Source organism: Lupinus angustifolius, chromosome LG13, assembly GCF_001865875.1.
Source record: "Lupinus angustifolius cultivar Tanjil chromosome LG13, LupAngTanjil_v1.0, whole genome shotgun sequence".
In the NCBI taxonomy this organism is placed as follows: Eukaryota; Viridiplantae; Streptophyta; class Magnoliopsida; order Fabales; family Fabaceae; genus Lupinus; species Lupinus angustifolius.
The window spans coordinates 14,075,971-14,220,149 of record NC_032021.1 but is presented as its reverse complement, the minus strand read 5'-3'; the positions used below and the strand labels follow the sequence as shown (position 1 = coordinate 14,220,149).

General features: G+C 31.9%; 7 protein-coding genes across 11 annotated transcripts; 4 read left to right on the top strand and 3 right to left on the bottom strand.

Moving 5' to 3' along the window:
* On the top strand, window positions 8,621-15,681 carry LOC109325702 (F-box protein At4g00755-like). Its single transcript, XM_019558220.1, has 6 exons — window positions 8,621-8,762; window positions 9,080-9,263; window positions 9,639-10,058; window positions 10,141-10,280; window positions 13,715-13,833; window positions 15,121-15,681. The coding sequence occupies exons 2-6, from the start codon at window positions 9,128-9,130 to the stop codon at window positions 15,404-15,406; spliced, it is 1,101 nt and encodes a 366-aa protein (XP_019413765.1). The 5' UTR covers window positions 8,621-8,762; window positions 9,080-9,127; the 3' UTR covers window positions 15,407-15,681.
* On the top strand, window positions 53,870-56,386 carry LOC109363375 (putative RING-H2 finger protein ATL62). The gene is made up of 3 exons (XM_019609623.1): window positions 53,870-54,549; window positions 55,262-55,365; window positions 55,628-56,386. The coding sequence occupies exons 1-3, from the start codon at window positions 54,388-54,390 to the stop codon at window positions 55,941-55,943; spliced, it is 582 nt and encodes a 193-aa protein (XP_019465168.1). The 5' UTR covers window positions 53,870-54,387; the 3' UTR covers window positions 55,944-56,386.
* Window positions 87,740-88,679, top strand: LOC109363239. Its single transcript, XM_019609425.1, has one exon. It carries the CDS (start codon window positions 87,878-87,880, stop codon window positions 88,403-88,405), a length of 528 nt encoding a protein of 175 aa, XP_019464970.1. The 5' UTR covers window positions 87,740-87,877; the 3' UTR covers window positions 88,406-88,679.
* On the bottom strand, window positions 88,924-97,428 carry LOC109363238 (ribosomal RNA small subunit methyltransferase, chloroplastic). The gene is made up of 10 exons (XM_019609424.1): window positions 97,168-97,428; window positions 96,427-96,576; window positions 96,054-96,110; window positions 95,016-95,114; window positions 92,452-92,547; window positions 91,677-91,761; window positions 91,232-91,284; window positions 89,642-89,725; window positions 89,323-89,433; window positions 88,924-89,234 (listed from the first exon to the last, which is right to left on the bottom strand). Exons 1-10 carry the CDS (start codon window positions 97,399-97,401, stop codon window positions 89,172-89,174), a joined length of 1,032 nt encoding a protein of 343 aa, XP_019464969.1. The 5' UTR covers window positions 97,402-97,428; the 3' UTR covers window positions 88,924-89,171.
* On the bottom strand, window positions 101,135-105,931 carry LOC109325984 (flap endonuclease GEN-like 1). The gene is made up of 8 exons (XM_019558634.1): window positions 105,613-105,931; window positions 104,888-105,064; window positions 104,486-104,656; window positions 103,959-104,140; window positions 103,282-103,522; window positions 102,804-102,939; window positions 102,201-102,664; window positions 101,135-101,536 (listed from the first exon to the last, which is right to left on the bottom strand). The coding sequence occupies exons 1-8, from the start codon at window positions 105,805-105,807 to the stop codon at window positions 101,273-101,275; spliced, it is 1,830 nt and encodes a 609-aa protein (XP_019414179.1). The 5' UTR covers window positions 105,808-105,931; the 3' UTR covers window positions 101,135-101,272.
* LOC109325467 (UDP-galactose/UDP-glucose transporter 2-like) lies at window positions 109,841-115,851 on the top strand. Of its 2 annotated transcripts, none has more exons than XM_019557864.1 (7): window positions 109,841-110,244; window positions 110,778-110,806; window positions 110,900-111,101; window positions 111,381-111,623; window positions 112,069-112,170; window positions 114,732-114,839; window positions 115,513-115,851. In XM_019557864.1, the coding sequence occupies exons 1-7, from the start codon at window positions 110,113-110,115 to the stop codon at window positions 115,753-115,755; spliced, it is 1,059 nt and encodes a 352-aa protein (XP_019413409.1). In that variant the 5' UTR covers window positions 109,841-110,112; the 3' UTR covers window positions 115,756-115,851. The 2 variants fall into 2 exon arrangements, with proteins under 2 accessions (XP_019413409.1, XP_019413408.1); XM_019557863.1 differs by lacking the exons at window positions 109,841-110,244; window positions 110,778-110,806; window positions 110,900-111,101; window positions 111,381-111,623; window positions 112,069-112,170 and adding exons at window positions 112,317-112,719; window positions 113,253-113,281; window positions 113,375-113,576; window positions 113,856-114,098; window positions 114,544-114,645.
* On the bottom strand, window positions 127,638-137,680 carry LOC109325464. 4 transcript variants are annotated; one of them, XM_019557859.1, is made up of 16 exons: window positions 137,564-137,680; window positions 137,357-137,450; window positions 135,988-136,159; window positions 135,790-135,895; window positions 134,386-134,468; window positions 133,547-133,573; window positions 133,294-133,439; window positions 133,039-133,152; window positions 132,325-132,405; window positions 132,138-132,202; window positions 131,434-131,490; window positions 130,943-131,014; window positions 130,545-130,793; window positions 129,677-129,792; window positions 129,022-129,135; window positions 127,638-127,951 (listed from the first exon to the last, which is right to left on the bottom strand). In XM_019557859.1, the coding sequence occupies exons 1-16, from the start codon at window positions 137,612-137,614 to the stop codon at window positions 127,786-127,788; spliced, it is 1,713 nt and encodes a 570-aa protein (XP_019413404.1). In that variant the 5' UTR covers window positions 137,615-137,680; the 3' UTR covers window positions 127,638-127,785. The 4 variants fall into 4 exon arrangements, with proteins under 4 accessions (XP_019413404.1, XP_019413403.1, XP_019413406.1 ...); XM_019557858.1 differs by having other exon boundaries at window positions 135,988-136,162; window positions 137,360-137,450; XM_019557861.1 differs by lacking the exons at window positions 137,357-137,450; window positions 137,564-137,680 and having other exon boundaries at window positions 136,010-136,117.

Here is a 144,179-nt window from a genome sequence, read left to right as displayed (position 1 = left end):
ACAAGTCAGCTAAATGCCAGGTCTTCTTAGACTCTAGAGAATCTATTTCATCATTTATGGCCTCTTGCCACAAATCAACATCCAAAGAAGTCAAAGCTTCTTGAAGAGTTGATGAATCATCTTCCAATGTATAAACCATATAATCAGGTCCATAGTCTCTAGCAGTCTTTGTTTTCTTACTACTTCTAAGTTCTATTTCTAACTTATCGCTATTATCATTATTGCTAATCACATGTATGTTACTAGTTGTTGTACTACCACTCTTCCTTAATTTAAAAGGGAATTTCATTTCATTGAAGTTTGCATCGTTAGACTAAATGATCACATTTGTGTTAAGGTCATAAAACTTGTACGCCTTGTTGTTTACAACATACCCAATGAATACACATTCATAGGCTCTACTTACGAGTTTAACTCTTTTGGGGTCTGGTATCCGAGCATAGGCCAGACAACCCCAAGTTCTCAAATATGACAAATTTGGTTGTCTATTCTTAATAATTTCATATTGGGAAATTTTGTTTTTAGCCTTGGGGACTCTATTTAGCACATAACATACAGTTAATAAAATTTCACTCCACCAAGAGGGTGCTACATCAAAACTTAACATAATAGCTACAACTAATTTAGTTAAAGTTCTATTCTTTCTTTCAGCTTTATCATTCATTTCAGGTGAATATGGTGTAGTTGTTTCATGAATAATGTCATTTAATTTATAAAAATAATTAAACATGTTAGAACCATACTTAGTGCCTCTGTCGCTTCTGAGTTTCTTTATTTTCTTGTTGAGTTGATTTTCAATTTCAGTTACATATAACTTAAACATGTCAAGTGCTTCACTTTTATTTTTCATAACATATACATAAGTAAAATCAGAACAGTCATCAATAAAAGTGATAAAATAATGTTTACCATTTGTAGTTAACGTTCCATCTAATTCACATATATCTGAGTTTATTAAATCTAGAGGCTCAGATTCCCGCATTAATGATTTATGAGGTTTTTTTGAAATTTTCGTTTGACTGCATGATTTACAAATTTCAAAATCATTTTTAGATACTTTGGAATTAAACCTCTAAGCTACTCAAATTTGAAAAACTACACGTTTATTAATATGACAAAGTGTAGAATGCCAAATATTAAAATCACACCACATGTAAACAGAATCTGAAATTTTATTAATAGAAACATCAACATTTAATTTAAATATGTCATCAATGGCATACCCTTTCCCAACAAATACCACATTCCTACTAAAAGTATACAAGTCTGCTCCTATAGTCTGGGTAAAACCAGACTTATTAAGAAGAAAACCAGAAAATAGATTCTTCCTCATCTTTGGAGTGTGCATTACATCTTCAAGAATCAGAGTCTTCCCATGTGTAAACTTCAGCTCCACATCACCAGTTCTAGCAACAACAGTGGTGTGAGAGTCACCCACCAACACCTTCTTGTCATCAACATCCGTGTATGTTTTGAATATAGCGCAGCCATAGAAGACATGGCGGGATGCGCTAGTATCTACCCACCACCCATAAGTTCCTCCAACCATAGTGACCTCAGATAATACAGCCACAAATGGCTCATCAACCATGTAGGCCTATGGAGGACAATCTATTAGTTTATTTATGCACTTGAGTGCCATATGCCCTGGTTTCCCACACTTGCAGTAGGTGAATAGGTTTCCAGAGTCATTCTTAGTAGGTGGCTTAACATATTGAACCTTTTGAGGGTTGCAATTCTTGTTGCGATTGATGTTCTTAGCTTTATTCCCATTGTGATTCTGATTTTTGAAATCAGTGCTAGAAGGCTTCAGAACTGCACTTGAGAATTTTTTCTTAGTGCTATTGTTGGAGACAATGAACACATATTTTCTCTAATCTTACTTACGAGCCCTCTTCTTCAACACAAAGATGAATGATAACAGATTCCAAAGAGATTTCTTTGGTCTTATGTATCAGAAGGTTTTTGAAGTCATTCCAGGTAGGAAGTAGTTTGTCAATTATGATAGCCATTTGAAATTGCTCATCTAGGGACATACCCTCAAAATGATCTCATGAGCAATTTTCTGTATCTCGTAGGACTAAGACTCTACTGATTTATCATTAGTCATCTAATACTTGAGGTAGCGACTAACAACATACTTTTTAGTGTCAGCTTCCTCGGTATCATATTTCTTTTCAAGTACATTCAAAATTAATTTGGTAGACTTGTATGAACTGTAGTAATCATAGAGATCATCAGACAACCCATTCAGAATGAAGTTCTTACATAAGTAATCACTTTCATTCCAGAGAGCTATTTCAATATTCAGTTTATCCCTTTCCTCTTTTCAGCCTCATTGACACCATTGGGATTCAGTTTTCAGAACGTGGGCAACCTTTCTCATAGTGAGGAAAAAATCAATCTTATGTTGCCAACGTTTGAAATTTGTCCCGTCAAACCGAAATGGCTTGTTCAGGTCATAGATGTTCAATATAGTAATACTATCTACGAACATCATTGCAGTAGAAACATCTTAAAATTGTTGTTACCGTAGCTCGGAACAATTCTGAATGGCACGAAATAATCGTTACTAGTTGAGTTACGATCAGGTCGCTCTCTTTAAGACGTTTTGTAGTACTGCTAAAATTGTGCAAGCAGACTATCAACCACACCTTCCCAGGATAAAATAGTTCAGTTCTCTATTATACTATTTCTCACTACACTGTAAGAATCACTCTCGAATACACCGACAATATGGCTACCAGTGTCAATTCTTGAATTCGCACAGTATGGCTACCCGTGCCAATTCTTTTTCCACAAAACTGACAACCAGTGTGAGTTCTCAAAACTCTCATTTTGGCTACCTCTGCCAATTCTCAAGTGCCATGGAAAGAAAGAGGGAGAAGGTTGCCAGAAATGCATCGGCGGAATATACGGGGGGAGAAAAAGAAGTTGAAAGGTAAACGCCTTCAACTTGGTGCAAATTATAATGAGGGAATGAGACCTCTATTTATAGTCTGAGGTCTCCAACGGCTCTCTAATGACTCTTTCATCAATAACTCTATTACCAATGACTCTATCATAATGGTCGAGATCTCCTCTAACGACTCTCTAATGCTATATCCTTGTTACATGTGTGTGTTGACCAAGTCAACACACAGTCCAAGCCCAAAAGACCCCAAAAAATTAAATAAATTAATAAATAAGTAAATAATTATTTTATTAAAAAGAATGTTGGGCCGCAACTTAAGGCTTATAATTATAAAGACTTTAAACTTCCTTCCTCCAATCTAAGTGAGACTAGTGAGTTTTTTCATTTCACTTCAAAACATCATTCTTTCACTAAATTCCAACAATAACAAATAATGGCAGAAATAAGAACACGCAAGAGACTTTTAACGTGGAAAACCTTTCCGATGTGAGAAGTAAAAACCACGGGTACAAGCTAGTCAATCAAGCTCCACTATGATCAAAATAAGAATACAAGAGTGTCTCCAAAATACAACACAAAATATGCTCATTAATATGGCATACAACATAACAACAAGCTTGAAAATGAGAACAAAAGAGTTGGAGAAAAAATAGCTACTGTAACAACTCGTTTTCGACCACCTCGGATGATGTTTCACTGATCCAACTATTTAGAAGAAAGTACTAGAGGCTATGAACCTACTGTCCAAATTTCAGCCGAATCTAACGGTGAACGAAGTCGCAGTTGTGTATTCCCACGACTACTATGAGTTCCTATGGGTTGAGTTCTCTTATCTTCTCTCTCACTTTTCTATTGCCTCCTTTTGCCTAAACTGATTACACACCCTTACCACATCTTACCCTTATCCATTAGATTAAGTTGGACAAGTGGGCTTTGCTCAATTGAGTCTTTCTCCACATAGGAAGCGAGCCCAAAACAAACATCTAGTTGGGTCTAGGTAGTGCATTACCCGGACTCGCCCCATTGCTTCATTTTTAGACTCAGACCCGCCCCAGACCCACACTGATACCCGCTGGATCTACTTCCCACGAGTCCTTGGGTACCCAGTAGATCTATAGGTACCCACAAAATTTAAAACATTAAAAATAATTGCGAGTAATTTATGTAATTGTGTGTTTGTTTACTACAATCTCATGTTATTTAGGTAATCAACAAGAGAAAAAAATTATAAAACATAATTTGAGGTTTTAAACACATTTTAAATTGATTATTTCAATATTAAGATGTAAAATTGATTTAATAAGAATTGTTCAATTAAGATACGAACATAATATTAGATTACATGTATCAATTAATAACATCACATCAGTACTTAACAATGTAACATCATTGTTTAACAATATATCAATCAAATTTATGATTAAAAATATAACACAATGGATTAACAATATATATAGGAAGGAATAGCGAGTCGAGTATCATCAGCCTGGGTACCTCATTGCCCGGATCCAGACTCATCCAACAACGGATCTTGAAATCTCGGGTCTCAATTATCAACAGCTCCAAAAACACAGACTCAAACCCGACCCATTGCAAGTATTTTTTACAGGTACTCACTGATCCGGATACCCATTGCCTTCTCTATGTGTTACTCATGTATTTAATTGTTCAAACGCATAAGAAAAATAAATGACAAAATCGAATTTTAATTTGTTTTGAAATTATTAAGAAATTCAATAATATATTTAATATTATTATAATAAAATGAAATATATAATGTAGTTATCATACATAAAGATTCAATGTAATTTTTTTGTTTTGAAATTATTAAAAAATGCAATAGTGAATTTAATATTATAATAAGGAAATGAAATATATAGTGTGAGAATTACACATAAAGGATGTGGACGTATTTTGAATTTAAAAAAAAAAGGAATAAGAAAGTAACATATGATGATAGATTATGTGGGATAATTTTTTTATTATATATTTAATAGTGAATATAATTCTCATTCAGTTTGAGTTTCTGTTTCTTTTCACTCTAAAGTTTAAAACACCGTGGTGGCCAACCCCATTGCCATGGCAGAGTAACCCTTGCACTTTTCTCTCTTCCTGAATTTGGTTAAAATCTTTGTGCTCAGTTTTGGGTTAGGATTTTGGCTCTTTTGCATTGTATTGTTTAGGTATGAATAATTTGATTCTGGCTAGAAACACAGTTTTAATTTAAATTCATGAATATCAATGGATGAATGAATTTTATTTAGTAACATGGAGTTTGAAACATGGTACCTGTCAGTGAGAGCATACAAAAATGAAGGTTGAGAAGGAGATGAGTCTAAGATATTTGGATTGAGTGTGAAAAAGAAAAGGAGAAATGGTGCAAATTGGAAGAGAAACAGAAAAAGAAGAGCACAAATAGAACCAAGAAGGTAGTTTATGAAATGAAATGAGTAAGAGAAAAAAGTGATGGAACCATGTGGAAAACTTGTACTCATATGTTACATAGCTATGAAGCACAGATACTGATACGTGTATCGGGTACGATATGTATCCGATACGTCGACACGTATTCTTTCCAAAATACAGGATACGATACGTTCAAGGATACGCGTATAAAATAATAAAAACACATAAAATATGGTAAAATTATAAGTGTAAATCAAAATATCCAAAGTAAAAAATATGGAAATTTAAAATCACTGCCTCCATAACAAATCTATCTTGTTCTATTTTAATGAAAACGAATCTATCCTAAAATCATTGCCCTCCATAACAAATATATTTTATCCTATTTTAATGAAAACGAATCTATGTTATCATGTTTTATTGGAAACGAATCTATCTTATCCTGTTTTATTGGAAATGAATATATCTTATCTTGTTTTATTAGAAACGAATCTATATATCCTATACTTTACTGAAAACGAATCCATATATCCTACATTATATTGAAAATGAATCGAATACGTGTCTTAATATTTATTTATTTTATTTTATTTTTTTAATTTTTGGATACTCTATGGATACGTATTTTTCGCAAATCCGAGCGTATCCGTGTCGGATACGTGTCGGACACCGACACGTGAGGGTGTTTGACGAATCCGTGCTTCATAGTTACATAGCATTAATTCTTACATAGTTTTTTTGTTATAGTAATTAGAATTAGTTTTACTTTAAATGGTGGCTTGAGTTTCAAGTAAATATCAATTTTCCATTATATAAATTCTATATATTTTGCCTTTGTGTAGAGTTAATTCCAATCACGAAAGTTCAATATATTTTTTTCTCTTTTTGCTCATTCAATTCCCTTCTTTTCTTTCTTGTTAAATTGCCAGGAAATTAAGATCATCTTCTCCAATAATGAAGAGAGGAATACTTTTTACACTTAATTTAAGAATAAAATATTATTACAAGTACAAATATAAGATTATAACTATCATTTCATTTTACATTTTGCTTTGTTTTTATACGAATGAAGATTCTCTCTCTCAAGATAAATATGTCTTTATGTTCCTAATCAATCATCTTATTACAACCCTTTTGAACCTGGCTAGTCGTGGAGTGTTGGGGGAGCATGCCCCTATAAGGTGTATCTTTTGCAGTTTGGAGGACGAATCTGTTGATCACTTGTTTTTCTCTTGCACTTGGTCTTATGGAGTTTGGCAAAAAGTATATGAGTGGTTTGGTATTTGTTATGTGCTCCCGATTGGTGTGAAGTGTCACTTCAGTTCTCATTGGAATCTCATGCGGATGGACAAAAGGCATCATCATCTTTGGATGTCTATCTGGTTTGTTTATATTTGGTGCATTTGGGTAGCTAGAAACAAAATTATATTTGAGAAGTCTTCTTTGAATTTGGAGGAGGCAATGTTTTCTATTCATCTTCAGTCATAGATCTTGATATCGGCTAGATTCCCTTCATTTTCTTTACCTTTCTTGGTTTGGGTTTTTAACCCATTGAGCTATTTTTCTTGTTCTTTTTCTGTTAGTGGATAAGAGTACTACTTATTCTCTTAATACTTTTATTTTAGTTATAAATTGTTATTGCTGATAAAAAAATATCTTATTACATATAATATAAAAATATTATTTTTGTTTCTTAATTTTTTTTTAATTCAGTATCATATTTTTATTAAACCGAGACAAGAAAATAGAAGAGAAATGGGTTAGATGATTTATATAGCACTTCTTAGGTCTTAATGGACCACTACACTTACCAAAAAGACTTCATACATAAAGAATGTCAACTTTTTAGAGGATATACTTTTGTTATTTTATCTGCCCATATAATTTATATAGACGATATATTACCAATTTAAGAATCATATAAGTAATCAATGTCAAATTTTTAGAGTGTTTGTTTTTATTATTTCATCAATTCAAACTGTTTGTTTATAGATAATAGATTCTTTTCAGCTATATGTAACACATAATATTTTTCAATAAAAATCAGGTAGATTATTTTTTTTCATATAAGCTCCCAACATGGAGCTGTAGAGTATCTTTTTCTAATATCATTTTTCACTTTCAATTTTCTTGCCATTTTATCTTCAGAAATTAATTATCAAACAAATATCATTAACTTCTTCAAATAGCTTTTATACTTTAAAGGACATGTATCTTTCACCAATTAAAAAGTAATTCTACTTTAGTAGAGTAGAATCACTATAAACTACTGCAAATATCTCTATCAAATAAAACTACATACCTAACTTGATAATTTCCACAAATAGCTTTACACTCATTCTTATAACTTACTATGTAAAAATGATTGTTGACGTACAACCTAAGCAAAAAACCATATCCAAAATATAACTAAATCAACTTATAATTATAATAATTACATGTTATTATAATTACACTATTTCCCCAACTATATCTATATTTATATATATTTATATATTATATAAATATATAAATATATAAATATTATATAAAGACAAAACATCTATATTTCTATACTTCTATACTATCACCATGAAGTAATTTCTAATTTTCTATTTTGCCATTCATTTTTTTACTTCTACAAAAAACATATCCTAGTTAATTATTTTGACACATTAACCATATATCTCACCTTAAATTGAATATTATAATAAATATAAAAAATATAACATAAAATTCACCCACAATAAAATATTATAATTCTCTAAAATAAAATATCATTAAGTAAGAATGCAGATCAATGGATACAAAACTTCTATCAAAATATAGTCAAGTATGTTAGTGAAAACTAGTACATACCCATTTTGATTCTTGAAAACCAATAAATAATCATTTTGGTCATTGACAATATACTTATTCGGTCACCTTAACTTCTAATGTTTTTTAATATATCATCAATCAATAATTTAATGAAATAGAACCAAGTTGATCACCAAATACACTTTAAAAATTAAGATTATAAATTTAAATATCTATACATTATCCATATAAATATTTATACACAATTATTATATTATTCACCATCTATATAAATTATTTTTATAAAAATTAATAATAATTAAATATAAATAATAAATAATATAATAATAATAATAATATATAAGACGTATGATTTAGCTGAGTGGGTCCACAAAACTCATACTTCTCCTCTTCACGGCATCAATGCATCGTCATAATCATTAGTTTACTATTACCAATTATTTAGAGTGATAGGGGCAAATTGGTAATAACGCATATAAACGTGTAACCATGAAATTGTCCTGTATTTGATGAACATGCACCATTCTTCTTTCTCCCTTATCATTCTTCTATTCTATCTTCTACTTATTCCCCTTTTCAATTTTAGGGTTTCGCTTCTTCCTCGCCCAAATCCTCTTCCTCTTCTTCTTCGTCTCAATTAAAAGTGAAATTCTCAATCTTTCTTTCATTTTTAATATTCCCACTTACTATCTCTCCTCGATTTTCTTCAAAATTTTCCACTCTCAATTTTTATCTTTCTATCTTATTTTTGCTTAAATTTCCTAAATTTCAACCGTTTACTTTTTTTACATGTGTTGATTGCGTTCGATGTTGCCCCCAAAATGCCTGAATTTTCAATTTCTGTGTATATAAGATCAAAATGTATTTTTTATTATTTTTAAATATTTGGATCTTATATGCTTTAATTTCAATATAAGAATGCTAATTGTTTCAATTGTTCTTATGTGTTTTTTTTTTCAGGTTGGAAATTGAAAAATCAGTGTTGGTTGGTTATAAACTAGAATTGTCATGTCTTCTATGGAATATTGTATAGATTTCCTGAGTTGTCTTGATGCTGATACATGTATCAAGATCCTCAAGTCTCTGGATGATCCTGCTGATCTCGTTCGTCTCAGTTGTGTCTCGCAGTCTTCGAGGCATTATGGTGAGAGTTATACTGGTTCAAATTTTGTGTTTAATTTTCAGATGATGGCTCGATTTTATTACAAGTTTGATTTTAGTTCCCTAGAGTAATACTCATCATGCCTTCACAATTTTGAGCTTTTATTGTGATGATATAATTATGTTTGAGATTTCTTTCTTTACCATTTCGTGTGGTTCATTTGCATATTCCCTTGAAATAGTTTTTGCTTATATTGTGCTGAATAGTTATTCTGAGATTTAGATGCCAATTTCTTTCTGTATCACTCAAACTAGGCCTTGTGTGTGGTTCTCAACTGAAACATTTGTAATTCTCAACCGAAACATTTTTCAATTAGAATTATTAATTACAATGGTTAACTAGTGTTTTGGTTTGCAGTGATTTCAAATGGTCTTTGTAAGCAGCTTTGCTTGAGAATGTTTCCTCAATTATCCAGAGTTTCCCATGTTGTTGAACTGAATGAACATGAAGCAAAGGAACAAACAGAGGTTGGATCTAGCTATTCTATGGAATGGCTAGGTCTAGTTAGAGAACATAGAATCTATTCTTATTTAGCTAGAGCTTCCACATCTTCTGTTGATATGAATTGCATTGCTAAGACACTTGGTGCTTCTAGCACTGATAATTTTCCTCAGGAGAGCATTGATAATACTCTAGAGCCTAGAGACACCATTGCTGGGAGATTTTTCTACTGGTCAAGTAGTGGACAAAGTAATCCCAATGTGCCTGAAACACTAACATATGAGTTGATCTCTCAAATTTGTGTGATTTCAGAAATCAATATCCAGCCTTTCCAAGGTGATGTATGAAGTCTTCTCAAATTATGCGCTTGGCCCATTTATTTTACTTTTCTACTAACAATACTGTGTTAACTGTCCAGCCGACTTTCAGCTGGGATCACCTATATATTCAGCCAAGTCTGTTCGGTTCAAAATGGGTCACCCTATAACCTCTTTAGATCCTTCGGCTGATGAGAAGTTTGTGTGGACCTACACTTCACCGGAGTTTCCAATGGCTCAGGTGTGCAACTTCCCTTCTTTATATCTTAGCTAGTCTTCAGTTGAATATTTTTTGTTTCAGTGATTTGTGGATGTTTGACTTGAAAGACTAGATACACTTTTCTGTTAAAGGGTGCCTGTATCTCCTTTACAACTGCATGATGAAGGTTGTCCTAAAGTGTAATAATTGTCTTCTATAACTACTGAATTACCAGTTTTCAACTCCTTTTTCATCATTATATGATGGTTTTGATTGACGAGAATATTAACTGAAGTCTTCAATGCAACTTAATCTGCATTTGTTGCATCATAGAATAAAAGCCTAGTTTTATGCAGATAATATCTCATAAATAATATTGGCTTTTAACAGGTGTGTAGTGCACCCATATTTATGTAGTCAAATATGGTCAGTTCCCCCTCATTACAACTGTATAGCTCTATCCTCTCCCCGCCACATCATATGACAGAAAACAGTCATATGGGTCAAATATGTCACAGTCCCCCAATTTCTTTTCCCCTGCTAAAAGTACTGAATCTTCCTAGATCCAGTATCTACTGTTGCCGGAGACCATTATCTTTTTTATCAGTTGGAGGTTGGACCAATCCTTCTGGCAGATCTGCTTTTAATTCAAATCTCATTAATCATTACACTTTACAGCAGTTCTGTTAAAGAAAAGAATATAATTCATGTGTTAAAAGTTTCAAATTGTATAATCAGTGGAAAGGCTCAATATCCAGATAATAACTAGAGGGCTCTGAATTATCATCCACAAATTGGCAAAAAATGTTTGTGAATAAATCATCTAAGGTTACAAAATTCATTTTTAATTAAGGAAATTTACGCAAATAGCTATTTGAACTATATTGTAATTTGGCTTGAAATATCGTATTCGTTTGCGAAGCATGCATGTACCCTCTCTAGACTCCACTAGGAGGGTGCCTCGTGCATTAAGTTGCCTAACTATATTGTAATTTGGATATATGCGTACAATTGTTTGGATTAAAAAGAATGCACTTGTAAGGAGAAAATGGAAGCAACATTATTGTGTCGTAATGCGCGTCTCTTGTCTCAACCTTTGTTCAATTATGCTCTCCTATAGCTTCATAGTATGGCTCATGACCTTAACCCCCTATAGTTCGCACAATTTTGTATATCTTCCTTGTTCATATAAATAGGGATTAAAGTGCTTCTCATCTACTCTCTGACATCTTCTTAGACTTCATAATCTCATTAAATAACTTTGAGAGCCAACTAATGCCCGCTCTCCTATAAGTCTATAACCTTCCAGGCCTCAATAGGTATTTATCCGGTCCAACAACTTTGTCATTATCCATTCTTTTCAAAGTTTTCTTCACCTTAAATTCTTGTGTTCTACGATAAAAGGAGAATGGCAATCATCTATGACTCAATAGGTACATTATTCGATCCAACCACTTTGTCTTGTCCACCATTTTCAAATCTTCTTTCATTTTCAATTCTCAAATTCTACGAGAAAAGGAGAATGACAAAGTGGTTGGATCGGATAATATATTCGGGATGGTCGACTATGGAGGCTATATATTTGCTACGGTGATTAATAGAGTGATATCGAAGGGACCAAAGTTTGTTACAAATAGTTTTCATGAATTTAGAGATGAGATTGGAGAACATACCATACCACAAGTTATTAGATTTAAGTATTTTGGGTCAATCATACAACACAATGGGAAAATTACGGAAGATGTAAACCATAGGATTTAAGCAAATAGATGAAATGGCAGAGTGCATCAGTATCATATGTAATAGAAAAGGACTACATGTTGGGCGATAAAATGTTAGCAAGAGAATAAACTCATCATAGCAGAGATGATAATGTTGCGTTGGATGAATGTACACATAAGACAATATGAGATTAAGAATCGCGCCTTGGGGTGGTTTGGGCATATGTTGAGGAGAGGAGACTGTTAGAAGCCCCAATAAGGAGAGTAGATAAAATGGAGGTTAGACCAATTTCTAGATGCAAAGGGAGAACAATAAAAAACATAGGCGACACAATTAGGAATGATTTAGATATCAATAGACATGATTTATGATAAAACATTATGGTGTCATTCAATCTGTATAGTCTCCCCCACCTAGTGGAGCTAAGGCTTGGTCATTATTGTATATGTTCCATGAGAATATGTTAACAAGTGAAACCTGACTGGGGCTTTGTGCTAATGGTAAGTGCTCATGTAGCAGGTGTCTGCAAGGCTCAGTTTTTGAATGTCGACAGAACCTGCTATGTGATTTTACCTACCTCATGAAGAGACCCCTGTCTTGCTATCCCACTCCCTAGGTTTTAAACCTATTATTATTATTATTTGTATAAAAGAAAAAGTGTTTACTTTAGAGGTTTTTAGTTTAGACCTTTAACATCTTTCTCTTGTTAAGCTGTGTCAGGGGCTCAATTTGTGATGGGATTTAAGCATTTTCTCTGACAATTAAAAAAATGGGATTTTTTTTATAGGCATATGTTCCGCTCCCTCCCGTTTTAGTGGAAGGCAAGAAAGCACACTCCCAGTGTTTGAACCTGGGCGCACTCACACTTCATGTCCTACTGCTCTGCCAATTGTGTTTGTAGGGCACATGATAGCTTTGACTTGTAGTTAGTCCTAGACTGAACAGAAAAGGAATTAAACTAAGGTCAGAGATCCCATGTTGTTGGATTTTTAAACTGCCTACAAAATACTATTAAATGTGCCTATTTCTGCCCAGTTTTTCCCATTTCTTAAACTCAAGAAGGTTATTAGGAACTATGCTGACATGAAGGACCTTCCTAAAGAAATGGAAAAGGAGTTCACTAATGAAATTGTTCCTGTGCAAATGTTGCTACTAGAACTGTTACACAACAGGGAAAAAACATGCCTCAAATGGTTGATTCAGAGGAAGGGTCATCCAGGGGGAGAGGCTACATTGGATGATGCAATGGTAATTAGCAGTCAACTTTAGAATTCCCAAATACCAGCCTTTAGGACAAGGTTGTTGCTCAAGAGGGCGACATTGGTAGGAACTGAGCCCAAATGGAATATAAGTGGGTCAGAGGTCCTTAAAGAAAAATACATCTGTGAAGGGTATTTTAAAAGAGGAAAAGTGTGCTCGCAAGTTGATTAGCGAGTTAGAAGGAGAACACTAGCTTGTAGAGGGTATTATGATGGAAGAAGAGTAGGAAATCAATTTTTGAATTATGTTATTGTCTTTTATGGTAATCTGGGCAGGGGTGCTTGCACTCGATGAAGGACGGGAGGCCTATCACTGCTTTATCCCCTAATATGTGTGATGTGCTGTTCTAGTTCTGAAAACTGAGTAGTCTCTTGAGTTAGGAAAGAATATTAGCTCCAGTATATTTATAAATTTATGATAGCTCTCTACATTCTTGTTTTTAAGAGAGAACTTCATTACATGTTTAATTTTTTAAAACAATTTCTCATGAACAGGAAAACCGGTTACAGAAGTTCAAGCTTCCAGAACCTGTACTTTGTATTGGTGGTATCTTGCAGATTGAGCTTTTAGGAAGGGTACAAAGACAAGAAATGGATGACTTATTTTATATTTGGTATGCTCCTTCTCTCCTTTGTCTTTTAGTTGACAAGTTTATGTATTGCTAATGATTTACTTAACTTAGTGGCAGTAGCATTTGATATTCTAAACAAAATCCTAATAAGCCTTTTCAGTGTGAAGCTTTAATTCTCCTATCTTCTGTATCACAAATAATGTGGCACAGCGTAACATCTTCAGTATTGGCCAAAAGCTTATGTGATTGTATTGTTTGATGAATTTGTGCATATTTTCATCTGTCCCCTTTTATGTCTAGTCTGTTTTGCAAGTTTAAAATGATCATAAACTTCTAGACCCCTTGGACTTTTATGTGTAGTTGTGTATTAGCTTTGAGCTTGTTATGAAGTTGGGTTTAGGACAGGATGACAAAAGGTATCTTTTTCTTAATCACTTGGAGTTGGACTTTACCATCTATCAAATGCTGCAAAATGTAGACCCGCTTAAACAAAATGCTGAAGCCAATCTGTCACCTGGATGCTAACTGAACCTGAATGATGCAAACAGAGCAGGAAACCATGAAGCTGGCACTGGGATCCATTTGCATCCATATTTATCATCCCTCTTCTCCCCATAGACGTGTGCACAAGGACTTTTTGTAGGTTGAAATATGCAGTGTAAATTTTTTCTAGTCATGACCAAAGTTCAGTTGTTCTTAGGTAGTGTTTGGTTTGTGGAATATTTTTACATTCCTGAGCATCCATTTGGGAACATGTCTTGCTTATTTTTGGTATAAGATTAGAAAGGAAAAAAAAGCCCAGGAAAATGAGAATGTGAAAACATTCCTGGGCATCACATTTCTAAGAATTTGCTCAAAAATCATGCTGGCAACCAAACACCACCATGTATGCACTCTGATTTCATCCAAAGATCCTAGTACCAACATCACCTACATTCCTCTTTCTGACTTCTTTTTTGTTCTGTTTTATCTTCTTCCAGATTATTGCCTTTCATATGTGATATGACATGCATTCTAGGAAATAAAAAATATAGATCAAGTTTTCTCATCCTATTTTTGTTAGAGTAGTTGCATGAGCTTTTGCTAAAACTGTTCGAAACTCTAATACCACAAACCAGGAAAATTAACTGGGTATGACATTGAGTTCATGCATATTAGGGACATGGTTCTTGCACTACTAGTTTCTTCTGAAGGAGAGAGAACACACTTTCGGAAGTTTGAACCCGAACACTCACACTTCTTGCCCCCTTATTATTACTTATAGAATTATAGATCATATTACAGATAGTTATGTAAAGTTCTTAACTTGGGAAAAATATGTGATTGCAGTATTTCCTATGTTCAAATTGTTGGCTGCTCATTGTCACCTGCATATAGTGTCGAAATTCTTGAGCCTTCTGGAAGGTTTGTGTTGAAGAGTGACCAGCTGGCTAGATGTCAACCCCTACTGCCCTCTGAAGAAGAGTCTGGAGCAATTTCTACTGATCATATGCCGGTGGGACTGAGAGATTTCCCACATATTGTGAATATATTGCAGGAACATGTTATAGGAGTTGTAGAACATGATTGGGATGAATATGAAGTTGATGATTTTGAAGAAGAATATGCAGTGTGATATTTTCTGCCTTGAAGTGCTTTCATAATCTCCTCTCAAAAACAGTAATTGTTTTAAAATAATGTAAGTCTCTCCAGGTCAGGAATGGTTTCATTGAAATCCTTTTTTTTGGTGGTTTTCCCTTTCTGTAATGCTTGTAAGATATATACCCTTGAATTTAGAAGTTAAGGTTTTTCTGTAGTTTAACTACTGATTTAATTCCAAGTATTTACTTTTCCAGTGATGGTCTTGGGAGTAGGACAAGGTTTAACATCATGTGAATGTTGTACCAAACATCTGATTAAGTCCAACATGAAATTTCTTTCTCCTGACCTTTGTACCATTGACCTGCATGGTGAGTTTGGTACAACGGTAAGGTTGTTACCTATTGATCATGAGGTTATTAGTTCAAATCCTAGAAACAGCCTTTTCGTTTGTGAGAGTAAGGTTGTTTACATCTACCTTAATCAGACCTTATTAAGTGAGAGTCTTGTGCATTGGCTGGTCTTTCTAAACACACCATTGAAACTTGAGTAAGAGTAAAATAATTTGTAATTTTTCCATAAACTATAATTGTTAAGTTAATAAAAAGGAATGGTGAAAGATCTTTTGCATTGTTAATCAATATACATGTAGTAGTGTAATGCTTTAGGTTGAGAGTATTTTTTAACCGGTGTGGCACATGTATAGATACAATTTGTGGGATAGAAGATGTGCTCCCTTCAAAAAGTTTGTTACCTTTTACATTATGTCTTTACTCTTATTCTTTGCTTAGGCTATTGCAAACAATTTATATTGTAAACAACTTATTACAATGACTTAGGTCCTTTTTTTTTAGCATCAATATCTTTTCAAGTAACTTTATCAACAGACGAGATACTCATCTTTGGATATATTTTACCAGTACACATTTTCACTCTAAAAGTGTGGTCTAAAAAAGAAAGGATAAGATGATAACAATTCATCATATTTTTAAAAATAATTGTTTCCATGGCTCAATTTTCTTGTTGAACAATTCCAACACTTAAATGTATTAGGCTTGCTTAATTATAGGCAATTCACTTGCTAGTTTAAGCAATTTTCTCCAAATCATTCACTTATATTTTTTTCCCTTTTTATGTTTTGGTTATGAACATTCTCACACATTGATTTTAAGTGTAAATGATTTGATTAGGGAGAATAAAACTTCTACTATGTGTATAGCTCACGTCAAATCTACTTTTGAAAAAGTTTCTTGAAGGTGATAATCTAATATTTTTCCTCACATAGTTGAATAATTTTTTATTTCTTGTGATTGACGCGACTTATATATGCAAGATACACAAATTTTAGGATTATCTTAGCTTTTGAGTTCTGAAATTTCCATTTGAAATGAGATAAAAAATTTCCATTTGAAATGAGATAAAACCAAAAAATTGTCACAATGTGAGATATTAGACGTCATCCTTTTAAATTATCCTAAAAGGCTTAACCTTGAAGGTCTTAAAAAAGAATCATCTTAAAAATTGTCCAAGTTTAAGATGTTTCCACTATTCATTTGCTATAATGTTCTTTCTGATTTCCCCAAGACATGTTCTTTATTCACAAAATTTTAAAAATAAAATTAAAAACAATGATTTTGCAAATTTAGAAAAGTGTTTGGACTCTGAGTAATGATGGGACGAATATGATAATGATGAGAGAGAAAGAATTTTAATTTAGTGCATTAAAGATGATATATCTTTATTAAAATTTATGAGATTTAATGGAATCGATATTTCTCTATGATATCGTGTATCTTAGGAAATCAATACTCACAAAGTCTTTTTAAGCTTTGACCATGACCTACCTAATGGTTCCCAAAAAAATGTGACTAAAAATTATTTATTTCATATACCCACCTTTCACATTTTCTCTTTATTCTATTTTCAACAATTTTATGATATTCAACTATTAATAGAATTGTTTTAAGGTTGTAGTGGAACCTTATGATGGAATGGACGAAGGCGTAATCTTCCTATCTAAGACGTGAATGGTTCTCATTATGATCATTTTTAATAGTTTTTTTTGCCTTAAGTTTTGTTTGAGATATTTATTGAAGATTATCATTAAACTTTTCGTTTTTTTTTTGTTTTTCTTTCTTTCGCATTTTGATTGATGAACATGTTTCTATTTGCTTCAATTCTTTGCCATTTTGGTCATATAGGGGAAACAATGTATGAAAGGTGTAAAAGAATGTACTCATTTCTTAATAATTGAATGTTGTTGAAAAACCAACTTCCCCGAATTATTGTAATTTTGCGGGTAATTCAAAATAATCTTCTTTCATAATATCTAGACTCAAATGGAGTTGCTAGAGATATCATCCTCCTTATAATTTTAATTTTTGAATCAAACATTTATATTAATGCATGAATTAATTTTTATTTGGTTTATTTTAGAGTAATGAATCCGATCATAGGATGATTTAATCAACACTACAACATATGGAATGTCATGATGGGTTACATATGTTATATAGTTCATTATAATATAAGGTAAAGATGAGTTATCCATGTTTTTTGTATGATGAAAATTACCCTTAGGTTGGTAAGTCCAACCAAGAGTGTTTTTTCCATGCTAATGTGTAGTATTTTGATATAAGAATATCAAAGAAATTGATATCTCACACCAATGAAGCGGAAATTGATATCTCACACCAATGAAGCATGAATGGTGGTGGATTCACCTTATTTAAGAGAATATAGTCCCAATGAGAAAAAAAATACTAGTGGGAAGGTGTGCTTTTTGTGTCCTATATAGTTACACTACTAGAAGGTTTTTGGGAATGTGTAAAGGTCAATCCTAAAGTAGACTACTACGTTATCTTAATAGTGTGACTATGACAAGGTTCCTAAGCTACATCTCATATAAAAAGGGAAACCAAAATTTTATGGGCTTGAAACGAGAGACCTGCTCAAGCTCCTAATTACTATACCAATAATAATTTGAGTGGTTCACCCTACTAATACTAGACATGACGCAAGGCCATGAATGGTGAGATATGTGTCTCTCATTTCGTAAAGTATCTCTAATACTCGTTTATAGGGCATATGTGTGTAAAACATGTTGTAGTGCTAGGAAGCATACAAACTTGATTTTTTAAAACTGATTGAATATGTATAGTGGAGTCGTCAACTAGGCGAAACGATTTTCAGTTAAACACTAGTTACAGACTTAAGAGGAGAAAATGAGGGAAATTACACATTCTTCTTAATGGTTTGAAGTCGCCACCATGTTTTTACGGTCAAAATGAAGAAAACCATCTTTATACCCAATTTCGGTATGCTTGATATTTAAATTAGAGATCTATATTCACGAAAGGATTATAATAACACCTCATTCACATGTACTAAGACGATACCAACCCTAGATGCATGGGCTTATATTATACCATAAATTTGTTTATTTATTTCTTTAAATTTTTCATTTATTTATAAAAGGCAAATATATATATATTTATTTTTATGTTTAACAAGAGTTTATCTTGCTCATATGTATCCTCATGTGCAATAGGAAATTAAGACTTACGTAATTATAGGTAGAAAATATTTGATTGATTGGAGTTGTTTTATTTTTTTTTACAGAACACAAGCGAGGTATTACGATTTTTCAAAGGATGAGTTGAGGAAAATAATTGAATATTCACGATACTTTTTATATTCTTAATATGATTCTTATTTTTTGTAGTCTTTTATATACTTTAAATTAATTAAAGAATATATCATGTTTATTTAAGTTTGCATTCAATATTTATCATTGAAAGAAATACTTAAGTTTTCATTATTTAAGTTTGCATTTACTTTAATTAATCATTTACTAAAATATTTTATATATTACTTCAACTTTGTTTATAGAGGGATGTGTCATAATCATTCAAAGATAATTTAAGGAAAATTTGAAATCACAACATTCCTTTCATCTTCATTAAAAAATATTTATTTTAAATGATTAGTCATTATGTATGATAAATAATTTATTTTATTATTAGTGACTAAAATATATGTTTTTATGACAAAAAACATAATAATGATATTTTAGACTACCCTTTATTAATTACTCAATGGTTAAATATAAAATATTTGTTTTTTCAACTACAACTATTATTCAAATCATTTTATTATTATTTTACTATTTACATTAATGACATTTTTACTATTAGTTTATATTATTATCATTAAACAAATGAAAATAAAATACATATTAATTTTTTGGTACTACCAAGTGTATCTCCTCACTTTATGGTAAGGAGCTAATCACTTTCGGGGTTCGTAACTGCCTATTTCAACAAGTGTTGCACCAAAAAATCGAACATTTGACATTTTGACCATCCTAGGAATCTAGCAGAACCTTACACCACTAGACCAAAGTGTTGTTAGTAAAAATACATATCAGTTGATGAGTCACACACAAATCTATATGAATAAATAAATAATTAAATGAAGAATGTAACAAAAGTGAAAAGTAATGCTTGTAAGATAAATTAAAAAATGGAAGAAAGTAACTCAAATAAATGAGCGTAGAACAAGGACTGCATCAACACAATCAAAGGTCATGGATTGACACATACCCAAAGACACAAAAAATGATAAAATACAAGATGGACAACGCTGTTAGGTGTCAGTGACAGAATACATTTAGAAGGGGGAGTTGAATAGGTGTCGTGGTTCCCACTTACCGCTATTTGCACCAAAACCCTATTCTGGAAAATCACCCAGTTAATCGATTAAAGCTATGACTTAATCAATTAAGTCGCACAAAATTAACAGTTACTGAATGACTCAATTACACAACCAATTACAGATTATACAGAAATGATATAGCAGATATATTTGAACACAAATGATCTTTATTTGGCAGTAATACTATATTAAAATTTCAACTACAATTGACAATTAAAAGCTACTTAAAACAGTAAAGAGATAAGGTAAAGAAACAGCCCGCAACAAGGTTTTTATACTGGTTCATTTTGCGGTCCACTACAAAACTACATTCAATCCTTCCCTCTGATCTGGGAGATTTTTTCACTGAAATTGAAGCCAATGTATCTTATATACACACTTCCATTTACAAGACCTTGAATGTTACCTTCTTGAATTCCCAGAACCTCTACCTTGATTTGACCTTACCCAATCACCTAGGAAAATCTTTCCTACGATCCAGCCCCAGCCAAGAGTATTACCTTCTTGAGTTCCCAGAACCTCTACCTTGGTTTGACCTTACCCAATCGCCTAGGAAAACCTTTCCTACAATCCAGCCCCAACCAAGAGTATGTTCTAAACTTAAGACCTCCAAGTCTTTGTGAAGACTCTCTCATCTTGTTGGTGGTACGACACTAAGAGACGACTTTCTTTGTTACACAAACAACACAAAAAATAGAGTAATGTGAAGCACAAAATAGCTCAAATATTACAAGAAAGAACAAGCTATAAACCCTATACAAATCTCACAATTACTAAGAATATGTATAAGATCAGAATCATGAAAAACATATAATTTCTACCCTTAAGAAATCTCTAATCAATAATGAAAGAATCATGAAAAAACAAGATAGAATGATGAACACATTTGATAATATGCAATGGATAACATGTTAATCCCTAAGCATAATACTATCTCACTCTAATCTCACATGCAATTCTCGAGTGAAAATCCACAAACCAATGTGAGACTATATATTGATGACTACACAACTCTTATTCTCTCCTGTATGAATTGGTTGCACAACTTTTTAGAGAGAAACTTAGGCCCCCTTTGATGGTTGTGTAGGTAGAAAACTAGAATATTTGGTATATTTTTTTTAAAAAATAAATACTAATATTTTTTTATTCAATTGCATTTTTCTATCTAAAAAATACATGAATAATAATTATTATATGGTACAAAATGTATTATTTAAAAAATATGCCAATAATATATATTATTTAATATGCTTTTAAAAAAGTGAGTTTTTGTAGAACTATTATTTGGTCCTTTTTATTTTGGGAGGAACAAAATAATTTTTTTTGCAAGTGATGTTGTATTTCCCTTATCTACAACACTATAGAACCTAACCATACATTATATTGCATTGACATAAACAATATCTATAGGCGTTGTTGTAGTGTTATTTTAAGCATTGTTGAATAGCAAATTTGGCATAGTAATTAGAAATCTTTTAGGATATATGCTAATCGATAAATCTCTCTATAAAATTACTAAATCAGGTCATCACAAACAAGTATAAGAGTTAACGCATCCACAAGTATAAGAGTGATATTAAGTCATTCAATTAAAAAATGTTATCCTAAGTAGAATTTTTTTGGGTATTTGGTTGATTTGATTTCTAGATAAAGGATTTGAGAATTTATAAGATAAAAGTGTCGGGATTAGACTTACTATTCAACTTTTCATATATAATTAATTCATTAACACATATTCAACACTCTGTGATTCTTTCATTAAAAAATTTAAAACCTCAATATTATTAACCACTAATTCCTTATGTGATTAATAGCCTATGAATAAAGTTATATTCCTAGCAATTATACTCACAAGATGAAGACTTATAATTCTCACACAAAGCTCTATTCCTAATAAACATGCATGTAAAATTGATAATTTGTTTAACACCTCAACGTTACTAACCACTAATTCCTTAGTCCAATTAGTAGCTTATCAATATAGCTTCATCCCTCACAATTGTAAGACTGAGAGGGCAAATAAGAGTGGGGAAGGGGTGAATTAGTTGTCTTAAATCTATGATAGATTTTTCAGCAAATTTCAGCGTTTGTAGCAGCGGAAAAGTTATGCAGAAAAATATCAAGTAATATTAAGGAGATAGGGGATAAGATAGTACTCAGAGAGTTTTATACTGGTTTACCTTCTTGTCCACCGAAAGTTACATGTAGTACTCTTGCTGCACAAGAGATTTCTTCACTAGATATTAAGAGTAGAAATTACAAATTCTCACCCCGAGACTTCCTTGTACCTTACTCACTCTCTAATACCTATGTCACTCTTTGGAATACAAACTTTCCAGGTGACTATATCATCTTTCTTATCAACCCTTGTGATAGAAATTATTTCAACAAATTGAATGAAGAAAACTTTAACAATGGCAAGGATTGCCTTTACAAGATTTGAAAATTATGATCTCTTGTAATCTGGAAACTCTTTATACACTTAGTTATAATGCTCAGAAGGTTTGAAAATATTTGAAACCATACTTAAAGCAACTTCATAAAATTTGATCTGAAAGTTAAGAACAAGTTGCAGAAAGTGCAGAAAAAGTGTTTCAGAAAAATTCATATTGTATGTGAGTTATGTGTTTGAATTATGAGTTTTAATGTCTTTAAATAAGCTTTCCAATCAGACATAACACCTCTATGAAAAGGTAGAAGTTCATTAGAATGAAACCATTATGTTTGGGGTGAAAGCTGTTCAGTTTGAATTTGAAAAATCTAGTGTAATAGCTCTCAGTAATCAATTACAACATCGACGTGATCGATTATACAAACATTTTGTCCAACTGAGTAATCGATTACCACACTGTGTAATCGGTTACTCTCATATATTGTAACCGTGTAATCGGTTACTCAAAGGGAGTAATTGATTACTCTGTTCAGTTTTTGTTGGGTAACTCATTTCTCACTCATGTAATCTATTACTTACTTCTGTTAACCTGTTACTTAGTCACAGTAACCTCGTACTTAGATCCAGTAGCTTGTTGCATAATATTTTGAAAATTGTTTTCATTTATACTTGAAGTTTTCAATTTTCTTTTAACATATTTTTGAGCATTACTATTAATTGTATATTATAGATTATAAGGATAGAAGTATCTATAAACTTACACTCTAAATTCCTTGAAGCTTTATCTTCATTGTCTTCATAAGTATTCTCCTTTTCTTCTTTGTATGATGTTGATGTCTTCATCAAAACCGTGCCAAGGTCAGGAGCAAGATCTTCTTCACAATCTCCCTTTTTTGATGATGACAACTTAATATCTTATTGACAATGTAATTTTCTAAGAGTAACATATTTTGTGATATTTTGACATGACTTGAGTATGCTCCCCCTATTTTGTATGCCCCTCTTGATTTGGACTTATGTGTCCGAAAGAATTTTACACAGAAAATACCCTCTCCCAACTTTTCTCCTCCTTTTGACTTATTCAAAAAGAAGAAAAGCCAAGAGTCTAACACAGGATATGTATATAACAAACAAAAATGTAATCATAGTATAGCATAAAACTAAAAAGATGGTTGTACATTGTTCAAACAACCAGATAACATAAAAACTGTCAACAATCACGCAACATTATAAAGAGAAACCTATACATCAATTATTCTAAGACTCGGGCTCCATACTATCGTCATCAAGATCCATGTTGTTGATCTTATAGGATAGATGTTGAAGTTCAACTTAGACTTGTTGATTCTAAGAATCAATAACATCCATTCGTCCATGATCATCTGATTGGTAGGCATGGCAACAGAGGAAGATGACTCAAAATGAAATTCAGAAGGTTGAGGTTCAGGAGGGTTAACAAAAACATTTGCAGTTGGATCAGTAGGTGCAACCAGTCTATCACTTTGATGCTTATAGATTCTATCAATTTGGTCTCAAAAGAAACCTATTTTGTGGATCATATCCACATCTATCTTACAATCACGTGCGTTGAGTGTGATTTTGGACTCACCAATAGTGGATACACCAAAATGTTCAAGTATGTTGGTGATGATGATTGCATAAGGCAAAGGGCTTTGAGTTTCTCGCACAGACCACATTTGTCTCATTACTGTTAATGCCCAATTGGTTTGAAGGTTATGCTTAAGAGCATACATAAATTGTAGTTCTATGTCATTAATTTGAGAATGATTTGAGAATTTTGGAATTATAACATATCTAAGAAAGTAGTGAAGCAAACGATCTTAGAGATTGAGATTTCCTACAACAAGGATATCTCTACTCTTTACAGGTTCACCTAAAGCATGTTGCTTAGGCATTTCGATCTCCTATTTAGAGAATCTACACATAGAGTAGTAGAACTCTTTTCTATCATAATTATCTCATCTACATGTAAGACCAAAATCTATTATGCTACCTTGAGAGGATATATTACAACATATTGATCTGAAGGTTTTAACGTATAAAACAATTTGTTTTCCTTTCACATAAGATGTTAAACAATTTTTCCTAAAGTTCAAATTGTAGTAAAATACTTTAACAAGTTCAGGATAGTAAGCATTTGTTTTTTCATAGAAATCAAAAAGATCTTGGTGCCTAAGTAGAATAGGGAAATGAAAATATTCAAACTCAAAGTTAGTGATATTACCATATATAGGAGCAAAGATTGAGCGTCCAAGAAAATTCTTCGAGAAGACTTTGCGTTGTTCATCATTGGCGAAAAGTCGTGCCACATCCAGAGGATTAGCCTCAGAAGATGAAGTGTCTTGCTTCTTTTCGGACATACTGGTACATTTCTTCTTAACTTAGCCATGGATTGATGTTTTGAAAAAATTTAGGTTTTGAGTGTTTGAGAGATTTGGAGAATTTTTACTTTGGCCACTAAACACGAAATTGTGGAATAGAAGTGTTTAGAATTGAAAATGTGATATGAAAGACTCAAATCGGATCAAAGATGAAGTTTTTAGAGGCAAAATAGGGTGGACAGAAAAGAGAGGCTTGAGGATGAAGATGAAGTGTCTAAAAAAATGGAGAGAAACACTTAAATACTGGTTTGAGTAATCGGTTACCCAAAGTGAGTAATCGGTTACTCAGCATAAAATCTTCCCTGCATTCAAACAGCAAGCTTAGGTAATCGATTACACAGATGAGTAATCGGTTACTAAAGGTTTCTGCCACATTCAATAATCGGTTACTCTACAGAGTAATTGGTTACTGACCTCAAAATTTTGAATCTTCAGGCATACTGATGTCTGGTAATCGATTATTGACCCTATGTAATCTATTACATACCCCAAAAATTGAAAATTTTAAACATAATTAAGCAAATTTAAGTACAAGTAGGCATAAGATAAACACAATGAAGCAAATATATAATCGTTTATAAGCATTTAAGAGAAGTAAGCTTCATCAAGTATGTCTAATTCTCGTCTAATTTTATAGAAAGGTTCTTTTGGCAAAGGTTTAGTAAATATATCTGCTAGTTGGTCACGAGTATCAACAAATTCTAAAGTTACATATTTCTTTTGGACATGGGTAAAAATGCAGAAAAATATTTTAGCCCAATTACAATAGGCTTTGGATTTTTGATATCCAGGTTCGGGAGTCGGTTATAGGGTAGAGAAGGTATTAGCACCCTACCCGCCTTAGGCGGTATCCCTTATTAAATTATACGACTTTATTATTTTTTAAACTTATTTGGTTAAATAATTAATTATTTGAAAGGAAAATTTGACATAGGAAATCAAGGCTACATAGTTTTTTAGTAGAAAAGGTTTGTTTGTTGAGTATTTTAATTAAGGATAAAAGTGGTGTAGAAAGAAACCCCCAAAAGCGACTCTCCCTCCATCCTTTATGTGGGTTTCCTTTTTATAATTGAAAATATTTATTTTATGTAGTTATGAAAAATGGATCTTAATTTATTAATTTTATTAATTATGAATCCAATTAAAAATGATTTTCTTTTTTATCGATTTTAGGATTTAATCGAGAGAAAAAAAGCGGTGTAGCACGACCTTTCGAAGATGAACTGAGGACAAGAAACATTTCCACAACACTCCTGCATCTTTGATTAACTCCCAAAATTATTTCAATATAAAAAGTATTTTTAATAATATTGTCATGTTTTGTTTTATTAAAAAATGTTAATATTTTTTAAAAATAATTTTAATTATTTACATAAAATAAATGATTAGTTCATTGCTAAAAGGTCATAAAAAATTTGGTTGATTATTATATACATTAAAATGATTTTCTTATTTATTTTTAGTTACTTATTACATAGATTAGTATATTATTAATTGTTTAATGTTAATATTAATTACTGTAGAAAATAATTGATGACATTATTTATTAATTATTTACAAAAAAATATAAATGATTTTTTCATGTATTAAATATTATTGAATTACTAAACTAAATGAAAAAAATAGAATAGAGAAGATTAGTACCTAATTGCACTAGAAAAATGGAATATGCAAAATGTTGGAGGATAATAGAGTGTTGTTGTTTGGGAAAGTCCCAGAACACGTATCAGATACAAATTGGTTGATGCTTGGAAGCTTACTGTGTAGGGGCACATGACAAGAAGTGGTTGGTTGGAGCATAGGGCGCACAAAAACAAGTCATGGACTCGTCCACATTGGATGTAACGCCTAGGCACGAGACTGGATGTGCTAGATCTAACGCCTAGGCACGGGACTCGTCCACATAGGGCGCACAAAAACAAGTCATGGACTCGTCCACATTATTTATTAAGAAACAGCCTGCAACAAGGATTATATATTGGTTCGTTTTGCGGTCCACTGCAAAACTACATCCAGTCCTCCCCTTCCGATCTCGAGAGATTTTCTTCACTAAAACTGAAACAAATGTATATTACATTCACACTTCCAATTACAAGACCTTAGATGTCACCTTCTTGAATTCCTAGAAACCCTACCTTGGTTTGACTACTCTAATCGCCTAGGAAAACCTTTCCTACAATCTACCCCAGCCAAGAGTGTGTTCTAAACTCAAGACCTCTAAATCTTGGTGAAGACTCGCATAATCTCATTGGTGGTAAGACACCAAGAGACGACTTTCCTTATCACAAACACAACACAAAATCAGAGTATTATGAAGCACAATATGACTCAATTATTACAATTAAAGACCAACTATAAACCCTATACAAATCTCACAAATTATCAAGAATATGTATAAGATCAGAATCATGTAGAAACATGTAATTTCTACTCTACGAAATCTCTAAAAGAAATAAAAGAATCATGCAAGAAAAGATACAGTGATGAACACATTTAATCACATGCAATTGGATGACATTTTAATCCCTAAGCATGATACTATCTCTCACTATCTCCCATGCAATTCTCTCTGCCTATATGACATACAATGAGCACGAAAATATGCAATTTAGAAATTCTAAAAAATGAATGAATGAATATATTAAGCATGATGTAAAAACACAGTTTATATAGAAAAGATGTTAGACGCCTAGTTAATCGATTAAGTGCCCTTTTAATCGATTAACGGGCTATTGAGAATAACTGAATTCTGTTTTTCAGTTATCTATTAAAATTGATTAAAACTGATTTCACGTTAATCGATTAATGCCTTGCTTAATCGATTAACGACATATTTTCAGCTCAAAGATTAAATGGTAAACTACCCATATGTTATGCTTATCAACTATACATGTTTTACCATTATGTTATGCCTAAGATGCACAAACAACACGTATGATCAACGCATGAACATATAATAATCTATATGGCATGTCTCATGTAAATGATATGATAGTTTGTAGGACTTGTGAGATTTGCATCTAGGTTTACCTAACCTGGACTCAATAACTGAGACACATATCTAAGACTACTAATGATTACTCTATTTATGACTCTAATCTAGACATGAAGCTCTTGAGTCTTTGACATGTTGATTTGTTGAGTTATCTTTAAGCTTTTACTAAATCCTTGTCTTCATCAAAACATAGGCAAGCCATTAGTGCTATCTTGACACTTTGCACTTTCAATCTCTCTTTTTTTGATGATGACAAACATCACACCAAATTTTGTTTTAATGCATAGCTTGAAGATGGTCATAGAATGCATGGTTGTTGATTTCAAAGTTAAAAGTGCATATCTAGACAATGAAAGCTGAATTTTATTTACAACCTGCACACATCAAACAACAAAGCAACCTTTCTCCCTCTTTTGACATTATCAAAAAGATAAACTAATGAATTTTGGTCAATAGTAAGAAGAGTTATCAAATGAAATCAAACTGTAATTAATCAATTAATATTGGGAATGTAATTAATCAACCAATTGAAGGAAAAATTGAACATGTGCACATGTTGATTAACATTTAATCGATTAAATGAACATGTTAATCGATTAAACTGGCAGAATATAGTAATTGGATATATTTAATGGCATGGAAGGTTATACAAGAACTAATCACGCATGGAATGATCAAGCATATTTATTATAGCATTCAAGCAGAAGGCTCAATTAAACATAAGAGATGCATATAACCAATCATGATCAAGTGCCATTAAACATATATTCATACTATATTTGACATAGCTAAGCATATTATGTACGCAATTTAAAACCAAAGTAGTAATGATTTAAGTTCAAATGGCATGCATATCAAGTCATATTAGTTCAGAAAAAGTAGATAGTTAGAGTTAAAATCCAAAAAGCATAAGAGAAAATATGTCTCAAAATTACAAAGCAGCAAAAATCCTGAAAATTAGTCATATAGAAGAACTAAACCTAAGGCAATCTAGGGTCTAAGGTCTTCTAATCTAGGGATGTGAAGGAAGGTCTCTATCATCAAGAACTGTCAGACTACTATCACCCTAGATGAGGAATCTCAACTTTTCAAATTCTGCACAAAACCTCTTATTTTGTGCCTCAACAATGTTTTGAACAATGCTCCTCATAGCCTGATAGTGGTTATCAATGTAAGAAACCTGACGTTCCTCAAATTGCTCCAAGTCTATATGGGAGGAGTCCTTCAAAGACTGAAAATGTAGATCCATTCTATTATTCAGCCTTTGCTCCATGGCATCCAACTGAGCTAATCCAAATGATGGTTCCTGCAGCGCTTTTCCAGCCGGCTCTCCCTGAGTTCCTACATTAGGATGATATGTTCTAGCCTGATCCTCATCATCAAATAGATCCAAATCCACAGTAGTGTAATCCTCTTGGTATTTCCATGTACTTCCACACTTGTAGATATCCATCTTGTGGATTAGGCTTTCACCAACAAGGTGATCTGTATCAAAAGTCTCTATGATGATAGTGTTAGATACGTCAATATGCAGATAATCAATGATCCTTGAAATTAATATACTATATGGAAGCAACTTGGATTGCAAGGTACATACATTATACATGACCTTCAGGGTCTCCTCAGGCCAATTAATCATAATATTTTGCTTAACAGCATACATGAATTTCAAATCATTCACAATAGGTTGTGCATGATTTGTGTTCATCTGAACTAAAATGTAAGCTGTGAGATAGTGAAGCAATCTATTCTCCATAGATAATGAACCAGATTTTGTTAGTTCTCCTTGGATATACAGATGAGGACCTCTCAAACAAGATTTGTAAACCTCAGCAGCATCGAAATCCTTAAGCCATTAACAATCACCTAGGGTACCACCATTAGTGGATAAGCCACCCACATTCATAAAGATATCACTATCCATCTCAAATAAATTTCCATAAACCATGGACCAATACTTGCCATCCTTATATCGAAAGTTGGTATAAAATTCTCTAATCAAAGCAGGGTACAAATTTTCCTTTAATTCCAGAAACATGACAGCTCCATGAGCTTGCCTACCTTGCGGAAATTCAAAATTTTGTTCCGCCATCCAGGTTAGATCAGCATACCTTATGTAGGTTCGTTTCCTGCCCTGAAACTTTGACAACCGAGTCTCCTGAAGTATGAGAGAGTAGTAGGGACCTCCATGGTCGTGCCTCACACTCGGATTCGAAGATGAAGCAATAGGAGGCCTATGAGTGCGTTGAGTAGTTGTCTTGAACCTCTTCGAACGTCCTCTTTCTATTTTTGAGTGAAAACTGTGAATGTATGAAAGGAAAATAAGTATAAGGGAGGGAATCTAAGCTTTGGGTTTGGAATTGGGAATGGGGTTTCTTTGAAGATTTGAGAGAAAATAGGATAAAATGAGGTGGAATATGGGTATAGGTGAGGGTTTAATTCTTCTTTTAAGCTAAAATTTGAACTTTTGCTGTTCCTTCTGAGATTTAGAGAGAAAAGGGGGAAGAAAGGGTTTGAAAAAATGACAAAAACGCTATTATTTCTAATTTATTTGCCGTCGTTAACCGATTAAGAGCTGTATTTAATTGATTTGTCATAGTTAAAATTCCAGATTTTCAGAGAAATGAGTCCAGGTAATTGATTAAAGTAGGACGTTAATAGATTTAATTTCATGAAAAATAAAATGTTTGCTACTGGAACTTATTTTAATAGATTAAGAATTATTGTTAATCGACTAACTCGCATCACATTTGTAGAAACAAGTGGTTTTTGGGTTTTAAAAGCATGCAAAGATTTCTAACATATGTCAAGCAAATTTTTAATTAAACTCACATACATATAGAATTTATCATGCTAGATCATGAGTTATATTAGGAATATAATGCATTCAACAAATATTCATTTTGAAGCATATAAGATATTTAACATGCGAAGCACATAATAAAGTTTGAGACGATTTTAATCAAGATAATTTTTGTATCAGCCAATTGTATCGTGAGAGGGGCTTGGTGAAAATATCAGTCAATTGCTTAGTAGTTTCAACAAATTCAAGCATGCAATCGCCTTTTTGTACATGGTCACACAAGAAATGATGTCTAATTTCAATATGCTTGGTTCTCGAATGCAAAACGGGATTCTTGGATAGGTTTATGGCACTTGTATTATCACATTTTATAGGGATCTTTTCGAGATTAAGTCCAAAGTCCTTAAGTTGTTGCTTCATCCATATGATTTTAGCGCAACACACACCAGCGGCAATGTATTCCGCTTCGGCGGTGGATAAAGCAACACAGGCTTGCTTTTTACTATGTCATGCAACTAAGAAGCTGCCTAGTAAGTGACAAGTCCTACTAGTGCTCTTCCGATCCAACTTACATCCCGCAAAATCAAAATTGAAATATCCTACCAACGTAAAACTTTATTAGTTAATTCTCCTTTGGTGAAAGATTTATCTAGAGCAACTAAATGGTTTACTATATATGTGAATCGTTTTTGCATGTCGCCAATAGATTCACTCGGAAACATACGAAACAACTTGTACTCATGTGTCATGGCATTCATCCTGGCACGCTTGACTTTGCTAGTGCCTTCATGAGTCACTTGTAAAGTGTCCCATATTTCCTTGGTTGTAGGTATGAGTGATAGAATACACCTAGAAGGGGGGTTGAATAGGTGTCGCGGTTCCCAAGTACCGCTTTTCGCACCAAAGCCCTGTTCTAGAAAACGCCAAGTTAATCGATTAACTCACTGGCTAAATCGATTAAATCGTACAAAACAGACTATTGCTGAATGACTTGATTGCACATCCACTCACTGATATTACAGAAATGATATAGCAGATATATTTGAACAGAATTAATCACTATATGGCAGAATCACAATATTCAAATTATCAGCTAAAATAGGCAATTAAAACCACTTGAAAAGGTAAAGAGATAAGGGTAAGAAACAATATGCAACAAGGATTTTATATTGGTTCGTTTTGCAGTCCACTGCAAAACTACACCCAGTCCTCCCCTTCCGATCTCGGGATATTTTCTTCACTAAAACTGAAACAAATGTATATTACATACACACTTCCAATTACAAGACCTTAGATGCTACCTTCTTGAATTCCTAGAACCCCTACCTTGGTTTGACTACTCTAATCGCCTAGGAAAACCTTTCCTACGATCTAGCCCTAGCCAAGAGTATGTTCTAAACTCAAGACCTCTAAATCTTGGTGAAGACTAACATAATCTCGTTGGTGGTAAGACACCAAGAGACGACTTTCATTATCTCAAATACAACACAAAATCAGAGTATTATGAAGCACAATATGGCTCAATTATAACAATTAAAAACCAACTATAAAACCTATACAAATCTCACAAATTATTAAGAATATGTATAAGATCAAAATCATGCAGAAACATGTAATTTCTATCCTACGAAATCTCTAAAAGAAATGAAAGAATCTTGCAAGAAAAGATAGAATGATGAACACATTTAATCACATACAATTGAATGACATTTTAATCCCTAAGCATGATATTATCTCTCACTATCTCACATGCAATTCTCTCTGCCTATATGACATACAATGAACACAAAATATGCAACTTAGAAATTCTAAGACTACTAATGATTACTCTATTTATGACTCTAGTCTAGACATGAAGCTCTTGAGTCTTTAGCATATTAATTTGTTGAGTCCTTGTCTTCATCAAAACATAGGCAAGCTAATAGTGTTATCTTGACACTTTGCACTTTCACTTGGCACTTTCACATTGTGAAACCCGAAAGAATTCATCATATGACAGGGCTGATGTGATGATGTTTTTAGCATGTAGGTTATATTTAAACTTTTTACGTTCATCATCAGTACATAAACTCTTGGGTTTTTCTTTCGGTTCATCGTCCACTAGATGCATTGGAGCGAAAGGCCCGTTGAATACAGATTCCCAAATATCCGAGTCAATGGCTTCAATGAATATTTTCATCCGGACTTTCCAGTAGGCGTATCCTCCGCCACTGAATACAGGATGGTGGTTAATGGATGCGCCATCGCCGCGAAAGGGGTTTGTGGAACCAATTTTGTTTCCCTTTATGATCACGCGTATGCAGTTGAGCTAGCACGCCGTGCTAGCTCTAATACCACTTGTTAGGTATCAGTGGATAGAACACACCTAGAAGGGGGTTGAATAGGTGTCGCGGTCATCAATTACCATTTTTCACACCAAAGCCCTATTCTTGAAAAATCCCTAGTTAATCGATTAACTCTCTACTTTAATCGATTAACACACAAAAAAGAACAAGTTGCATAATGGCTTCTTGCGCAGCCACTCATCGATGTTCAAGAACAGATAAAACATATATTTCTATACATAAATAAACAAGATACAACAAACTATCAGTATCCAAAATATCAGATAATATCATGCAATAATAACACTTCAAATGTAATGAGATTAGGGATAGAAAAAGCCTGCAACAAGGAATTTTATCCTGGTTCATTTGCGGGTCCACTAGCAAACTACATTCAGACCTACCCTTCTGATCTCGGGAGATTTTCTTCACTAATATTGAACATAATGTATATTTACATGCAAACTTCCAATACAACACTTAGACGCTCCCTTCTTGAATCAAAGCACCCACTTTCTTGGTTTGACTATCCCAATCGCCTAAGAAAACCTTTCTTACGATCTAGCCCCAGCCAAGAACTCATTCTAAACTCAAGACCTCTAAGTCTTGGTGAAGACACACTGAATCTCTTACGTGGTAAGAGACCAAGAGACAAATTCCCTTATTACAAAAAATAGTACAAAAACAGAATTTTATAAAGCACACTTTTGCTCAAAATATTACAATTAAAACTCAACTAAAACCCATATACAAAAATCACAAGATAATATGAATATGTATGAGTTTATGAAAATGTAGAAACATAGAATTTCTATCCTAAAATTCTCTTAAATAAATGCAATAAAACATGCAAGAAAAGATAGGAACGTTTAACATATAAACCACATGCAATATAATGACAATTAAAGCCTAAGCATGGTTCTATCTCTCACTATCTCACAATGCATTTCACTCTGCCTATATGACACAATTAAGCACGAAAAATATACAACTAGCAATTTCTAAATATGAATCATATGATGTATGATACATGACCTGAAAACACAGTTTTTATAGAAAACCTTTATGAGTCCTAGTTAATCGATTAAGTATCCATTTAATCGATTAACAGGTTATTGGGAATAATTGTTTTTAGGTTTTCAGTTATCTGGTTAAACCGTAAACACGTTAATCGATCAAAACATCTTTTAATTGATTAACTGACACATTTTCAGCTAATTGATTAAATGGTAAACAACCTATATGTTATGTTTATCAACTATACATGTTTTACCAATATATTATGCCTAAGATGCACAAGTAACATGTCTGATTGATGTATGAACACATAATGATCTAGATGGAATGTCTCATGTAAATTAAATGATTAATTTTAAGGCTTATGAGAATTGCATCTAGGTTTACCTAACCTAGACTCAATATCTAAGGCACACATCTTAGACTTCTAAAACTAACTCTATTAAAGAACGTAGTCTAGATATGAAAACCTTGAGTCCACAGCATGTTGATTTGTTGAGTCATCTTCAAGCTTTCACTAAGTCCTTGTCTTCAACAAAACATAGGCAATCCAATAGTGCTCTACTTGACAATTTTCACTTTCAAATCCATGTGGAATGATAGATAAAAAGAAAGTGCAATACGACCTTAAATCCAAAACATTTCTTACTTTGACTCTAGGAGAATAAGAATTTTTTAGAGTGTCATGTTGCAAATCGTCAACACAAATTTAGGACACTCTAGAAAGAATGCATGGAAGTAAAGAAGTACAAAGGTCCGCAACAAATAGTGAAACATCAACATCAAACCAAAAATCTACATGCTCTATATGCAGAAAACCGGATAATCTTAAATATGCTTGTCTAACCCTACAGAAGCGTTATACATTCAAAGGAAAGAAGGACAAGAAGCGTAGAAGAACAAATGTCATATTAGAAGATAAAGATGATGGTTCAAATGCAAAACTCAGAATTAAGGAGCAATCACATATTTCCTTGATGGCTTCAAACAATTCAAATACGATTATGAGGTTAGTAACTCTGAACCAAATGATACATTTTCATATAATGAGTTGCATAACGCTTTTCTTGAATTACATGAAGAATTTATTAGACTCTCTAAAGTATGCATTAAACAGAAAAACGTTGTAGAACTTCATGAGAGTCAAAATCAAATTCCACAAAAAGATTTGGATGCCTTAAAATCCAAATCAAATGACATGTGCATTGAATGTCCAAAATGTGACATTCTTGAAACTAAAATTGTTTCATTAAATCAAGAAATGAATATTTTAAAGAAGAGTACTCATAAGTTGGACAATATTTTAATAACTAAAAAACATACCAATGACCAAAGAGGTCTAGGCTACACAAATAGCAGAAAAACTAATGGTATGATAAAGAGTACTTTGTGAAAACTAAGAATGACTACATGCATAATATTTCTAAATAAAATATTGATCAACATTCTTTCTACAAGTCTAAATTCAAGATACATAAGCATCAACCCACATGCTTTTATTTTAAAAATGTCGGTCATACTCCTAATTCATGTCATATTAGAAAAGTTGGTATTCCAACTAGTCAATATGTTTGGGTTGAGAAAGCTGCTAACCCTGTAAGACCTAAACCACATTGGGTACCTAGAAGATCTTTGTAATTTGTTTTGCAGGAGGGCTTGAAAGCCATAAGCATAAATGTATTATCATGATAACGACTGTTCAAAGCATATAGCACGTGGAGATTCAAAATTATCATTTATTCAAGTAATAAAGGCCTTCTCACGAAAGGACAGGTCGACGCTATACTTTTTGTAATGATTTTGGCAAAATGATGTAAGGGGAATTTGAAATGCCCATGATGGGGAAATTAAATTATTTCCTTGGGTTGCAAATCAAACAACTCGAGGATGGTATTTTTGTAAGTCAATCCAAATATTGTAGAGACTTGCTAAAAAGATTTGAAATGGATGGCTGCAAGCCAATAGCCACTCCTATGGGTTCTGGAACATACACTGATACAAATGAAACTGGAAAATGCATTGATATATCAAATTATCGAGTTATGATTGGTTCCCTACTTTATCTAACTACTAGTAGACCTGATATAGTGTTCAGTGTATGTTTGTGTGCATGTTATCAATCAAAACCAAAAGAAACACATTTAGTTACTGTCAAAAGAATCATGAAATATCTAAAAGGAACAACTGATGTTGGATTATGGTACCCAAAAGGAAGTATATGTGATTTGGTAGGATATTCAGGTTCATATTTTTATGGATGCAAAACTGAGAGAAAAAGCACAAGTGATACTTGTCATATATTTGGAAATGCACTAGTCACATGGTCATGCAAGAAACAAGCTTGTGTTGCTCTAAGTACTGATGAGGCATAATACATAGCGGTATGTAGTTGTTATGCCCAAGTGTTGTGACTTAAACAACATTTACGATATTATGGCTTAGACTTAGTATGCATTCCCCTAAAATGTTACAATACTAGTGCTATAAATCTCACAAAGAATCCAATAATGCATTCTAGAGCCAAACACATAGATATAAGATATCACTTCCTTAGGGATCATGTTCAAAAGAAAGATGTGACTGTAGATTTTGTTGATACTCATGACCAACTAGCAGACATATTTACTAAACCTTTTATTCCATAATTTTCGTGTTTAGAGGCCAAAATGAAAAATCCCAAAATCTCTCAAACCTCAAAACCTAATCTTTCAAATCTTCAATATATGGCTTCTTCATCAAGGACTAAGAAGCAACGTACATGTTTGTCTCAAAAGAAACAAGATACTTCATCTTCTGAAGCTAATCCTTTGGATTTAGCACGATTTCTCGCCAATGATGAACAACGCAAAGTCTTCTCGGAGCATTTTATTGGACGCTCAATCTTTGCTCCTAAGTATGGTAATATCAGTAACTTTGAGTTTGAAGATTTCCATTTCCCTAAACTACTTAGGCAATAAGATCTTTTTGATTTCTGTGAAGAAACAAATGCCTACTATCATGAACTTGTTAAATTATTTTACTGCAATTTGAACTTTAGGAAAAATCGTTTAACATCCTCTTTGAAAAGAAAACAAATTGTTTTAGACGTTAAAACCTTTAGTTCAATATGTTGTAATATACCCTCTCAAGGTAGCATAAAAGATTTTGGTCTTGCTTGTGAATGAGATAATTATGATAGAAAAGAGTTCTAGTAATCTATGTGTAGATTCTCTAAACGGGAAATCGAAATGAGTAAGCAACAACCTTTAGGTGAAACTGTAAAGAATAGAGATATCCTTGCTGTAGGAAATCTCAATCTCGAATTTAGTTTGCTTCATACTTTCTAAGCTATGTCATTCATCCAAAATTATAAACTCATTCTCAAATTAATAACATGGAACTACAATTGATGTATGCTCTTAAGCATAACCTTCAAATAAATTGGGCTTTGACAATAATGAGACAAATATGGTATGTGCGAGAAACTCACAGCCACTTGCCTTATGTAATCTTCATAACCAAAATACTTGAGCATTTTGGTGTATCCACTATTGGTGAGTCCAAAATCACACTTGGTGCATGCAATTGTAAGATCGATGTGGATGTGATCCCCAAATGGGTTTCTTTCGAGATCCAATTGATAGAATCTATAAGCATCAAAGTGATAGACACACAGGTTGCACCTGTTGATCCAACTGCCAATGTCTTTGTTAACCCTCATGAACATCAACCTTCTGAGTTTCATGTTGAGTCGTCTTCATCTGCTGCCATGCCTACCAATTAGATGATCATGGACGAATTATTTTTTCTTCGAGGCTACATCTCTAATCGGATGGATGCTTTTGATGCTCAGAAACAACAAGTCCAATTTGAACTTCAAAGTCTTTCATATAAGATCAATAGAATGGACCTTGATGAAGAAAACACTAAGCATGTGTCTTAGAATATTTGTTGTCTAGGATTTCTCTTTGTAATGTTGCTGGATTATTAACAATGTGTTTTTATTGTTTTTCTAGTTAAATTTGAACAATGTATGAACATCTTTTAATTTTCTATTATGCTATGAAGAATTTGTATTTGTTATATACATAACGTATGCTATATATTGTGCTTGAATATTGGCTTTTCTTCTTTTTTATGAAGTCTAAAGGGGGAGAAAAGTTGGGAGAGTGTATTTTATGTTCAAAATTATTTCAGGCACATAAGTCCAAATCAAAGGGGAGTATACAAAATAAGGGGAGCATAGTCAAATCAATGTACAAAATATCACAAAGTATACTACTCTCAAAAAACTATACTGTCAATAAGATCTTGGTTTGTCATCATCAAAATGAGGAGATTATGAAGAAGATCTTGCTCCTGACCTTGGCACGGTTTTGATGAAGACATCAACATCACATAAAGAAGAAAAGGAAGAATACTTATGAAGACAATGAAGATAAAGTTTCAAGGAATTTAGAGTCTAAGTCTATAGATACTTCTATCCTTATACTCTATAATATAATATTAGTAGTAATGGCACAAGAATATTTTAAAAATTAAATTGAAAAATACAAGTATAAACAAAAACAATTTTGAAAATACTATGTAACAAGTTATTGGATCTAAGTAACGGGTTATTGTGACTAAGTAAAAGGTTACCAAAGCTAAGTAACAAGTTACATGAATGAGAAACAAGTTACCCAACAAAAACTGAACAGGGTAATCGACTAATTTCTGTGAGTAACCGATTACAATATTGGACAATGTGTTTGAGTAATCGATTACACTCTTAGAGTAACCGGTTACATAGTGCGAAAATCAATTACTCAGTTGGACAATATATTTGAGTAATCGATTACACGATTTGAGTAATAGATTACACGATTTGAGTAATCGATTACACAGTATAATAATTAATTACTCAATTGGACATAATGTTTGAGTAATCGATTACTCAATATGTGAACACTTGGCCTTGTTGAGCTACCTGCTTGAGCAGCTTGTCCTACTCTGGCCAGATGTTGGTTCTAGATGGGCAGTCCCAAGGTGCACGTTGAGCTGTCTACTTGAGCAGGTTGGCTTGTGTCGGACTTGAGTCTAACCGTGTAAAGCTTGTGCCTGACTGAGCCAAGTTGGTGTCAAGTCAGCTAGGCGATGCTGAGTGTCCACGTCAGGCTGCTTAATGAGCAGCTTCATGTTTTTTATTCATGCTTGTGGCCAAGCACTTAGCTTGCCATGTGTGCATCAAAAGTGGCTTATGTGGATACCTTCTTGCTTGACTATTCTTCTTGATTTTTTTTCTCTCTTTATTTTCCCTAGAAAATTTCACACAAAATTTGGAAAAGAGATGGACAAAATATATAATCAAAGTATGGCAATTTATCTAAAAAGTGTTCAATTAAGTTGGTTTTGCATGATTTGCATAAGATAAGTGCGATGAAAAGTGTATGAAAATTAGGTATTTTTGACACTTATCAAATCTCCCCAACTTAAACTTTGTTTGTCCTCCAAAAAATGGTAAAGCACATCTGAATTGGCTATGGCTAATCTTCAAGATTAGATTAAAGCACATCCAAAGCAAATAGTTTTCAATCAAAAAGTGTTTCTTGCGCACACAAGTTCAAAGATGAAACTTTTTAAGGGATGTAAGTGTTTCACTCAATTTTCAACCATTTGAATGTAGTAATTTGAACTTGATTTTTGTCTTACCTATTCTCTTAAATTGCATTTTCAATCAAGGATCACTAAGGACTTATTTTCGGTTGTAATGAGGCTAGGCTTGAAAAAATCATGGTTTTTCTTGGATAAGAATATTTTATTTCAAAAGAGCAAAAACATTTCAAAAAATTTCTCAATGAAGCACTTCACTTTTGCTTTCTTTTGTAATTTCTTCCCCATCCTTTTAGTTTTTGAACCTTGCCTCTTTTTGAACCTTGCCTCTTTTTGGCCTTCCAACCATTGAGTGTTAGCAACAAACTCCTCATAAGTTCCACCTTGGAAATTTGGATGAGAGCCTCTATACATGCTTGTAATCCCACGAAAGCAACCAATTTGTTGTTGGTTTTGGAAATGTTGTTCTTCAATAATTGCTTCCAAAGTGGTATTACTTGTCCTCCCACGTGGAGGTTGAGAAGAGGAACTCACATCTCCAAACTTCTTTCTCAAGTCGGCCCTAGCTTGGGCCAAGCTTTTTTCCTTGCAATGGGATTGGACATAATAGGTGTTGATCTCGGTTTTGAGTGCCATGATCTCCCCATATGGTTCGGGCACTTCTTCGTACCTACATAAGCCAGTGATAAGTGATGGTAAAATCAAAGAAGTTATACCCCTTATTATGCACTCATTGATGGCATTCAAGATGATGGCCACTATGACAATGGATTCTTCCTCATAGATGGAGTTGATGAGTTTTGCCTTGCCTAGAGGTAGATCTGAGACATGAGAAGTCGACCAAAGGTTGAACAACACAAAGATGGTCCAAAGTTGAGACGCTTGAGTCATACAAAATCAAAAACATCGGGCCAATTTGGTTGACCTCCAATCCTTGCAAACATAAGCTCCTTCTTACTTGAGCATTATAATGTGATTCTCCTTCCTCCGAAGAAGATTCCCTTATTTTGAGTTGAAAGGTGCATAGGTCATGGTCACAATTCAGAATTGGAGACCATGGGTGTCATTGACCTAAGTGTATCTATTAGCTCTTGCCTTCCCCGACATAATTGAGTTGGCATAAAATTGCTTCACAACATCCCAAGAAAATATCTTGTTGGGTGTTGTGAGTTTGTTCCATCCAAATTTGGCCACAATGAACATGAACCCATCAAATTCTTCTTCTTTCAAGTTGAATATATTTTCTAGAACCAATGCACTTTTGAGTTAATCAAATATATGGATTAGAGGTGGACAAAATATATAATCAAAGTATGACATTTTACCTAAAAAGTGTTAAATTAAGTTGGTTTTGCATGATTAGTATAGGATAAGTGTCATGAAAAGAGTATGAAAATTAGGTATTTTTGGCACTTATCAAGTACTGGATGTAACCTTCAGTGGACAAGAAGGTGAATCAGTATAAAAATCTCTGAGTATTCTCTTCTCATTTATCTCCTTAATTTTACTTGATATTTTGCTGCATAACTTTCCGCTGCTACTAACACTGTAAATTGCAGAAAAAATCTATCATAAATCTGTCGGAAACATGTGGCAGGACATGGTTGGTTGGAGCAGAGGGTGCACAAAAAAAGTTGTGGACTCGTCCACACTGGATCCAACGCCTAGGCACGAGACTGGATTAGCTCTGGGCGGACGAAAATTCAACGGGAAGCATATCGCGTTCTGATTGGCTGGTTTATGAGTCAAGGATAGACTTAAAAAGTAATTGGAAGCATCGGTTGTGATTTAATGCCTAGGTGAGAGCACAGGACGGGCAATGGGTCCACTTGTTCAGTGTAATTTCTCTCTCTCACTATTTATCCACTCTAGCACTTTTTCAGGGTAATTTCTCAATGTTTCCATTGTTCACAATGTATTTTCTTATTAATCTCAACACCTCTATTTATAATGAACATTATACCAATCGAATTCAGAAAAAAAATATTTTAAATTTTAATTTTAATTAACCTAATCACTTAGTTTTAGAAATCATAACAAGACTAATTTAATTCTTTATTTTGGCTTTATTATTTATTCTGAAAATCCATAGAAGCTTCCAATGGATAATCTTCTTTTTATTTATTTTTTGTTTGCTTTTGATAATTCCGGAAAATAATATAAATCCAATATAAAAATAGTTTTACTTATTTAATATTTTAATTTCGAAATTTTCAAAATAATTCTTATTACTATATCTTGGCTTTTTTTGCATAGGCTTCTAGATGTCCATTTGAATTTGATTTTTTCTTTTCTTTAGATAAAAAAAGATGTAGGTTTTTTGGAAACTAACTTTTATTTATTTTTGGATAAACTCTTTTTGGAATTCAACTATTTTTATTTAAAGGAGTTTTGGGCTCTTTTCTGTGCCGGACAAAAATGGGTGTTCACAACAGATTAAAGGTTGAGCAAGTTTCATGATGGAACACTGAGGATCCATCTTAGGAGAGATAATGAGATTGTTGAGGAAGATACCTATTTCGGTCAATAATGTGTGGTAATGAACACCAATAGACCTACTGAGTGGACCTAAATATGTGCAAAGTAAATAAAATGAAAGAAACACTAAATTTTAATGTGAAAAACCTTCCAATTCCAAGGGAATAATCATGGGACAATCTTCAAAAAATATTTCATTATAGGTAGGACAATTACAATATCCATTCCACACTCTTCTTACATAAGAGGTACACATATAGTATTTCCTAGTGAGACCAATCCTATTCAAATATTACAAAATATAGTACCAATGAGTAATAGAGATGAAATCCAAAATTAACTCAGTCTATTTTTATACAGTCTACACTGTTTAGGGTTTGCTCACACTTTATATTTTTATTCACTACGAGAAGTTCTCACTTGCAAAGAATTATGTTATAATTTATTTCTTGTTGCTTTTACTCATCTTCATTCAATTGAAGCAAAATGCCTTCATTTATAAGGACTTGTGTAGTGTGAAAACACTACAAAATATTCAAATGTGAGGCCTCCACCGTCCTAAACCTGTTTCTCCTCTCATGAAATAAGTGCCATAAAACATGGCTTTTACTACATCATATGGATGGATCCCACAACTCTCGCACTCCAAACGATGGGGATAATTTGGAACATTCATTTATGACTCATGTCGATGGACTTGGCACAAAGTTGAAGTTCTTCACGTGCTACAACTTTTGCCATCATCTCAGCAATATTTTCACTCTGTAGATATTCTCTAGCTTGAACCGTTGTTCGTCAAGTACATGGCATAGGCAATGATATCTAACATCAATATCCCTTGTACAAGAGTGGTATATCGCATTTTGCTTAAATCCAAAACACTTTAACTATCGCAATGGATCATGGACCTCTCATGTTTCATTCCCAACTATTGAAGAAACCTCTTCAACCAAAACATTTCTTTACACTCTTTAGTCATGGAAATGTATTATATTGAACCTCTCTACAACTCTTTCCATATATCATTTGTGTGACAATCATAACTTCTTAGCCTTCCGATCTCGCAAAATCTACATACCCATAATTTGCTTTGCATAATCTAGATTCTTCATATCACAAGACTGATAACTCTTTCTTCAACTCACCAATCATTTGTGCATCATGTCCTACTATTAGCATATCGTCTACATACAACAAACGGATAATGAATTTGTCTCCTTGAAATGTTTTTAACATATAAAAATGATCTACATTAGTCCTAGTATATCAATGACTCATCATGATTGAGTCCAACTTCTTGTACCATTGCCTATGAGACATTTTAATGCTTGCAAACTCTTCTTCAATCTGCAAATCATGTTCTCCTTCTCAATTTCTTCAAATCCTTCTAGTTGATCCATGTAGGTCTTTTCTTCCAAATCTCCTTGGGGAAATGCAGTCTTCACATATAATTGTTCATGCTTCAGATCCAATCTAGTTGTCAATCCGAGTATAACTCGAATTTAACTCATTTTGACAACAAGAGAAAATTTCTCATCAAAATCTACTACTATTTTTTCCAAAGCCTTTCATGACCAAGCGAACTTTATATTTGACTAGTTGATCACCGTCTTTCTTTAGCTTGAACACCCATTTATTTTTCAAGTCTTTCTTGCCTTTGGGAAGTTCCACAAGCTCACAAGTATCATTCTTCTATAAGGAATCCATCTTTTCTTGCATGACTTTCATCTATTCGAATTTATCCTTATGAGTATGAACTTCATCTAAAGTTTTTGGCTCCCCCTCATTATGAGAAGGATATACTCATAACTATGGTATCTTCTAGATGAAAGACGTTCTCTATCATTTCTCCTGAACTTTGGTGTAGGGGGTCGCTCCCCATGCTCAACACCTTCTTCTTCTCCAACATCATCTGGTTCTGGCTCATCGTCAATCCCATAGTCATTTAACTATCCCCCACTTATGGAATTTTCTCAAGGCCAAGAGGCTAGTGTAAAATCAACATTACCACTAGGTTTCATGGTTATCCCTAGATTCACAGAATCTGATATAGTTTCTTACTCATGGAACACCATATATCTTCTTCTAATGACTCTCTTCTTTTCCGGATCCCATAACCTATAGCCAAATTCCTCATCTCCATAGCCCAAAAAATGCAAGGAATGCCTATATCATCAATGTTTGTTTCTAATCCTTACTTACATGAGAAAAGGCTTTGCATCCAAACATCTTCAAATGAGAGTATTTAATATCATATCCAGACTATACTCTCTCAAGACTGTCAAAGCCTAAAGGAATAGACAGAGATTTATTAATCAGGAAACATGTGGTTTAAACAGCTTTACTCTAGTATGGCTTAGACAGTTTAGCCATTCTCAAATACTCCTTAATTTTTCCCTACTCGTTCTATTGATTCTTTCAGCCAGACCATTACGTTATGGGGTACTATGATCTGCATTCTCATGTATGATTCCCTACTCAAAATAATAATACTTGAATTCATGGGATGTGTACACACCATCATTATCGTTGTGAAGACACTTGAAAGATTTCTCTATTTATCTCTCCACCATTACATGAAACCTTTTGAAGTATTGAAATACACGGTCTTTACTCCTTAGAAATTATGCCTACACTTTCTGTAAAGCATCTTCAATAAATGCCCCAAAATATCTACTATCACTAAGAGTCTCCACCTCAATGGGACCACATACATCAGAGTAATCCATATCCAAAAGATTTTGCTTCAGCTTCAAATTATTGTTGAAAGAAACTCTATGATTTTTCCAAATAAGTAGTGACCACAAGGATTTAACGTTATACCTTTAGCATATGGAATAAGAGATTTCCTTGTCAAAATCTTCAATCTTTTTTCACTCATATGAGCCAGCCTTTTATGCTACAAATTTGGTGAAACATCATCCTCGACAACATTCAACTCATCTTTGATCTGCTTGAGTTTTGTATAAGGTGTTTTACATCATTCCTCGAGCAACAACTGTTGAGCCTTTGGAAAGCTTCCATTTTCCATCACCAATGTTGTTATGGTATCTAACTCGATCTAGATCTTGCACATAAATCAAATTTAGGCATAGATTTGACACAGCGCATATATTTCAATATGAATGTGCAATCGATATTAGTCTGCAAGTACACATCACCCACTCCCACAATGTTTGTATTGTTGCTATTACCCATCCTTACTTTGCCAAAGTCTTCAACTTTGTACATTCTAAAGAGTTCCTTATTAGGAGTGGCATGATACGATGTTGAGTCAATAATCAATTCCTCACATGAATCTACAACATGATATTCTTGTATATTTGATGTATTCATTCGATACTTCTTGTATATGTTCTTCCATTCTTTACAATTCCTTTTGATGTGTCTTCTTCACCATAATGATAATATTTGAACTTTCTTTTAAACTAGAACTTAGGTCTATCTTTAGATTTGTAGGATCGACCTCTACTCTTGCTTCTTCCCCTGTTTTCCATGATAAGGGCTTGGGAGTTGTTTATCCCTAGGTCTTTCCTCCTTTCTTCTTCATTGAAAATGTTATATTTGACTTGTGTTAGTGAAAGTTGTCTATCTGATGTAGATTTTCTTAACGACGCTACCAACTTCTCCCAACTGTCTAGTAAAGAACTCAAAAGTAGTAGTGCTTGTAACTCATCTTCAGTACTACCTTCATGGTAATCAACCGATTTATCATATCGTAAAAGTCACTCAAGTGTTCAGCAACAGATCTTCCCTCTTTACACTTTAGGTTCACGAGCTTCTTAATTGCGAAATCTTTGTTTTGTGCAGTCTTCATCTCATAGATATTATGTACATTCTTCCACAAAGTCTGCGCATTCGTCTCTGTGGCCACATGGTGGAACACACTAATATCCACCCATTATCACATAATTCCAATGGCCTTCTGATGCATATTTTTCAATCTTTCGGTGTCATGTTGGTCGACTTTGCATCTCCATTCTCCACATGATCATATAGGTCATTGCAGAAAAGTATATCCTCCATTTTCGGCTTCCAAATGGAGTAATTAGCGGCTATAATTTGATCATGGTGCATATAGTCTCTTCCATTGAATTTAACAAGACAACCTCATAGCTCAACTTGTAGCTCTAATACTAGTTGTTGGGCTCTAAGATTGATTCACGGTTAAAATTAAATGATATTGTGATGTGGTGATGAGCACTAAAGTAGATATGATGGAAATATACCTATAAACTCAATAGCGCAGCAAAACTAAATGTGTTCAAAGTAAAGAAAAAGAAAGGAACACCAAATTTTAAGTGGAAAGCCCTCAAATGCCAAAGAAAAAACCATGGGAAAATCTTCGTAAAATATTCCATTATATGGAGGATAATTTCAATATATTTCCACACTCTTTTCGCACAAGAGGTATAAATATAGTGTTTCTCAATGACACTCATTCTATTCAAATACTGCTACACATAGTATCAAGGAGTTAGAGAGACAAAACCCAAAATTAACTCAATGCATTTTTTACACACTTTATATTATTTAGGATTACTCACACTCTCAATTTTTACTCCTTAACAAAAGCTCTCACTTATAAAGATTTATGTTATACTTTGCTTTTGTTGTTTCTGCTCTCCTTCATTCAACTCAAGCAAAATATCTCTATTTATAGAGGATTTGTGCATTGTGAAAATACGGAAAATTATTCAAATGTTGTGTCTTTTTCCATTGGCCTATTCATTGAGGCGTGCATGCCCTAAATCTTTTTTTCCTCTCATTAAATAAGTGTCCTAAATCATGGCTTTTATTACATCACATGGCTAGACCCCACAAGTAACTCATATATCAATCAATTAAAAAGTAATATAAATAAAAAAAAACTCTTAAAAATAAGCCATAATACTTTTATATTATTGGGTAAAATTTAATCTAATTGGCTAGAAATAGAATGTTTTTTGGACAGAGCATCTATACTGATTGTTGAGAATGGGTAAATTTTGAATATGCTTTCTAATTATATTAGGTAAAAGAGATGACGATGTGGAAATTAATATCATGTATCAAGCAATGAATGGTCTTAAATATATGAATGTTACACGTGCAACTTTTGAATTTACATATCTATCCTTATGGTGGGGTATAAAATTTAGAAAATGGGACTTATGTTCCTAGCTGGAGTCAACATATTCCTGAACCGTTTTCTGATTCCCATGACTTTAATATAATTTGATCAATCTTTTCTAAATGGATTCCTTCACGTAAATGTGATGTGTTAATATTCCTCATTTGTTTTATATCATTGAAATGTAAGTCACAAATGGACACTCAACTCGAATAAAAATATGGTTTATGTGAGTTATAAAGTGATCAAGTGATTAAAGTGAAAAGTTTAAATAGTGAAATGATAAAGAAGTTGAGGGTTCAAATCTTATTCATTACGAAATACTAACATATTAGCATTTGTTAATAAAAAAATATGGTATATATTTCCAATCGAGTTTGAATGTTATTTAAGGTTTTTCGTGTCTCTTAAATGCATCTACACGTCTTCAAAAATTCGCCTGCTAGTTAATAGAGCGAGGCTTGGTTGGTCGAGCAGATAATTCAAAATCGCATTTTGTAACAAATGATTTTCTTTGTTGACATATTCTCCTAAAGAAATCATTTCTTTTACTTGTATGTCGCTCCATATTTATTGGATATTATTTATAATGAAATAAGGTAATATATTTATTGTGTTAATTAACTTTAAATGTGATAAAGATCAATATGATTAAGACCACGATTTCCTATTGATTGATAAAAGCATCATTAATCAAGTATTATAGTTGATAAAGACAAGTATAATATGCATTCTCATAATCACAACGGAAAACACCCAACACTTTTCAGTGTCCTAACACACTTATCACATAACTATAATAAAATACAAGATCAACCAACATTTATCAAATTTGAAAAAGATTAGTAATCAATGATTTGATACTCTTATTTTGATTTCTAGAATTGAGAGATCCATGAATCAGAATCCTAATACATATAGATACAAATAGTCTAATGGAAACAAGAATTTTGAGAAACATTTGTAACATTTCATTTCTGTTGGGGGTATTTTTTGTATATGGCCTTTTGAGACAGTCAAACATCAAGTTTGATAAGGTGATAATAAAGGTTATACGTAAATATATGATGAGCTATGTATAGAGATATGAGTGACATAGATGATATATCTTTGGACCTCTTGATTGAGTAAGATAGTAAAATACATGGTCATGTTCCAGATGGACATAATATATTGATGTCACTTGTTCATGGATCACAATCTTTTCTAACATATTATAAAATTAGTAATGAGAATAAAGAATATTTTGGTATAAGGTCATATACTAAAATCAAAATATGTGTCATATTTAATTATTTTCTATAAAAATATTTCTAGAATTAAATAAAATAGTATATATGTCATATTTTTATTTACTAAAGAAAATAATTATTGCATTATATGAGTAGACTATAATTTCGAGGTGTTCATTTTTGTTGACTTTGGATGAGTTATGGTGCATTTGAATTAGTTTTGTGATAAAATAATAAAAAGGAAAACCTTAAAGAGACAAAGATTTTTTTTTTGATGAATAAAAAGAGACAGATGACTATGTAATAGTGTGTCATAAATATTTTGACTTTCTTCTCCGTGAAAATTGAGATGTTGGGTGCCCATTCGGTTCACCGATTCCAATATATTTTTGTCATTTATGAAAAAACACACATAGTTAAAAATCAATATTTCACACCATAAATGTCAAAATTTATAAAAATGACAAAATCCAAAGTAGTACTCTCGTGCCAAAACTGGAATATCTCTGTAGTCAAATTTTTTTATGACTCATGTAATACAAAATTGATCTTTCTAATGCTAAAAAGGGTGTTTCAAGACACAACTGCAGAACTGAATGAAGACAATTTGAGAAAACAAATGTAGAAATATTACCTTTTTATATGAAAAAACAAAATATATATTTAAAAAATCATTTTGACACTTTTGAAAATAAAAATCTATTTTCAGGAAATTTCCAAGAGCATTTTGAAATAATATAACAAGAATGATTAGTTCTCACACATTCTACTGATCAAGAATTTTAAAAACTTAGTTCAATTAGTTCTCACACATTCTACTGATTAAGAATGATTTTCTAAATTAAAAGCGTATGTTTGAAATTCCATTTATATAAATTTCAGAGATTTAAAAAAAATGTAAATCATTGAAATACTATTTTAAATGAAAATCTACTCATTTAAATCTAAATTTGTTGAGAGAGTCAATAGAAATCATTAAATTACCATTTTAAAAAATATATTTTTAAAATTATTTTACAACATTTGTAGATATGAACATTTTCACGGCAGATACCAGACCAATTAGAAGACAAAACAATTATAAAAACGTATCGCCTCAAAGAAATTAAAATGGATACCACGTGTTTATATCTTCAAAAAAGCAATAATGTATCATATGATATTAATTTTAATGGTATAATATTCTAAATTAATACATGAGTGTAATGTTTATGTATTAGTAGTATAATTATTTGTATCAACCTATATATTATTTACCATTATTTGTATTACTTGTTTTGAATGGTCAATAATAATAAAATATGTATAATGAATATTATAGTAATAATATATAGTAATAATATATAAAATTCATACACGTGTATTGATAAAAAAATTCCTAATGTAGTTAAGATTTTCTATTTGACTAGACTCATTAAATAATAGTATATAATGATTATATATGGGAAAGTCATTAATCAAAATTTGCTACTGTTACATTTTTTGTGTACAAGGTTTATAGGGATATGTTTTCCCAATTGAAAAGTTTGACCAATAGGAAGTAAATTGCTCCTAATAAGGTGAGTATGGATAGGTTGAAGTAAGTAAGACTTATCATTTATTTGACTTTAAATGTTGATCAAACTATTTTTTGAATTCGAACTAAATCTTAGATTTGTAGTTTGACCTAACCCTAATAAATGTTGATTAGATTAATTTTTGAATTTAAACTTAGTTTTAGACTTAGTTAAATATGACGTGTTATTTTTAACCCCAATGATACTTATCATAATGTATATATAATTTGAAATATAAAATGTTATATACAAATATTTGGTAGATCATATACATATATGTATATATGAGGAAGAGAATCAATAACAAAAAAGTAATATAACATTGTGACAATAAAATTTGCACAAGATTGTCCTACATAACTAGCAAAACAATAGAAAAATATTAGTTAGGTTCTTGCAATTATATATTATCTAATTTAAGCTATAAATAGATATTATTACTATTTACACAATGAAATATAGAAGCACAATTACTATTTACACAATTTAAATTCTGAACTATAATGTAAACCTGAGTATATACTTGTTCAATTATGAACGGAACAAACTAAGTCAACCGGTATGGCATGTTCCTACGCACACTTAATTGTTGTTATTTCATTTACTTGCTCAGAATGTACTTCCAAGTTGAAACTTAATGCACCGAGGAAAACATATATTGTATCTTAAGAACATATCCCGGTTCTGAACAATTGTTACAACTATGATTGTCTATAATCTATGATAATTAGATGTCCAGTTTAAACTAAAAATACATTCAATTGAATATTATTTTTTTCTTTTTAATGTGATTATCTTAATTTTAAAAATCTTATAATGGTTATTCATTGTTTTACTTTAAATTTTGTTTGGTAGATATGATAAGATATAAGGTAGTTAAAAACTTTGGAACATCTCAAATTTTAATTCATAGATAGGCATATTTTTTTAAACATTGATGCTAAAGTTTCTCATCATTATCTTTGTCGCTCATAGTGATCTTATATTACTTTAGTAGGACTGTCTCAGATTAATAGATGTAATAATTTAGCTAAAAGAAGGTCACAATTAAATTTTTTAATAAATTAGGATCCATATTTTGTTTGAACTAGACATTGGATATTCTGGTCGTAGAAAATTAATTTCAAGATTAAATGTTTATCAGAATTAAGTAAGAATACATGGACTTACTTAATCTGGTGACAAACTTACTAGTATTAGAATATGTCTGATGTATATAATATTTATTTAATTAATATTTTTTGAGTCCTATATTTGATCAGTATATATACACTTACTTATTACCTAATTTAGTGGAAAAGTTACTGCAACTAGAATATTCTCAATTAAAATATTAATAAAGATATCAAAATAATCTTGAAAAGAATTTCAATAAAAATAGACAAATTAGGAACTTTGTAATTATCCTAATTGAGCAGCCAAGAGAGAGAGAGAGGCATTGTGAAGGAGATGTGAGATTCTCATACCAAGTCACAAAATGGCTTTGAATGTTATTAATATTAACTAGAGTTACTGTAGGTTATTTTTATTAATTTTGGTACTACTGACACTATCCTTTCACCTTTTTAGATAAAGAACTCATCCATTTTGGCGTGTGTGGATGTCTCTCCCAACAAGTGTTGTTTTTAGAAATTCAAATTATGACATTTTGATCCTAGAGATTTAGTAAAATCTTACATTACTACCAACACGTTATTATGGTATTTTTATTGTTCGGTGATTAAGTACACAATCTTTATATATAACGATGAAAAACTTATGCGTAACATATTGAGAAAACATCATTGTAGCTTAGTATGACATACAAATCAATATTTAAATGCTTGAAAATTGTTTATATCAAAGTCAAATGAGCTTTTATTTTCATCCAACTCCTAATATTGAAATTTTTTCATTCCACATTATGTGATAGCTACCAAATAATAGAACAATCATAGTTATAATTCAGAATTCAATCCAAATGAGTAATCATAAATATTTGTGTTTGTAAGTTGTTACCTTTGGAAGATAAAATCTTCAACAAATTCAATTATAGCATAAATTATTCACTTGTGTTTCTACTCAACTAGGGCGTGTAATGCTAGCAATCAATTATAGCAAAACTGATAGACATAAATTGAGTGGATATTTTGAAAACTTGTGTTACCTGTAAAACTCCTGTAACGTGTTAATAACAAATTTTCCAAATGCCAAAAATTAAATACATTTGATTTCTTTCAAACTTAATATTAATAAGCTATAACTGTGTGCATTTTGTTGTAAAAAGTTGAATACATAGAAGTGCAGATTTGAGATATAAAAATTATACTTGTTAAATTATCCAAATGCCCCTCAATGTTTTGACTTTATATAATAATAAAATATAAAATTTATTATTATCTAATATGTTTATGTAATAATCCAATTAGTCTTCACTAATTAAATTACATATATATTATAATAAATAAATAAAGTTATAAATATAAATATTATTATTTGTAACATAAATTTAATTATAAAAATTGGAGTATGATTGACCACATTTTATATGTAAAATAGTTTTGACTAATATCATATAGTTTGACAAACATATTCTGATTTTGGACTTTTAATTAGTTGTCTAATATAATTGTCATACTGTATTAATATGTGTTCTAATTCACCAATTTTTCGATTAAACTGGTCGGTACGATATCATATTTATAATTATGTTTAAGATACACTCTTGTCAAGAAATTAAAGTAATTAAAACCTTTTCAAACCTCTGAAATTTTGTAATTCATATATTAAAATTTTCCATCCACTTACTCCCTCTAATCTCATTTATAGGTAGAAAATATTGATATTCTTTGTCTTAAATATAAGTAAATTTAACAATATATAGTTATATACAGTTTTAGACATCACTTTCAATTGAAACAATTTTAAATTAATCGTATATAATAATCATAATTATTTTTATATTTTCTATAAATCAAAATAATTAATCTTCTTTTAAGTACTTTCTTTATTACCTGTGAAATTGGATATATTTATTTAGAAAAAAAAGCAAACATTTGTTAATATTTTGAAATTTTGTGAAAATATATGCTGAATAATAACTGTAACGTATAATTATAGACAAACAATGAATGTAATATTTATACATTGTTAAAAATTTATATATATTTAATATATTATCTATCATTTATTTGAATAATTTTTTAAAGAGTCAATAATAAAATATACATAACAGATGAAATAGTGACAATATATATAACTCATATACTTTGATGTCATTGCATATATTTTCTATCAATTGGTATATGTTATTTAGTATGACATGTAATTCATATTTATGAACTAATATTTTGCTTTTGTTTTTCATAAGAAATAATAATATATACAATCATATTGTAAGATTTTTATACTATTAAATTATTATATATTTATGATTATTGACTTTCTTTCTAACATTAGTAATACAAGAATGAATGGAGATTAGGGGAATGTGAGACTATATATAAATCTTAATAGTTACATTGATATGTATTAATAGTATATGTCTTTTTATGTAATATCACTATATCATCTATCATTTATATTAAATTATTATTTCTTTTCAAAAAAAAGTAATTCAAATAAATAATAAATAATATAATAATTATATAATTACATTCATATTTTATATAAAGGAGCCACATTTTTTATTTCAAACTTTATACTCCTTCTTGTACCTTTTATTTCACATTAATTAGAAAAATAAAACTTGAGTTAAATATATATTAATATTATATTTTCTAACTAACAAAAAAGAAAAAATATATAATAATATAAAGTTTAGGATGGAAGATGTGTTTTATTTATAAAAGGATAGAATGATAGAATATATATTTTTGCTACTTTCGACCGTGACATTTATAACATCTGAGTGGGTCCATGTAATGCAGTAGACCCCACAAACACGATTCCAAGGAAGCACTAGATTGAAGGAAAGGTCTTCACTTTTTCTACACATTTCTTCTTCTCTCTCCCCCACCAACCACATTAACCCATTCCTTCATCTTTTACTCACACCAAAACCACTCTGATTCTTTTTCCTCGTACATACATGCTTCATTTTGTTTAAAGCTTCCATTTTTATCATTTTTTCTCAAATGGGTCTCTTTTATTTTGCATGTATCCCTTAACTCTGGGTTATTTCATGGCCTCAAGTTGAATTTATGAACTGGGGTGTTCTTTTTTTGTTGTTGTTTTTTACGATCTTCTAAGGTTTATTGGGGATTAATTTTTCTGAACTATTCTGAAATGGGTCTTCGTTAATCTTATTTCTGGGTTATTTGATGACCTCATGTTGAATTTTTGAAGTGGGGTATTCTTTATTATTATTATTTTTTATTGTTTCTACAATCTTTTGAGGTTTGTTGAGGATTGATTTTTTGTGAAGTGGGGTGGTTAGAGATGTTGGGTCCAGGTACCAATTTGGTGACAACAGTGATTGGATTTGGAATGAGTGCAACTTTCATTGTCTATGTCTGCACTAGAATTATTTGTGCAAGGTTAAGACGTGGTGCTGAATCTCGAATAATATATGAGTTTGAATCAAGGATAGATGTAGAACAGGTAATTTCAGCTATGCCTTTTTGTGAATATGATTTGATTTTGGGTGTTTTGCTTAATTTCTATAAACTTTGTTATATATAGTTCTCCTTATTTTATGTAGTCATGTTTCATAGATTATTGTTTCTGATCCAATAATTTTTGAAATACATGAGCAATGAGGATTGCTGCATTTTTATGATTTTCTTTAATACTGATGCAAATTTGCAAGAAGAAATCTGTCACTTCCTACAACAAAATTTCAATCAGATGTATTAAATTAGCTTGTGGCTGAATAAAGCGCATAAATCTGGATGAAATTCTAATGTAGATTCAACAATTCATCATATTTAATAGTTTAGATCAATGCATTCAGTTTCTAAAGTGCAAATTGCATTTTAGAATAACCACACCCTTAAATATATACATCATGCTTCTTAATTTGATTTGTCTAGTGAAAATTTCTTCCTAGTCAATATTCACATATTTCATGTTATTGAATTTGTGATACCTTTAAAATACAAAAAAAGATTAACTACTAATCTGTGATAACTTTTACTTACCCTTTGGTTTTAAGAGAAATTGTTGAACATAGATGTACAAATTATAGTGCTGTTTCAAATAATGGGTGGCCACAAAAGTGTATAATTTGCCTAACTAGTAATTCTGTTTATGTCATAGTGTATCTCTTCAGGTTTGCCTCTTTAGATTTTAATTTTTCTTTGTTTACCGATAGCCAGAACATCATGTTAATGAATCTGAATCCGAACCTGTTCTACTTGATGCAATCCCCACTTTGAAGTTCAACCAAGAAGCATTCAGTTCCATTGAAAATATACAGTTAAGTTTCCTTCCTAATTTGTTGATCATAGAGAACATGCTCCTCATATTTTCCTCTACAGAATATGTTAACTTTCTGCTGTTGACTGATACAATATTTTCCGAGTGAGATTATGATTTGGTTGTTCCGATATTGTTCTTTGAAATTTTGCAAATAATATTAGAAGTTCATGGTATACACAAAGCAATTCATGGATTGAAAGTAAACATATGCAAAGATGAGTATTTTGAATAGATAAATAACTAAGTTTTCTTCTACCAGGTGTATAATATGTTTAGCAGATTACAAAGAAAGAGAAATATTGCGCATGATGCCCGAATGTGGCCACACTTTTCATCTTTCTTGCATCGATGTATGGCTGAGAAAACAACCTACCTGTCCAGTATGCCGTCTATCATTGAAAAGTTCTTCTGAAACAAAACGTGAAAGAGATGTAACATTGAGCACTAATCAATCTTTTGACGAGTCTCATACACCCGAAGGGAATGAAGATAATGAAGATATCCAGAGTCATGTTGAATCAACTACTAGTAACTCCTTACAAGCAACTTCTGGAGAACCAGAAGCAAGGCAATGATGTAAGAAAGCTATAGGGGCTGGTTCACTTAAAAGAGTAGTGTAAAGTTTCTCCTTCTATTGAGGAATGCTTCTAATTAGATTTGATTCGAATTCTGTCTAACGAGAGGGTGAGCTTGACGCATTTGCTTACGGGTTCAAATCTTGGAAACAACCTCTCCGCTTGTAGGGGTAAGACTGTGTATATCTATCCTCTCTAGACCATACTAAGTGGGAGCCTCGTGCATTGAGCTGCATTTTCTTTTTCTTTCTTTCTTTTAAAGAGGGAAGACCAACAGTGTTTTATATAGCTTTCTTTTACAAGATAGAATTATGTTTTTCCAGTCCCTCAGTCATAGTAACAAAATTGTACTATCTTTGGGACAAATTTTTACCATCTTTATGGAATGGGAGAACCACCAAATTTGAATTAGATAGTGTCATGTATTATTGTATACTAAGAGCATCTATGAGGATTAGTATATGCTAATGTTTTACCTTTTTATTTTTCATATCATAGTCCATTTGCGAGTTGAATTTTAGAATGGAAAGAAAGGAAATACAATGTTTCAGAGCCATAAAATACACTGCGAGATGACTCTGAACTCTTCTATTTTTTCTTCTTTCCCCTCCAAAACTCAAACTCACAAACAAACCCTATAACATAATATTCGAGAAGTTAATATATATTTTTCATGGCTCTGAAATGGAATATTTCGTCATGAAATACACTATGAGATGACTCTGAACCCTTCCATTTTTTCTTTCCCATTAATATTCCAGAAGTAAAGTATATATTTTTCATCAATGAAATTTTATCAAGTTAGAAACATTTTTTTTTTACATCTAAAAAGAACACAAAAGAAAAAAATTTGAATATTAAATCTGTTCTAGGAGTAGTGTCCCAAACTGAGAAGTCCATTTCTGAATGCAAGTTAATCTTTGCCAAGAAGTTTGCCAATATGTTAGTTTCCCTAAAGATGGACCGAATATGAACAAACCAACCTGGTGCAAGCCAAACATGAATATTTTCCAGCACTTGCATAAGTTGAACATTACGAACATGCATTTCTTTTGTAATAATCTTCACAACTTGTAGGTAGTCTGTCTCAAGAATTACGTAATGATAATCCAAGTTCCATGCCAATTACAACCCATGCTCCATTGGGCAACCGGTTCCATAGGTAACCAAGTATCTAGGAATCCAGAGTCCCCCAAAGGAAATACAATGTTTGACTTAGTGAAACATTTCTTTTATAACATGTTTGCTAATATCTTAATGTGAATAGAGAGGACTCATGTTTTTGTTAAAATTGATACTCTAAAAATTTGACATGTGTTACTTATGTAGTTCTTTTGGGAAATTGTATTGCTTCCATCACTTTCTTCTTTTACTCATTTCAGAAATTGTTTCCAATCTCATACCCTTATTGACAATTCATGCTCTCTCCATATCATGGTAATGTTATTATCTCATTCTCACTTTTCCCTTTCAATTGTACATTTTATTGTTTCATTCATTTTTAATTTTGTTGTTTCTGTTAGTGCTCTTTTATCATTTCCACTTTTCCCTTTCAATTATAGTTTCTATTGTTTCATTCATCATATTTTCTAATATTTAAATTTACCCAAATTCTTAAGCTTCCTCTAATGATTATGAGGTGTCTCAACCCTTACACCTCCATCACCACTACCTTTGTTAGATGTTGTTAGACCAAAGCAGAACATAAGGACAACTTCCTCGAACCTCTCCAGTTGTAAAATTTGTTTCTTCAGTTATCATTTCTTAATTTAGTAATGATTAGTTTTTTTCCACTTTTGTGTTCAACGTTTTTCTTTTAACCATCAATTAATTTAGGAATCATAATATTTTATATAGATATACTATTTTTTTCACACAAACATATTAGGGATTAATTAGAGGGAGATGTTAAGTAAATTTAAAATGGATACTCTAAAAATTTGACATGTGTTACTTATGGGGTCCTTTTGGTAAATTGTATTGCTTCCTCCACTTCCTTCTTTCACTCGGTTCATAAATTATTTCCAATCTTATATCCTAATTGATCGTTCCTACTCTGTGCATATCACGATAATGTTCTTCTCTCATTCTCGTGTTTTTCTTTCAATTGTAGATTCTATTGTTTCATTCATTTTTTCTCCTTTTCTAATATTTAGACAAGTTCATATGTCTACATATCACTATAATGTTTTTTTCTCATTCTCACTTTTCCATTGCTTCTATTGTTTCATTCTTTATATTTTTTGCTTTTTCTCCTTTTTGAATTATTAGATTTTCCCAAATTATCTTTCCATTCAACTTCCTCCAATGATTATGAGATATCCCAATCCCTATGACTTCATCACCACTGCGCCTTTGTTAGATGTTGTTAGACAGAAGCACAAATGACAACTTTGTCGAACCTCTTCCGTTGTAAAGTTTGTATCTTTAGTTCCAATTTCTTAATTTAGTGATGGTTAGTTTTTACACTTTTATGTTCAGTGTTTTGTCTAATATTTAGACAATTTCATATTCAACGATAATGTTTTTCTCTCATTCCCATTTTCCTTTCCACTTGCGGTTTCTATTAAATCAATCACTATAATTTTTTTCCTCCTTTTCTAATAATTAGATTTTCTCAAATTCTCTTTCCATTCGGCTTCCTCCAATGATTATGAGGTGTCTCAACTCCTACGTCTCCTTCACCACTATGCCTTTATCAAATGTTGAATCGAAGCACAATAACTTTCTCGAACCTCTTCAGTTGTAAAATTGTTTCTTTAGTTCTCATTTTTTAATTTAGTAATAATTAGTTTTTTTTTTACACTTTTGTGTTCGTTTTTCTCTTAACCAACGATTAATTTATGAATCATTATGTTTTATGCAAACATGTTTTTTCCCACACAAACACAATAGGGATTAATTAGAGGGAGATGTTAAATAAATTTTAAAAATTAAGTATTACAACATCATCATCAAATGCCATGCCCTCTTGAAGAGAGTGGTGGTAGAATTTGGTGCGATCACAACCACTCATTCCATTTGTTTTTGTTTTTGTCTACTCTCTTTCTAATCACATGTAACAAACAATCAACATTTTTTGGGAATCACCTTAACTTTATATATCATTGTTTGTCTTTTAATCATTAATTAATTTAGGTATGTCCTTTAGCAATCATAAATCTATGACAAGAATTGAATCGGAGTAATTGTGTTTCCAATATATTATATATTTAATGCTTGATTATAGATTACACGGTTAAATATCTGTAATTATGAAAATTAAATTTGCGTTGAAGAAATGATACGAATTTATTACCGCCATGAATGCAATTCAAATTTCAAAACGTTGAAATGATTATATTTTGATTTAAAAATCAAAATGAAAATTAGAACTAAAACATAATCATATCTATTTCATAATTACGTAACATGTAAGAGATTCAGTCTTAGAAAAACTACCAAATATTTCATATGTTACACATATTTTTCAAATGTACAAAAACATAGATAAAAGATAAGCGTATAAAAATTAAAAATAATGATATAAAATGCAGATACAAAATGTTAATTTATTCAAACAAAATTTAATTAGAAATAGTTACTAACTAAAAAATAAAAATAAGTGAAATTATAAAATAAATGTAATAAAAAATAAAATACAAATAAAGACTAACTCAAGAGATTACTTCTCTTTTAGGTAATTTAGTTTATGAATTTAATTTTTATGCATTATCAATATAAAGTTTTTCTCTTTAACAAGTAGTTATATGTCACTCTATATATGACTTATATAGTGATTATTAAAAAAATATAGTGATTTATTGATATTATACATTTATTTATATTTTTGGTGGATATTGAATAAATTTAATAATGAGAATAATAAAAAAGGTAACACTAAATCAATTAAAAAAAGATTTAAAAAGACAAAAGAAATAAGATATTATAGAATTGATTGTGAAGCGGAGGAAAATGATAATGTAAGAATTAAGTTTAAGGTTTTAACAGTGGGATAGTAATTTCTGATAAATTCAATTTTAGTAATATAGGATATCATAATCTCTATACATTCGGACAATAAAATTTTAATAAATTCAATTCAGCCTAAATTATGTATAACAAAATAATGTCTATTAAGTCGAATACAAGGGTATATTCCACAAAATGATTATATTTGGATTTATTTTTATGTTATTCAAATTTCAAAATTTTGCAATTATTATATTTTGATTTAAAAATCAAATGACTATTAAAACTGAACAATGATCACATCTATTTCATAATTATGTAAGTTGTATGAGATTTAAATTTAGAAAAATTATCAAATATTTCATGTTTTACACAATTTTTAAATGTAGAAAAAAAATCGGATAAAAAATTAAAAATAATGATCTAAAATTAAGATATAAAGTGATAATTTATTAAAACAAAAATTAATTAAAAAGTTACTAACTAGAAAATAAAAATAAGTAAAATTATACAATAAATATATAATACTAAAAATAAAAACAAAGATTTTAAACCTAATTATCAACTAAAATTTGATTTATCGAGATTCAACATCGACAATGTTATTTATGTCGTTATGATTTATTACTTCAAATTGTTGATTTAAAATTATTTTATGCTTTTGTATTGTAAGCATTTTGACTTACAATGCTATTTTTTTGTTTCAACTCATATAACTTTAATATTTATATTTTATTATTAAATTAATGCATGACTCTTTTAACTAAAAATCCATGCCTTTCATTTAACTATAAATATTAAGTACATTTTTCAGTGCCAACATGAAGTGATCCATCTAAATTGCATGGGTATACCACTAGTTTTTTTTATTTATAAAAAATCATTCTTTTCAATTGGATAATCATGTAATATAAGAAAATCACACTCACTGCAAAGGTTATTCTTTTCTTTCTTCATTTGCATGAGCACGGACTGTAACACCCCGAAAAATATTCTTTATTTATTACGCGGAAAAGTGAGTAAAAATTTTTCTTTTTAATTGGTGACATAAAATTGTTTTCTTTTAAAACATTTCTTTTCCGGGACATCACTTTAAGTAACATAGAACGCGGAAATCAAAACTGGTTACCTTACGGTAACTGAAATGATACAACATTTCCTGAATATACATCTTCATAGATATATATAATGGGTTAAGTCATAGTCAATTCATACGGACTAGGTTAGTAAAGGCGGAAACTACATCGCCACTAACATATACAAAATCCAAAGAAACATAGCCCCCACCAAAAACAAAAAGGGAACATCGACTGGCCCACAAGCTGACTCAAAAGATTCCAGGAATGTTAGACCCCTCACTCGGGTCCTCCTCCTCTTCCGAGTCAGACACGAGGTCGATCACCTCCACCGAGCTCTCTACATTTACGAGCTCAACGACCTTGTCCTCCTCCTCCTCTTCCTCCACTTCATTATGCCATAACCCAGTGGCATCATTCGGAGAGGATGACATTCTCAAATTCGGAGTCTTCTTGCAGCTCATATGTGGGAATTCACTTCCACAATAATAATGTGTGCATGATATGTCATGATTATCCACCTTACACCAATATCCATCCAACATCCTAATCGGAAATAATCGAGAGTACAGGTCCCGTACCAAGCCGCTTTGTACACACCCGAAATAACATATTTTCAAAACTCATTACTATTAAAATACTTAAAACTCTTTCATCCATCCATTTTGAAACTTGTCCAAAGCCATGGTTAAAGGCTTAAACAAGTGAAAATTCATATATTAACACAATGTAATAACTTCTTGAAAACAACTTGTTCATAGTTTCAAAACACATTTTTCATGAGTTCAAGAACACTCATTTTCGGTTTTGCTTCCAAAATGAGTTAGAAAGTGTTTTAGAAAATTTGAACGGTTAAATATGTTCTTGACATACTCATGAACAACATACTTCAACATCATCAACATCCATTGGTTGAATGTGAAGAGATTGAAGATTGAAAGAAGAAGAAAATGAAGAAGAAAAGATGATGAGAGTAACTTACTCTCAAATCTTCAAATTGCCAAGCTTTTTGCAAAGTGTTAATGCATGAAGATACATGGGTATTTATAGAGTTGTGGGGTGGGAGAAATCTGATTTCTAAACCCATTTCCCAAGGCAATCTAGCAAATCCAAGAAGGTGAGTGAATCATGGGTTAAGTGAGTGATTTAGGGGATTTGGTGGTAGTGAAATCTATAAGATTTAGTAGGTAGATTTTGTGAATTGACTCATGCGACGACTTCGGCGAAACGCGCATGATTAAGATTATGCTCGAGTATTGTCGGCCAATATTCGAGTAGCCAAAAATGATCGCCCGATTTTACTTTACGATGGAACTTCGAATTTCGACATTCCGAGTGAAAATATTCTAGAAAATGATTATAGACCAGCTCATGGTCTATCTTGACTCTAAATGTGATTACGAAGCCAATGGCGCAATCGGAATTCGATTCCGAGTTACGGTACTCAAAAACCACTTTTTGAGCCGTACCGGGTGAGATTTGACCCCGACAGTGGTCCGAAACCGACTGTCTCCGAAAATCATGAAAATTTACCACCAAATTGGAAATAGAATTTTAAGACTAAAACTCAACTAGAGTTTCGTCTAATTATTTACCTAAAATTCCCAGAAATTCATTTTCGAAAATATAATTGATAAAAATATTAATAAAATCTTATAATTCAAAATCATAAAATTTGCGGTGTTACACGAACCCAATCTAGTTAGAACTTTCAACATTTGTGTTCTATCTCTAATGTCATTATACACTTGATAATCCAAAATATAGGTGTTGTATGATCATTAACTAAATACATTTATGACATAAATGAATAAACCTTGGGAGTGATATATTGGTATTGTCGAATAAAGGTTTATAGACATTCATATTCATACCTAGTACATTATCCATCCACAATTATGATGATTGAATACATATGTATACATTTTGGGAGCACATCTGGTGTAGCACAAAGTGTGTCACTTCATATGTCACTGTTTGTGATTGGTTGAAAAATTATATTTAAATTAAAATTTTAATAGTTAATTATTTTTCTCACCAATCACAAGCAGTGACACATGGAGTGACACACTGTTTTGGGACAACAGATATCCACCCATACATTTTATAGGTAATGGTGATGGGTGAGAAGAGATGCATACATACACATATGTCTAAAATCACGCAGACATATTATACCTAGTGTTGTGATATCCGGATCGGACGGTTCGACCGGTTTAATCGCTGACTGGACTTAAAAACAGCTCTGGTTTGTAGTTTTATCTAAAAGAAGGTTGTATCGATTTGAACCAGAGAAATTCCGGTATGACCATGTTAAACCCGGTTGAACCAGAATAACTCGGGAAGTGAACCGGACGGTCCACTTAAAATTTAAAATAAAAATAAAACGCTACTCTAATGTTTTGTTTTACTCATGTCCAAAAAAAGATGGAGAAATGTTATTTCAATATAATTACACATAAATATTAATTATATAATTTTTTTATTTATATATAACTATATATTTATTTATAAAAATGATAAATTATATATAAAGTCATTCGGTCAGATCGGATGGTTTAAGTGTTTAAACCAGTTAAACCTAATATGGGACATCTTCGAGTTTGATAGTCGGCTCGGATTTCACAACATTGATTATACTAATGCCACAAACATAACACAAAGCATAATTTGAATATCCAGTCAACTTATACATTTTGAAGCATTCAAAACACAAACCAAGAATTTATTTTAAAATCATCTTACCCATCAATTACCAATTATTAGTGTACTCTCCCTACCTTAAATCCCTAGATAAAGATGAAGCTTGAAGAAACAAGGGCAACAACAACATACTATCAATACCTATTTTTGTTCGGCCAATAAAAAGTTCAAAACTTTTTAACTTCAAGTTAATTTTTCAAAAAGAATAATATTTATTTTCGAAAATATATTAAGAAAAAACAAAAAAGTGATTCTGGAAGCATATCCATTTGATTTTTCAGAAAATATAAAAAAACAAAAAATAGAAAATTATTAGGATCTCAATCCATAAGAATATGCAACAAATTTTTTAAGAGATGAAATTAGTTTACATTATTTTCAAGAGGAAGTTACTTAGACATTTAAATAAATAGGACCCAGGGTCGTTAGAAAAACACACACAAAAATCAGAAAAATACTAGATTTAGAAAAACCAAAAACTAGAGAAATACACTTTAAGTGGCTGACGCAACTTTGCTTTTGACTTGTTGTTCCATAAATGGTCTTGGCGCCGGCTCCGCCTAAGTTTGTAGGCATATTTTACTTCCTTAAAAGTATTTCCTTTATGAACTCAAGTTTAACAGAAACATCGATAACTAATTATGGCAAATACAAGGTAATTTAACCATATGGTGCACCTTGACCGAAAAATTACGGTTTTGGTGCACCATTTAGGAAAATTACAAAACTAGTATAACTTTCTTGGAATCGGCAATGGAAATGTCGATTTCTGTTTTTTTTTTGTCTGACTCCCCCAAAATTGGCAATAGGGAGGAGTTTTATTAAATCGTAATTTTGGGGGGAGTTTTATTAATTGGCAATTGGTAAAAGAATTACAATTTAATAAAACTCCCCCTATTTCCAATTTTGGGGGGAGTCAGACAAAAAAAAAACAGAAATCGACATTTCCATTGCCGATTCCAGGAAAGCTACACTAGTTGTGTAATTTTCCTAAAAGGTGCACCAAAACCGTAATTTTCCGGTCAAGGTGCACCATATGGGTGAATTACCCGCAAATACATTAACAAAAATATCACCATTCATAGTCTAAACACAAATTAAATTATAATATCATCACCACCACATCTACAAAAACCCTAATCCAAATTAAATTTTATCATAAACTCATTGTAACACTGTGAAAATTCGATATATTTTATTAATTATTTATTTTAACAAAAATTAATTTTTAGAAATTAATCGACAATGTTTTAGGCTAAATCGTAGTTGAAAGTTTGTCAAGTTTTGTGAATTCCTATTTTGGACTGCTATCATGCCCAAATTCGTCCGAATTCAGCCCAACAACGTGTTTTTGAGTTTCGTAGCTTGGAGTCAAATTTCGATTGCGCCATTGGCTCCAAAATATTATTTCAAGTCAAGGTAGACATCAAGTTTGTCCAAAACGCATTTCTAAATATTTTTCACTCCGAATTCCATATTCCTAAATTCTAACCGTAATCGGAAGATTTTAATATCCAACCGAGTATTAGCCGATAATACTCGGGCATGATTTAAGCGTGAATGTTTCACCAAAGAAATCACTTCACTTTCACGAGTGAAACTTGTTGCGAAAGCAATAAAAAATACTCATATTTTACACTAAATTCATTAAACCCTTCATTTACCGTTACGTCGTTATTCTTTGAAAACCATTGGTTTGCCTCCTTAAACCTGATTCAATTCTCTCAAAAGGGCCATTTACTCTTGAAACCTTGGCTTGCCCCCCTCTTAATCAGATTTATTCTACTTAAAAAGTCACTCAAGCTAGAGAAACCCTTGGCATCACTTCCTCTTCTTCTTCATTTGGATTTTTTCAAGAACACCAAGGTAAACCTCATACTTGTTCTTCATCTTTTAGAAAATTTAGCCGTTCATTGTATATGATATTTGAGTATGATGTTTATGCGCATGTTACAAACATTTTCAACCGTCAAAATTTTCTAAAAACCTTGTTATCTCTTGTTATACGCAAGAACGCAAAAAATGAGTTTTTGTGAATTTAGAAATCGTTGTTTTGAAACCATGAAATATTGTTGTTCATGAGGCTGTTTTAGTGTTTAAAATATATGCATGTGCCGATTTTGATGAAAAGAGATGATGATGAAATTAAGGATGTTTCATTTGAAATATCGTTTTGAGCATGAGATCAACCCTTGTAAAAAGGTGTTGAAATGATCATGAACCAATAGGAATCGGGAATGACACTTTCGAGGATAAATGATGGTTCGGGAATATAGGTCTTGGACCGGAATGATGAGAGTCTTGAATGCTCTTGAAATAGATTAGAACGGTGTCTTTGTCGTAGAGTTAATAAGTGAACGATTTAACTCGTGAATCACCAATTTGTGTTTTGTGTTTATTTTTGAGGCGTTCGAAGTCAGACAACCGATCCATTCAGGTGACAGAGATCAACCACGCTACAACCTAAGGTGGGGGATAATACATCGTGACATAGTGGTCTCCGAATATGACACTTGGATCTCCGAACTACCTCAAAAGTTGGGAGTTATTTTTGTTTTTGTTAGAACTCGTACTTAACCAAATGATTTCGTGTCTGGATTAAGTATGGATGTTTCCTTAGGCTGTATGCCCCTAGAATAGTATAAAATATCAAGTATTGTGGTTTTTATCCATGAAGGAACACCACTCAAGAAACTAAAACACGTAGGGATCGAAAACAATGGAGATTTCCGATCTGGTACACCCGCTAACACTAGAGCTAGTCACTAGTGGTCATTTCCATTTCTAGTTGCTCTTGAGGCGGGTATCTATGTAGGATATTTTGGGTGTTTTGAATAAACCAGAATATTATATATATTTTCAGTTTGGACCAGGATGTATTCCGCTTTACTTTTGTATAAACGTTTTCAGTTGTTTTCAATAAAGAATTATACCACGATATATTAAGTGGCTTGTAGTTACCATTAGGTAACTATTGTTGTCTATTCCGCATTTTAGATTACTTCACGTGATGTCCCGAAAAGGAGTCAAATGTAAATGAGGACGTTTTACATTACAAAAAAAATTACCCATTTTTGGGCAATATTGTTGGAGTAATTTTCGGGGCGTTACACACATCAATACTCACAACCAAATATAAATTAAACAACACACAAGTCGAAACACAAATTTAATCATATTATCATCACCTTCAACAGTCATAGCTTAAATATTTTCCAAGCTTGCATGATCATTATTTTTAGTATTTCTTTTTAAAGAGTTATGCATGAAATAAGGAATATGAAAGGAAAGAAAAATGAGAGCCTCTCAAACTAGGGAAAATTTTGGGATGATTCATGGTCTAAGGCCTCCCGGTGCAAGCCTACTAGAGCAATTTGAAAAGAAAAGTGACTCACAATTACAAAATATAAATAATGAATGACACACTTGTGCTTGGATCTTACCCTCCATTATCTTGCATTCTAATAAACATCAACTGCATGTTAATTAACATGCATCATCACCTTACCAATCAATGCATAATATTCAAACATTTATCATTATAACCCCAGACATTAACTTGAACTTCATGCATCGCATATTCCCAAAAATCATATCATTACAATTATATTCATAATGAAGCTTTTCGGTTCATGTACCTTGATAAACATTGACAATCAAGCTTTTTTGGTCCTCTACCTCGATGAGCATTCACAATCAAGCTTTTCGGGTGCAATACCTTAATAAGAATATACAATCAAGCTTTTCAGGTCCTATACCTCGATGAGAATTTAGAATCAAGCTTTTTGGGTCTTGTACCTTGATGAACATTTACAATCAAGCTTTTTGGGTCTTGTACCTCAATGAGCATTTACAATGAAAATTTATGGGTCATGTACATCGATGATCATTTATAATTCAAGCTTTCCAGGTTATATACCTCGATGAGCATTTGAAATCTTACCTTCCAGGATCTTGTGCCTCATGTGTTTAAAATCTTACTTTCTAGGACTCGATGTCTGACGTGTTTCAAATGTTACTTTCTAGGACCTCATGCCCGACTTGCATAAAAAACATACTTTCGAGGATCCCATACCTGACGTGTTTCAAAACCTTACCCACCATAATAGAGTCTCAAACTGCTTCATCAGATCTCGATGGTCCATAGCAAAGTCTTGAACAACTTCTCCAAATTGATAGTCCACCATAGTAGAGTCTCAAATTGATTCACCAAATCTCGATTGTCCACCAATAGAGTCTCGATCTGCTTTATCAAATCTCGATGGTTCACCAATAGAGTCTTCAACTACTTCATCAAATCTCGATGATTCACCAGCAAAGTGTTGATCTGCTTCATCAAATCTCGATGGTCCACCAGTAGAGTCTCAAAATTATTCATCAAATAATGATGTTTTACCAGTAGAGTCTCAAACTGCTTCATCGTATCTCGATGGTCCAGCGATACAATTTCAATCTGCTTCATCAAATATCGATTGCATGTAAGCAGAGTCTCTAACTGCATTACCAAATCTTGATGGTCCACTAGTAGAATTTCGAACTACTTAATTAAATATTGATGGTCAACCAATAGAGTATCGAACTGCTTCATCAAATCTCGATGGTCAACAAGTAGAGTCTCGAAATACTTATTCAAATCTCGATCGTCCACCAGCAGAGTCTCAAATTGCTTCACCAATTCTCGATGGTCCACCGACATAGTCACGAACTGCTTCATCAAATCTTGATTGTCCGCTAATAGAGTCTCTAACTACTTTTCTAGGCATTGACAAAATTAGCATCCTATACTATACTAATTACTTACAATGATATATCTCAAACCTCGGTGTGCTTGCTTTCAAGTAAAGAGGTGCAATTGCAAACATTCATTATTGTTCGGCCTACGAAAGCCTAAAAAAAATGTAACATAAAATATTTTTTCAAAATTATATATATGTATATTTATTTAGAAAATAAATTTAAAAAATAAACAAAAAAAAAGTGATTCGAGAAGCATATCCCCTTTGATTTTTCATAAAACATAAAAAAACTAAATTCATAAAATTGTTAAGATCTCAATCCCTAAGAATATGCAATAAATTTTTTAAGAAATGAAATCTGGTTGCACTATTTATAGGAAGAGGTTACCTACCATTTTCCTATAAGTAGGACCCTTGAGGTCATTAGAAAAAATAAACCGAGAAAAATACTAGAAATAGAAAAGTGAAGCACTTAAGTGATTGACACAACTTTGCTTTTTATCAGCTGCTCCATAAATCAATATTATTAATATCATATCGGTTATCAATCAGACGGGGTACTGATATAGTAATATAATTGTTCAATTGGTGGTTCACTGATAGACCGATATTGGTGAAGTTAGATATACATATATTTTATAGTAAAATTAATATTCAAAAATTGATAAAAAAGACAATAACAACTTTTATTTATATGATTTGTTAAAGCAAATAATATATCACTCGATGGTAGACCATGTTTTAGAAGTAAAAAAATATGTTGGTTGTGGTTTGATCCTCATACCAACGTTTTGGTAAAAATAAGTCATTTTCATTTAAAGAAATAATTTTAAATGAAGTTGGCCAGTATGACTGATACGATTTAATTAAAAACATATCAGTATGACTTGTTTTGGCCAGGTTTGGTCGGTTTTTGACCAGTATGATTGCATGATCAATATAATCGTCGTATCGTATCAGTATTGAGACCGATTTACCTGTTGAACCGACTGACACAAAACGTTTTTTATAATACTATCATAAATGGCCTTGCCACTAGCTCCGTCCTTGAAGATTGTAGCTAGAGGTGTCGATACGGGTTACCTCAGATACAATTTATGCATATGAAATTGTAGTCCAAACCTGCCCTAAGCGGGTTACGGGTTGTGGCGGACCGGCCCACATAAACTAAAAAAAATATTTAACTAAATTTTAACATATTTAATCTATTTAAAAAATATATCATTTGATATTAATGTATAATTTTCTTAACATACTTGTTATGATAAATGCTACAAAACTTGTAGATTTAATGCCTTGTGTTTGACATAACCCTTTTATTAAATCTCTTATTTATATTGGATTCTCACTCTCTAACATAATATAATTTGTAACTTCAATTTAATATATACACCTTTGGACACTATCAAAAATATTATATTTTCCATGCTCTTTATCAACACTTTCATTGTGAACTATTATATTAAATTTGGTTGTGCAAAAAGTTCTCTATGGTAAAAAATTATGTTTTCTTTTAGTTTTTTGTAAACATTATTTTCTTTATTATGTTTTTATTGTAGAGATTGAATTTAATTAAATACACAATATAAGAAAGGAAAATTGAAATTTATATGGTTTAATATTTTCTCATTTGATTTTATACAATATTTTGTTACTTAGCTTAAAAAGATATTCCGCAAAATAGAAAAAATAATATAATGCTTATTTTTATAATATTGTACTAATTTATAAATATTTATGTCTAGACATTAGTCTATTTTTTATTTAAAGTTCATAACACAATATTTATTATCTATTTTTATTATAAGTTGTTTTTATAAATTTTCACCTAATGTTTATTCTCAAGTCAAAGGTCCCAAAAAAGATTAAAAAAATAAGGAAAATGGATAGCCCGAGACCGGTTTTGAAATAGCCTAGTCGGGCCAGATTAAAAGCCTGAATTCTATAAAAAGTACCTAATATGATACAGAAGCCTATAAACTATCGGACTTTCGCGTGTTGGGTCGACGGACCCGCCCATTTTGACACCTCTAATTATAAGTATATTTTACTTTCTTAAAATTATTTCCTTTATGAACTCATGCTTAACAAGAAACCTCAATAATTAATTATGGCATATCATTAACATAATATATAACTACACCATAAATTTTGAATACCCCAAACCCACATTAATTCATCTTTTGTCATTTCATTTGATAAATAAACTTAGTTGACTCTGATTGAACAATGAGTTGGTAAATATAATTTATATATGTTTATTAGGAGGAATCACATTAGTTGCATTCAATCTCAACCATTCATTTTCTTAAATCACATGTATATGTATATGTATATGTATATGTATATGTATATGTATATGTATATGTATATGTATATGTATATGTATATGTATATGTATATGTATATGTATATGTGTATATATACATGCACATGCATATGCACATATACATGTATATATATGTATGATTTAAATAGGGATGGCAACAGAGTGAAACAGACGTAGGTAGTGCTGTCCTATATCCATACTCAGACAATTTGCAGGTACCTATACGGATAGCGGATATTTTGCAGGTACCCAACGAGTTTTTACGTTTAAACATATATGTATATTTTTTTAATAATCAATATATATAAAATAATTATTACATGAATAATAAATTTTACGTACATGTTAAATTTACCATTATATTTCAATTAGTGAAGTTCCTTATAAAATAATAATAAATAGATAATATATAATTAAAAAATAATAAAAGTGTAATATATATAAATTATTTAATAAAAAACCTAAATTTATAAACATGCGGATACCCGTGGAGCAGGTAACTTTGATATGTGTTGGTCTAAATTAGAGACTGATATTGTGAATGAATTATGGGTCATAAAGATATTAGCACCTTGACTGCTTGTAGTAAGTCGGATGCATGGACTTATTTTAAACTCCAAACTTATTTGTTTATTTCTTTTAATTATTTATTTACAAAGTCAAAAATACATTTTGTTTTTATGTCTCAATAGTTTATCTTGTTTTTGTATATCTGTATTGCAATAGGAAATCAAAACTTATGTAGTTCTTGATAGAAAATGTGATTGTTTGGGTGTGTCTTAATTGTTTTAAGGAACATAAACAACATATTGTGCTCATTCAAATGATGAGTTAATGAAATGAAGTGATTGCTTATGACTCTTCCCTAATTTGATTATATTTTTTTGTAATTTTTGAATTTAATTAAAAATATATTATGTTTATTTAACTTTGCATTATATGTCATTAAAGAATATATTATAATTATTATTATTATTATTTCAATTAACAATTTATTAAAAATTATTTATTATTTCATTTTTAGTTTGTTGAAATTAAATTTTAATGAAAAACTAAAGTCACATTATTTCCTTCATCTCTATCATGATTTATTTTGAATGATTAACCATCATATGTGATAAATACATTATTTTATTAAAAAATATTATATACAATATTTTAGATTGCCTAGTAATAATGATATAAAATGAAATAAAGAATAAATATTTTATCAACCTAACTACTATTATTAAAACCATTATAATATTATTTGATTAATAAAATAATGTTTTTTATTATTACTATTAAACAAATGAAATGAAATAAAGTAAAATAAATATTAACATATGAATTCTAAGTATTAGATGGCAACTAAGAGGATGGTGAATTAGTTGATGAGAGAAATTGTGGATTTTTCTATTGAGGTATCATAGTCTTTGTGCAGCGGAAAATAGTTGTAGGAATCAACCAATTCAAAACCAAAATGGAAGCACAAGAAAGGGTAGAAGAAGAGTACACATAGATTTTTATATTGGTTCACCTTCTTGTCCACCGAAGGTTGCATCTAGTACTCTTGCCACACAAGAAACTTTTCTACTAGATACTTTGAGTTGCAATTACAATTTCTCTCCCCGAGACCCATGTATTTTACACCCTCACAAATGTCTACCCTTGGAAAAAAAACCTTTTCAAGTTAACTCTTTTCCTCTTCTCACTATATCCTTGTGATGACAAGCATTACAACAAGATGAAGAATGCAATCAGTGGCAGAATTGTATTTACAAGTATTTGACAATTTCTATTACTTGCAATCATTTTTCTCTCAATATACTTAGTAAACAATGCTCTAATACGTTTGAAAACTTTAGAACTTAGCACTTCAAGCAACTTTAGAAAAATCTGAAAGTTTAGAATTACAGTTGCAAGAGAGTGCAGAAAATTGTTTAACTAAGTTGTGAAAATTTCTTTTATCAATTGTTATTTTGAATTGGATGTTTCAATGCCTTTAAAAAGGATTCCAATCAGCCATGATACCCTTCCACGAAGATAGGACACAATTGGAATAAAACTCATTCATTTTGGATGAAAACTGTTCATTCAGATTTGAAAAACTGGTTTCCAACAGCTGTGTAATGGATTACCATGACAGTGTAATCGATTACCAAAAATTGTTGTCCAAAGTGGTAATAGATTAATTCAATTAGTCAATCGGTTACTCTGTGTCATTTATGCTTTGTAACTATTTTTTTAGTCAGGTAACATATTACGTAGTTCTAGTAACCTATTACCAACTGCCATACAGTTCAGATAATGTGTTACCCATGTCTATTAACCTGTTACTCAGGTCAAGTAACTTGTTACTTAGCATTTTGACATTGTTTGAAGACTTATCCAATTCTTTTAAAAATAGTTTTGAATTCTTTGAACATTGCTACTAAATATAAATTGAGCGTAAGGATTGAAGTACCTATTGAAGACTTAATCTGTAATTTCCTTGTTGTTTGAAACTTTTATGTCTTCTTCCTCTTTTTTTTTGTGATATTGGTATCTTCATCAAAATCATGTCAAGGTCAGGAATAGGATCTTCTTCACAATCTTCCCCCTTTTGATGATGGCAAACCAATAACTTTTGAAATTTTGGATTTTGAATTTTTCTGAGATTTAGCATACTTCATATAATATGACTTTTTTTAACTTTGAGTATGCTCCCCCTATCTTGTATGTCTCTCATTTATTTTATTGTATGTGCCTTAAAAATTATGACAGAAAAGTATAACTCCAACTTTTCTCCCCCTTTTGACTTCATAAAAAATAAGAAAATCCAGGTGTCCAGCATAATATATACATATATTCATATAAAAGGATAACAAGATATATGTATGACTTTATTAAAATCCAAGGTTAGAATTTGTTTTGATCATGTATTATAATTGATAATGATATATAAAATGGATGCAACTTTGTAAAGACCATAGAATTTAAAATAATTTAGCAACATCTACATGTTCAAACATCAAAATAAAAATAAAAATAAAAATCACGTTCAGATTAAAATAACCATAAAACAGAATACAAATTCTACAAATTTAAAAATATCAACACATTAACAACAACTGATTCTAGACCACTACTCTGTGAATTTGGATCAGCCTACTTAGCATCCAAGTCCATGTAGTCCAACCAATTTGATAGATGTTGAAGTTCTTCTTGGAATTGATGATTCGCAGTATCAAGAGCATCCATTCTAGTTGTGATGTGGCCTCGAAGCGAAAATAACGCATCCATGATCATTTTATTGGTAGGAGTTGAGTCAGAGGAGGAAGATTTAGCATGAAATGAGGTTTAAGTAGGAGAGTCAGTATAAGGATTTTTTGGGTTAGCAGCTCGTTGATCACTAGGATGCTTATAAATTATGTCGGTGGTATCTCGAAAAAATCTCATCTTGTGGATCACATCCAGAACAAATTTTGTATCCCAAACATCAAGTAGGATCTTAGACTCACTAACAAAGGATACACCAGAACACTCAAGTATAACAGTTATGATTATAGCATAAGGCAAGGGTCCAGAATCACCTCTAAAGGCCCACATTTGTTTCATTACCATTAATACCCAATTAATTGGCACATTATGTTTAGTAGTGTACATCAGTTGTAGTTCCATATCATTAAGGTGTAAATGATTTGAAATTATTGGAACTACGATGTAACTTAGAAAGTAATGAACCAGACAGTTCCCTTTTTGAATATCTACACATAGAGTAGGAGAAATCCATTTTGTTATACCCTTCTAAGTCACATTGAATGCATGATTCTACTATCGTCCCTATGTATGGCATATTACCTTAAATGGAACTTAAAAGTTCTCAAGTCTATGGCAATGTCTTTGCCTTTGAAAAATGAGAAGATTTTATCCTTCTTAAAGGTTTAATTGCAGTAAAATACCCTAAAAAATTTAGGATAATAGGCACAGTGCATTTCATAAAACTCAAAGAGTCTTTGTTGCTTAAATAGAGTAGGGAAAATGAAATCATCATTCTCAAAAGAGCTTAACATACCATACTTAGTTGTAAAAATGGGTCTTTGCAGAAAATGCTCCTTGAAGACTTTGCGTTGTTCCACGCCAAATCCAATATGTTGATCTCATCAGAGGTTGGTTGTCATCCTTGAGTCACATTAGTGCATTGTTTCTTGGTTCTGGAGAACAAAACCATGAAACTGAGTTTTTGAAAATGAAATCCTGGTTTTGGAGTTTTGGTGATTTGGGGATTTTTTATTTAGGCCACTAAACATGAAAAAAATGATTGGAAAGTATTTAGAATTGAAAATATGATATGAATTGACTCAAAAACCACTCAAAACGATTGAGAATGGTGGTATTTCGAAGTTGGGGGGATTACCACGGTTGAGAGAGTGAAATGGAGAAGATGAAGTTTGGAAAAAAAGAGATTTTTCCTTAAATAACACAATGTGTAACGATTACCATGAGAGAGCAATCGATTACTCAAACTCACTGTCCAGACCGATAATTGATTTATTGAAGGTGTAATCGATTGTACTAACTAGTTTTTGAATATTTAGACTATATGATGCCTCGTAATCGATTACCCCATTATATAATGGATTAAACACCCTAAAATAGTAAAAATTAACTTATTGAAAGCATATAAAAGCTCAAGTAGGCACAAGATACATATAATGAAGCACATAAATACAAAAAACTGTAAACATGTTTCGGACAAATATGCTTCATCAAGAATTCCTAATTCTCGTCTAATTTTATAAAAAATGTTCTTTAGCTAAAGGTTTAGTAAATATGTCTCCTAATTGGTTATGTGTATCAACAAATTCAAAAAGTACATATTTCTTTTGAACATGGTCCCTAAGGAAGTAATGCCTTATATCAATATGTTTGGTTCGGAAATGCATAATCGGATTATTTTTTGAGGTTTATAGCACTAGTGTTATCACATCTTATGGGAATGCATCTTAAGTCTAATTCATAATCTCACAATTTTTGCTTGAGCCACAATACTTGGGCACAACAACTTCCTGCTACTATGTATTTTGTCTCAATAGTACTTAGAGCAACACATGCCTGTTTTTTACTAGACCATGAGACTAAAGCATTTCTGAGAATGTGACAATTATCACTTGTACTTTTCCTTCCAGTTATGCATCCAGCAAAATCTGAATCCGAATATCCCACCAAGTCACATAGACTTCCTTTCGAGTACCATAGTCCTGCATCAGGTGTGCCTTTAAGATATTTTAATATCCTTTTAACAGTAGTAAGATATGACTCTTTGGGATTTGATAGATAATGTGCACAAAGACAGACACTAAACATGACATCAGGTCTACTTGTAGTAAGATAAAGAAGGAAACCAATCATACCTCGATACTTAGAGATGTTAGTACATTTTCCGGTCTCATCAACATCAATGTATGTTCTGAAACCCATAGGATTGGTAATAGGTTTGTGGTCATCCATTTCAAAGCGTTTCAGTAGATCCCTACAATATTTAGACTGAAAAACAAAGATGTCGTCCTTGAGTTGTTTGATTTGTAGTCCAAGAATGTAGTTCAACTTTCCCATCATTGATATCTCAAACTCCCCTTGCATCATTTTACCAAACTGACAACACAAAATATCATTAGTAGAACCAGAAATGATATCATAAACATCGATTTGAACAAGTAGAGTATGATGGTCGATTTTTTGTTAATGAACAATGTATTATAGACTATTCCTTTAGTAAAGCCTTTATCAAGTAAGAAGCTTATTAGATGGTTATACCAAGCATGAGGAGCTTACTTTAAGCCATAGAAAACTTTCTTAAGTTTATAGATATGAGAGGGATGTTTGTAGTCTTCAAAACTAGGATGTTTTTCAACATATACTTCTTCTTGAATATAACCATTTAGATATGCACTCGTTACGTTCATTTGATATAACTGAAAATCCAAAGAACATGCATATGCAAGAAATAGCCTAATGGCTTCAAGTCTAGCAACCGGAGCGAATGTTTCATCGAAGTATATACCTTCTTCCTGGTTGTATCCTTGGGCTACTAGTCTTGCTTTATTTCTTACAATAATACCATTTTCATTTGATTTATTTTGAAAGACCCAACGCATTCCTATAATATGTCTATCCTTAAGTCTAGGAACAAGTTCCCAATCTTTGTTTCTCTCAAACTAGTTAAGTTCTTATTGCATAGCAAGAATCCAATGTTCATCCTTGATTGCATCATCAATCTTGGATAGTTCCACTTTAGAAACAAAGACCATGTTTAGACAAGCATCATTCAATTTTAGGCGAGTAGTAACTCCCTTACTTATGTCATCAATGATGTTGTCAATAGGATGATATTGATGGGTTCTCCATTCTTTAGGTAAATCAAAATAAACATGATCTTCTTGTGATGGTAAATCATCATCTATTTTCAAATGTTTTGTATTGACGGTAACATCACTAATGGGGTTTTCCAAGGAGAAACTAAGAAAGTCATCATCATCAACCATGGATTTCTCTTCCATAGTTGGATTACACACATCAAAAGTTACATGAATGGATTCTACCATGGCCATGGATCTCTTATTAAAAATTCTAAAAGCTTGGCTTGTAAGAGAATAGCCAAAGAAAATTCCATCATCAGATTTTGCATGAAACATTACAAATTTTTCCTTACGATTATGTAGCACATAACATTTGCCGTCAAACACATGCAAGTGAATAAATTTTGGTTTTCTACCTTTGAAGAGTTCATAGGGGGTTTTCTTTAGAATCAGTCTTATTAGAACTCGATTGGAAGCATAACATGCTGTACTAACTGCATGAACCCAAAAATATTTTGGGAGATTAGTTTCATTCAACATTGTACTTGTTAGTTCCTCCAAAGACCTATTCTTTCTCTGTACAACACCATTTTGTTGTGGTGTTCTAGGAGCAGAGAAATTGTGAGTGATATCATTATCATCACAAAATTCCTCAAAAGAAGCAATTTGAAATTCTCCCATGTGACCTATTCTTTTTATAGCAGCGATTTTTAAGAATTTTTCATTTTGAACTCACTTAACATATTTTCTAAAGGCATTAAATGCTCATTCTTGTGTACCAAGAATAGAGTTCAAGTGTATCTTGAAAAGTTGTCTATTGTCACAAGAGCATAGTAGTTACACCGAAACTTTTGGTCAGGGATGGGCCAAATAAGTCCATTATAGTAACTGAAATGGTCTATCAGAAGAAACCATATGTTTGGTTTGAAAGAAGTTTTTTATTGTTTACCCTTTTGACAAGCACTACATAGTTTGTCTTTAATAAACTTCATATTGGGCAAACCAACAACTAACTCTTTCTTAATCAGTTTATTCAAATGATCTATATGTATATGAGCAATTCTCCTATGCCATAACTAGCATTAGCAATTTGGGCCGTGCCATGGGGCCGGCCCGCCCGCCCGAATGTTTTAGGCGGGCAAGACATGAAAACTATGTCAATTCGCCCTAAAATGTCTGCCCAACATGCCCTTTTCGCCACGGGCATTTCAAACTTGCGGGTAGGGCGGCTCACGTGCATCAATGAATACTAAAATAATAAATTTGAAGATCAAGTATGGAAAAAGTAATTCATGTTCTCACCACTCGAGTACAATGTAGTAATTTTCCAAAATATAATATCTTACTAATTAATTGTATGTCTAGTTTATGCAAAACAAGGTGTTATGTTTTGTTTTGAATCACACTATCACATTGTGCATCCATGTAATGTCAAGTATGATAACATGAATATTGCAATGTTTCAATAGTGAAATAAAAAATAAAAAACAATATATAATATCTTGCAATGTTCCATATACTACATTATTTTTAGTTTTTTTAATTTTGGGCGGCCCGCAAACCCGCCTTGCCCAATGTTAGGGCGGGCAGAGCATGATATTTCATGCCCTATTTAAAAACGGGCATCCTATGTCCGCCCTAATTTTGATGGGTATTGTGTGATATGGGCAGGGCGGGCAGAGCGGCCCTAATTGCCAATGCTAGCCATAACCATGCATCACGATCATTTATAGCTATACATTTAAAAGGAAGACAAGAATCATTTAAAGCAATATATAGATATTATTTATTCTTTTAGCAATAAGTTTAGAGTTTTTGGATACCTATCAATGATGCACTTGTCAGGATAGAATGCGACATGGAATCCTTTGTCACAAAGCTGACTTATACTGAGTAAGTTGTGCTTGAGTCCGTCAACATATAGAACTCCTTCTATTGTAGTAGAAGGTAGTTTCCTGACTGTACCAACTCCAAGAATTCTTCCTTTATTGTTGTCACCATATGTGACATAGCCTTTGTCCCTTGGAGTAATGACATAGAACTTTCCTTCGTCGCTTGTCATATGTTTTGAGCAGCCGCTATTCAAGTACCATAAATCATTGGCGGCTACCAAATATTATTTCAAAATGGGTCAAGTAATATAAGGTACCCAAATCAGTTTGGGTCCTACAAGATTAGCACCTTTCTCTACCCATTAAAAATGTCCTAGGGGTACACCATATTTTCTAATCATGCAAGTATTATGTGTACGCCCATGATTTTGACAGTAAGTGAAAATGAGTTGATGCTTTTGTATCCTAGTTTTAGATTTAGAAACATGATGAGTAATGGATACTTTGCTTTTGAAAATTTATTTTTATAGACACTTCCCTTTTCTTATATAAAGAAGGTTTGGAAAAACCGAGACCTCTACGGTCGGTGAAGTGTCTTTGCATTTTCAGCATGTTATCCAAGTTTTTATTACTCTTGTTTAAACTATTAAGTTCAAGACTCAAAGTAGAAAATTTATTTTCAAGAGTAATACATTTTGGACAAGAAGAAGACGAAGAAGGTTTATTTCAGAATGCGCCAATCTCAGCCTTTTGTTTAAAACAGATTTTGGTTAGTTTGACATATTCACTATGTAATTCATTGAAAGCATTTTGTAATTCAAAAGATATTGACTTATCTAAAGGTTTAGTTTCACTTACCTCCTCCTCATCATATTAATGAGACGCCATTACAGAGAGATGAGATTGCTCTTCATTTTCTAGTTCTGAAGTGCACAATGTGTCATTATCCTCCCATACAATGTAAACCTGTCTACCAGTCTTCTTTTCAGGTTTTGCCTTGAAAGGAATTTTATTTAGTGTAGGACAGTTCATATTCATGTGACTAGGTTTTCCACATTCAAAACAATTGAAGTTTTGATTTGAAGTGGAAAATTCATTGCTCTTGGTGAATCTTCTTGATTGTCCAACCTTACCAACTTTGTTTCTTTTAGAAACTTGCTAAACTTCTTCACCAACATGCTCATATATTCCATGTCCTCCTTTTATGATTCATCTACCGGAGATTCATACACCTTTGCTTTTGCTTTTGAGAGAAATATTATTTCTCTTCTTCTCTTGTTCTTCATGTTGTTCAAATTGGCTTAGTACCAACTCGTGTTCTTGCAACTTTCCTAAGAGAGCAGCCAAAGACATCTTTGATAGACTTTTCTTTTTTGAGAAGGTTGTCACTTTGGGTTGCCATTGTCTTGTAAGTGATGTTATAACTTTTAAGTCCAAGCCACTATTTGAAAGTACCTTACCAAGTGCACTCAGATGATTTGTGAGGTGAGTAAATCTCTTTTGGAGATCTAGTATTTTCTCTTTAGGCTTCATGTGAAACATTTCATACTCCTGGAAGAGGGTATTAAGTCTAGACCTTTTCACCTCCTCAGTTCCTTCATGACTAGTTTCTAGAGTATCCTACATCTCCTTAGCGGATTTGCAATTTGATACTCTATAAAACTCGTCAATACCTAGGGTTGAAGTGAGAATATTTTTGGTTTTGAGATCATATTGCACTTTCTTTTTATCTTCATCATTCCAAGAGGATTTAGGGTTAACTTCCTTACACTGTTAACAATGGTGAAAGGTTCATAGGGTCCTTCTTGAATCATATTCCATATATTCAGGTCTTGGGACTCTATAAATATTCTCATCCTGATTTTCGATAAATCATAGCATTCTCCAACAAAGTATGGAGGATGATTAATATTGAAACATTCTCCAAAAATAATATGGAGGCCATCTATTAAGTATGATTGGTTTGAGAGTAAAGTACCAAAAATAAGCTTTGGTGCCAATTGTAAGTATAAGATGGTAACTAAGAGGGGGTGAATTAGTTGATGGGAGAAATTGTGGATTTTTCTGTTGGGGTATCATAGTTTTTGTGCAGCGGAAAATAGTTGTAGAAATCAACCAAGTTAAAACCAAAATGAAAGCACAAGAAATGGTAGAAGAAGAGTACACATAGATTTTTATATTGGTTCAGTTTCTTGTCCACTGAAGGTTACATCCAATACTCTTGTCACACAAGAGATTTTTCTACAAGATACTCTCAATTGTAATTACAATTTCTCTCCCTCAGACACATGTACCTTACACCCTCACAAATATCTACCCATGGAAAACAACATTTCCAAGTTAACTCTTTTCCCCTTCTCACCACACCCTTGTGATGACAGTATTACAACAAGATGAAGAATGAAATCCATGACAAGATTGTCTTTACAAGTATTTGACAAATGCTATTACATGCAATCATTTTGCTCTCAATATACTTAGTAAACAATATCTAATATGTTTGAAAAAAATTAGAACTTAGCACTTGAAACAACATTATAAAAATCTGAAAGTTTAAAATCAAAGTTGCAAACAAGTGCAGAAAATTGTTTAACTAAGTTATGAAAATTACGTGTATCAATTGTTATTTTGAATTGGATGTTTCAATGCCTTTAAATAGGCTTCCAATCAGCCATGATACCCTTCCATGAAGATGGGACACGATTGGAATGAAACCATTCATTTTGGACGAAATCTGTTCATCTAGATTTGAAAATCTAGTCTCCATCGTGTATGTGTAATCGATTACCATGACATTATAATCGATTACCAAAACTTGTTATCCAATGTGGTAATCGATTAATTCAATCAATTAATCGATTACTTCAATCAATTAATCGATTACTCAGTGCTAGTTATGATTTGCAACTATTTTCTTAGTCGGGTAACATGTTACGTAGTTCTAGTAACATGTTACCAACTGTCATATAGTTCACGTAACATGTTACATGTTGGACAAGATTGCAACCAAGGATCCTCCAACCATCGAGGAGTTTCATTATTACCAGGGTAAGGGAAGAGTGGAGAGCCACCAATGAGATACCACGTCTTGAACCAAAATCGTAAGGCATTAGTTCCATGGGCCTTTCCTCCTTATAAAGTCTTCCACTCTTCCCCACTGATGAGTGTGAAATTATGCTACATTTGCATTGCATTTAACTTTCATTTTAGGACATAATTTGGATTTTATGATTGTTTTTAGCTTTTATTTGTCTTTGTTCGGGTTGAGCGGATGTTTTTGGCTATGTTATGCAGTTTGAATGGATTGAAGCCAAAGAGAGTAGATATTGGGTAAAAGAAGATGGAATTCAGTGTTGAGACTATACAAACACCAATTGAAGGGCCAAAAGAAGTCGTGAATGTTATATTCTATTCATATTTTTTAGATTTGTTGTTTTGGACTTAGTCCAATATTTTGTAATTAGGATAAATGAGGGTTCTCCCTCTAGGATTTTACACTTTACACTTTATATTACAATTCTGTAATTTAGAATTTGGTATTCACTTCTCCATTATGAGTGAGTAATTCCTTTTGTTTCTAGGATTCGGGTTATGTCATTTTACATTCAATAAACACTTGTTCTTATTTCTATTTCATTGAGTATTGTGATTTGAATAATTAAACTGAGTTTTATTCGTATGAGTTTTCTGGCCAACAAATTACACCTCTTAGATACATTGGGAAAGGACCGATAGGTGAACATAACTATTCGACCATTCAGTTATTCAAACTAGAATATTAATTCACGAGAGTAGTCTTAGGATTATCGAGGGGTTTTGAAATTCACCTTAGGTTGCTACAAAGTGATTGGATAGAAAGATCCAAGTATAGGATTCAATTGATAATCGTACCACGAGAGTAGGTGCGACTTCAATTGAGTACACGTGTCGGAGCTCGAGAGAGGATGACACATATCGATGAGCAATTCACAATCGCAACTTAAAGTTCATGAAAAGGAGCAAAACAAAGATTTACGAGTATAAATGCGGTAACCCTTATCCTCAGAACTCTTCCTAAATTACATTTCAACCCTTTTTAATATTCTCATAATTATTCTCGTGAATTGTTCAATTGTTCTAAATTCAATTTTATTACTTATTTTCTAGTCCTCGTGGGATCGATATTTTATTACTTGACGACATAATCATGCACTTGCAATTTGCCCTATCACCCACATATCCAATGTGGGACTTCACACTTGAATAAATCCAACAATCTCCCCCTCAAGTGTGGGTACCACACATTTTCTAGTCTGCTTCCCCTTAAGTCTACCATGCCCCAGCCGAACCATCGACTCTGATACCACTTGTTGGACCAGACTACAATCGGGGAGCCTCCAATCATTGGGGAGTTCCATTGTTACCTAGGTATGGGAAGAGTGGAGAGCCACAAGTGAGACATCACATCTTAAACCAAAACCTTAAGGCATTAGTTTCATGGGTATTTCCTACTTATAAAGTATTTCACTCCTCCCCGCATATCCAATGTGAGACTTTACACTTGAATAAACACAACATTACCGATATCTAGTAACCTGTTACTCAGGTCAAGTAACTTGTTACTTAGAATTTTAACATTGTTTTAAGACTTATCCAATTCTTTTAAAAATAGTTTTGAAATCTTTGAGGATTGCTACTAAATATAAATTGAGCGTAAGGATAGAAGTACCAATTGAAGACTTAATCTGTAATTTCCTTGAAGCATGAAACTTATATGTCTTCAGAGTCTTCTTCCTTTTTCTTCTTCTTATGATCTTGATGTCTTCATCAAAACCGTACCAATATCAAAAGCAAGATCTTCTTCACATGAATCATATATAGAACTAGAGTATTAAAGTAATAAAAAAATTGAATGAAAAAAGTAAGAAAAATTAAAAGAAATATTACTTGTTAGATAAATTAAAAAAGAATGGATAAAATGATCTCACAAACAAATGAGCATAGGATATGGACTCAATCAACAAAATCGAAAGCTAAGGATTGTCACAGACTTAGAGAAACAACTAGTGGTGGAACATGGCATTGGCAGCACGATCAATAGAGTTAGGACAAAATCTTTGGACCAAGATGATGTTATACATTGACGACTACACAATTCTTATTCTCTCTAGTGTAGATTGGATGTGAAACTTTTTAGAAAGATAATGAGTTTGCATCCATCACTTAGTATGTATAATATGAAGTTCTTTGGTGTTTTTTGATGTGCTTTCAACTATTGGTAACATGTGTATTTATAATTCTAATTGAGGGTTTTTGAAATATGGAATATGTTAGAATAAATATATTCATATGTTTGTTAACCAATGGGCAATGCCATTTTGTCATCTATACCTACCTCCCCACCCCAATCGAGGATCGATTTAAAAAAAATTCCTCATATAAAGAGCTTAGTTTTCCAAGGCAACCCCAACCACTCATCCTATCGGAGTATATCCTCAAGAGCAAGAGGGTTTGAACGTCGTAGTAGAATGAATCAAAGTCATTAATGAAGTAAGATGATATGAGTTCAAGAATGTTAAAGACATGTGCTTAATCCCAGATTTATTATTACCACCAAAGTTTAAGGTGTCTGAATTTGACAAATATCAAGGGAGATCATATCGAAAGACCACTTGACCATGTATGCTACAAGAATAATCACTATATCAAAGATAACAAGTTATTGATCCACTTCTTCTAAGAAAGCCATTAAAGCTTCCACCATATGGTACATGTGTCTTAAACATTTTCATATACAATGTTTCAATGATTTGTGTGATACTTTCATTAAGAAGCGACATGAGCACAATATAGATGTAGCACATAAATAAATGTGGCTCCATAATATGTCCAAAAGAGAGGATTAAATTTTCATACAATATGTTCATAGGTGGAAAGAAGTAGTAGCTTGGGTGAAGCCCAAATTATTAGACGAAAAATGTTATAATGTTTGTTGATACTCTTCAACCAACATTCTATGATCAAGTGAATGGAAGTGTCGCTTTAGGTCTCTTCCAGTTGGTGAGTATAAGAGAAAAATCGAGTGTGGCTTGAGGAATGATAAGAATGTGGAAGAGTAAATTGGGAAAATAAGACAAGAAAAGCATACATTCAAGTAGATGGAAGAAGAGGTAGCATATATTACAACCTTAAACCAATCTCAGAAGCCTTATCCTCCACCAGATCTATGTCCCCAACCTTACTATCCATCTGCTCACAACCAAAGATCCAACATCTAATTATTGGAGAACAAAGCTACCACGTTTTACATATTTTACATATTTTACGTATTTAACACATGTTGAATTGTTTTTCAACATGTTTTATTAGTTTGTTAGCTAGTTAGTTAACTACTTAGTTTACACTATAAATAAGGTTTTTCATGCCTTGATAATTCAATGAGAAAATTTCATAATATTCATTCTACGCTTTCGCATTATTTTCACAATATAGATGTCAAAGAGGATCATTTCTTTCATATGCCCAAACATTTTTTCCCTCAGTCACCTCTTTTATATTTCACCCGAGCAATGATGAGAATTCAACTTATGGAAGGTAATTTCTCCATGTCAAAGTGTAGAAACCTAAAAAAATCCAAAAGAAAACCAAAATAGAAATTTTTGTTAAAAGGGTAAAGCCCAATGATTGAATGATACATTGTGTGACCAAATGCACTATAACAGTGTTAAAAAAATGGAACAATTGCAACCCATCTTAAAAGGGAAAACTCTCATTGAAATTCGATACCAATTTCGGGTCTTATATTCATTGTTATAAGCCACATTATTACCCCAACTTCGTGCTACAACCTCTTTGAAGGTCCTTTTTATTAATTGGATGTTGTGCAAAACTTGTTGAAGAACATGTCATGGAAGGAAATGGTGAAAGTTGGGTATGTTAGGAGTCTCATATTTGATAGGATAGCAAATTTAAGGTGGTACTTAAGCCATTAAGTTCTCTTACCTAATAGACTAGTTTTTTTTGTTGGATTCTCCCCATGTGCTTAAGTCCTAATAATTGGTATCTTTCATTGAGAATTGTGTCACGGAAACGGCTACATATACGTTGGATTAAGGTATATTACCTAATCCTGAAAGGTGAGTGAAGTTGTCACCAAAAGAAAAATGACTATCATCTTGTCAGTGTCGATATAGTGAAAGTCGTTGTAAACGTCGACCCTTAAAGGAATAGTAATATTAGGACTCTCACGTTGGGTAGTCATAAAACTCTAATAGACTAGTTGTTTCGATTAAGTTCTCCTTATATACTTAAGTCTTTATAGAGTATGAGAAACAAAATATTTTTGAAGTCTTATATCATTTTCTTAGAAACATTTATCAAATCATAATATAAGTTTAAAAGACATTTAGATGATTAGTCACATTCTTAATGCATAAGATTAAATTTTATTTTATCTCAACATCATCACATCACTACTAATAATACTTTTTATATCTACATGATAATTGTATTAGTATTTTTTTACCTGGAACTCTTGAATGGAAGACACAAAAGGAGCCATACAACAGTAGTAACCAGTATTGTGAGAATTGGACTGTACTGGACGGTTCGACCGATTTGATCACTGACTAAACTTAAAAAAGGTTATGGTTTACCATCTTAACTGAGTGAAAGTTGGACTGTTTTTAACCTGAGAAATTTTGGTCTGATCGTCTTAAATCTAATATATAATATGTTAGATCGAAATTTCAAAAAGAATACCAAATTCAAAAAATTAATGGGTGGTATATTGCATGTATCTTCTCTCTGCTAAAAATTAATTTTACTATCGTAAGATTTTAGTCATTCAAATAAAAAATAAAGATATAATATTTTTGCATCAATGGTATAAAAATTATTTACATTTTTAGTATATCTTTCATCCATCAAATATTAGTTATCATTGACAAAACAATAATATAAATAGTGCATAATATACTAAATGTATAAAAACTTGGCATCAAACATTTGCTTGATATAAATTATGTTTTTAGTTTTAATTTATAAACTATAAGATTATAAACAATGAAATTATAACCTGTTTATATTATAATTTGTTTATGGTTGAGGTATTTAACTGAAAACTAAGTATAAACTGTTTTTTGCATTTGGATAAAGTAGATATATTATTTATTCATGTTATGATTATTTTGTAGTATTTTTAAAGTATACATTTTTAATATTTATAATTATATATATTTTACTATAAACTTTTTAATTTTTAATGCATCATGACAAAGGTGAAAAATATTGAGATAAATATCAATATCTAAAAATAACATGACACAAATAAATAAAAATAACTAAACATGAATTAGATTATTCACAAAATAAATAGTGCACAAATAAAATAAGTAGTTAGTTGGTCAATGCTACAAAAATTTAAATGTTAAAATGAGAGGTGAATTTGATTGCAAAATTAAGAATCCATAAAAATACCCATACAAGATAGTTCATTTTTACTTATTTTTTTCATAAATAAAAATTGAGCTTATAATTTAGCTTACTTGGCAAAGATAATTGTACTATAACTCTTAGTTTATTTTTTAAAATTAAATAAAAGAAAAAATATGTATATATTAAAATTATAAGAGATTTTTATATTATTATTGTGTCATTCTTCATTTTAAAATAAAGGATGAATGGTACACTAATTATATATAAATGTTTACATCATTAATGAATAAATATTTCCCAAAGTGAAATATGATTGATAACTGCATTTATAGGAAGGGTATAAAAAATAATATATTCTAGGGCCACTCACACTTTCAGAGGCCATAAAAACTGCATTAGAAGCCGAAAATATTCAACACTCCAGACCACTCTGTCAGTAACTCCCAAATAAAACATCCTCAAACTCTGTTTCTCTTTTCCTTTCTCACTCTACCTATTAACAACATCGCCGCACTACTCTCACTTTTCAGTTCCATCAAAAAAACAAAACAAAAATTCAATCTCTTTTTTTCATGGATGGTTCCACGGCGGAGCCACCGTCACCACCACCATCACCACACCTATCAGACCTCATTCTATCTCTAGAACAAGCCACCCTAATGGCAAAACAACTACCATCCACCACCAACCCCACCCATTTAAACCAAATCCACACTTCCCTTCATTATGCTCATCAACATCTCTCTACCTTCCTCTCCACACTCCAATTCCCTTCTCCCCTAATGGCGGCAGAGAATTCCTTATCCTCTGCCAATGGTGCTGCTGCCCCTGATGACGGAGAACCGATGCAGCTTGGTGATGATGATGATGATGGGGTAGAGGAAGAGACATCAAAATGCATAATTGATGAAGTTGAAGAGAAGATGAGGGATTGCTTTATCAAGAATAAGAGGCCGAAACGGCCTTTGTCGCCATCTGCGGCGGCTTTTGTAGAGGAGAAGCGTTTGTCTGATGATGGGTTTGTTGGGAGAGTGAGGAATTATGATCCACATGCAATGAGGATAAGGGCTTTGGACCTTGTGTACCAATTTCATGGCTGAATTGAAGAGAATGGAATATGGGATTGAAAGAAACGGATGCTGTTTCATAAGATGTATGTAATATAGAAGCAGACATTCATCAGGGTATAGTAGTATCATATTGCAACATTGCGGATATCAGATTAATTTGTTCAATTTCTTTTGCTTTAGTTTTGATTCTTCAATTTCTTGCAGAAAATTTACAATATTTTTGGGTGAAAATTTTGGGCACCTCATTTTCTTGGGTGGAGTTGTGTTGCAGTCAATTAAGATTAATTTAGCCCATGTGGTCATATATTGCAGTTGGATCACATTAGAGTTTCTACAATCTGAAACCTTGATTCTGTAGAAGATTTCTGGGATAATTTAGAGTGCCAGTTTGAATTATTCATGAACTTTCCAATTGCAAAAATAGCATTATCTTGTCAATTTGGTTTATACAAATTCCTCCTCTACTGTTTGTCAATAAACTAATTAACCACGCTATCTTGTAATTAATATACAAATTTGTTAGGAGCTTTTCCAATTATGTTTATGTACAAATTCCAAGATGCATGTAATTATGTTGTGGATTCTGGGTAGCTTATTCATGACAATTTCCATCAAGTCAATCTTAATCTGTGCCAAAATTACAATTTTGTGGGATTTAATCTACCTATACTTCCTTTTACAAGATTGTACATTTCATTTGTTGCATGTTGCAGCATGATAGTTGAAGAAGACATAATCCCTAGGGTTTGTATTTGCCAGAGGTTGTTCTTCAAATCCTTAGTAATCTAGATTGTTGCTATTTAACAATTAAGTTATGCAACTTTGTGAAATCATCCATGGTCAATTCTTCAGGCCTTGACTGCACAGGCATAATGTACAAAATCATTGAGCAATAGAAACACAATCAGGTGAGAATAAGTAAAGAAAGTAGCAATATTGATGCTTACTGTAGCTAGAAGACCTATGCTTGTCAAAGCTTCTTCGGTCTCAAGGGATGTGCATATGTGTTGAAGTGACTTACGTAACATCTTACGCTTCTCATTGAACGCAGAATTAACCTTCAAGTATAATGAATTAAAATGTTATTGAAGTGACAAAAATGATGCTTTACAACATTTATAAGAACTGTAGCAGGCAAGAAGAAAATATTTGCACACTCAAATCTCCAATAATTAACTTGCTATGGGACATTTCAATGCAATGAAATTAAAGAAAAATCCCAAGAATTTCAAAGCATGATAGTACACATGTTGGGGGAAAGGCTACCATTGAGAAAAAGCTTTTAGTAGAAGAAACTTTGGGATATTGTGTTGGTGGTTTCAACTTGAATGAGACAACAGCTGCATCTACCTACGCAAAGATAAAATAGATATTGATGATTTATTGTCCTGCCCATAAAATCTTGTTACATAAAATAGATGAAGATAACCATATATCTTATCTATCTCTAATATTTTTCCATGGTAAATCATATTAGATAACCAAATAGAAAAGATGACACAATGTATAACTAACATTGATTGAAGGTGTGATAATGACTAAATTTCCTCAACCAATACCACACCAGTTATATTGACATTTTTCATTTAGTTGTTTGTGTTGGTTGTAAAATATGATTTTGTTTGTTTAGTAATGTCTTGCACTTTCATATAAAGATATTGCTATAAAGAAAATCACTCACCTTATCTATTGATTTCAAATGAATGCTCTCGTATATGTTTATTATCCTAAATAAGGCATGCGGAGAATAGGACTGGCAAAGATCGACTAGAAGGAAATCTATAGTTCACATATTCTCAAGATATAAAGCATGTACACCTGACCCAATGTAAACATGGTCACTCGGACATAGACAATTAAAAAAATAAAGGACATTGAGTACAATACTATATATATACATATATTAAAATGTCAAATAAAATTGATTATGAACAAGATAACATTCTTAATGCTTGCACTACTAATTGCATAACTATTCACATGACTTTTTATTTCCTTTTATACTTTTGCATGAATAAAAACGGGAGGAAACTCCTCTAAAGTGAGATTTTGTCTATAGTTAGAAAATGAGGATGTCTACCCTTCCATGGTGGATTAAAATCTTCATGCATTAGAGTAAATCAAAGGTAGTACACCTCACTTTAGAGAGAAACTCATTGATAGAGCATGATCCACTATATACATTACTCTTTACATGACTAATTACATTACAATTTGTATTACTAGCTTCATATGATTTGCATGGTTATTGAGGAGGGACCTACTAATGGCCCCATGCTAAATTTAATATCATGGGAAGGTCTATTTTTCCACCTGAACTATATTTTCATTTTTGGACAATACTGTATCTTCAGAAAACAAAATCCAAAACAAAATATCATATTTTTCACCTTTGTAAAAAAAAAGCTTGAAGTGCAAAGCAAAAAATAAAAAGGGTCTATCTCACTTTACACTAAACTCAATTTAAAGGGGTCTTATACACCACCTTTATTTAATCAATTCACATATAATAGAATATTTAACAAAATATCAGTTTATCACTTTCTTAACTTTCTGAAAATTAATAAAACTCAATGAAGAGAACTTCTCTACCTATCTTGTTATTGAAGATGTCTAGCCGTTTTGGGGTGTTGGCTAAGTGTTTTAGCAAAGTCTAGCACGTGTTTGAGCTCACAAAAGTTTTTTTTAATTAGGCACCTAAATCATACATGTGTTGGAGGAGTGAGTGGTGGAAACATGTGAAGCACTTGGGTACCTCAATAAATGAAGGTATATGTGCTTCCTAATTTTCAAGTGCATTAGAACAAAATGCTACATTCAAAATCATACATATCACATTTAAATGACATCACTTACATTAGGTTGAGGGAAAAAATGTGTTCTTGGGACCTTAAATTTGTACTCAGGATCTGCAAAAAGGAAAGTCAGAACTTAAACATTTTAAATTAAGAAAATCATGAATAACAAAAGTTGTGAATATAATGCATAAATAATTTATTTAAAAACCACATGCAAGCGGTAAAACATACATTTTTACAAGCATTTCCTCCAATTACAACTCATTATATTACAAATGCCCACAAAGAACACGAGAGGAAATTATAATGCATTCAAATGTTAAGGGTTGGTCAAAGTTCAATCATAAACTTTACATTTTTACATGTAATGGTGACTTCTACAAGTTCTATTTGATTTGCCGTAAACTGAAATCAACATCATTCGTTGTAAAAAGCATAGCAGCTATCGACCAATATCTGTTAACATAACACATTCAACTATTTTGTACTGCATATATACCTACCTGAATAGAAGTTGACAAATATATTGATGGGGCGATACTCAGAGGTCCGGAGTGATGATACAACCAAGCGCAAGGCAGTCTCCTCCTACAATGATTTGATTTGTTTAGTCAATAATTGTTATTATTTATTACAATAAGTTCCCCCCGTACAGTTGGAATTTCTAATCTTAGTCCATGAAAAAAAGGATCAAACTGATGAACATAGTTTAAGTTAAAAAGGTTGGCCTAGTACACATCGCTCCAATCCTCGTGAGGTCTAAGAAGGTAAATAGATATAGCCTTAACCTATAATTAGAGAAGTTATTTCTAGGACCCTAGGAAACAACCTTATCATTTCTTCAAGGTTCACCTCTTAAGACAATAAATATTACTCAAAAAGTTAAAAAAGGGAAACAATAATGAATGGCCTTTAGATATTTAAAAGTTAGGGTTACTTTTAAGTCTAACAATACATAGTGCACAAAGGTATTCTGAAAACATGGTTCTCCTGCAATATCAAGTTCAGTTCTCGCCACCATGGACTTTCATAAACAATTCAGCCCTTTACCTTCAGCTTTCATTAATTGATTTTTAATAAATCATTTGTGCTCCAAGATAGCAATAATGATCAAAATGAACATTGGATATGCTTGACCTTTGGATCAGGTAAAGGGTGTGGGCAGGGGACTAGAAGGTAGGGATGGAAGCACTATAGATCCGGTAAATTAGAAAAAATAAATACTGTCATTTAAAGTAGACAAGACATGATATACACGAAAGAGATGTCTATTCTAACCTGGAGAAGTAGAACCACCTCCGAGAAAATGTCTCCCATTGGAAGTAGTAGTTTGATCACATCTGTGCTGATATTGAAGGGAATGTTGGCAACTACCTGCAAACAACATACCAAAACGAAACCAATTCATGATTTATAAAAAGTTATATACTTTTCAGGCATAATCATGCTATGTTCATTGGCAAAGCAGAACGCCAAAACCTTTAGGCTGTCTACACTTTTAGCCCAAATTCCAATGCATAAAGGGGTGTGTTAGAGATATAAAACCATTATGCCTTCACTAAAAAGCATATGCTTTGGGAGAGCAGGCCCTTGACAGTGGTAAAACATAATTCTATGAAGTCTGGGGTTCGTGAAGTTAAGCTGTCAACTGGACTTATTCAGTTCACGAAGCTCCCACTTAATGGGGTCTAGGGAAGATAGATGTACATAGTCTTACCCCCATAATAGAGACTACTTCCAGGAGTCAAGTAAGGCTACACAGTTAAAAACAATTGACAGATTTGTCAAGATCTAAGAGTGGTCATTCGATAAGTCCAAGTAGTAGGGGCCATACATTCATCGAAAGATCAATTAGGATGAAATTCTTTCTAGCAAAAATTATGGCTATTTACTATTTTCTCTATTTAGTTTTATAATATTAATAATGGGAAAGTTCCAACAAGCATAAACTGACCAACACATAAAAAACACAAATGCATAAAGAAAGAATGGGTGTCAAATGGGCTGAGTTAGGCATACAAAATGTTAAGCATATGATATTAAGCATTTGCTTAATGTACTGAAGAATATTTATGTTTCTATCATATATGAGAATGTTGTGTTGGATGAGTTGACATACTGGGTAAGATGGGGTTAGAAATGAATGCATTAGAGACAAAATTGGAGTAACTCCTACTTTAGAAAGGATGGTAGAATCGCGCCTTAGGTGATTTGGACATTTATGGAGGAGACCGTTAGAGGACCAAGTAAGGAGAGTATATCAAATGGAAGTTAGCCCAATTCCTATAGGAAGATGGGGACCAAGAAAAACAATAGACAAACAGATTAGGAAAGATTTAGAAATCAATGTTTTGTCAATGAATATGATTTATCATAGAGCATTATGGTGTCATTCAATCCATATAGCCGACCCCACCTAGTGGGATTAAGGCTTGTTTGTTGTAGTACTTATTCAGATGCATATTTTTCTATAGAATGGAAATTGACTTCTAGTTATTGCATGTCCCTTGGATGTGGTCTAATGTCCTGAAGTAGTAAAACAAAATGTTGACAGCTAGGTCGAGTACAAAGTCTGAATACCAAGAAATTGCCCAAACTTGTGAATTGTTATGGGTGTATTAATTACTTGATGAGATTGAGTTTAAGGTTTCTTTTCCTATGAAGCTATGGTGGGACAAACAGGTTTCTATTTACATTGTGAAACCCAATATTTCATTAAAAAAAGATGAAGCACATAGAACGAAATTGCCATTTCAGTCCAGCAGGGACTTTTATCTACAAGACATCTTAGGATTGTAGAACAAATAGCTGATATACTTAACCAAGTACCACCTTGAGAATAGGATATTAAGAATATGCTAAATTGTTTAAGTGTATTGTCTTGAGTACTAGTTTGTACTGAGTTATACTACACACCTATTTACTGTATATGAATACACAACCTAAACCCACCCTGGGGTAAAGATCTATTGATATGTATAACTGTCACCTTGCCAGGCTTGAATATAAGCTTTTTACTGAACTAGGATAACCTGAATCGGGACAGGTTAACACACATGCATGTTAGTTGTGACATATGATTGGGTAACTAGCTAGTGGGCTGTCTCTGGCAAATGCATCAACTCAGCTCGTGTAACTACCAAAAAAGGCCAAATTGATCGACACTAATTGGCCCATTACACAACCAAAGTTACCTCTGCCACCTGTGCAAAGTGCAAGCTGTGATTTCTATTGCTGGAAGTGATTGCATGGAACAGGATGTTAGGGTCAAGTCATCCTTTACCCTGAGGCAAAGCAATATTTATTTTGAAACAATTTGTTCTGATTCCAACGGTACATTAAAAAAATTCTAAAATGCAGAACTTTTTGAAGTGATTCTTCATCCATATCATGTGGCAAGGGAATATTTATTCTGATTCCCAAGGTATATAAAAAGTTTTCTACAAAGGAAAAAACTTAAGTCCCGTGTCTAGAAAGACAGTCATAGATTTCTTCTTTTTTTTAAGTTGATGCTCCAGGCCACAGGGTTGGCACATAGCCCACATCAAATCTGCACCAGCCTGAATTTCGCATAGCATGTAGCAGGCCAGCCCAAACAGATATCTCTACAAGTGACTCGAGAATCATCTTAATGGTTTTGATTAAAATTATTTATCTAAGCAGTTATCAGGCTTGAGCTTTAGCCATGATTCGAACTATGGGCTTATGAAGACAAAATCAAGCATTACCAATTCTTATTAGGAAAAGAATTATAATCATATATAGTATATATGAAGTTACCTCTAAAAATTGAAAAATGACAAAGTAATAGTGTTAGCTAGTTTGAGAAGTGGCAGTCTTACTTTTGCATTTCTAGTTTCTTGATCCATTTGCTTTAAGCTTTCAACCAATGATGACATATGAGAGCGCACATGACATTTGATAACATCCTCAGTCAAAATCTACAGGTATTTTATCAAAAAATCAGCATTAATCATAATTATACAGAAAACTGGTTCTAAACTATCATAATTTGGGATAAAAATGAGACATGTCGAACAGGTATTGGAGGATAAATACTGCCAAGCAATACAATGAATAAATAAAAGTAATAAATGAACTAAATATCATGAAAGCCTATTAAACAATCACCGAAGGGAAGCCAACATGACACTCCTATACCAAAGTAAATGATGTTCCAGACTCTATCCAACAATGAAGGCCAGACAAGGAATATTAGTACTCCTGATCATGTGATGAATGTATTGGAAATAAATAATCTAGATTAGCACTATAAGTGATTAGATTTCAATGTTAAACAACATTGGCTAGTAAAACTATAAATCTATAATTCACTTCCAATATTAGAAAGAGTCAATAATAACATGCATGAAATGATCAACCAGAAAAAAGAAACTACTACATGAAATATCACACTTTGTATCAAACTATATAAACTATGCTAAAACATTTCAGTAGGACACTTGAAATAAGATCGATTTATGAATGAAAAGGAAAATCATTAAGCTCTTCTGAAACTAATGTGTTACTTTATTACTCAAATATTGCAATTCAAAATCAACATGAATACTGTCTTTTGTTAATCAGATGTGCATATCCATCTTTTCGCCAATAATTTAGTTTTTTTGATCTATTTTTAGAAGCAATATGTATTATGAGGAGTACAAGGAGTACTCAAACTCATTGACAAGAGGGGACTAAAAAGACACCGCTCACTCTATCAATACACCCTAAGAGACATGAACACCATTCAGAAAAACATACTTGTATATAATGTAGTAAATGAATTAAATCTCAATGCTTGAGAAACTTAATTTTCATCGCAATAACAAAAACACTACAAGCATGCAATAAAAGTTCACATTCATTATGAGATGTACCTTAAATTTTCCTGTACTTGAAAACCTTTCACTCACAAGTGCAGCCATGTGTTTGTCCTGAATCCCATGAAAGACACAAAAGCATAAATTCGAGATGTAGAAGAGAACAATGGAGAATCAACACTCCACCTTAACACAAAGTTGGAAAACACTTATACAGCATATAGTGTGACCATTAACAAATTTAGTAAATGCATTACATAAAACACAGACACGCACAATAGACACAAATAAACTCATATTTACATGCATACACACATGCAAACACGTACAACTAACTAACTATATCCATGTAGACAAACTGCAAAAAAATTAACAAGTAATGCTTGTATCATTGTATTAGGATTAGTTCTAAAAATGGAAAGAATCAAACCTTCTCAACTGCAAGAACAAATGCGCCGGAGTTTAAAAGGACATTAGTCAAGGAACCTGTTCCGGGCCCAATTTCAAACACCACATCACCTTGTTCAATACAAGCCACACCAGCAAGCTGCTCATTTATGTCAGAGTTCAACATATAATGCTGCAAATCACATCACCACCCAAACAAACAAGATTTCAGAAGAAAATATATTTCAAGCCTAACCAGCAATGAAGTCCCCAAAAATTTCCAGGAAAATTGCCTCTAAACGAAAATAATATAACAGATGGGTTTTTGAGTGTGAAAACACAACATTCAAGTCAGACCAAGCACACCCACCCCCTGTTCGATTATATGACTCAAGTAATCACCAAACCAATTTCTTAAGAAATCATTTCCAAATAAATAAAAAGCAAAGAGAACAAACAATTTTTGGTGCAATACAATACAAAATTGACACCACATTAACACACCCACTATCTATTCGATAAAACTTCTGAACCAAGCAACCAAAACAATTCCTAAAAAAATCACCTTCAAACACCAAAAAAAATCATTTTGGACTGTAATACACCATTACTATTTTAAATTGCACTTCACAACCATAATCGCGGCCACTACATTGCTATTTCGGCCGGCAGTGCGACATAACAGCAACAACAACAACAACCGCAATTTAAAACGTTACTACCATAATGTGTCATCTCAAATCTTCTAGAAGAAAAAAAAAACAGAGCAAATAGTGAGAGAAACCTGGCCAAGAGATTTTCTTGGGAATCTGCCTTTGGAGTTGAGAGCTTTCAGTGTTCCATGGTAGTCGTCAGTGCTTGTCCTCTTTACTCTGCTGCCTCCTTCAGCGCAACATATATATAGCATTCGCCGCCGTGAGCCGGCGGGGCCAACGAACGCCGGAGACGGTGGTTTAGGACGGTGGTTGGAAGATATTGGCGGCAACGTTTGAAGATTGGAAAAGGATAAAAGAGACATTTTCTTATTCCGTTGTTGGTTATTTCAGTTGAAATGTATTTTGAATATTTTAAGGGAAGGAGTTGAAGAGAGTGTGGTGTAGATTATGGTGAGTGATATGTAATGAAACACTCGTTATCATCATCATCAAGAGTTCATATTTTCAGTGTGGATTGGGTTAATTTTTTAAATTATTTTGCTTTGAAATAATTTAAAATATATACTATTATAGATACCGTATTATCAGGTGTTTTTGTCATAAACAAAACTAATTTATTTCAAAATTAAACTCTTTAATGAAACTAATCCATTTTGAATATGCGATTGTCAATTTTAGTCTTTCTAGTGATCTAATAGATTCTTACACTATGTGATCAATTCGTTATTGGTTCGGTATTAAATTAGAATAATAAAAAATGTTGAGTCAACATGTCATGATGATCCAACATTTGTTGATTCCTCTAATCTAATATAGTTTTCTATTTACCTATTTGGAGAACATAAGTCAACCTTAACATGTTACCATTATGTGTATTAGGGGTGAGCGGACACGACCTACCTGCTCACCTAGATTGACTTGGTCACATTCGGATTTGAATAAGGTCAGGTAGGGCTGGAAAGGAGTCGAACTAGAGCTCAGTTCAGTTCGATAAGGATTTGTTCAGCTCGAAACATGACTTGAGTTCAGTATGATTTATTTTTTTAGCTCGAATTTGACTCGATTAAAGTTCACAAATTGTTCTACTCAGCTTGAATTGGTTCACTTGAACAACTTAAATAACTAATTCATTTCATCATTTAGATCCATAAAATTGGTTCATGAACCAAATCAACCAAACTTGAGCTGAAAATTGAGCTCGTTAAAGAAATATGATGGATCGAGTTTGACTCATTAGGTTCATGAGTTAATATATATATATATATATATATATATATATATATATATTTTGAGTAACTCATGAACCTAATGAGTCAAACTCGATCCATCATATTTCTTTAACGAGCTCAATTTTCAGCTCAAGTTTGGTTGATTTGGTTCATGAACCAATTTTATGGATCTAAATGATGGATTGAGTTTCGAACGAATATTGAATTAATTCATTGCTAGCCTTATGATTAGGTTTCATCGGATTTAAGATTATGTTTGAATTCAAAAATTAGATTTGATCAATATTTATGAGTGGTAAGAGACAAATATGACTCATTATAACCCACATTGTCACTTATTATCATGTTTATATACAACTATATACAGAATAATAATATTTCATTGGCACTAACTTTTCACCATACATATATAATTAATAAAATATATACATATGTATATCATTTGATATGTCAAATTACATATCCATAATAATAAATAATATTGAGAAGACTTTATCTAAAATGGATATAAATTATATTTAATCAGGTTTAGGTTCAAATTTAAAGGATGACTCAATCGATATTTAGGATCAGGTGTGTGTTCAAAAAGTATTTGGACTAATACTTAAGTCGAGTAGCATTCCAACCTATTTCATGCACCCCTAACATTTATAAAAGGTTATAATTGATATTGAAGAATATTAATTGTTCAAATATATTTGTAGTCTCAGTACAAATCAAATAATACTAATTTTATTCCGTGGAGCCTTTTTTCTGTAAGAAACAAAAAATAGATGGGGGAGAATGCAACCATGGAGTTGATCCTTGACATTAATTATGGATCAAAATATTTGTAACATAGTGGAACGTGTGCAATCGGCAATGAAATGAAATAAAATAAAATAAAGATTCTATGATGATGGTTATTTTCTTTCTCCTTACCCTTATTCAAGCCTAAAAACTAGAAATTTATACCTTCTTCAAGCTCTATACATTAAATACAAGAAAATCAAATCCTAACAAAATAACTATCATCATCAATCAAATCCTATCAAAATAACTATCATCATTAATAACATTGTAATGAAAGAACCAGGAATCACCCACCATGCTCCCATAACCATCACCAATAAATAACCAGTGTTGTGAAACCCGAGCCGGACGTCAAACCAGCAGAGGTTCATATTAGGTTTAATCGGTTTAAACGGTTAAACTGTCCGGTCTGACCGGATAATTTCGTACATAATTAATAATTTTTATTTATCAATATATAGTTATATATAAATGTAAAATTTTATATAATTAATAATTATGTATAATTATATTGAAATAATACATCTTTATCTTTTTTGGACCGTAGTAAAACAAAATATTAGAACATTGTCCCATTTTTTTATTTTTAAGTGAGCCGTCCGATTTACTTCCTGGGTTAATCCAGTTTAACCGGGTTTAACATGGTCGGACCGGATTTTTTCCGGTTCAAAGCGGTCCAACTCTCATTCGGTTAAGACGGCAAACCAGAGCCGTTTTCAAGTCCGGTCAGTGGTTAGACCGGTCGGACCGTCCGGTCCGGTTCTAACAACAGTGCAAATAACCCAAACCACTCACTCTCCAAACATGAATGCATGTCAACAATAATATTATATACATTAAACATAACTTATGATAGAATATATTGTTCCATTTATATAATAAACCTTATTTTTGGGATATTGTTATTTTTGTAAAGGGGTGTATTTTTCCTTTAGACCACAAAAATGTAGATTTTTTTTAAATTCTAACCAGGCATGTCATCTATGTGATCGTGTTTAGGTGAGAGCATATTTGTTGTCCACCATTTAATAATTATTACCGGAAGAATCACAAAAAATGGGACAGATATGTAACATGTTTATATCATGTTAGCATTTCTTATTCACACTGTCGTTAAGGACCCAATGCATAAGGGTCAACGAATATCAGATTGGAAATGAAAATAGAGTTTAAAATTTGCGCACTGATAGTGTAAAGTTTTTTACACTATCAACATATTATTGATTATTGATTTGTATTATTTTGTTTGAAAAAAGTCAATGATGGTTAATAAATCAATGCTGAATAATTGACTAACAGTGTATACATAAAAATAATGTTAAAGGACAAAAAAATTAAATCTATATTAATAATGTCATCTTCACAAAACATCACACACCCTTTCCTAAAAACCCATACAGTTCCTATAAACATGCATTTATTATCAAAATACCCAAGCTATCATCTAAAAAATCTCACCAAACTTTAAACCCCAAGTGTTATTAGTTTCTAAAACCTAGACCAGACAATGTCTAATAATTCATGATATATAAGCTGAATGACTTAAAAGTAAAATGATAATGAGATTGATGATTCAAATCTTATGCAATATAAAATACTAATATACTAGTATTTACTTATCGGAAAAATACTGATGATATGTAGCTAACATAGGAATTAGTCGATAAGTGATGACATCACGTTTATTGTCCTACAAAATTTGTCACTTGTTATGATTCGTTGAAAAAATATATTTAAATTAAAAGTTCAATAATTAAATATTTTTATGACCAATCACATAAACTAACATTTTAGGACAAAAGATATGCTCCCAAATGTAAAAGTTTAATAATTAACTGTTTTTATAATCAATCACATAAAAGTGACTTTTTAGGTGTTCCCAAATATGACCAACTATGTATCTTATACCAACTACGAAGTTAAGAGGTAGAGTTTTCTGCATTTGGGATTTGAAAGGTGAGGGGCATTTTTCAACACAAAAAATAAGTTATGATTATTTTTTCCCCTCAACATTTAACAACATGGTTAACAAAATCACTACAGGTGAAATACACTTCTTTAAACATTAGAAACAGATTCAAGAACCAACTTGCAAACCCTTAAACTGTACCATCAATATAAGGTTTCCATGCAAATCTTTACAACTTTATTGTCTCACAGCTTCAACATTCTCCAAAAGTTCCAGGAGGTCCAAAGCTCAAACATATATATACTAGTCAAACAAAAGGCGACGCCTCACAGATTTTGGAAGATTAGAACTCGACACATTCCTTTTATTTGCTGAGGCTTCACCCTCTTCGGTGTCGGGTTTCTTAGATGACTCTTCTTGTTTTGACTCATGTTTAATTTTGGTTGATGGATAGAACTTTGTAATGTTGAGTTGGATACTTTTGGAGTTTGGTGATGCTGAATTTTCATTTTCATATTCTTGAGATCTTGAAGTAGAATTCCTTTTTCTTTTCAAATCCTTCTGTTCCTGTAAATCACAAGCACCAAGATGTACTCTTTAGACTCAAACTTGCAACAACACACTAAGTATAACAAAAGGAATAGTGAATAACTACTTCAAATTATGCAACACACAGACAAAAAAGCTTCATCTCACAAGAGCAAAATTAACTACTTCTCTGTAAAAAAAAATGGCTATCACTGTATAGGAGACTTTGATCTCAGCTAACCCAAACCATATTCCTCACTTTTTTCTAATTTACCATTTTGGTCCCTTAGAAAAACCCAAAATGGCCCCCAAAGATTTCAACTGTGGGTAAAATTAATCCTTTTTAGGGTCAAATTAATCTCTATCAGGTGTTGTAAAATATGCTAAAAAGGACTAATTTGACCACTACTTAAAAAAAATTGAGGACCATTTTGGGTCTTTCAATTTTTGAGGGACCAAATTGGTAAGGTCAAAAAATATGAGGGACTGAAATAAGTATTTACTCTTAAATTAATAGATTACAGAGAAAACCAGGAATATTCCATAATAACTCGATTTTATCAAGTTGACCTCCAAAAATTTATAATTCTAAGACAAGATTTTCAATTCTTGCTATGAACCATCAGAGATCCAGATAAAGAATATATGAATGTTCAATTGACAAAAAAGATAAACCATAGCTGGATGGAAATATTATAAATACCTGTTCCTGCCGAAACCTTTTAACTTCTTCAGGAAAAGCAGCTCCTACAAGGTCCATATTTTCATCTGTCAACAAAAAACTGCATCCATCATCCACGTGAATCATAGGAACATCACAGTCGTCCAGTAGATCCACCAATTTGTCATGCTCTACAACATCTTGTTGTGTGCCAGACTCGTTTGAACGAATTGCATACGTGAAATTTCCTGCTGCTCGTTTCCACTTTACCACATACAACTGAAATCCATATATACTCTTCACACGGTGTAATGAATCGAACTCATATTGCCCAAAGAACAAACTTTCTACTGTAGTAGAAGCTTTATCTCTCAAAAACATGGTGGACATCATAGGAAACATCAACCGTTGAATGTACGACGGCTCCCAACGCTGATGGAAGTTTAAAAAATCAATCAGCATCCCAATATTGGGCCTCTCCCATGTGATGTGAGGGCCATCGTTTGCTGCAAAAACAGAGGGAGCATATATCGAACAAGGGACATGGAATAACACATAAACAACCTTAACTGAGAGCAATGGCATCCAAAAAATATAAGATAACATTCATTTACGAATTATAGCAAGAATCACAGTTCATCTTACCAGAAAAGTGACCATTATCACTACATAAATACATATCAATGATTTCATCATTGGGAAAATTTGGCTCCTCTGCAATCTTGTGACAAACTTTTGTGTGCCAATTTTCCAGCCTTTTCTGTTCCTTATGCTTCCTATACTGCCAACCAAATAACAATAACTTAAGTGCTATAAGAAATCATAGCAAGAAATGTAATTGCAGAAAACTTATATTCTTTGAGCAACAACAAAAGATCTAAGGGAAAAGCTCCTCTAATGTGTAGAGTATGAGCACAAGTATATCCACCCTTGATTTAATCTAAATTGCAATATAATCACGACCTACTAATAATCTAAGGGTGGATACACCATTGCTCATTATACACATAAGCTCACTTTAGAGGAGCATTATCCAAAATCCGGAAAACAAATCATTGACATGGAATTCTAAACAGTAACAAATTGCATAGTGACTAAACTAACTGAGAGTGAGAGACCATACCCTACCACATGAGAAGCAATTGCATTTAAAACCTTCTTCTTTTAGTATGCAACCTTGGCCATCATTTGATATACAATATTCACAGGAGAACATGATATGGTCTCGTTTGCTGCCTGGATGCCCACAGAATGAGCAGTGAGATTGTTTTGTATTTGGGGAGTTTCCATCCGGATGCATATCGTCCTCCGATTCAGTTCTGATGGGAACTTGTAATGCATTCCCTTTACCTATCTCATGTAATCTACATTGAAGATTGTTCTCAATTCATTATGCCAAGGTAGAAAAAATTACATCAGCCACTGTTTCACACCTAAAGCTAGAAGCTATGATATACCTCTCACAATGATTTGAAATATTAAATCAAAATAGGGTTAAGGTACAAAAACATCACGGAAAAGGAAATTAAGAGGGAATGTCATATCAAAATTCTCAAATAAGGAGGAACTTATAATATTAAAAATTTCAACAGGAGGGGTGCATGTAATTTGTTCAGTCTCGAGGGGGTGTTCTGTATGTGTATGCGCATGTGTATGTGTATGCGCGTGCGTGTGTGTATGCGCGTGCGTGTGTGTATGCGCGTGCGTGTGTGTATGTGGGTGTGTGTGTATGTGTGTGTGTATGTGTGTGCGTGTGTGTATGCGAGTGCGTGAGTGTATTTAACTCGTAAAGATTTATACCTATTCAATATATCATCTTCATTAAATGCCTGAACAAAATGAAGAGCAGTCTCAAGCCCAACTCCTCGAACACCATTCATATCATGATCATTTCCAACCAAAAGAGAGATAGCTATTAATTGTTTCCTCTTCAACCCAAGGCCAGCTTCAATATCTGAGATATTGTAACATTCAAATGGTTCCTGCATGCAATGAATTTCTCAAACTTGCTAAAAAATGAAAGAAAACAAAATCATCTTTCCTGACAGTAGTGCTACGTTATGGGAGATGAGATAGAGAAAATACAACAAACTAATCTTAATTTTTTTTTTCAAAACATTTATGCTAATAACACTCAAAAGTCAAGCAACCAGGTTAGTATCACGAAACGTAATACCGGTTAGTAAAATTCATCTGGCATAAAACCACATGGAGTAAGCAAAGATGAAAGCAAGCATTGTAATCAAATTGATAAATCATGTGTTACATTATAAATTGACAGGAGATGGAATGGAATATAAATAAATGCAATCAAGATGACCACTTACTTTGGAATTCGGGCGGAAAGATTTTATAATGCATTTGGCTCCAAAAAGGAACGCATCACTGTCGGCTGTAATGCAAGCATCTACATGACCTTCACTATTTAATTGAGCACAGAGTGCTTCAGCCTCTCCTTTAGCCTTTAATACAGGCATACCAAGTAGTTCCACAAGTTCCTGCAACCAAACAATATGGAACTAACAGCAATGTCTTCTAAAAGATAAAAAACTACATTTAGATCTTGGAAGTAAATAACTGAAGTAGTGTTCCTGCTATAAAATATAGAACGAACTTTTGGGACGAAAATTTGATTGAATTTACACATTTAGCAGCTAAAATATTCCAAAACAGAATTTGCAGAATGATTTCAAGATGATGGTAACAATCAAGGTAAAGAAGTATTGTACCACACATTCTTTAACACAGCTTGAAAATGAACGGTTCCTCTCAGCTGAAACACCTTGTTCAGGCACTGGCAAGCTATTCAATTCAATGCCAGAAGACCGGAAAAATCTCGCAATCCTAGCCTGTGACTTCAAAGGTGACGGAGTCCCATCAACTACAAACACCGGGAATGCTCCAAACTACAAAAAACAATATTTCATCAACAAAAATCTTGTTCACCTCTCATTTAACAGTTGCATGATAACTTATAGCATAGATGCAGTGTTTTATATTGCATTCCGTGATCGCAGCCGCAATATTGTGTTTTCAGATTCTCCTTAACTGCAATTGCAGCCACAATATTACAGTTTCGAAGTCTCCGCAAGGCATCGCGACCACGTTGGTGGCAATTTTCCGCAATCGCAGCGCAACTGCAACCGCGACCACATACATGTCTAAAAAAAATAACTCCCAATCACAGACACCCTACTCAAAGTACTACAAAATTTCAATCATTAAGCCTCAATTGGTGTTACTCAAAGGATTGATATAAAAAGCAAAACCAAAAGGGTTAAATGGTCAATTAAGTCACTAACATTTCACAATCAAACTAAGTAACTAACCAAATAATCTATTTTTTTTATATAATTCAGTCAAAAGGGTCATAAAATAAACAACACCCCAAAAGGAAAGAAATTAAAATCTGTAACTTTCCATCAGATTCTCTACCATCAAGAAAAGGGTTCACCTTAGAAAAGAGATTAATGGTTCTGAAGAAGGTGAGTCTAAGGTGTGGTTTTCTAACATGGGTTTTGATAGCATTAGTGTGTTGAACAATCCAGAATGAAAGGTCCACAGCGACTCGCTTGTTCCTCAAGAAATCAAAACCTTCGTTGCGTGCATAGGGTTTCAACAGGTCCCAGAAATTACCACCAATACCCATCGTTTTATGATTAATTGAGATAATGGGTGTGCGATAACATCATCAAAATTCAAACTTTTCTTGTGGAACTCAGTGAGCTATGTTAGGTTTCGTTTTCGAAGGAGAGGAAGAAATGTTTTTTTTGTTTTTTATTTATTTATTTACGTATTATAGCCGTTGGTATTTATACTGTTTTATTGAAAGCCCATTTTGTATATTGGGCTCAACATTGTGGATTCTCAAAAAACAAATTATCATTACACTCATCTTGATCATGAACACACATTTAGGTTTAGTTGCATGCATTGTTTTTAATTTTGTTGTTCATAAAGCTTTTATGTTTGACAAGTATTTGTTATGGGAGTTAAAGATTGATGTTTTAGGTTATTTTTAAGAAATAATATTTTTCCTAAATTAAGATGTTGTTTGATATGCATCTCAAGCTTTAAAAAATTATTTTTTATACATATAAACTAATTATTATTTTTTCACCTACTCAGCTTCTGATTATTTTTTGCAATAGATTATTTTTCTAGATTTTTGTCGAGTCTAATCGTAGCCTAAGCCAGATATATGTTGGTCTAAATTCAATCTAAACTATCCTTAATATAACCTACTAACTCAAATCCTCACCTTGTTGTATAACTAATTATACACACAAATAAGTACTTTTTAATGTAATATTTCTTTGTTAATACTTCTTTAAAAATTTAGTAATAGTTCATAATTACCATTAGAAATGTTAATGTGAGCATAATGATATATTTTTTTGTCTTATAATTCGGGTTGTTCAAATCCTATATGTGGATTATATTCCTCTATAATACAAGAGCTACTTGTAAAACCAACAAAATATAGCTAGTCATGACATTATAAGATAAAAAAAATACTAGTTTGGATTATGTATAATGTTAATACTTAATACTACTTAACTCATCAATTCCATCCAAGGCAAGAGGAACCAAATTGTTTGCCTAATTTTTTTATACTACCAATGTACCCATTAGGTAACGAACTAATTCCTTTCGAGATGTACAAATGTTTTTTTTAACGAGTATCTCTCCTAAAAATATCATTATATCAATGTTTTATGGTTAATTGTTAGCCTGATTTAGACAAACTAATTCTCAATATTATTTTGCAAATGCACAATTTTAAATTTTAATTATTGTTAAGAATCTTAACAGTAGGATGAAGGGAAATTTTATAAAACTAAGGAAAAGTTAATATTATGTACATCTGCTCCTCTGCACATATGCTATCTGTGATCATTATCTTAATCATTTTTTCTATAATTATTTAAAATTATAACGAATATAATGTAACCACACTCACATGCAAAATCATGCACACTCTAGTTTTTTTTACTCTCATGCATATTTTATTGATTAGTTAGAGTTTATACAAAATTCAGCAAATCAATCCAATTATATATTAATTAATAATATTAAATCTTATTCTTAAAAACAGTTAGTTGTAAGACTCATTCCGGAGCTAGAGTAATTTTATAAATTAATTTCATTTTATCTTTTACTTTAATTACCAACCCCTATATTATAAAATCGATTACTAAATATTGAATGAGAATACTTAAAAATACTCAAACTCGCATATGGCATATGACATGTATTAATATTTTTTTACCTATCTTTATTTTACAATTACTATGTTATAATTAGAAATAAAAACATTTTTAAAATGTTAAAAATTAACAAGGATTCAATTTTAAATATACTTTGTAATAAGAAAGCAAGTGCAATAATTACAAACTAGTTAAATTATAATTGAGTTAAAATCTATGGCCTATGGGATAACTTACATGCTTTATAGTTAAAAATATATAGTAAAGTTTGTTTGGGAGTTAAATTTTAAAGAGGAAGGAAGAGAAAGAGAAGATTTGAGATTCATCTTACAAGTATATTTTATGGCTCTCAAACCTTCCATTTTTTCTTTTTTCTCTTCCAAAATCCAAAAACTAACCTAAGGATAAAATGAAAAAAAAAGAATCCGAATAAAATAAGTTAGTGAAATAGTATTTGCATCAATAATATAATAATTTTTACATCATTCATTATTTACGTATTAATTATTATTGATTTTAAAATAAAACTAATATAAATGAGTAATAAATAATATATTAAATATTGTCCATATAAAAAATTTTACATTGTTAATACATACACATTAAACTCTTTTTTTAATTTATCCTTGATTTAAAACAAATGTGTATTGCACCAAATAATTCTATTATCAAACATGAAAACATAAAATAAAAAAGTATAAAGGTAACTTGACAAAAGTTAGTCAAATTAATAAAAACTTGATGTGAGGAAATGGTTAATGATCAATATGTAAATATTGTGGATATTCAGATTTAGACCAATTTATAAAAGCAATAAAACAAATCCAAAAAACTGAGACCCTGAAAAATGAGTTTGATTGGATGATGTTGGACAATTTTACAAAATTGTTCATATTTTTTGTTACAATTTTCAGAAATGGGCCAATCTAGAAAGAACTTATATTTATTGCATACACTCCTAAAACGGGTTTCTTACCTATTGATGGGTTACTAGTGTTATTGCTATTTTTGTTTTACGGTTGGTGAATATTAATGTTGAATTTAATAATTTAATGTGTATCTAATTTGGTATTTAGTTTTGGAGTAGAACTTGACACTTTAAAAAGTATTAAAATTGTTATTTTTCAACATGCATCTTTTATATGGTTTTTATATGTATTTGATATTTTGAAAATATAGTAGATCTATTATTATTTTTTATTAAAAAATTGAATTAAACTAAACTTTAAATCGTATATAATTTTTGGATTGGATTAGATGTTTTATGCATTATTTAGTTGAAGAGTAGAAAATAAGAGAAATAGGGAAGGGAGAAAGAAAAGTGTGAGAAAGAGAGTAAGTTTTTGTATTATTTAATATGATAGAAATAAAAGAGAAAATGTAGATATAAATTTTTTAATGATAAAAATATTATACACTAAAAAGAATATGAAAAAAATGTTAGTACTAAATTAAAATTTTAAGAATTACAACTTTAAAACTTATTGTAAAAATTATATTAATGTAATTTTAAACAATATTTATGAAGTAAAAAAACATAAAAGAAAAATAATGGTGAAAAACTTTGCAAATAAATAATAATAATATAATATAGAATTGCTAAAGGGATTGAGTTTATCATTTCACTTTCTACTCACATTTGGAGAAAAATAATTTGGTCGGTCTCATTTACTTCTTATTTCTCTCATTCCTTACTATCTCAAAAAGTCTATTTTTTACAACTTCTTTCATCTCTCTCCACTAAACCAAATGAAGGCTTTAAAGTAAATTAGTCATAGTACTATTAAACATAATCTTAGTAATATTGTATCATTCATCAAACTGATTAAGGTGTTGATATATTAATAAAGTAATTCAACGGATGATTCATTAATTAAATCGCATACGATGAAATTATATATTTATATTGTTCAAAATTAATAAAACATTTGATCTATTTATACTATTTGTTAAAGCAAAACATGTGACTCAGTGACATAACATGTTCTAGAAATATAAAAAAGTAGTGATTGTGTATTTCATCATCTATACAAATACTTTGACAAAACTTAAATCGTTTTCATACAAAACTTGTAATTTTCAATAAAAATCAACAGATATGATCGATTTAAATGAAAATCAAGCAATATAATTAATTTTAACTTGTATGATTACATAACCGAAGTAATTAATATATCAATATAAGGTGTCACCTCTTTGTCAATTAAACAGACAGACCAATGCTATATGATTTTCATAACACTAATTAAACTACCAACAAGACGTTGGTTTAGTGGTGTAAGATTTCACTACATAAGTTTGATTATTAGGAGCAACACTTACTTACAGAAAAGGGTAACCACGAAACCCAAAAGAAATTAATTTCTTATCCAATGAGAAGGAACACTCTGGATAGGACAAAAAAAACATCAAATTAAACTTTATAAGTGGGCTCGTAGAATAGAGAGGGCTTGCCTTCAAAGTCATCTAAACATGTTTTTTCTCATGACCAAAATTGCACAATTTCTCTCTCCTCTCACTTTCTCTTTCTACACTTTCCATGCATAAAGGACAAAAACATTATCGACATGGTTACTTCTGAGACTAATCAAACAAGTTTCCATTTTTGTGCAACGAAGTAAACTCTCTCTTTCTATCTGTTTCTGGGTTGGCAAAGTCAACATGCAAAATCATTTGAGCCCCCCAAAACTATAATCAATTTTTTTTTGTTGAATTGGGTTTTGGTTTTTGGGTTTTGTGGTGTGATGATGAAGAAGAACGAAGAACAGGGTCGTAGTTTGTTTGGAATTTCACTCACAGATAGACCCAGATGGCACCAATTCCTCATTTGTTCATCTGGTTTCTTCTTTGGGTACCTTGTTAATGGAATCTGTGAGGTATATATGTTCTGTTTGGTTTTTCTTGAATTCTTCTTTTGTTTTGTTTAACGGGAAAATCACAATTTTGAATAGTTTAAGAAATATTTGGAGAAAAAAATTCAAAATTTGTGTTTCATGTTTCTTTCTGTCTGTAGAAAGGGGTTAAATTGGGGTTTGTTTTGTTTGAGATGGTAAGTTTCTTCAACTTCTCTATTTTTTGCTGTTTTTTTGTTTTAATTTTTTACCCATAATCAGTGACCTATTGATTAATTTTTTGGGGTGTGGTTTGTCTTGTTTTGACAAATGGAGGTTAATCTAATTTCTAGAGAAATGAAGATGCCGAGAAAAACCATAGGGCGAAGGACTAGGAAAGATTTAAATATCGATGTTTTGTCAATGGAACATTATGATGTTTGATCCATGTAACTGACCTCACATTAAGGCTTGTGTGTTCTTTGTTGTTGTTATTTCTGTATCAATTACAAAAGTTATCATTTTAAGAAATCCAGCTGATAACTTATTTGCTACTAATTATTTTGCTTGATTTTCAGGAATATGTGTATAACAGGCTCCATTTTAGGTAAATTTCATCCCCACAGTACTTTTTCAATTTCTTTACTGATTGTAGCTTTGGTCAGGGACTTATAGTGTGTGATTTGGTGTCTTATTTCAGCTATGGTTGGTACTTCACATTCATTCAAGGCTTTGTTTACCTGTTTTTGATTTACCTTCAAGGCTTCACTAGCAAGCAAATGGTGAATCCATGGAAAACTTATGTGAAACTTTCTGCTGTACTTATGGGTTCTCATGGCCTAACAAAGGGGTCATTAGCTTTTCTTAACTACCCTGCACAGATCATGTTCAAATCCACTAAGGTATGTGTGGCTTTTCTTAGCTAAAGTATTTGAAACATCTTGAATGTGTTTTATTTTATTCCGAAGTTAGTTATTGGGACTCAGATTGTTCCATTTATGTGTTTACCTTAGTGACTTCGTCACCCTCGCACTTATGTCCGAGTGGATCGAAATTAGCTGACTTGTTCAAGAGATGCTATAAGCTGTTTTCCCCTCAGTTTGTGTCACCATATTTCATAAGCTAACGGCACATTTAGCGTTGAAAATTTAAACCTAATAGATCTGATTTTGGTATAACAGGTGCTGCCAGTGATGATAATGGGTGCCTTCATACCAGGTTTGAGAAGGAAATATCCATTGCATGAGTATATATCTGCAATACTTCTGGTAGTTGGCTTGATCCTATTCACATTAGCGGATGCACAGACATCACCGAATTTCAGTGTCATTGGTGTTGCTATGATATCCGGTGCTTTGGTCATGGACTCTTTTCTAGGGAATCTGCAAGAAGCAATCTTTACTATGAACCCTGAGACCACACAGGTAATTTTGCACTTCTTCATAATCCTGAGTGCCTATTAACACTCCTAATTGTCTATTCATACATTTTATTAACCAATCATAATATAGTAAAATAAAAAATCAAAGTTGTGATTGGTTATAAAAAAGTGTAAATAGGCAATTTGTAGTACCGATAGTATTTTTTTTGTATAACCATAGGTATTCCATCACCCTACGGGTAAGGCACCATATGCGGCTGACCCTCTTAACCAGTGTCGCTCTAAAGAATCGAACTTTTGACCTATCTCAGGATGCAGTAGGGTCTTATACCACTAAGTCAATGTCTTGTTGGTGTACCGATAGTATTTGTGTGGAATCCTATGTGCTTTTTCAAGTGAAGAGAATGAATTTATGTCAAAATTGTAATCTAAAGTGTTACATATTAATCATAAATGAAATTCTTAACACTTTTTCATTGTTAACACAGATGGAGATGCTCTTCTGCTCTACTATTGTGGGTTTGCCTTTCTTAATCCCACCCATGCTTTTCACAGGAGAATTATTCAAAGCATGGACTTCATGTGCACAGGTAAATTTGGAATAAATTGTTCCTTTTAGCACACTACTCTACTCTACTTTTTTCTAAATAGAATCCACCTTTTCTTTTATATCAAATTAAACTTTATAAGTGGGCTCGTAGAATAGAGAGGGCTTGCCTTCAAAGTCATCTAAACATGTTTTTTCTCATGACCAAAATTGCACAATTTCTCTCTCCTCTCACTTTCTCTTTCTACACTTTCCATGCATAAAGGACAAAAACATTATCGACATGGTTACTTCTGAGACTAATCAAACAAGTTTCCATTTTTGTGCAACGAAGTAAACTCTCTCTTTCTATCTGTTTCTGGGTTGGCAAAGTCAACATGCAAAATCATTTGAGCCCCCCAAAACTATAATCAATTTTTTTTTGTTGAATTGGGTTTTGGTTTTTGGGTTTTGTGGTGTGATGATGAAGAAGAACGAAGAACAGGGTCGTAGTTTGTTTGGAATTTCACTCACAGATAGACCCAGATGGCACCAATTCCTCATTTGTTCATCTGGTTTCTTCTTTGGGTACCTTGTTAATGGAATCTGTGAGGTATATATGTTCTGTTTGGTTTTTCTTGAATTCTTCTTTTGTTTTGTTTAACGGGAAAATCACAATTTTGAATAGTTTAAGAAATATTTGGAGAAAAAAATTCAAAATTTGTGTTTCATGTTTCTTTCTGTCTGTAGAAAGGGGTTAAATTGGGGTTTGTTTTGTTTGAGATGGTAAGTTTCTTCAACTTCTCTATTTTTTGCTGTTTTTTTGTTTTAATTTTTTACCCATAATCAGTGACCTATTGATTAATTTTTTGGGGTGTGGTTTGTCTTGTTTTGACAAATGGAGGTTAATCTAATTTCTAGAGAAATGAAGATGCCGAGAAAAACCATAGGGCGAAGGACTAGGAAAGATTTAAATATCGATGTTTTGTCAATGGAACATTATGATGTTTGATCCATGTAACTGACCTCACATTAAGGCTTGTGTGTTCTTTGTTGTTGTTATTTCTGTATCAATTACAAAAGTTATCATTTTAAGAAATCCAGCTGATAACTTATTTGCTACTAATTATTTTGCTTGATTTTCAGGAATATGTGTATAACAGGCTCCATTTTAGGTAAATTTCATCCCCACAGTACTTTTTCAATTTCTTTACTGATTGTAGCTTTGGTCAGGGACTTATAGTGTGTGATTTGGTGTCTTATTTCAGCTATGGTTGGTACTTCACATTCATTCAAGGCTTTGTTTACCTGTTTTTGATTTACCTTCAAGGCTTCACTAGCAAGCAAATGGTGAATCCATGGAAAACTTATGTGAAACTTTCTGCTGTACTTATGGGTTCTCATGGCCTAACAAAGGGGTCATTAGCTTTTCTTAACTACCCTGCACAGATCATGTTCAAATCCACTAAGGTATGTGTGGCTTTTCTTAGCTAAAGTATTTGAAACATCTTGAATGTGTTTTATTTTATTCCGAAGTTAGTTATTGGGACTCAGATTGTTCCATTTATGTGTTTACCTTAGTGACTTCGTCACCCTCGCACTTATGTCCGAGTGGATCGAAATTAGCTGACTTGTTCAAGAGATGCTATAAGCTGTTTTCCCCTCAGTTTGTGTCACCATATTTCATAAGCTAACGGCACATTTAGCGTTGAAAATTTAAACCTAATAGATCTGATTTTGGTATAACAGGTGCTGCCAGTGATGATAATGGGTGCCTTCATACCAGGTTTGAGAAGGAAATATCCATTGCATGAGTATATATCTGCAATACTTCTGGTAGTTGGCTTGATCCTATTCACATTAGCGGATGCACAGACATCACCGAATTTCAGTGTCATTGGTGTTGCTATGATATCCGGTGCTTTGGTCATGGACTCTTTTCTAGGGAATCTGCAAGAAGCAATCTTTACTATGAACCCTGAGACCACACAGGTAATTTTGCACTTCTTCATAATCCTGAGTGCCTATTAACACTCCTAATTGTCTATTCATACATTTTATTAACCAATCATAATATAGTAAAATAAAAAATCAAAGTTGTGATTGGTTATAAAAAAGTGTAAATAGGCAATTTGTAGTACCGATAGTATTTTTTTTGTATAACCATAGGTATTCCATCACCCTACGGGTAAGGCACCATATGCGGCTGACCCTCTTAACCAGTGTCGCTCTAAAGAATCGAACTTTTGACCTATCTCAGGATGCAGTAGGGTCTTATACCACTAAGTCAATGTCTTGTTGGTGTACCGATAGTATTTGTGTGGAATCCTATGTGCTTTTTCAAGTGAAGAGAATGAATTTATGTCAAAATTGTAATCTAAAGTGTTACATATTAATCATAAATGAAATTCTTAACACTTTTTCATTGTTAACACAGATGGAGATGCTCTTCTGCTCTACTATTGTGGGTTTGCCTTTCTTAATCCCACCCATGCTTTTCACAGGAGAATTATTCAAAGCATGGACTTCATGTGCACAGGTAAATTTGGAATAAATTGTTCCTTTTAGCACACTACTCTACTCTACTTTTTTCTAAATAGAATCCACCTTTTCTTTTATTTGCAGCATCCTTATGTGTATGGAGTGTTAGTCTTTGAAGCAATGGCCACATTTATTGGCCAAGTCTCTGTCCTTTCACTCATTGCCCTTTTCGGCGCCGCCACCACCGCCATGGTAAATTGCTCTCACAAGCTTTTCCTGCTTTCATTATGTTAATTGGGACCATTTTACAACCCCTAACATTAATGAGTCTCATGTGAAAAAAAACAAGCACCATAGAGGGTCTTCAATTCTATTAAATGACCAAACATTTATTAACCTCTTCTTACCAAAAATTTGAATTTGACTTGAAAGTTGATATGGCCCAGTGGGATGATAAAATATCTTCTAATGTTTATCATTCAGTGGTGATGGGTGACATGTATATCTAAATTATAAGAGCAGCCAACATAGATGTATGCAGTCTTATTCTCATAAACAAATAGGTTGTTTTAATAATTTGAACTCGTGAACTCCATGTCACAAGTCAAACAAACAACTTTATCGTTGCGCCAAAACTTACCTTCTACATCCGAGTAAGGATTCTCTCCAGTACTGAAGAGACAATCACTACAAAAGCAATGGAAAATAACTTTTATTTACAAGGAAATAATTTTTTTGTCATTGAAATTAAAAGGAAAATTAAGAACTCCTCTCTCTAGTACTGGAGAAGATCTAGTTCAATGTTTGGATGATATTCAACTTCAATCTCAATGAATATAAGAAATAACCTACATATATTGGATAACATTTCAAATGTGATAACATTATATTATCCTAACTTACTATCCTTTATATTTGATGACAGATAACAACAGCAAGAAAAGCAGTGACATTGCTATTATCATACTTGATATTTACAAAACCATTAACAGAACAACATGGTAGTGGACTTTTACTCATAGCAATGGGCATTACATTGAAGATGTTGCCTGAGAATAAACCCATTAGCACAAAGAGGGTATTAACCACTTCTCATAGTTCAACTTCAGAAAAGTATAGTGGTGATGAAGAACTTGGAGAAAATGAGGAAAAGAGGCCATTGGTTTAGCTCACAAATGTTCTCACTATAATTTTTATTTTGGAGTCATTTATCTTAGATATTATTTCTTCATATGTCTTTGTCATTTAAGTCTCATGCTAAAGGGGAAAATAATATAATTTGATCTAATGTTATCTTTTTTATATTATTTTTTTTAGTTGAATACTTTTATATTCATTTAGTTTTATACTCATTTTGATATCTACTTTTTAGCTTCTTTAAATATATATATATATATATACATATATATATATATATACATACACATATATATATATATACATACACATATATATATATATGTATGTATGAACAATTGTTACAAGTTACAATAATTGTTATTGTGATAAACAAAAACTAATAATTAATATGAATTTTAATGTTAATTATTTATGTATGGTTGTATTATATATATATATATATATATATATATATATATATATATATATATATATATATATATATATATATATATATATATATATATCTCTCGAGATATAAAAACAAAATAAATCATCTTACTATTCATAGATGACTTAATTAATTTTTGTACCATCTCTTCAATCAATTGTGCATGGCAAATTTGAACCAGAAATAAAATTGTAAAAGGTTTGGATGAAAGAACGTATTATCTAATTGATTAAATCAGTCCAATTGGCTTAACTGAATAGTATAATTGGATAACGTCATAAATGTATATAATTAACTAGTATGGTACTTATGGGAAATATGAACAAAGAATAAGAAACATGTCTCTTGTAATATGAAGGAATATATTATTTCTTTATTTGAATGACTCTCGAATAAAAAATTATCAATGAAATGTTAAGACTATTGAAAAAGAGCCTATATATAGTGTTTGCTCTATCAGCCATCACTTAAGCAAGAGTATAGTAAGAACGAGAAGGAGATAAAAAAGTTTTTGTATAAACCAAGAACACTACACAACAACTAAATGGAGGATCATATCGCTATGGGTAAATGTTAATAATTCTATAACCATTCTTATTACGCGAAAGTTATGGATTCTTAAGATCCATCTACACCTGACTTCCATGATCAAATTTACATGTAGTATCAGAGCACTGTGTTTAAGAATTTATAGTTTTCCATTAATTTTGATTCAATCTTAAATGATGTTTTGAAATATGTTCTTAAATGTTTAAATAACCAATATATAATTATTTCTGCTGCACTATAAATATAATGTTAACATGGATGAATTAAGAACTTCACTATATATATATAATAACTTGTGGTATTCTATAATGCATTTTATTTCTGTTTTATATATAACAGAATAGTAAAAGGCATTTACAATATATATTAAAAGCATTGTTCACTTTATATAGCCTTTCGTATTCTCATTTGAAGTAACAATATGCTGAAATTGTTTCACTGCAATATATTTACATATATTTTGTTACTGTTATTATGCTGTTACTATTGTGCTATATTTTGGAGAATGTGAAAAACCGAACATAAACAATACATTATGTTCTTCAAATTTTTGTATATGTTCTGCAAACACTTATATACAAATGTGTTTTTGGAACACATATTTACTGTTAATATTATATATGTATGTAAAATATATTATTACATTACATTCACTGTTAACATTATATATATATATATATATTAATATATATTATTAGGTTAAGAAATATGTAATATATATATAAGGTTAATATGTATGATATACATGTGATATATAACCTTCACAAATGACATATAATTAAGTGTAAATTTCATTTGAATTTTTGATGTAATTATTTTATGAATATGTATGTAAGTTTGTAATTTATGTACATGTTTGACACTCATATGTATCTCGGATGAAAATCTTTTGTCCTTATTCGTGTTCTCATTTGTATCCCAAACCATTAAAATATCTCACTTTATTGCAAAAATAAAAATAAAAACATAAATTTACTTTTAGTGTTTGGAATTATTGTATGATAGATTTGTTAATTACCGAAGTGGTCTAATTTTTATGTCATTTAATTCTAAATTGTATGATCATTTTTCATTTGTTTGAAATTATTGTATGATATATTTGTTAATCACCAAAGTGGTCAAATCTTTATGTTTATTTAATTCCAAATTGTATGATCATATTTCATTTACTTATTAATTTGATACTATGAATGATATAACAATTATTTGTATATGAGTAAATTGAAATTCATTATTATAAAATAATTAAGAATCATCCAAAGGTTGATTGTTTGTTCTTATAATCAATGAGCATTATGATGGTAGTGTAAATGCACTATTAGTTATATTTATATATATAAAGATAGTAAATATTTCTAATTTATGCATGCATCATTGCGAAATTATGTGAATTTATTTTAGTATCATTATGTCTAGTAGTATGGTATATTGATAGATTACTCAAAGATAGACATTAATATGCACTTATGAAGTTAGTCTGAATTAATTTAGTATGTTAGTATGTAACTCAATGTCTCAATGTTTTTGTTTAATTTTATTGATTGCAGTACATGTTGTTTTGCATTCGTAATTCTCATTTGTTCTAACTTTCAATGGACTTAACTTCTCTGAATAGATTGAACAAATCTAATTTTACCTTGGGGTAATAGATTTGGATTTGTCACTTAGAGAAGATAAACCAAGTGTTATTATTAATATAAGCATTGAAGAACATAAAGTTCATTACAGAAATTGGGAAAGATCCAACAAATTGAGTCTAATGTATATGTGAATGAGTATTGCTGTCAACATTAAGTCAGTTCTTCCTAAAACTGAAAGTGCTAAAGAAATGCTAAAGTTTGTGGAAGAGCGCTCCCAAACTGCTGACAAGTCTCTTGCTGTGACACTAATGAGTACATTGACCACCATGAAATTTGATGGTTCTCGTACTATGCATGAACCTGTCATTAAAATGACAAACATTGCAGCAAGCTAAAAAGAAAGTCAGTAAGAAACATGACAAGAAAGGGAATTGACTCTTAAAGATTAATGATCATCTTCTCAAATCCACAAGAAGGAACATCATAATAACATATGTCATTTCTGTTAAAAGATTGGACATTTCCAAAAGGAATGTTCAAAACGCAAAGATTGGTTTGAAAAGAAAGGTAAGCCTAATGCTTATGTATGTTTTGAATCAAACTTAACAGAACTTCCTTATAATTCTTGGTGGATTAACTCTGGGTGTACTGTTCATGTTTCTAATACCATGGATTCATTACGACCCGAACTACAAGACCAAATGAAAAATTTGTCTTTATGGGAAATAGAGTGAAGGTTCCAGTGGAAGCCATCATGACTTATCGTTTAATCCTTGCCATTAGACATCATTTAGATTTATTTGAAACCCTTTATGTACCTAATATATCTAGGAATTTGGTTTCTTTATCGAAAATTGATGTTGTTGGATACTCTTTTAAATTTGGTAATGAATGTTTCAGTTTGTATAAATATACTCATTTAATTGGCAATGATATATTATGCGATGGATTATATAAGTTAAATATTGATAATCTTTTTTCTGAAACACTTTTAACCTTGAATCATAACGTAGGAATTAAGCGTGGCTTATTGATGAACGTTCTGCTTACTTGTGACATAAAAGTTTGGGATATATTTTCAAAGAAAGAATGAAATGATTAGTAAAGAATGAAATCCATTCGGATTTAGATTTTACTGATCTGAATATTTGTGTGGATTGTATTAAAGGTAAACAAATAAAACACACAAAGAAATGAGCCATAAGAAGCACTAAGCTTCTTGAAAGTATACAAATAGATATTTGTGGACCTTTTGAGTTAATTCTTTTAATAAGGAAAAATATTTCATTACCTTCATCGATGACTATTCACGTTATGGACATATCTATTTATTGTCTGATAAGTCACAAGTGTTAAAAGCCTTGGAGATTTACATTACTAAAGTTGAAAGACAAATTAGATAAAATGGTGAAAATTATCATGTCTGGTCGAGGTGGTGAGTATTATGGAAGATATGATGAAAATGGACAACATCCTGGACCATTTGCTAAATTCCTTGAAAGTTGTGGCATATGTGTATAATACACAATGCCAGGTACACCGCAACAAATGGTGTATCATAAAGGCGTAGTAGAACATTGTTGAATATGATTAGGAGTATGTTGACTAATTCATCTTTACCTATTTCATTGTGGACTTATGCTTTAAAGACTGACATGTATTTATTAAATAGGATTCCTAGTAAGGCAGTTCCAAAGATTCCCTTTGAACTGTGGACATGAAGGAAACCTAATTTAAGGCACCTGCATGTTTGAGAATGTCCAGCGTAAATTAGAATTTATAACCCACAAAAAAAAAACTGGATGCAAGAACAATCAGTGGTTATTTCATTGATTATCCAGAAAAATCAAACGAGTATAGATTTTATTGTTCAAACCATGCTACAAGAATTGTTGAGTCTGGGAAATTCTAGATTCATTGAGAATGATGAGATTAGTGGGAGAAACACCACGTAAAGTGAAGATTCAAGAAGTGAGGGTACAAGTTCCATTTAATTGTGTCCTTAATAATGTTGTTCCTCAAGTTATTGAAATGATGGAGAACAACAAAATAATCCCATTACTGAAAATGAAGTTGATGAACCTATAGTAGAAGAATCACAAGAGATAGCATTAAGAAGATCTCAAAGAGAAAGACGGTCTGCTATTTCTGATGATTATGTGGTTTACCTACATGAGCCAGAATGTGACATAGGAATTGAGAATGACACAGTTACATTTTCACAAGCCATGGATAGTGATAATGCCAATAAATGGTTAAATGCCATGAAAGATGAATTAAAATCTATGAAATAAAATGAGGCTTGGGACCTTGTTGAGTTACTAGAAGATTCCAAAATAGTTGGTTGTAAGTGGGTTTTCAAAACCAAGCGTGATTCTTATGGTAACTTAGAATGTTATAAGGTCAGGCTTGTAGAAAAAGGCTATAGTCAGAAATATGACATTGACTATAAAGAGACGTTTTCACCAGTCTCTAAAAAAGACTCACTTAGGATTATCATGGCATTGGTGGCTCATTATGATTTGAAGTTAAACCAAATGGATGTGAAAATCGCCTTTCTAAGTGGGGATTTAACAGAAAAGGTCTATATGGATCAACCAATGGGATTCATAGAGAAGAGAAAATGACACATGGTGTGTAAACTTAAGAAATCAATATATGAACTTAAACAAATTTCGCGATAGTGATATCTTAAGTTTAATGATACTATTGTATCTTTTGGGTTTAAGGAAAACATTATTGATTGATGTATATACCTAAAGGTCAGTGAGAGTAACTTCATCTTTTTGGTTCTATATGTTGATGACATCTTGCTTGCAACTAATGATCTTGGTCTTTTAAATGAGACTAAAATGTTGCTCTCTAAAAAATTTAAAATGAAAGATATGGGTGAGGCAAACTATGTGATTGGAATAAAAGTATTTCGTGATAGATCACAAGGACTTTTAGGCTTGTCTCAAAAAACATATATTAACAAAATTTTGGAGAGATTCAGAATAGTATATGTTCAGCATCTCCCGTTCCAAATAAAAAAGAGACAAGTTTAGTATGATGCAATGTCCAAAGAATCACTTGGAATAGAAGCAAATGGAAGAAATTCCTTAAGCATATATAGTTGGGAGTTTAATGTATGCCTAGACTTGTATGCGGCCAGATATTATTTTTGCAATTGGAATGTTAGGAAAATACCAAAGTAATCCTAGTATAGAACATTGGAAAGCTGCAAAGAAGTTCTAAGATACTTACAAGGTACAAATGATCACATGCTTACTTATAGGAGATCAAATCACCTTGAGGTGGTTGGATATTTAGATTCAGACTTTGTCGGACGCATAGACATAAGAAAGTCTACTTTCAGTTATGCGTATTTATTAGCTGGAGGAGCTATCTCATGGAAGAGTGCAAGCAGACTGTCGTTGCTGCATGCACTATGGAAGCTGAATTTGCGGCATGCTTTGAGGCCACAGTTCATGTTAAATGGCTACAAAATTTTATTTCAGGACTTGGGGTTGTCGACAGTATTGCCAAGCCGCTGAAAATTTATTGTGATAATTCAGCAATAGTTTTCTTTTCTAAAAATGAGAAGTATTCTAAAGGTGCTAAACATATGGAGGTGAAATACTTTACCGTTAAAGAAGAAGTTCAAAAAACTTAAAGTGTCAATTGAGCATATTAGCATTAACTTTATGATTGCAGACCTTTTGACGAAAGGGTTACCGTCCAAAATATTTATTTTTCATGTAAAAAATATGGGTATTATGTTTGCGAATGAATGTTGAACATTATGTTATTAATAGAGTCTCAATATTTTGACACTCCGAGCTCGTTAATATTAAGTTTCTGATTAATATTTTATTTTCACACTTATGTAGACACGTGAGAATGATAATGTTGAAAATACAATTTTCTTTCTAAATGACATTATTATATGATTTCCATTAATGTGTCGTGTTAAGAATAAAGCTAATATAGTAGTACATGGAAGAGACTATATCGAATAAAGGATGTATAACCGTCATGACTTTTATTAGTTATTGTTCTTAATCATGACTTGTAATGTAATGAATATGGAAAACATATTCTGGATATGCGTATTATGTTTGATGTTTATAAAATCATGAATTGTATTGTCACATGAGACAAGTGGGAGAATATAAGAAATATGCATTTTGTAACATGAAGGAATATATTTTTTCATTGTTTGAATGACATAACTCTTGAGTGAAGAGTTATAAATGCTAGGACTTTTGGGAAAGAGCTTATATATAGTGTTTGATGGAAGCACTATAGTAACAAGAAAAAAAGACCATAAACATTGTCCATATCTCTGCCCATAAAGATTGCTCTATCAACTATCACTTAAGCAAGAGCATAGTAAGAACGGGAATGAGATAAAAAAGTTTCTCTATAAACCAAGAACACCACATAACAACTAAATGGAGGATCGTATCGCCATGGGTAAATGTTAATAATCTATAATCATTCTTATTATGTGGAAGCTATGAATTCTTAAGATCCATCTACACATGACTTCCATGATAAAACTTACATAAGAAACTACTAAACATAAAGTTGATGTAATATTGATGTATTATAATATATATAAGGGAATGGACCCATTGATATGTATCCATGCAACAATAAGCTTAAACATATTTACCATCTCTTTAGAGTGTAGACATGTATTACAAGTGTGACGGCTTAGGACCTATGATAATGAAAATCTCATTATATTTTTTAAAAATAATTTAATTAAACATCTTCACTTGTCTGTTTTATTTTATTAATATATTTATTTTTATAAATCATATATTTTAGTATATTTTATAGTTTTACTTTGGGTTCATTTATTAATATGATAATAGTGACAATATGGTTAAAACTTTAAGTTCCATTGAAATTTAAATTTTATAAATTGCTACTTTGTTCAAATTTTTGTGTTAAGTTTCACATTACCTCCAAAAAAAACTACTTTTATCAGTAAAAGTGTTATACATAATGTGTGAAAACCTGTAGTCACACAATTTCCTTAACCCCATAAAAAACTGCTCATAGTAATTTTCCCAATAAATTTAGGATCCATAATTTTTCCTACACATGATCTTAGATATATCAAAATTGACTAATAGCTTATATTTGAAAATGAAAGTGGATACATCTAGATGAAGAACAAAAATCATCTGTATCAAAATTACTTTATCTTTTTATCTCAAGCCAATCATGTACTCCCAAATATATAATGTTAAATTTAAAAATTAACTTAATTTAATTTATCTTTTAATTTTTGCATATTATTCCAAATTTATTAAAGTTTTAGTAGCTCAATACTAATTTATATATATTTTTTAGTTGTATCCTTATTTATTACTTTTTTTCACCCTCTATTTTTTTCATTTCTTTTTTGTATCAATTTTTACATTATTTAATGATTTCTTAATCTATGTATGTAGACTTAAATATCAAAAGATATAAAACTAATAAAATAATATATATCTTTATATCATGAGATAAATCATCTTCCCAGTCCACTGGAAATGTGACGCTTGTCATATTTGTTATTTTATCAAACATTATATATGTTATTTCATCAAAATGTTCATGACGCGGCAACTTATTATAAATAAATATGACTTAACTTATCTCCTTACATCAGAACACTATTTCTAGAGGAAATATCTTACATAACTATGACCCAAAAGGAGTACGGTTTAAGGTAGGAGGAGCATTTTTATATAGAGTATTTTCAACTTGAAAGCAACCATCAGAGTATCAACTCCTATGATATTTTTCATAATTCATAATCAATATGTGTATTTCCAATTCTGTTGGGGCTGACTTTGTAAGTAAAGGTGTAGTCATAAAGTATATAAACTTTTTTCGTAAGCATTAAATGTTCCCCATCCATACATATAGTGATCAGAATCCAATAATGTAATAATGAATAGAGAATAATGTATCTCCTTATATTATGAGATAACTTATCTCCTTTATCCAGTGAAAATGTGACATGTGTGCTATTTTGTTTATTTTTAAAAATATTTTTATAAAAGATGATAAAACATAACACATGTCATGATTTCACTGGCAAAGAGGAGATACTCTATTCCCTAATGAATATACCTTATTTATTCATGTTAGACACAAATGCATTTTAAATAGATTTTTTTATAATTAACATAACGTATCAATGTTAAAAAAGAAAAGTCTAAAGAAATGTGATTAGATTGCATGTAAGTGTGAATTACACTTTATTAGCACCTGAAGCTAAGAAGAGAGTCAGTTAATGTTATACCCTTTCCAATGCCATATGGAACCATGTGTTCATCAGAAAAACGTGTCATTCGGATTGCCCACAAAACAATAAAACATATTTATGAAAATATCAACTATTTTAATTTGCATCATGCAACTAGGTCATAATATAAACTTTTCAACCATATTTTTCCACATTTACGATAAATGTAACAATAATCATAATTTAGAACAATAATAAAATATTAGTTTTTTCATATTATAGAAAGATATATTTCAATGAGACATTCTTATTAGAGTAAAGACATACTTTGGTTTTTCACTATCAATTTGGTCATTCGAACCTAAAATAGTTCTAAAAAATATTAATTGTCAGTTAAATTAGTTTTATTTTGCATTTTTTATGTCTCCCAGTAAAAACTATTTTGACTCAAACCCTTAATCCTTAAGTACATTTTTAATTTTTGTACTTAAACTGATATACACTTTAAATTTAAATGTGATCCGATTGGAATGTAATTGTGTGAACATTTAATTTCTCATAGCTGAGAAGAGAGTATTTCATACTCTTTCGAAGGCCATATATAATATTAAGAATGCCCCAAAAACAATAATAAAAAGTTGCACTCATTGGCTACGTGTGTGTGTAATCCCATGCAAAGTGACAACAATAACGTTACTATAAATTATGTCTTTCATTGTGTAAACTGAAAACTGAAAACAAAGAATGAAATATTTCTTGCACAATTTACCAATAGTCCACTCCCACAAAAATTCTTAAAAAACAAAAGAAAAATAATTGAGAAAAGTTAAGTGAAATGTTGGTCAAATGAACAATGAAAGACTTTGGAAAGGAGAATATGCAAAGAGTATAGTGTCATTTAGTGTGTGGAGGAAGGCTTGATGCCAATATAACTTGCTTTCTCTCTCATTTCCTCAATCTCACTAGAAGTAGTTCCTCTCCTATGTGTGTTCTATTTGAGCTTTTTTCCCTTATAAATTAAAAGCTACAATTTACTTGCTTATTAATCACACAAAATGACCAAAATGTCAAGGGTTCAATTCTTGTGAATGACATTTGTTGTGAGGAACAGTCATGCACCCCAAAAGAAATTAGTTACTTACCAAAAATGATAAGGGAATACCCTTGATAATACCAAAAAATTACCCAAAGTATAGAATTTTAGGTGCTTAAATCTTTTTCCCCTCATAAAACATAAAACAAGAGTTCACATTTATCTACATTGTCTGGAAAATTTTATGTCCAGTTTTGTTATTATTGTAGTTCGCAATAATTATGAATGACACGAAATAATCATTGTTGGCTGAGTCACGATCAGGTCGCTCTCTTTAAGATGTTTTATGGTACTGCTAAAATTGTGCAAGCAAACTATCAACTACGCCTTCCCCGGGATAAAACAACACAATTCTCTGATATATGATTTCTTACTGCATTGTAAGAATCGCTCTCAAATACACCCGCAATATGGTTACCAATGTCAATTCTCGAATTCCCACAATATGGTTTACCCGTGCCAATTCTCGAAATTCTCACTTTGGCTGCTTGTGCCAATTCTCAAGTGCAACAGAAAGAAAGAGGGGGAAGGTTGTCAGAAATGCGTCAGTGAAATATAAGGGTGGAGAAAGAGAAGTTGAGAGGTAAACGCTCAACTTGGTGCAAATTATAACGAGGGAAGAATGCCTCTATTTATAGCCTGAGGCTTCCAATGTCTCTTTCACCAACAGCTCTATTATTAATGACTCTATCATAATGGTCGAGATCTCCTCAAACGACTCTTTTCTCGTTGCATGTGTGTTGAAAATAACACAATACTTAAAAATTGTATTAAAACATCATTTTTGCTTCAATATTTATTTATTTGGCCTTTATAAATTGCATATGCTAATCTGCTTTGGAACTTATTGAGTTCAATCATTATTTTTCATAACATGTTTTTTTGAATATTTTTTACCCATGATTAATGATGTGTTCATGGTTAATTACATGGATAATGTGTTGTTTAATAAGTACTAGTGACATGTATCACTTTTTTATAGGTAGAAGGATTTAGTAGGTAGATATAACATTACTCTAATCCCTAATGCAAAATTAGAGACAAGAGCATGATTAATAGCATTAACTTATGCAAATAGGGATTAATAACTAGTAGCATCATTTTCTAGCCATGAAAGTTGCATGCCAAACCATGCTACTTTAGCACAAAGTCCAAATTTTGATGCATGTAACTACTACCTTTAGGGCAGATTGTATGCATCTGAACTTATTCTTTTGTCACCTATATTGTTAAGTTTTCTGAAGAGACAGTTCAAATTTTCTCAACTTAGATTTTGTGATGTAATAGTTGTGACTAAAATAATTGCAATAATCAGTTATATTAATATATGGATAAATATTATTTTAACAATCAAATAGTGATAACTTTTAATTGTCCATTAGTTTTAAATATTTTTGTTAGGAATATGTATAGAAATAAAAGATAAAAAGTAAAAGAAATATAAATAATTTAAGTTATTTTTCAAATAATACTACTACTGATTCACTAGCCCAATCAATCACGAAAAGAGGTTTGTTATCCGAAATCATGTCTTGCACTAATGGCAATAAAACAAAAACAAAAATGATGAATGTTTAATTTTTTAATTGACATATCATGTTTTTCCCCACATCACATATATCATTAGCTATAATTGGTCAGAAAAATAGTTAATGATTAATTTTTTAACTTCAATATATTTTTTCAACCAATCATAAACTAGTGATACATGCAGTGACATAACTTGTGGGATAGCAGATGTGCTCCCTTATAAAATACTTTATCTTAATGTTCATTGAGAATTTATTTTTTTATAAAGCTCAATTACTATTCCATGTAAATGATCCTGCTTTGAGAAAATAAGACATAATAATAAATAAAAATCATAACCAATTGCATGAAGTTTTCAAGTAATAAACTTAATGCTCGAGGTTCCCATCTAGTAGAATCCGTGGTGGATAAATGTTCTATAATATTTCAATTTCCAACTCCTTTCCACATAAAGAATTGGAGTCATCTGAATGATAAAAGTCTTCACAAGAAAACAATGAATGAGAAACTTGACTTTGATTGCAAATGCACAAAGAACAGAGACTTAACTTAAAAGCCTCTAGTTTGGCTGAAACCTCTACCAAAAACTTATTGATTAAATATGAGAAAATCAGAAAAAGGACTACATAATAATAGCACAGTTATGAATGAACATTCAACTCTTCTTCATCTAATGATAACTGCAGAGCATGTTCTGCTTCTTTCAAGAACAATCTAGTTAATTGCTTTTGGCCTCTCCTATATACTATAGCAGACCACTTGTTTCTACTCATCAACTTGTGTTCCTCTGATTCATTTTCCATTGGGCTGAAATTTTGATTAAATATAAGAGGAAAGCAAAAAATCAAGCAAGGAATGCAAGCTTCTTTGGCAGAAAAGAGATTAACATAAGAGTTTTGTTATGTCCTCCTACAAATCCGTCCAAATAATCCTTTAAAATGAGGAAAATATGAAATGAACAGATGGAAAGTATCATCCTCACAAGGTTTTTTTGGTACTACCGAAGGTATTTGCTTACCTATGGGTTAAGAACTAATCCCTTTCGGGGTGTATGACTGCCCCTCCCAACAAGTGTAGCACCCAGGAATCGTACCCTTTACCTTTTTGGTCTTTTTGGGGATCTAGCGGAGTCTTATACCACTAGATTAACGCCTTGTTGGTTCACAAGAGTTTTGAAACATGAAAGAAGATTTGGTATCGTGATAAGTTGTAAATCAAGTAACAGATGGAACTTGGAAACCAAGAAAAGCTTAAGTTCAGAAATTTGTCAATGTACTACTAACAATGAAATATCAATTATGCCATGACATAGAAGAATGCTAGCAACATACCTTTTATTATTGGGTCCAACATGAAGTTCACCCAATAATAATGTTTGAAAGAGTGTTACTAGCATTTTCCCATGACAATGCCGAAGAATCTCATGAGAGGAGAGCATATTCAATCTCTTCTATGACCAAATAGAGTGCCGGCGGTTTGAGGAAAACTAAGCATGTTGGAGCATAATTTGAATTTGATGACTACCCAGTCCTAAATTGAATTGCAGCATTTTTAAACTAATGATAACATTCCTTTGTTTGTGCTATACTGCTATTGAGGTATGCAAATGGAATCAAAGCATATATAAGTATGCTCCATTCTGTCACAATGAAAAACATCGATATAACATGTTTTATAGCGTGTGTGATCCATTTGCAAAATTCCTCTTCAATTAGATGTTTCGTTCTATCCGGAAGTGAGAAACATAAATTAGCAGCAAAACAAAAAAGAATTTGATAACCAAGGTGGCGCTTCACTACCAAAGGACATGGTATCTTTACTCTACTTAAGCAATTTATGGATATAAGAAAATTATAATGAAGGAAACTAGTTCTTACCCTGTATTGTTCTTGCACTGATTCTTATCTTTTTGGCTGTCAATAATAATGGCCTTCTTGAGCAAATCAATGTCACTTTCCTCTGTTCCAGAACCCTCTTCAAGATCTGTCAGCCTAGCATGCAGTGAAATTAATTAGGAACTGCACATAAGATCGACCGATGCTGTGAATCTTTATGTTTTGTAATTTCTGTTTAATCCATGAGTAGAATGGCACAGTATAAAAGATAAAATTCAACATATCCCAAAAATCAAGTTGCTAGTAGAAGCATGCAGATTTTCTAGGAAGGGTTGGAATGAACCCAAAAACTATCATGTGCATCAAGCAAGAAGAAAATATACATTCACGAAATCCATCAGCTTCAACCATATTCAATAAACTCTACCGAGTTACTACACTCTCCCGGATACTAAGGGTTCGTTTGTGAGTTGAATTTTGAATGGAAAGGGAAGGCTTTAGATCCACGAAATACACTTGTGAGATGACTTTGCAGTCTTCCCTTTCTCTTCCTTCCTCTTCAAAACCCAACTCACAAACGGACCCTAAGTAGTAGAAGCATGCAGATTAGGAGTAAGGCACCAACCATATTCAGGTAATACATAACATAATCCTATTCAATAGCAGTTATGGTTGCTACGTAACTGCTAGCACTCACTTCACGCGAAGAAGATCAACAAGTAATTGCAAAGCTCCAGAATCACCACAAACCTCCCATATTGCTGACTGGACATCTGTATCTGACAGCTGTCTCTCCCCTTCGGGCCCAACAAGCTTTATAAAAAGCATAAAATTTGTATTAATGGTCAACTCAGATGAAAGGGAAACTAAACAATTCATATCATTATAATGCTTATTATTTTCTCCTAGAATCAGGTTACAGATGTAATATATTATTGCTTTCTTTTCATCCCGGAGCTCGAAATCAAAGGAAAAATGACAGTTAGAACATGGGATTGACCTTAAATGCACTAATAATACTAATCATATCACAAAGTAAATGGTTTCTAAAATAAGTAAAAGAAGAAAAGGTTATCAATGCATTAATCATGTCTTTTAGAAACTAATAAAACAATTAATCAGTATATTTTGAAAAAGAATTGCCCTTACAATGGATTGATTTTCAGTGTTTCAGTATGGAACTACTGTCATCTACGGTTTTGTTCCTTTTTTCACATATACTCAGCATAGATTTACACAGTTCATTTGTTTCGATCTATTTATTTTATCCAGATATTAATCTCTAAGTTGTGTGCAATTTAACTGTAGAAAAGGCAAGATCTGTTGTGTCTTTCAAAGATAAATGCATCATGCAATTTTCAGAGGCAGTCTCCATGATGAAAAGAAGTATTACATATGTCACGTAGAAGATTGCAGAAGTTAAGTGATATGAAGAGAGGAAATGTCGTAAATCTTCATAGAAAGCTTGGCAAGAAAATGAAAATAGTTTCAGTAAATAAGGCAGGAGATTTAGTCTGACATTCCTATGAGAAAATGAAAAATAAAATGCTGCCTAGAAACTGCACCTCTTCCAGCATTGATGAAACCTTGAAAAGCTCATCTTCTTGCATGGCTATGGTCCTCAGGGTAGTCAAAAATTTCTCCGGAAAAACCAGCTTTTTTGCATAAGATGGCGTCTTGCGCTGACCACTCCAACTGTAGCTGCAAATTCGATCAACTTGACCCTTGTTCTTTACTCCATTGTTTTGAGTGCGTAGTGGAAAAAATCCATGATCCAGCAAAGTTTTGGGCAGAAGACATCTCATTTCAGCATTCTGTAGACACGGACACCCCAAAAACAGTGTAGTTATGGAAAGGCACCAGAGGGGATGATTTAGAACAATAGTAGTTATGAAATTCACCAAATAAATAACATTCTACTTCTATGAAAATGGCATAAAGTTTAAGATAAATCGTAGCATACCTGCACTTCAAGAAGCTGGATTTTGGACTCTGAAAAGGAAATACTGTTAATTGCTTCAGAGGGATAGTGCACCTGGAGTACCCAACAACACCAATAAGTTAATAAGTCGAGTCAATATCAGTAATAACCATGACCACTTGAATCACACAGCTCATTACATAAAAAATGGAAACAAAATGGCAGCAAAATTAAGTTCGAATGGCCGAAGTATGAAATGCTATTATAGTGGCAAAACTAATTGTGCTTCTATTTCATATAAGTAGATGAACGACCGATAGATAATACTGGACATTTTTAGCAACACTTCCTGCAAATGCAAACTGTCACAAAGCAACAACTAGAGGGTGGGGTGGGGGAGGGGAAGCCGTAATTGTAAAAATGAACAAAACTAAGGTTTTTTTATAACAAGAAACTGATTATGATGATAAATACAAAGAAAGGAATGGAAGTAATATATTAAGGAGAAAGTTTACTCAGGGTGCAACCCTTACCATTAAATAGTCATCAGTGTTATCATCGATGACAAAACCATAAAGATATAGTAGTTCCTGCATCAAGTGAAAAAAATATGGAAATCATGTAAAACTTGAAACAAGCTTCGAAAGAAGTTATACATGATCCTTTAAATGAACAGAGGCTCCACTTACTGGGGCTCATGCATTTAGTAAAATATATAAGCAAGTATATAGTCAAATGTATTCATAATGGCATAAGTGAACTCAAATAAGTTAAGAGAATGGTGCATTGCCTTTAGAGCAGTTTACTGCAAAGTAAATTATGCATCCGATTTCAATTAAACCTTTTTCAGTCAAATAGAATAAATTGCTAGTAAGGCATTGCACCAGTAGTCCAGTACTTTCCGCTTTCTGCTTGCAGCAAACAAGATTGATGCTTAATAAAAAAGAATGGGAAAAAGAAGAGAGGGAACTATATTACAAATGATAATAGTATAGACCAACAAGGCGTTGATCTAGTGTTGTAAGGCCCCGCTAGATCCCTAGAAAGACCATAAGGTCAAGGGTACGATTCCTGGGAGCGACACTTGTTGGGAGGGGCAACCATGCACCCTAAAAGGAATTAGTTCCTTACTCATAGGGTGAGGAGATACCCTTGATAGTACCAAAAAATGATAATAGTATAGGAAAATGGTTATATTTTATTAATCTTTTTTCAACCTTGGGAGAATATAAAGTACCTCATTTCCTTTGTTGCCATAACTGATGGTAATTTCACTATCAATCTGCAAGGGACTTTGAGCAGCTTTGCAATAAAGAAACAATTGAATTAAAAATTTGACAGTAGCTCAGTAATAAGTAATGGAAAATAAGAGCCACATACAAGGAAAATATGTTAACAATAAAAAGGCATAAGAGTAATGTTACCAGAAACAAGGTACATGGAGAAAGGAACTCCTGTTGTTAAACCAGTTCCATCAACTTCCCATGTTGCTATTGGCTTCAAATCTGATTGACGATGTAATCAAGGTAAACGACATGAGCATTTGAATTACAAGCATCTATGGTATGAAGACAAGTCATCCTGGCACAAAGCCAGGCATACATACATATACATATCAAGAGTTCAATTATCGTTCTCGTTTATCAAAGAAAGATACTCCCTCCGTCCCATAAAGGTAATAAAAGTTTGTATTAAAGTTAGTACTTAGTAAAAAAATTTAACATCTTCATGGGATAAAGGTAGTATTACTATCTTATATCCTCCTGATTGTAAACTTTCCATCAGGATCCATTATATACTTCATATACGATAACACTATCACTATGGAAAACAAAAGAATGCCAAAAAATGGTGGCTTAGTGCACGAGGCTCCTACTTGGTGGGTTCTGGGAAGAATTGATGATAGCACAATTAATTTATCAGAATTGAGGCAACAAGGACGGAAATCTAGGCTGTTTGATAGGTTTTAGTAACATGTCAAGAATTTAATCGACCAGAATTATAAGTAGTTAGGTGAATGTCTAGGTATGGATTTCATATGAATAATATCTAAAGAGGAAAAGATCAGAATGAATCAATGAAGAAATAAAAAGGTTCAAAAATATGAATGAAATGTATGGAATTCAAGCACAACTTACCATGGTTGCAAAAATCAATGCCAGGGACAAGGCCCTCTACCCAAACAGTCTCAGCTTGAATTGAGTTGCATGTCATTTCCTTGGTTTGAGTATCTGATATTTTAACCTGGCTTCCTGCAAAAAAAAACTTCCCTATATTGGTAATACTTTTAACTCTCAATTTCAAAGAGATACTAAATAACAAACTTCAGGTTGGAGACAATACGGAATAGAGAATTTTTTATCGGAAACTAGAATAAAAAATTATAGGCTCACTTTTGTCATCATCTTCACCATCCGTTGAAGTCTCAGAACTTCTATTAACAGGCAATTGACAGTCATGAACTTCTTGCGTTTCTGGAAATACATAAGACCGTGGAAATGGAATGTTTAAAGCACGGCTCCAAAATACCGAGTTCGCCCTAGCATGAAGACAAATTTGCTATCAGCCCCAAGAATTCAAGCATGGAGAGTATACATATTAAAAAACTGATTTTGAGTTACATAGAAGTTCAATAGAGGTACATACCATAGGAAATCTTCAAAGCAAACCTCACTGGAAAAGGTCAGACAGAAAGTAAGAAACGTAATTTATGTTTAAAATTTAGCTACGAAACAGCAGTGTCAGGAAAAAATAGTCTAGAAAGCTCATGTTAATACATCATTCTGAAGATAGTTGAGCAGGTATATCTCATTCGTATATATATATATATATATATGAATGTAAATTGAATTATATTTACTGTCCTAGGCATTCTGCCATATGATTTATTATAACAAGTCAGTGAACAGATGAATCACATTGGAATAAAATGTCTTTAATAGGACTTAGGAAAAGCAGATGCATAATACATTCAACACAGCATAGTATATCCACGGAATTCCTGATAGCACATCCATTTAAAATGTGTTGAATATCATACTTTAAAGTGGACAACCAGAAAAGAAGACAATATTGTGAATGTGATTCTATAACCTATGACATTATTCTGACATACTGAAAAGACTCTGTCCTGCACAATTTCCCGTAAATCCTATCATAGCACATCAATGAACAGATGACTCACTTATCAAATGTATAACACGTTTAACACAAAATAGCATATCCATTAAATTCCTAATAAGTGTATAATGGTTTTCATATATAAGGTGAAGCAGTGATATAGTGCTAGCAAATTAGACTTCCAAAATTGTGGTCCTTCATCTCAAAACCAAATTAACACCATTGTCATAAGATCCGACATGAACTCAAACTATGATACATTGATACCTCAAAATTTCAACAGGTGTTAAGACTGTCAACTTTGACTGAATCAAAGTCAAAACACAAACTAGGCAATCAAAATTACAATTTTACCCAAAACGTACGTCTCCATATCTCCATCAAGCGACAAAAGTTTCTTCACCAAAGCCTTCGCTTTAGTTTCATACAAAGACATCAGGCTTTTCTTCTGCAAGATAAGACAGTTTTCACAGATGCTATTAGGTAAGATGGAAGAAAAGTTAATACCAGAATTGGGATCTGATCCTTTACCAAACCACATAAAACAAACTAATTATCTATAAATCAGCAAAAAGGTAGATCTCCATTATATCATAGTGATTAAACTATAAAAGGTAGATTCAGCTTATAGGTAATTGTCATATTGTATCTAGTGCATAAAGAGCAACCCAGTACATGGAGCTCCTATATAGTGGGGTATGGGGAAGTTGTTTCCAAGATTTGAACCCATGATCTTATGATCACTAAGTAGCAACCTTACCATTGCGCCGAGGTCCACCCTCTTGGTGCATTCTATTGGAAAATCATGCGAGTGTTGGAGTCTCACATTGATAAGGAATGAGTTAAGTGAGAACTATATAAGACTCAAAGACTCATTGCCTTAAGGTTTTGCGTTAGGATATGTAATTAGGTCCCCTATTTTGGTTTCTCGCTTAGCCCATTGAAGGACATCTTCCTGGTTTTTGGGCTCTGCATGTGGCCCCAACAAGTGCTATTAAATTCAATGGTTCAATGACTTCGGTTAGGATGAATGTTTGGAGACAATGGTTTATGCTCAGTTTTGTGCCTAACTCATCTTGTGAAGCATAGCCTCATGTGGCCCAATAAATGGTATTAAATTTAATGGTTCAAAAATTTTGGTTAGGGCGAATGTTTGCAGAAAGTGGTTGATGCTGTCTAACTCACCTTGTGAAGCATTGGCCAAGACTTGGGTCATGGTTGGTACCTGTGAATACTCGAATTGGCTAATACTTGAGGTGGAGCATACTAATGATGAGACTCACATATGACAAAGAGAATGTTAGAAATTTAAGTGAGTGTTACATAGTGAGGAATGGTTTACATGAGGACCATAAAATAGGAAGACCTATGGATTCATCACCTTAAAGTTTTGGATCAACATGTAGTATCAAGGTCACTATTTTGGTTTTTCTCGTAAGCTCATTATTGAAGATCTCCTCGGCTTTTGAGCTATCCCCTAAGTGCCTTACACATGCTCGTCCTATGCCATTAAAGTGTTAACCAAACATATACTGCAAGCTACTAATAGAAATTGACTATTATTACACAAAGAACATAGATGGGGCCATGAGAAGAAAGCAAGGACAGTGACTACTTTATGAAATTTTCGGGAAACAAACAATATAAATCAGCTACTCACAGGAATAACCAGTCTTGTTTTTATCATGCTTTCTTTAAAATGGCATGAAAAGCACAGTTTTATTCAAATTGGTTAATGGTATCAAAAGATAAGTCCCATGATAAATTACCTGCAATTCAGTTGCACGATATAATGTTGTCCCTCTAAGCTCTTCAAGTTCATCATCACTAAACCAAAGTGAATTTCCAAAAGTGGTTGGAAGCATATCAAGGTACCTGATTAATTTTAACCACTCCACAAGTGAAACTCGCAATAAAGAGTAAAACATTTCTGAATCACAAAATCGAACACAATCAACCATACATACGGCTTCCATAGAGAATTCTTACGCAAACGCTCCACTGTCAGTAACAGCATCATTAAGAACCTGTCATCTACATCCCCTTCTTCAAACAGTTCTCTACATTCTGGCCCTATAAGAGGATCTTGCAGCACCCTCATTGGAGTAATTGCTAAATCTAGTGGAACAACCAACAGAACCCCTGTTTTGAATAGTATACAAATACTTACTTTTTTTATTTCCAAAAGGATAAAGAATATAGCTATAAATATTGACAGAAAAAATCGGATATACATTTGTAAAAAATCAAATATAAACTTTTATCAGCAAATTGATTAAAAACCATTGTGACAATCTTTTAGCATTTGAATAAATCCCTTCATTAGATGGCATTTGAATAAGATGAGTTGGTATTTAAATTATATCATATGCTATTTTAATTCGTAAATCATAATTCAATCAAATGTTTGGAGGAGAATATTGCTTATTCACCATTTAAAAAATTTCTCCAAACAAATTTCTTATTAAAATAATATTAACATGTGTCCTTGATTAGCAGCGTGAATAAACTACTTCAAAACTCAAATACATTTACCTATGATCAAATCCAACCTATGACATAAAAGGGTGGCCTAATGCATGAAGCTCCCACCTAGAGTCTAGGGAAGGTAGATATACCCAAGTCTTACTATTTCTAAGATTGGAACCCATGACCACTAGGTCAAGAGACAAGTAACCTTACCATTGTGTCGAGACTTGCCCTCTAAATCCAACCTATGACATGTCTAAGTAAAATCATGAAATGGCCAGTTTTTTGAAGGACCACCAATTGTCAAATATAATAAACATTTCCATATAAATGATTTCCATAGATTCTTAACACACAAATTTAGCCTAACTCGTTGTTGTCAGCCTGAATGATGCACAATTAGGATAGTAGAATCTCGAATTTTATTTTGCTTCTAAAGAATGCCAATTTTGCTTTAAGGCTGACAAACAAAACTCAAACAACTCTTTCTATCAACTCTATCCTACACTGGGAACAAATTCTCTCATGTCATATGGTCAAGTCAAACAAGAAAACAGTCACAGGTAATAAAAGAAAATTCATAACTTTTTGAGTGCACATCTTTTATGTCTATCTCTCTTCATTTGACCACATTACAAAACAATGACATAGAGATAACATAGCTATATAATTCTCTCATTTACCCTACATACTGCGTACCAAATTAATCGTCATTAATATATAAAGTAATGAACCGCGCACCAGGTAACTATGAGAGAGAATTAATTCCCACCCTATACTTCTAAGTTAGTGAGTACAAATGAAAAACAAAAAACTTTGCAATGTTTTTTGTGTATACAACGTTTGAAGTGTTATGAAGGTTCATATTACCATCAGAAACATGTTGGTCAGAAAATATGCCAAACCCTTTTCTTGAATCACAATACTTAATCTTGCAACCTCTTAGGTGGAACCCATTTGCCTGAATACAAAACCCCACAAATCAAATTTTTCAAAAGTAAAATAAAGAAAAATAGAATAATAACCAATGAATTTTGGATAAACGCAATGGAATGATATCAGAGCTTAACGAACCTGTAGCCATTGGAGGAAAGTTTCGAGCTTTGCTTCTTCGGAAGTCGCCATAGCTAGCTACTGAAGTTTTGGTTGGCTTGATGATACTTCCATGAAGATTTGAAGGTTTACTGGGACAGCTTCAGGGTTTGTTTACTAACAAAATAGTGTATAATATATTATTTTTTCATTTTAGTTTTATTTCTTATAATATTATTTTTCTGAGTTTTGTTTTAATTTTAATATTCAACTATTATGATTATTACTGGCGTGTCCATAGATAATTCGTGTCTACCGACCCACATTCTTATTTTATGATATTAAGTATTAAATTTGTATTTTTTATTTTAGAAAATTAGAATGTTTTTTATTGAATGTACTTCATGTTATATTTTTTGTATTTATTATAATATCCAACTTAAAGTGAGATGTATTAATTATAGTTATCCAGGATTATATGGTTTTACTTTAGAAATAAAAAAAATATTAAGGGCAAAATAGGAAAATAGAATCATGGTGGTAATTATTTCAAGTTTTGGCTTTATATATAGTATATATTAAGGACGAGCAAGATTTGATCTTGTTTATTCACCTAATTTGGTTCAATTATGATCGTTCAAATATGATGAGTTTTCATTTATGTATAGGGATGAATATGAGTTCGAAAGTTACAACCAATGAATATCTAGGACTGTGATGGACAAGTATGGTCTAGTCTGATTGAGCTCGACTCGTCTCATTAACACTTATTTATCATATTTGTATGCATGTTTATTCAATTATATATAGAGTAATTATATTTTTTGGTCGAATATATCATTTATTATCTAATTTTTATCATATGATCAACAATATATACCATTATTTCATGTCAAAATAAATATACATAATAATAAGCAATATTGAGAATAGTTTATATAAAAGGGGTGTGCATTATATTTAATCATGTTTAATGTCAGGTTCATGTTTAAAAGATGACTTGACTGACTTTAAGGTCGTAAGGGGCAAATTTTAACCGGATCAACTCGACTCATGCTCACCCGGAATTATTATGACTAAAACTAAAAATAAGGAAATGATGTAGACTTGACAAAATACTAAGCCCTAAAATCTCCAGGGCTTAAGTATCACATTATATTTTTTTTTATTGAATCCAAGTTTTTTAGTTCGAATGACGAAAGTATTTTAAAATCGAGTTTGGGTTAGACTTACGTGGGTGGGTTTAGACTACTCATTTTTCTTCTTTTTTGAAACCTTTGGGTTGATAGTAAGTCTTAAGTAAAAAATAGATAATAAATGTTAATAGTAAGAACTTTGACAAAAAAAGAGTAATATTTATAAATTAAATATTTATATAAAAATAATGTTATAAGATGGAATATTCTATTATTCGTCATATTTTTACAAAATATCATTTTAAGCATCATAACAAAATAATGTATCAAATTAGAAGAGAAGAGACTTGAATCATTTAGATTCTATTTTTATTTTTTAATTATGTTTAACTTTTACATCAAAACTAAAAGATAATATAATTGTTTTAGAGAAGTTCACACCATCAAATTCAACCAATTGTAATTCACAATGAACAATAATGAGCATACAAATGATCTTCTTATGGAAATTAAATAATGATGAATATATATTAAGATGAATATTATACTTTGACATGTAATTTCCTTTGAACTTAAGTTTATACTACCATTATTATAAACTGAAGAAATATATATTATTTTTGATAGTATCCAAAAGTTTATATATTAAAGTGGAGTCAAAAATTATATTGTGTTGGTAATAAATGAGTTACATTAAAATCATATAAATAGACTTGACATTACATTTTAACTCAAACATAAGACATTAGATATATGAATTTAGTTGAATTAATCATAACAAATATGTTAAAAAAAGTTATACATTAATTATATATATATATATATATATATATATATATTAAATAGGTTAAAATTTAAATAATTATTTTTTAATATTATACGGTCCGACCCATCATAACTCACAGCCCGCTTAGGGCGAGTTCAGACTACAAGTTGATATACACATATTGTACCCGAAAATTTAAGTTTGATCCTATTTAGCCTAAACTCCATGTGGGCTGACCTGGACTCATTCAAGTATCATGTTTTGACATGTCTAATGATAAGATATGTTTTTTTATACTACTAAGGATATATTCTCACCATTTTTTGAGTAAGGAACCAATCCTTTTTTGGAATGCATGATCAAATGTCGCTCTCAGATATCGAACTCACGAACTAATGATAAGGTATGTTGATACATTATTATTATTGTACTACCAAGAGTATCCCCTCATATTTTGATAAGAAACTAATCTCTTTCAGGATATATGATTGTTCATCCCAACAAGTGTCGCTCTCAAGAATTGAACTCTTGACCTTTTAGTCATTATGGGGATCTAGCGGGGTGTTGATACATCATTTAAATGACTAAAACTAAAAACAATAATTTAAAGTATAGACTAAAAACTTGAAAAAAGTAAAATTGAAGGACTCAAACTAAAATTGTCTATATTTGCAATTGTCTATATTTGCAAGGATTCTAATATCCTTTGAAGTCTATTTTGAAACATTGTTATAATTTAATATGTCTTAATTGCATTTTTTTTATCATATTTTAAATTATGAGATTTTCATTTGTGCATTTTATTTTGATGATTTTTAGTCTCCAACCTTCCAACATATGTGTAACAAGATGAATGAATTTGAAAATTTTATTTTGTATGATGGAGAAAGAAAATTGGAATATTAGTGGCAATCTATTGAGTAGAGCCAATTCACAATAAATCTTACCAAGCCCCAAACAAATAGGGATATTGGTTATGGATAAAAAAAAGTCTACTTATCACGAAAAAAGAGCTATAATTGACAATGTACAATGCTTCCTCATGAGTAATGAGTTACATTGATAGCTCAAATAACGGACCGATAAATGTGTTTCTAAGAATTGAATTTAAAGTTTGAATTTATTGATTGATGGTATAAGAAATGTTTAAGTGAATCTGATTAAAACATGATGTTGTTCATTTAGATTTATTGAGGAGATGAGTAATAAGGATTATGGGTGAAAAATTCCGTTCTCTACACAAAATGAATGAGAAAGAACATTTATTTGACTTTTTCTTTTAATTAGTGAAGAAATGAAGGATGGAGGAGTAAATACTTTTATTTCCCCATGTAGTAAATTGCAATTTAATAGGGCACATCATCACCTAATGTCATATGTGGAAAGAGTAAAATGACTCTTTCATTATTGGAAATCCATTTGACATCACTAATTTTTCGAGTATCAACAAGTAACACATTCATGTTTGGAGAACTGTTATTAATATCATATTGATTATTTAGTTTTCTATGGCGATAGGACATTAATAAACTTAGGCTGAACTTGGTGAGTTGGGATGTTCTTATTCATCATAAAAGAGTTGGGGGGCTTGGTTAAGGGACTTAAGAACTTCTAATATTTCCCTGTTTGGAAAGATATATTGGTGCATGCTCAACAATAAGAGAAGCTTTAGTGTAGAGTTTTAAAGGATAAATACCTTGGTGATAATTTTGTCTTGTTTTCTCTACCGAAGGCCTCAATGTCCTACACATGGAGAAGCATCGTGAAGGCAAGTCATCACCTTAAGGAAGGGTTCACTTTGCATATGGGATGTGAGACCAAGTCTTTTTGGTATGATAATTGGACGAAGTTTGGGAAGCTTTGCAACTACGTTAGTTTTGTTCACATATATGATATTCAGCTCTAGATAAAGGATCTTTGACATGATGATACTTGGAATTTTGACATTCTTTACACTTTCGTTCCATTTGAGATCAATGACTCATATACAACATTTACTCTCCTCGTAATCAGTGTGATGAGGATGAGGGGACTTGGGATGGGCATGCTACATGTAATTACTTTGTGAATTATGGCTACTGGTGGCTTAAAGACTATGTTGATGATATTGTCTCTCATTCTGCGGTTTGGATGTGGGTGTGACATCTAAAAGTTCTAGAGAAAATGAACTTTATGCGTTGGCTTGGTTTGGTATTCATGACGTTCTTCCTTCAAATGAATTTTGCTTCAGAGAAATATGTCATTGAATTTGATTTGCATGAGATGTCAGGTGGTTGTTGAAGATGTTATGCATATTTTCAAGGACTGTCGAGAGTCGTTAGCTCTTTAGGCTTCATGACGAGTGTTTGGTGGTATTCATGACGCTCTGCGAATTCGATTGATGGATAATTATAATCGCCCTGGTGGGCTTCTCTTCATGACGGGTGTTTGCAATACTTACCATGACTTTTGGGAATGGTAGAATACAGGGAAGAGTGTCATCTTGGAGGAGCATCTATCTTTGAATCAATGGTGTTGCCCCGAACCGGGGCATGTGAAACTCAATATTGATGACAACTACATTAGAAACTCCAACATTATGGGAAGGGGTGGTGCAATTCGAGACCATGAAAGTCGTTGACTCTTATGGTTTCTACCAATTTTGGAGTTAGATCTTCTATCTTAGCTGAGCTCTTGGCTTTGGAGCAGAGATTAAATCTCGGTTGGAATATGGATTTCAAAAAGGTCACTCTAGAAAGCAGTGTTATAAAACTCGGCTCAGACCGACCAGTTCAACCATGAATCAGACATTTGATCGGTCTGAGTCTCTCATCTAATCGGTTTACATAAAAATGGATTGACTCGATTCGACTCAGCCGATTTAAGCTTAAAACTGGTAACTCATATGGTCGAACTGAGTCAATCAAAAAATATTTTTTAAAAACAATCAAAACAATGTCATTTTTAGATTAAAAAATTCAGATGTTTTAACTTATCTGTAATTATGTTTGTCATTTGTTAACTTATATAGGAAATTTTTTATTGTTTAATTAAATTTTAAATTTATTGTTCATTTTTTGCAATTAAAGCATGACGGTTATGTTGTTTGACAATGTTTTCAACTTATTTATCACATTTCATAGTAATGAATTTTTTTTATTAATTATATAATTAGGTATGATAATATTTTTAAATTTAGAGTATAAAGTTATTAAATAATGTTAGCTAATATTATGATTTTTTTTAGAATTTTTAATGCAAACTGAGTCGACTGGTCCAACCGTTGACCCACTAATCCAACCAGTGACTCATTGACTCAGTGCCCTCACTGAGTCATTGACTGGTTCGAGTTTAATAACATTGCTAGAGAGTAACTGCTTGTAAGCAGGGTAGTCAAAATCGCGATCCTGCTCATGAGATCACACGATCTTACGATCCTCGACCCCCAATCCGTGCTCGATCTTAGTCTTGGGTACGCCTCCATGGTATCGTTGTGCAGGTGCATAAAACCGGTGGATTCGACGAGCCTAGTGATCCCTAAATTTGTCACTTAGCTTCACTTCCTCTCTCTCTCACTCAGCTTCACTTCCTCTCTCTCTCACTCAGCTTCATGTCCTCTCTCTCAACGGCTACATGAGCAGCACTATAACAACTCCAACAATCACACGAGCCGACACACGATGAACAATCACCGTCTCCAACTTTAGCTTTAGTGTCATCATGGACAAAGAAGAAGGGAGAAGAAGGGGGACCGGGTCATGTGCGACCTGTTAGTTGAAACCCTAATATTTTATTTATAAGAAACAAATCTGATGGGCTTTTAACCCAATCTTTTAACTGCAATTACTTTTTTAGCCCCATAAACTTATTAAAATGTGAGCAAGTGGCTGTAAAACACTAAAACCCTATTATTTTCAATTGTAAAACTTGTGGAGTTGTATTATTTTGCTATGTTGCCTATAAATATTATATCTATGACTCTTATTACTTGAATATATATTACTTCATAATTTATTTTTATAAATATCTTTAGTATTATGACTTATGAATATATAGACATATTTATGAATATCTAGACTTCTAGACATAGTTATAAAAACCGTACCGTACCGGCCGGTTCAACCGGAAAACCGGTGAACCGGGCCCCTAACCGGTACGGTACATGTGTTGAACCGCCCAAGTATCAAAACCGGTCAAAACCGACCAAAACCCGTGAACTGGCCGGTATTTTACTAAACCGGTTGGTTTATACACATATTTTTTTTAAAAAAAAACTTAAAAACTTAAAAACCCATTACAAGGTGACCCATCTTTCAAACTCTTCTTCAACACTTCAAAGCACATGCTTCCAAAGCATACTTAGATTACACATTTTGGTTCCTAACGTTCGTGTGTAATCTCACTGACATTTGTGTAATCTTGGAGTACTGTCTGAAGATAATATTTGGTAGAAAAATATAATATTCATATAAGATAACTTTGACTCCTTGATGTTAAATGTTAAAACTCTAAATTTATTTGTTTTATAGAGTGAGTTGTGAAGTTATGTCATTTATTTATATTTTGTGGTTGTTAAGTGATACTTTTGGATTGATATATGTTTTTTAATTTAGACTTTGAATTTGTTAAAGACTTAAAGTTGTTTATTTATGTGAATTTTGAGTAGATTATAAATATGGATTATAAATTTGAGTATCTACATATTTGGAAATTTTTTGTTATAGCTTTATATATATATATATAAATATAAGTAGGTATGTCCGGTTTAACCGGCATG

Coding starts and splice junctions, on each gene's coding strand:
- LOC109325702 (XM_019558220.1), top strand. CDS start 9,128: ATGTCTTCTATGGAATATTGTATAGATTTCCTGAGTTGTCTTGATGCT. Junction 10,059..10,140: donor CAATATCCAGCCTTTCCAAG/GTGATGTATGAA, acceptor TTAACTGTCCAG/CCGACTTTCAGCTGGGATCA. Junction 13,834..15,120: donor GATGACTTATTTTATATTTG/GTATGCTCCTTC, acceptor ATGTGATTGCAG/TATTTCCTATGTTCAAATTG.
- LOC109363375 (XM_019609623.1), top strand. CDS start 54,388: ATGTTGGGTCCAGGTACCAATTTGGTGACAACAGTGATTGGATTTGGA. Junction 54,550..55,261: donor CAAGGATAGATGTAGAACAG/GTAATTTCAGCT, acceptor GTTTACCGATAG/CCAGAACATCATGTTAATGA. Junction 55,366..55,627: donor AGTTCCATTGAAAATATACA/GTTAAGTTTCCT, acceptor TTCTTCTACCAG/GTGTATAATATGTTTAGCAG.
- LOC109363239 (XM_019609425.1), top strand. CDS start 87,878: ATGGATGGTTCCACGGCGGAGCCACCGTCACCACCACCATCACCACAC.
- LOC109363238 (XM_019609424.1), bottom strand. CDS start 97,401: ATGTCTCTTTTATCCTTTTCCAATCTTCAAACGTTGCCGCCAATATCT. Junction 96,111..96,426: donor TTGTTCTTGCAGTTGAGAAG/GTTTGATTCTTT, acceptor CATGGGATTCAG/GACAAACACATGGCTGCACT. Junction 95,115..96,053: donor CAAGTACAGGAAAATTTAAG/GTACATCTCATA, acceptor AAATACCTGTAG/ATTTTGACTGAGGATGTTAT.
- LOC109325984 (XM_019558634.1), bottom strand. CDS start 105,807: ATGGGTATTGGTGGTAATTTCTGGGACCTGTTGAAACCCTATGCACGC. Junction 105,065..105,612: donor CCATTAATCTCTTTTCTAAG/GTGAACCCTTTT, acceptor TGTTTTTTGTAG/TTTGGAGCATTCCCGGTGTT. Junction 101,537..102,200: donor AAAGGTTTCGGCAGGAACAG/GTATTTATAATA, acceptor TGTGATTTACAG/GAACAGAAGGATTTGAAAAG.
- LOC109325467 (XM_019557864.1), top strand. CDS start 110,113: ATGATGAAGAAGAACGAAGAACAGGGTCGTAGTTTGTTTGGAATTTCA. Junction 111,624..112,068: donor TGAACCCTGAGACCACACAG/GTAATTTTGCAC, acceptor TTGTTAACACAG/ATGGAGATGCTCTTCTGCTC. Junction 112,171..114,731: donor CATGGACTTCATGTGCACAG/GTAAATTTGGAA, acceptor TTTTATTTGCAG/CATCCTTATGTGTATGGAGT.
- LOC109325464 (XM_019557859.1), bottom strand. CDS start 137,614: ATGGCGACTTCCGAAGAAGCAAAGCTCGAAACTTTCCTCCAATGGCTA. Junction 133,440..133,546: donor TGCTTTGAAGATTTCCTATG/GTATGTACCTCT, acceptor TCTTCATGCTAG/GGCGAACTCGGTATTTTGGA. Junction 133,153..133,293: donor TGGTGAAGATGATGACAAAA/GTGAGCCTATAA, acceptor TTTTTTTTGCAG/GAAGCCAGGTTAAAATATCA.